The sequence below is a fragment of the Cupressus sempervirens genome, chromosome 3 (genome assembly GCF_028749045.1).
Source record: "Cupressus sempervirens isolate cs-2001-9-10 chromosome 3, ASM2874904v1, whole genome shotgun sequence".
Taxonomy (NCBI): Eukaryota; Viridiplantae; Streptophyta; class Pinopsida; order Cupressales; family Cupressaceae; genus Cupressus; species Cupressus sempervirens.
The window spans coordinates 235697121-235841299 of record NC_143120.1 but is presented as its reverse complement, the minus strand read 5'-3'; the positions used below and the strand labels follow the sequence as shown (position 1 = coordinate 235841299).

Sequence of the window (144179 nt, the reverse complement as noted above, 5' to 3'; positions counted from 1 at the left end):
CAACTTGTCCGTTAATCTCAACTTATTATTTAATTATCAATGAATTGTCTCATATATACTGTACACATGTATGTATACTTGTTATAGAGGAGATGACTTTGCAGTGATTGTTGAGCTTGGAAATCATGAAGGTGTCAGTTATTATTTATTGTGATGTACTGCAGAGAGGAAAAAGTTATATGATCCTCAAGAAACTGATCAAATGTTGTTCCCCATAGGTACTATACATACATGTGCACGTACATATATGAATTTTTATATATCTAGGTAACTTTATATCTATCAAATTTTAAAATATTTAAATTTGTGGTGTAGGTTCTATTGTGATATAGGGAACATATTTGAAGCAAGACAAAATAGTCCAACATGGAATACACTTTGTTGATTATTAACCTGACGACAAGGTTTTACAATACAACCACCTAGTCATTGCTATCGGGCTTTGTCTACATCCAGTCAAATTTAAGCGTGTATGTCGCAATTGGAGACTAGACAGTGAAGATCGTGAGAAGATATTACATGTTACAAGTGTACATCATGGTTGAACTAACCTTTGAGATGGTAGATAATTTAATTTAAATCAAATTTTGAGACCTTTGAATGTAGAAAATTAGAAACTAGATGAATGTTATATTAATTTAATAATATTATCTTAAAGGTTCTAGATATATTACTTCTTCTTAAGGTTTATTTTATAATAATTTGAATTAATTTAAATTTGTTTGCCTTGATATATATCAAATTTAAGGACATTTAAATGTATACATTTTAATAATATTAATTACCATGGATGAAGGTTATTAAGAATATTACATTTGTATAAAAAAATTAAAATAGTGTATTGGCTTACCTACAGAGCATATTTTTATCTACATAAAAAAGATATGTATCTTTAGTCCTACTAATGAATAATTGGAATTTATAAATGTGTCATTTTAATAACATTAATTACCATCCTAAAGTAAAGATTATGTTATCATTAATTTATTAAAAAACTATATATTAATTTTGTTAGTTTATTGTAGGGTCATACTCTTAGTTTATTAGTTTATTAATGTGTTTTTAAATGTATACATTTTAATAATATTAATTAGCATGGATGAATAATAATAACAACTTGATCTAAATAGACAATTATACAATTTAACTTTGGAACTTACAAAATCATTAGATAGATATGTATCAAAGATAATTTAATATGTTAGAATTCTTTTATCAACTTATTTTTAAACTATTGAATTTCATCTCATAATGTGTTTTTAATTGTATGATCATACTCTTAGTCATCATTAGTTTATTAAAAAACTATATATTAATTATGTTAGTTTATTGTAGGATCATACTCTTAGTTTATTAGTTTATTAATTTGTTTTTAAATTTATACATTTTAATAATATTAATTACCATGGATGAAGGTTGTTAAGAATATTATATTTTCTAAAAAGTTTTTTAAAATAATGTATTGGCTTACCTAGTTAGCATATTTTTATCCACATAAAACTAGTATTTATCCTTAGCCCTACTAATTGATTTAATAAATATGTATATTTAGTCCTACTAATTGATTTAACAAATTTGTATCTTTAGTCCTACTAATTGATTTACCAAATATGTATCTTTAGTCATACTAATTGATCATTTTATAATGATTACAAATAAATATAACATTTTAAATTTGTAATCTAAATCATTTGAGTTAATTTAGTTTTAAGCGTCTATATTAATTCAATTCAATCATCCTATATTATTATTATTATTCAAAATTATAAATTAGGTTTTAACATAGATCAATTTGGAACTTCTTCATATTTAACTATTGAAGTAGGTAAAGAGAAGTTAATTTGATTATTTTATAATGATCACAAAAAAATCTAAAGTTCAAAATCTATAATCTAATTCATGAAGAATGTTCTACTAAAATACAAAAAAATACACATACGTGTATGTCTCAAGAATAAATATCTACATCTAATATCTGTATTGAAATGCATACATATGAAAACTATAAGTCTTGAATAAACATGTATGTAGTAAAATATAAAAAGTCATATACATGTGACCATCCAACTACTAAAGTACTACATAGTCAAATAAATAGTGAAATGTACATGTGATCGAGCTACAAAAATACACGTGTATGTAGGTCCCCAAAATATACACAGTCTCCAATATATAAATGCATCAAAATATATATAAATCTACTACTACTGGAGAGACCCCTCAAGGTACATACTAAAAAAATGAGCCATGATCGAGTCTCCTATATATCCTGTGGTCGAGGCGCATCAACCGAGCCCTACAAATATATATACATTAGAACTATCTAAACATATATATACATGTGTGTACATGAATATGAGTGCATATCGAGTTTGAAACATAAATAACTTTGCAAACTATTTAAAACTTGTACCTAAGCACTACTAGGTGTCTCAATAGAATCATCTCTCTGATGTACATGCCCTGACCCAACACCAGATGTAATCATGTGCTCGGCGACCTATGCCTGCATGATTTATTAGAACTTAAATTAAATATCTGTCTAAACTAATTTTTTTAATTTCATATATTTAAATTTAAAAATATTATATAGATATATGTGTGTGTACCTGGGTCTCAAGAGGTGGAGGATGATCATCAGACTCCATTGTATCATCTATCGATGCACCTCTACTGTCAACATCTCATGTAGGTAATACCCCAACATCATCTCCTAAAACTCCAACACCTACTAAACCACCCTTAGCACCATAGTCTCCAACTGCTAGTAATGATGAGTGAAGTGGACTGTATAACTGGCTAGGTAATGGTGTAGAATCGGTGCAGGGACGGAATAACATGTCCATGTATGATGAAAATACCATGCTTAGACTAGTATCAATCTCAGATAGACCTCATAACTGCTCACCAAAATCATCAAGGCCCTCAGTTGTGATCTTAACATCTCCAACTCGTATGCCCAAGTGATCTATAAAGTGTCATGACCCTAGTGCAGAATGTTGTGAGCTCTATTGTGTGGTGACTATCACTGATATGGTCTGTACCTGTGAAACTATGGGGCTTTGATGGTGTCTAATGGTATCCATCACTAAGTGAACTGGCATCTCCTATGTATCAGAAATATAACTGATACTCTATAACAAATCCTCCAAAAAATACAGTGCTAAATCCATATGTGTGTGCTAACTTGAAAGAGCACGAACATCACATGGCATTGATAGTCTAGCAGCTCTATATGCCTCATCAAGGGAGGTGCCTAAACTGCTACTAGATGTCTCTGAAGATGGTCAACCTGGACAACTCCATCGAGTGTGAATATAAGGACCAAGAGAATCAGATGTGATACTAGCAACTACAAATGCAATGTGTCCAATACTATCAATTGCTCCCCTATGGGAAGTAATGACAACTCTATCTATAATAGATGTTAGTGCTAGAGTCACTAGAGGAAGTCTCTGTCCAATGAACTATCTCACATCTAGAGGTGGCAAATGTTGTGCATTGCAATACAAGTCACGATCTATGATCCGACCATGCCCTTGTCCACAATAATCTAGAATGTCTAAGTAGTGGACGTTGAGCCCCATATAGAACTCAGTGTAAAATTGATGTGCAAAATAAAGAGGTATCTAATCATTATTAGGACAATGACCATGTGTGGCTAAAAAATGAGGATAGATCATACTAGCAATAATAGGATCTTTGCATCATGTCACTCGATAGCCTCTCACCCTACCCTATGTACCCTCATATGATAGATAGAGATCTCATTTGATGACATCTTTGGGGGCCACCCTCTTGACGTCATCATAAGATACATCTCCTAAAATCTTAGCTCTAAGCTCCCTAGATATGGTAGCTAATACATCAAGGGTAAATGAATGATGAGCTTTACATCTAGTAGTAAGATCCTATAGACTCCTACATATGGTCACACATATGTCTCTATATAGACCATCATCAAAGGACACTTTAGACTGCTCTAATCTAAGAACCTCCTACTCTGCAAATGCAAATAATGCATCAACATCAATATGTGGAGGTGGCATAGTAGGAGCCATAGAAGGACCTCCAGCAAGAGCTGCAACAGGACCTCCAATAGGAGCCGCACTAGGAGCCACACTAGGACCTGCACCAGGAGCTACACCAGGAGCCACAACACAAGCCCTACAATGAGCCAGAGTATGAACCCCGCCACAAGCTATAGCATGAGCCCCACCACAAGCAACACAATGAACTACACTAGGAGCCATAGCAGGAACTGCATCAGCAGCCACATTAGGAGCTACAGCAGGAGCCGCAACAAGAGGAGTCACAATAGGAGCCTCATCACCCTCAGGATGATGAGCAAGCTAATCATGTGAAGTCATAACTACAATGATGGAGCTAATATATATTATAAATACGCCATACATATACATGTAGTCTAGTACACAAATTTTTATTTAAAAGATATGTAATCACATGCATCATCTAATTTGTAACACGTCAATAATTATATGGTCATACATGACAGTTAGAGTTAAAGTAAGGGTTTGAGTTTTTAATTACCTGATTAGATTAGGGTTTGACTTAGGATTTGAGTTAGATTAGGGCTTGATTAGGGTTTGATTTAAATTAAAGGTTTTTATTTCTAGGGTTACGATTAGATTTAGGGTTTGAGTTTTCAGTTAGGATTACATTAGAGTTTGAGTTAAATTAGGGTTTGAGTTTTCAGTTACCTAATTGTTAGAATCTAGAAAGATTAATAACCTAAAAAACTAGTGTAAAGAATAGATATCTAAGCTATGAATGCAAATGATACAAAATCAAAATAGCAACACAAAGTTAATCTCCAAGAGAGTAATGCAAATGCTAGAAGCAAAATAGCATTAAGAGGATGCAAAAACAAGAGATGCAAATACAAGCCAGATAGCATGCTTACATAGGCTAGGAAGAGGGAGGAGGTGGCAACATTGACCAATGAGGAGCAACCATCTATCAGACTAAAGATAGAAAAGTATCTTTCCAAGATAGCTAATGGATTCTCACATGTAAGAAGGTGACACCTCGCAACCATTCACCTAATATGACATGCTTTATTAATCTAAGTGAGATTATAAAAAATGTAGGAAAAACCTAGCAATATGGAAAAATAAATAACCTACTAAGAAATTAAAAAAACTACACTAACACCCCCCCCTCCCCATAAGCGAAGCTTAGGTGGATGTAGAAATAGGTCACGGCAAGTCAAGCCTAATGAGGTATCCATGTACATAAAATTCCCCCAAAAAAGAGAGAAAAGAGACCCCACAAAAAAAGTCAGGAATCTGAGTGAGAGGAAGAGGCCCCCCCAAAAGATGAAGCATCTTGCACCCCCAAAAAAGCTCGCAAATGAAGGAACTTTCTCTCAGTGAAGGGTTTGGTGAAGATATCATCAACCTACTCAAAAGTTAGATAATAACGAAGGTCAATGACATGACCATGGATGACCTCCTAGATGTAGTGCATGTGGATCTCTATGTGTTTGGTCCACTGATGATGGACTAGATTTTGTGAGATCTAAATGGAACTCTATTTGTGACAAAATATGAGTGATGGTCATCTAATTTGGATATACCAAACTTAGTGAGAAGATGTTGAAGCCAAATAGCCTCAGTGGTGGCATTTCCAGCTGCCCGATACTCAGCCTTAGTAGAAGATAGAGCAATAACAGACATCTTTTTGTTCCACCAACAAATAAGACCTAAACCAAGTGAGAAGCTATAACTTGAAGTAGACTTGTGATCCTGAGAATCACCAGCCCAATCTGAATCTGTGTAGCCCACCAAATCAAGCTCAATACCTATTGCATAATGAATCCCACAACTATGAGAACCCTGAATGTAGTGAAGGAACTACTTGGCTACTTTCCAGTGCAACTCATGAGGCTCCTACATGAATCGAGAGACCGTGCCTACATCATATGAGATGTCAGGTCTCATATGAGTCAGATAAATGAGACTCCCAACAAGTTGGTGGTACAATGTACCATCAACAAGTGGAGAAGAACATTGAGCCTCAAGTTTGACTCCAGAAAGGAAGGGAGTTGGAGAAGGCTTATAGTCAGCCATATGAAACCTCAAGAGTAAATCTAGACCATACTTGGATTGTGTGATGGTGATCCTAGAGGGAAACTAAAAGATCTCAATCCTAAGAAAGTAATGGAACAAGCCCAAGTTAGTCATCAAAAAACTATCCTGAAGGGCAACTTTTGTAGCCATAATGGTGGTTGAAGAACTTCCTATGATCAGCAAGTCATCAACATACAAAACCAAAAATAGAAGTCAATCACCTTGTTACAAAATGTAGACATTTGGATCAGAATGACACCAAGTAAACCCAACTGATAGAAGGAAGGAGTCCATCTTGGCATACTACGCCCAAGGAGCCTATTTGAGAGACTTTCAAAGATGGCACACAAGTGAAGAATCTTGAAGGAAGCCCTATGGCTGCTCCATGTAGATCTCCTCATGAAGGTCACTATGAAGAAAAGCACTCTTCACATCCATCTGATGTACTTCCCAAAAATTAGTTGCAGCAATGGCAAGAACAAGTCCAATGGAATTCATTTAGGCAACTAGCACAAAAGTCCCAAATTAGTCAATCCCAAGAACCTGGGAGAATCCTTTGCCAACCAAGCAAGCCTTGTGTTTGTCAACTAACCTATCTACTATAAATTTTGTCTAATAGATCCACTTACATCAAACAAGTTTTCTTCCCTTAGGAAGAGGGACAAGATCCCAAGTGCAGTTCCTCATCAAGGAACTATACTCTTCCTACATAGCTTTATCCCACTCAGGAATACCAAAAGCCTTATGAAAGGATTGTGTATCTAAGGCAGTAGCAATGAAGACATGTGGAGCATCCTAGAATTGTGAATGAGTCCACCTGGTGTATGATGGATCCACAACCCAATCACCTGCAAGTTGCAAGGTCTGTCTAGCCCAAAGTGGACCAAAAGATGGAGAACCTAGAGGGGAGTCATTAACCTCTAAATGATGACTAGGAGAGGAAGGAGGTGAGTTCTATGAATCACTCTTTGCATCAAAAGTGGAGGTAGAAGACTGCTAAGGTGAATCTGACTCATCAAAAGATCTATCATGTATTCCAAGTGACTCCAATGTAAAGTAGAAGGAGTTCAAGAAGTGATAGAAAGTGAGCTTGAAGATCCCTCCTCAAATTGAACACTCCTCTCAATGAACAACTCATGTGTAGTAGGTTTGAGCAACCAATAACCCTTCACACCATCAGGATAACCTAAAAATATGCAAGGTCTTCTCTACGGATCCAAGGCCTTACATTTCTCTACAGGAATGTGGGCCCATGCAAGAGAGTCAAAAACTTGAAAGTGCTTAACTGATGGTTTCTGACCGCTCCAAGCTTCAAAAGGAGTAACTCCCTTCAAGGCTTGATGAGGAACACAGTTCTAGATATAACAAGCATAGTTAATGGCCTCTGCCCAATACTATGGTGCAAGAGATCTAGAGTGAATCATACAGTTTTCCATTTCCTTCAAGGATCTATTCTTCTATTCTTCCACACCCTTTTTCTAAGGATTGTATGGAACTAAATGTTGTAAATCAATCCCCTCTAAAGTGCAAAATCTTTCAAACCGATGGTTGACATACTCACCACCATTGTCTATGCGCAAAATTTTGATGGCTTTCCCAGATTGCTTCTCTACAAAAATTTTGAAGTCCTGAAAATGATCAAATACCTTTGACTTATGTTTGAGAAAGTACACCCAAGTATATCAAGAAAAGTCATCAATGAATGTGAGGACATATTGGGCCCTGCTGAAAGAAGGATGTTGAAATGGACTAGCCAAATCACTGTGAACTAACTCTAGTATCTGTGAAGCTCTTCATGCCTTACTTTTGTTAAACTTTTCCTTAGGATGCTTACCAAGAATGTAACCTTGGCAAACACTGCCTAAGAACTGAATTGAAGGTAACCCTGTGACCATGCTCTGCTGGTTGAGTTGATGCAAATAGCAAAATTTAAGATGGCTAAACTACTCATGCCATAATTTACTCACATCATTAGAGTGAGTGAGAAAAATAGTCAAAGGAGGATTAGTAACAAAGTGAGAAAATAGATAGAGTTGTGACTGATGATCTGCTCTCCCAACTACAACTATAGAATCACTATGCAACTCATGTATCTCCACTGAATCAAGAGTGAACTCAACCCGCTTGCCTGAACCTATGTGAGTGATCTGGTATACTGATAAGAGATTAGTTGATAATAAGGGTACACAAAGAACATCATGGAATGTGTCATCCCCCACATCAACAAACCCTCTCCCACACACCTCAACAAGAGTGTCATCACCCATCAAAATAGAAGGCATAGTACATGACTCCAAGGATGCAAGTTCTTCCTTAGATGAAGCCACGTGGTACAAAGCACCTAAATCAAGAACCCAAGTGGATGGTGAGGAAGCAACTGCAACAAGGGCCTTGCCCTTTCCTTTCCCCTCGATGTTTTCTTTTTCCTTGTTAGACCCTTCATTAGAACTTTGTTTGATAGATTTAGGAACATCGATATTATTCTTCTCAAGAATGTGTGTCAAGTGATCAATTTGTTTCTTCAAACATTTATGTTCATCATGACCAGGTCTTTTACAATAGGTAGATTGGACCCTTTCTTTCTTAGCCTTATCACCCTTGGAAGATGGGGTATCAATAGTTGTTTTTGAAGAAACTGGTAGCTGATCCTTCTTCTCCTTGCTATTATGTTGTTTATCATCCTTACTATTGTTGTTATTATTTTTTCCTTTTTGTTCTTTTGTACCTTGGTTGGCAGCCAAGGCATGTGACTTAGAGGACTTAAGGGTGCCCATTTAGATTAGCTTGTCCTATTCTCAAGTGAGATTGATAGCAAAATCATCTAAAGATGACATGGTGAATTGAGTACCAAGTGCACCCTTAGTAGCATAGAAGGTAGAGACAAACACAGAATATTTTGAACTTAGCTTAGAGAAAATACTAAGAATCAGTTGTTCATCTTTCTTTTCAATTCCACATTGTTTTAACTGTAGCCTTAGTGATTTCAATTTAGTGAAGAAATCCTAGATTGTGTTGAAATTTTCTAGACTTAAACTAATTAATTCATTTTCCAACATATGACCCCTCATTGAATCTTGTATGCCAAATACTATTTCTAGCTTTGTCCATATTTCATTTGGTGTATCCAAAGACTCAATGTGAAATAGAAAATCAGGAGAAATAGACAAACACAATGTTCCATATGCCTCATCACATTTGTTAAACCACTTAGGCTTATCTTCATCTTTATTAGGTTTAGTTTCAAGTCCCATAGTTATCCTATTTAATCCAGCTTTCCTTAAGTGAATTGTCATTCATGACTTCCACTCAAAGTAATTTTATGGAATTAGGATGGGCATTTTTTTTGGTCCATGATGAAAAAATGTAGAGAAGAAATGTCAAAAAAAGAAGAGAGCCCAGCCACGACAATGCCCCCCCCCCCCCCCCCCCCCCCCCCCCACCCCCCTTTTACTCAATCAAAGAAGCCCCCCCCAAAAAAATATGATTTGACACTTTATTTTACTGCATTTACAACTACCACTAGCAAGAAATACTAAGTGGTCTTGATTTCAATGCATTACAAAACCCTCATGAAGAGCATATGCTAAAAGTGAAACTTAGGTACAATACTCAAGGAAACAAATAGCATCATTGTGATCTACTCAAAAAATCATGTACTTTCAAAACAAGAATCGCCTCGACACGAGGTCGAATGAGGAAGTTATGATCCTCCAAAGTTTCCAAAATGATAACTATGCAAAGTCATGGCCAAGAATCTACAATTTTTGAAAAAATTATGCATGAAAATAAAAAAACAACTACACTAGTAGATAGAGCACAAAAAAATAGCTAAGATAATAACAAGAATTATTGAAATTAGAGTTTGTATGAACATGAATGAGGCATTTGAAAACTGCATTCAAATCTACGACTGCCAATGGAGAGGGGTACAGCTGTAGCTTTTCATGTTCAATCATGAAAAATATACAGATTGCATGCAAAAACAAAAAAAATATCTAGATGGTATTTTGGTGTTGCGAACAAAACCCAAAAAGCGTATTTCTTGTTGATATACAGAAGATGCAGCTATAGTGTAAATCAGACACATTGAGCAATAAAAAATGACCCCAACAACCAAAAAAATGACATGCAAAAGTTGAATCAGCTACCTAAGCCAATTAATGACATGCTAGAACCTACAATATTGATTGAAAACACCAAATATGCAAGTTGGTTGTCACATTTGAGATTTAAACCCTAGTTTTGCAACTTGTATGACAATCTTCGATCTCGATGAAATGAAAACCAAATCTAACTTTCTCAAGCCTCCTCGATGTGTTGTAACAACCAAAAATGTTTCCAGTATAACTAGAAATGCTAAAATCACTCAAATTTCATAAAACACATGTGTAAACCTTAGAGATTAAAATAAGTAAACTAAAATCTATTCTTGCATCTAAAATGGCTCTGATACCATGTTAGAATCTGAAAAGATTAATAACACAAAAAACTAGTTCAAAGAATAGACATCTAAACTATGAATGCAAATGATACAAAATCAAAATAGCAACACAGAGTTAGTCTCCAAGAGAGTAATGCAAATGCTAGAAGCAAAATAGCATTAAGAGGATGCAAAACAAGAGATGCAAATACAAGTCAGGTAGCATGCTTATATAGGTTAGGAAGAGGGAGGAGGTGGCAACACTCGCCAATGAGGAGTTACCATCTATCAGACTAAAGATAGCAAAGTATCTTCCTAAGATAGCTAATGGATGCTCACATGTAGGAAGATGACACCTCGCAACCATTCACCTAATAAGACATGCTTTATTAACCTAAGCGAGATTATTAAAAGTGTAGGAAAAACCTAGCAATATAGGGAAAAATAAATAACTTACTAGAAAATTAAAAAACTACACTAACACTGATTATAGTAGAGTTTGAGTTAGATTAGGGTTTCAGTTTTCAATTAGCATTATATTAGGGTTTGAATTTGATTAGGGTTTCATATAGATTAGGGTTTGAGTTCGATTAGGGTTTGAGTTTGAAGTTAGGAAATAATATTAGGGTCTGAGTTAGATTAGGTTTTTAGTTTGAGTTAGGGTTAGATTAGGGTTTTAGTTATGATTAGGGTTATCTAGTTAGATTAGGGTTATGATTAGATTAGGATTTGAGTTAAAGATTAGGGTTTGAGTTCTAGATTAAAGGATTTGGTTAGGGTTATGGTTACATTAAGGTTTGAGTTAGAGTTTGATTTAGATTAAGGTTTTAGTTAGATTAGGGTTTGGTTAGGGTTTGATTTCTAGGGTTATGATTAGATTAAGATTCATGATTAGGGTTTGATTTAAAGATCAGGGTTTGAGTTTTTAGTTAGGATTAGATTAGGGTTTGATTTAGATTTGGGTTCGATTATAGTTTGATTTAGATTAGGGTTTGAGTTAAAGATTAGGTTTGATTAGGGTTTGATTTAGATTAGGGTTTGGTCAGAGTTTGATTTATAGGGTTATGGTTAGATTCTAGGGTTTGTTTTAGATTAGGGTTTGATTATGGTTTGATTTAAATTAGGGTTTGAGTTAAAGATTAGAGTATGATTAAGGTTTGATTTAGATTAGGGTTTGGTTAGGGCTTGATTTCTAAGGTTACGGTTAGATTCTAGGGTTTGTGTTAGATTAGAGTTTGATTAGGATTTCATTTAGATTAGGGTTTGAATTATATTAGGGTTTGAGTTTTCATTTAGGATTAGATTAAGGTTTCAATTTTTAGTTGCGATTAGATTACAGATTGAGTTAGGGTTTGTTAGGGTTTGATTTCTAGGGTTACAATTAGATTAGGATTTCATTAGGGTTTCATTTAGATTAGGGTTTGAGTTAGATTAGATTTTGATTAGGGTTTGATTTTTAGAGTTACAATTCGATTAGGGTTTGACTTAGATTAGGGTTCATGATTAGGGTTTGATTTAGATTAAGGTTTGAGTTAGATTAGGGTTTCAATTTTTATTTAGGATTAGATTAGGGTTACAATTCTAGGGTTAGATTAGGGTATTAGTTATGAAGCTCTAGGGTTAGATTAGGGTTAAAGAGTTTTCAAGTTAGGGTTAGAGTTTGAGTTAGGGTTAGAAATTAGGGTTAGAGTTTGAGTTAGGGTTAGGGTTATGGTTAGTGTTAAAGGGTTGAAGATAGAGTTCTAATATTTTCTAATTTTTTACACTAATTATTATTTTATTTTTTCTAATATTTTTATAATATTTTGTTTAATGTTTTTTCTAATATTTTGTAAAAAAAATTCAAAAATTTAATAATGTTTTTCTAATATTTTATAAAAAAATTTCTAATATTTTATAATGTTATATACTAATTTATTTTCTTTAATGTTAAATACTAATATTTCCTAATGTTATACTAATTTTTTTTTGTTAAACAAAGGGGTAAAAACTTTATTAAATATCATAAAGCACTAATACAAAGAAATCACGGACCTAAAGTCCCGAGAAGAAATAGAAGTACAGCCCCAAACAGAGATCAAAACAGCCAGCACCATCAATTGTCATCATTCTCAATCCTATCCTCATCAAGAATACTCCTTAAGTCCAAACAAAGTTCTTGAGGAACCAACTCCCATTCCTCAATTCTCCATCCCTCAGCATGCTTAGAAGCCCATCTCACCAAACAATCCATTGCCCTATTCCACTCCAATTAACATCAACCACTTTCTGCTCAATAAGTATGTTTATCAAGACCTGGGAATCAGATTCACAAACTATTCTTCTCCATCCTAGAGCATGAGCTTTCTCAAGAGCAGCAAGAATAGCCAACCCTTCCACCAGGTTAATGGTTTGAATCCCATCATAGATCAAAAAGATAAAAACCACTGAACCCATAACATCTCTACCAATCCCGCCAATCCCAGATGGTCTTAGATTACCCCTTGAAGATCCATCAGTATTGATCTTCAAGACCCCATAGGAGGGAGGTTTCCATTTACCAACCCTGTCAATTTTTTGCTTCTCATGACGCCTTCTCTTAGCCTTGGTTGATGCCAAAGAAGACCCCAAAGTCCCCAATCTCGCCACCAACTCTGTGTCTCATTTACCCAAAGATAATTCCACATCACACTTAGCCTCCACTATCTCTTGAATCATGCCCAATATCCTCTACCAAATTTGTTGCACTAGCCTCTGCTCTCCATGAAAAATCCTACGATTGTGGTCCAACTAGATCTGCCATAATAAGAAGATAGGCCCCACAAACCACACCTCCTACAAAAAAGGGGTCATAGAAGGAGGGTGTCTCATCCCCTACCAAAACTCAATCAAGGAGGAAGCATGAACACAAGGGGCTATCCAAACTCCCCGCCAAAAATGCCAAAGTTGCAAGGAAAAAGAGCACCGAAAGAACAAATGGGAAGAATCTTCCTCATTATCCCCACACATAACACAAATAGAAGGGCCATGGAATCCTCTCTTCTAAATATTATCCCAGGTCAAACACTTATTCCAAGCCAACATCCAGATAAAACAATTACATTTCGGCCAAGATAGCTTGTCCCAGACCCTCTTCCACCACTGCACTTCAGGCAGAATCATCTTTTGAGACATTAATCTGTTGTACCCAGAGGCAATAGTGTAAGTCCCCTTAGAATTGGGAGACCAAGCAAGTACATCATCCTCCCAGAGTGAACAACACCTTCTATTGGAAAGGATATTTTTTAACATAGTGCATTCCTCCTGTAAATCAGCAATTGGTCGTTCATCTGGGGACTTTCATTTAGCCATTCCCATCTGACCATAGGGGAAAAAGGACTTAAAATCACTCACTTAAGACCAGCCCACCTCCCAAAACTGCTGGCCAAGAAATGCAAGGTTAGGAAATTGATAAAGGATTGGGGGATATCCATCCCAAGAGTCCGAACAGAATTGGGCCTCCACCCCACTCTTGCAAATCCAAAATAATCCATCCTTAATAAGCTTATCCCCTTTCTTTGAAGTATCCCAAATCATAGAACCCTTCCCCCCAAGTGGATACCTAGAAATATTGGAATGAGGAATCCCCGAGAGATACTTTTGAGAGAGAAACATCACCCAGATCTTATCTTGCTCATTACACCATCGCCAATAAAGTTTGGCAGCCAATGCCTCACCTGTCAAAGCCGATTGCCTCAAGCCTAGTCCTCCATGCTGTTTCAGACTACACACCACTTCCCATCTAACCAAACTCCATTTGGAAGTCTCCAAGCTGCCCGCCCATAAAAATGGGTGTATCACAAAGTCTAGATCCTTGAGAAAGCCCATAGGAGCAACCTGGAGCATGCATCTATAAATGGGCAAAACCTGCACAACAGACTTAATCAACTGAACATGACTAGCAAAGGATAACCAACGGTGAGTCCAGTGATTAAATTTCACCCGAGATTTATCCAAAATACCCTACCATGACTCCTTGGGAATCCTACTCACCAAGATGGGAATGCCAAGATACTTCAAAGGAAGATTCCCAATCTAAAATCTCAAAGTGTGAGCAATCCTTTGTTGAATAGAGCCCAGAGTATTGAAGAAGTAGATGGATAATTTTCCTTCATTAATCTATTGTCCTGAAGTAGCCAAGTACACATCCAAGACCCTATGAAGATTGGATGCCTCCCTCATTGTAGCCATCCCCATCAAAGCAGTATCATCTACAAATTGCAAGTGGGTCTGCGGGGGTAAGGCTCCACCCCATGTCCAACCTTGAATAGAACCAGACTCCACATTCTATTTAATCCATCTCCCCAAGCCTTCTACCAAAAGAATAAAAAAATAGGGGGAGAGAGGGTCTCCTTGGCGAAGCCCCCTTGAAGCTCTGAAAAGCTTAGAATGGATCCCATTAATAAGCACTGAGAAAGAGACTGAAGTAACACAACTCCAAACCCATTGAATCCAATCCTCTGCAAAGCCAAAGGCACTAAGAACCCGTCGCAGGAAAGACCACCTTACTCTATCATATGCCTTGGCAATATCCAATTTGATAAACATCACTTTTTATTTTGATCTATCCATAGAATGGATGACCTCAATTACAATAACAATCCCATCCAAAATTTTCCTACCTGCAACAAAACCACTTTGATCCTCGGATATCAAATCAGCAAGTCCCTTCTTCAACCTGTCTGCAATAAGCTTGGAAATAATTTTGTAAATGACATTGCATAAAGAGATGGGTCAAAATTGGCTAAACCTCTCAGCCCCCTCATCCTTGGGGATAAGAGCAAGAAAAGTCACATTTAGAGCCCTTAACATCCGCTTATTGTGTTGAGACTCATGAACCATAGCCAGGAGATCAAATTTAATGATATCCCAAAACTCTTGGAAAAACTCAATTGGGAAACCATCAGGTCTGGGTGCCTTCCCTCTCTTCATACTAAAAACAACCCCTTCAAGCTCCTCAATCAAGATATCCCTCATGAGCTATTGATTCATATCTTTGGTCACTAGAGAGGGGATACATGTAAGAACTTGCGCTTCCTCAAGAGACCCCCCTTACAAGTCCTCTCTAAAGAGATATTCAAAGTGCTGCACTACCTCCCTAAACATCTCTATAAAGGAAGAAAGATGCTCTCCCCTATCATTCACCAACCCCAAGATAGAGTTACCATGTCTCCTAGCTTTCATAGAGTTAAAGAAAAAAGTTGTATTTTTGTCCCCTTCCTGAAGCCACTCAATTCATGCCTTCTATTTCCAATACATTTCCTCTCGCAGTTCCCATTCTTCAAGAAATTTTATAGCCTGAGCCTCGTCCTAAAGTAGAACATCCGTTATTCCCTCCTCTCTTATCCTTCTTGTGATATCATCCAAATCAGCTTTGGCCCTTGCCTTCTCAAGGAAGACATTCCCATAGTGGAAACAATTCCATCGTTTGAGCTCAAATTTAACATATTGAAGAAGCCTAGCAAAAACATACATTGTAGTGCCATAGGTTGGTCTACCTTTCTTCCACCAATCAAAGACCAAATCATACAAAGATGAGTCCCAAAGCCACATAAGTTGGAACCTAAAGGAAGGCTTTCAAAGAACCCAAGTTGATTTTGTAGATAGTTTAATAGGCCAATGGTCCAATCCTCTCCAATCCAAGATCTCAGAGAAAGATGACCACATCCCTCCAATCCAGTAACAAGAAACCAGGAATCGATCCAACCTTTCTGCAATACAAAACTCTCCACTCCGTCAGTTGTTCCAGGTGAACTGTCCATTGCTAGGCTTAATATCCACAAGGTTTAGGGTATTAATATTATCTTGAAGTAGTAGTGCAGAAGGCTCCGATCTTCCTGTACCACCCCGCTTCTCAACCAGCTCACAAATAGCATTGAAATCTCCAGCTAAGATCCAAGGATGAAATGGCAACATGCTATGAATCATCCTGATGTGGGTCCACAAAACTTTTTTACCTTGGAAATCAGTAGGAGCATAAATATTGGACAACAATATGACCTCCCCTATCTCAAGGCAAGTAGCAATCATGGACAGAGAGGATTTAGAAGAAATCTACCAAAGAGCCTGGATTTTTCAAGGATTCCATAAACAAGCCAAACTCCTGGAAGCACCCTGAGCACCAATGCATTGACATTCCCCACTACTCCACAACCTCAGCTTTAGACCTTGCATACTCTCCACATATAGTTTAGTTTCTTGCAAAAAGAGGACATCAGGACCTTGTTTCTAACTAACCCATGAACCGCTTTTTGTCTAGGGCCGTTGTTTAAGCCCCGCACATTCCATGACAAAACAATCATTTCAAGGGGCATGAAAAAATAGAATCTAGAGGCCTAACTACCCCAAACTCCACTAAATTTTCACTAGCTAATTTAATCTTTTCCACATCCTTTTTTCGGCCATATTTAACAAGTTTCTCTGCCCTAGCCTTTTTGATATTTTTTTACATAATGCCCAATTTGGGAATCGTCTTAACCTTCACTGTTGAACTTGAGCCAATGTGCTACCCAATAGCTAGAGAATCCATGCCTATTGTAGTAACAATGGCCAAGGGTTCCTGCACCTCAGAAGTCCCCTTTTGCTGGTCAGCAATCAATTGCCTACACTCCTTCCCTAGGTGATCCATAGTAGAGTTGATGATAGGATCCTCTTGAGCTACGTCCACAAGACTATGGTCCAAATTAGTCAAACTCAAGTTCACCTCTTGTTGCCTAAGCTCATCCAACACCTAAAACCTATTAAAGGTATCATCTTGCCTTTCTTTAAAAGACCTTTTTTGACCCCTATTCTGATTTCAAGCTCTGACTGGAACAAAACCATCAGAAGCGCCTGCCTCACTAGGAGAAATGCCCTTCCCTTTATCTATCTCAGGAGGATTGCTCACAGGTGTGACGGAAGGGATTTTGAAGGTTTATTCCTTGGGCATCTTCACTGCAAATGACCATAGTCTTAACAAAGGCAACAACAAAAAGGTAGTGTTTCATAGTCCAATTTTTGCACCCAAGAATAAGAACCCACACACATCTCTATTGCATCTGGTTAAGGTCTACTGAGATCAATTTCAACACAAATGCGAGCAAAAGTCATTACCTTTTTTCCCAAGGTCTACGATGAAGTCCCTACGAGTTTTCCAAGCACTGAGGCTAAAAGCTACAACACATCCTCTAAACAACATTCTACTAAGAATCTTGGTAACCGGACCCATACTAGAACATGATTAGGTAGCTCCTCTATGAGATTAAAGCCAGCATGCCATGGCTTGATAAACAACCCAACCTTATTGTGGAAATAAGGGCCTCCCTCAAACACCCTATTGCAATCAACAATACAATTGAAAGTAACCATGAAATAACTGTTCACCAGCAACATTATCTCCATTTCCCCTTTCGGCTCCCAGGTCCTCCGAGCCCAAACCTCCAAGAATTGCAAGGATACCCTCATCCCTAAGAACATACAATATAGGGAATGATGTGAATAGTATTCAACATCATCTGCAATCATTTCAATTGGGACCACTAGTTTTGGCCTCTCCCTGCATCTCTCGAGACAACCATTGGTCTTCGTAATCCTTGAACCATTAGATAATCCCAAATTGACATTCCCAGAGTTCGAAGTGAACAGATTGTTGTCAAAAGTTTTCAACCCTTGATTTGAATACCTAGGGCCTAAGGCTGCCCAAAAATCCATGTGAGGGCTCAACATTTTTGTCTCCCCCTAGCATCCGTCATTTGCAAAAGCCAAGAATGAGAAAGGAAACCCTCCACCCTTAATCGAATCCCACCCAACTTCAGCACTACACTTAGACTCCTCCTTCCTTAACATCAACAAACAGAATAGAGCCGCGAGAAAGCAAATCCCACATGACCCCGTCCACTACCCATGTACAGCAAAGAACAGCAGGCAAGAAACTCCTCCCCATGCACTGAAAAAACTACTCCCTCGGAGCATGCCCCAGTCCACGGTTCTGCAATAAAATTCACCTAGCTCAACACCCTTCAAACCCCCAATCACCCACTAGCGCAACTAATAGAGGAAGCTCGAGGCAAAGCTAGGGTACGGGTGCCCTAGCTCACAACACAGTTCGCACGAGAGCCATCCATTTATTTTTCTAATATTGTATCCATTAACCTTTTTTTAATATTTCAAGTAATGTTTTCCTAATATTCTACACTATTGTTTTTTTAATATTTTATAATGTTTTTCTAATTTTTTCTAATTTTCTAGATTAATATTTTTTAAAATATTTTCTAATGTTTTTTCTAATATTTTTTAATATTTTTAATAATATTTTCTCATATTTTTCTAATATTTTCCAAACTAATATTTTTAAATATATTTTCTAATATTTAGATGGAATATTTTTTCTAATAAAACTAATAGTTTTCTATAATAAAAATATTCTAATATTTTTATAATAAAACTAATATTTTTCCAAATTTGTTTTCTAATATTCTACACTATTATTTTTATATATTTTGTAATTCTTTTCTAATATATTGTAATATTTTTCTAATATTTTTTAGACTAATTTTTTTAAAATATTTTCTATTTTTTTTGTAATATTAATATAATGTTTTTTCTAATATTTTTCTAATAAAACTAATATTTTTCTAAATTTATTTCCTAATGTTATACTAATATTAACATTTTTTTTATATTTTCTAATATTTTTCTAATATTTTAAACTATTGTTTTTCTAATATTTCCTAATATTTATTTAATTTAACACTAATTTTTTTTAAAACTTGTGTCCTAATGCTAAATTAATATTTTTCTAATATTCTACACTAATATTTTGTAATAATTTCTAATGCATATTTAATATAAATGTAATGTATTTTTTAATGTTTTTCTAATAAAACTAATATTTTTCAAAATTTATTTCTTAATGTTATACTAATTTTTAAAATATTTTCTAATGTTTTTCTTTAATATTCTACACTATTAATTTTTTAATACTTTGTAATATTTTTCTAATATTTTCTAGACTAATGTCTTTTCAAATATTTTCTAATGTTTTTCTAATATAAATGTAATGTTTTTTCTAATGTTTTTCTAATAAAACTAATATTTTTCTAAATTTATTTCCTAATGTTATACTAATATTTTTATGATATTCCAGATTAACATTTTTTTAATATTTTCTAATATTTTTATAATATTCTAGACCATTGTTTTTCTAATATTTATCTAATTTAACAATAATTCTTTTCTAAATTTGTTTTCTAATGCTAAATTAATATTTTTCTAATATTCTACACTAATGTTTTCTAATAATTTCTAAAAAATACTCATATATAACTAACAAATACAAAAAAGTTATAAACGATAAATTAATAGAATTAACTAACATAAATAAACAATACAAATATTAAATTAACATGAAAATATGTTTTGAAAACATTAAAAATATTCAAATAATAACATATAGAATACCCAAAATAGCGCAACGACCAGAATCTGGAGGAGAATGATGCAAAATGACACAGCACGCTTACCAATCCGATATGTTCGCTCCAATGTCTAGATCAAACTCAACTCACCATAAAAAATGAACAGGAAAATGGGGGAATTGGGGTTTTCACCTCAAAATCACCGTAAAATATGTTCGGGTGAACATATTAATAAGGGATGTTCACCGGACATCCCTTATTTATACTCAACATGTTCGCATAAACATGTAATTTTTTTATGTTCACCCAAACATAGCTAGTATGTTCGCCTGAACATATGTTAAATTGAATATGGGAATTTTTTATCCTTTCATGATTTCCTTCGTGCCACAAAAGTGGAACCCATTATTGTGGGTTCACTTATCAATACCCAGTCATTTTCAATTTTTTCTACATAGCATTATATGAGTTTCTTGCATTGTTGTTGTCCAATTATATTTTTGTTAAATCTTATCCAAACTATGTCAAAATCATTATATTTTATATATTCTTTGAATATGCCATCTGATCCATTTACTAGACCATCTTTTGTGTTGTAGTTTCCTACATATAGTTCTACCAGAATATTTGGTTTGAGATGTATTTGATGTCGAAGTGAAATTGTTTGTGTGTATAGGCATAATGTACTATTATTTCCATCATGTTTGTTAATGGCATTGAGGTTAGTCATTTCACCAGGAACTATTGCAAGCACTTTTGTATTATGAGCATTGACATTGATTCTTCTATAGAAAAGGAATGGCAATGTTTGAGTCTAATGGTGGTTTCCTTGCGCATTGTTCATTGATATAGAGCAGATCTTCATTTATTTACATGCATATTCGTATTTCGTTGAGAACATTAATGAATTTTTCATCCTTTTTCCTTATTGTACATGTCAACAAATAACTTTTAACATTGTCTATCCAAAAATTGTAAGGCATCAATTCGGACATAGTTGCTTTATTTTTAAATACGACTGCATCAAGTACTGGTTGTACTTGGTACAAGTCTCAGTAGAAAATTATATCGAAGTTTCCAAAGTATACAGTGAGCATTTTCATTATCTCGTGCAATCGTTTGTCAATGTAATGTAGGAATGTGGCACCAACTAATGATATCTCATCAATGAAAAGTACATGTAATTGATCATAGTGTGCTTTAACAATGCATCTAGTATGTCACTATTGAGTGGCAAGAAGTCAAATGTGATAAAAGGTATGTGGAATGTTGAATGTAATGTGACTTCACCTACGTTGTATGTTGTTTTTCTTGTGTAAGTAGTTATTAAGCCCTTTGGTTTGTTGGGATCACTATTAATGTACTTATTATAGATCCGAAGAAGAGTTTGGTATATAACTTTTGCAGTGAAAGTCTTTCCATTTCTGGCTCTGCCTGACAAGAATAGATACAATGGGTTCTTGATTTTTTTAAAAAAATTTCAACAATATATTTGACAATTTCTTGTTGTTTTCTATTTAGCATTTGCCTCAATTTGTAGTACTCATTGTTGTCCATAATTTGTGGATGGTGACTAATTTCAAATGTGTTATAATGTATGTCACTTTGTATCTTGTGCACCTTGTCTTTGATGTCTTTTTGTATGTCATATTGCTCAATTTTCTTGTGTTTTTTGATTGTGAGGGTTTGGCCATCCATGTCGTCATTTTTAGTATCTAGATCCTTGATTGCTTTTTCAATGCCACCCCATGCAAGAGTTGTGTTATCATTAAACTTTGCTTGATTCATTATGATTGTTTCAATGTGCTCTCATTGACTGTAAATGGCACATAGAATATTAGTTGTTTTCTACAATAGTTTTCTAGGTTCATGTGTTTGTTGAAGTTGATAAATCGTATTATACTCGATTTTTCTTTTCGTGTGTATTTTGTGCCATTTTTGCTATACTTAGAGACAAATTCTGCAAGGCATATGTTGTGAAGGATTGGAGGTTGAGTCAAATAGTAGTCCACTGAGGATTTAGAGAGGATATTTTCTAACTCATCAAGTTCTTTAAGTAATTCTTTATTGCATTTGAGTATAAATTTATGATTGTGATCATCTCTTGTATCTATGAATATGCACTTTCTTGAGCTATGATTTAGTGGCAGTGATAGAACTATGTGTGTTGCTTGTTATGATGACATTTGTTCTAAATTTAGTAGTGCATTTCCTAGCTTTTTTATCATTCTTATTGCATCAATACTATCTTTTTGGTGGTCATTTCTTATTCTTTTAAATGTATTTGTCATTATTTTGTCCACTTTTGTTATGTATGAGCTACAATACATTACTACAGCATATGCATTCAATACAAATTGTGCATTGGTATTAGCTTTCCATAGTTGTGGAATTTTCTTCGCAAAGCTATTGTTCCAAATTCCTGATGGATTTCATCACAAGAAGAGCATTGATCATTGTAGAGTTAATCTTAAAGCCGAGATATGTTCTTCTTCACTGCTTCCAACTTCATCTAAGAACATTTGAAATGTGTATGATAGGTCATAGTTTGCCTTTTCTAATTTTGCAAAGATACTTGTTGCTTTTGAACTTACTGCTTCATTCTTCTCTGACAATGGTTCAAGTATTCTTGTCCTTTGGAGGGGTGGAAAAGGAAAATTGTATTTGCATGAAATCTTTCTTAGTCTTCTACATCCCTTTGTGTAGTGGTGCTTGTGAATTGTATGAATAATAGGCTCCATGTTCGGTTGTACAAGTAATGTACTTGTTGATAAAGTCTTTGATGGATGTATTGTTATTCGTTCCATATATTAGTGCATTTTTTACCCAGAGTAGGAAATGATCATGTTCATTTCTTTGATTCTGGAATTCAATTACTGAGAAGTAATCTACAACATTTCCAAAGAATGATTCATCAGTTAATTTAATTAATTTCTTCATTGCATCTATTCTATGTTTATAGTATCGCACACAAGTCCCTGGTCTTTCTTTATCAAATTGAATTTGTCACCTTTTTTTTTTCATACTCTTGTTGTTGTTGAATTTTTTACTAATGCACATTGTGTAATTGTTCAAGTGCACTTAATAGTGGACTGCAATTTTGTTTCACACTAGTAAATGTAATAAAAAAAGTTGGAGGCCCTAGTTGGTGTATCATTGCAAAAACATTCTTCTAAGGTTGGTGTATGTAGTCTAGAGATATTCTTATTCTTTTGAAGTCAATGTATACAATGTCTGATTTGAGAATTATTTCCAAGTTGGGTTTTTTCTTAACATCTTTCGCTTGCAATTTGTGTCCTTTCAATTGTCCCTTTCATATTCTTATCCATATTGTGGAAAGTACCTATTGTACCAATATCTTGATAGTTTTAAAGAAGAAATTTGTTGTGTGGTATGCAAAGTACCTTTTTGATTGCAAGAGTTCTCATCGTGCAATCTTTTGGTAAGAAAATATTTGAATGATGTCTTTGTCACATGGTTTTCCAAAGAATAATGTGGGAAAATTCATTTCCTCGGCACGTTTGTCTTTGAATATTCCAATTGGGTGGTGCTCTTATGCAGCTGCAATGTCAATTATCATGTCTTGCATTTTATGTATTGATCTAGATTCGGTGAATCCATGTACCAAAGTTTCTGAAGGCTCATTATGTTCTTCGTCATTATCTGAATGTGTTGCATTTTCATTGATCGAAGAGGATGTTTCATCTTTACAACTTGCATATGTCATTTCATTATCAACATTAATCTCAAGAGGTTCTTTATAAACATCTTTTATTTTAACATTTTCCATTATGTATAGTGGTGTACTTATGATTTTTGAGAGTGCTTGCATCACTAAATTTGGCCGCAGCATTTCTATTTAAAATGCATTTTTGTATTCCAGGCACCTTTTGAGAGAAATGGCAATAGTTGTTGTGCTATTGGTTTCTTGTGGTAGTGCATTTTGTATGATGTTCATGTTTACAAGAACATTGATAATAGAACCTGTCAGTCCCACTTGTGATCTTTTGTATCCCAACTCCCATATTTGAGCAAATGTAATTCTCACTGACACTAGTCGTTCTTCCAGTTGTGACAAGATTTGTACATCTTGCATTGGTTCATTAACTGTAATATTTTTTGGTGTAGTATATGTTGGGAGCTTGAATTGTTTCAATGCAAAAAAGCATGTTTGGCAAATGAAATTATTCGGTGCTTCATATTTTATTTGCATTAGAGTATAGTTGTTGTTCTTTTCCTTTTGTTTCATTGTCTAATGTCTTTCATGAAACAAAATAGTTGACAAATTGAGCATGTGTATTTTAGTGTATCCTAGATTTTTTTTTCAAATATCTCTATTGGTGACAATCTAGTTTTTGTTTTTTTAGTAGACGACAAATGTTATCCTACCTCTTTTTTTTTTTTCTCTTTGGATTCTAGATGTGCATGTTGACTTATTTTGAGTGTTCTTACTCCAATTTGCATCATTTGTTGTATTAGTTTGTGTATCTCTAATAAATTTCTTAAGATGGCATAGTCAAAGTGCATCTATTGTATTTTTTATAGTATTACTTGGAGAATCTCTGATAAATCTCTTAAGGTGACATAGTCGAAGTGCATGCTTTCTATTAGGGTTTTCTAGTTTGATATTTTTAATGTGCACCTTGTCATGTCCTATATTATTTTTGTTTGCAACATTTACAATGTGTTGTGCATTATGCTATTTTATAATTCTCTTCAATTTGTCGTATCGCATATGTGCTCAATGAATGACTTTTTTTTAACTGTAATCTCAATAGTCGTTCAAAGTGACCAGCAATAGGATTTGTATCATGAAAGAGGATTGAGTATGCCTCTTCTTGTATTGATTCATTGAAGTGCAAGTACTTTTTTCCTATTGTCATTGACCAAATGCATATTTGTATGTTTAACCACTTGGATAACCAATGAATGCAGAATATGTCTCCCCATAGTCTGACTTCTCCATTATGTATGTTTTGCTTTGCAAAAAGTTGCATTCTATGCAAATATGTTTCTAGATCATGTACTTGGTGCAGTTCATATAGAGTTTGTGGATGAAGTTTTGTACTATACGAATGCAATGCTTCTAATTCACCTTCTTGTTTGCATTGTAAGAAGTAATCAATGGTCCCATTTCACAGCTCAAGTGAAGTATATCTATAATTTAGTAGGAATTCCAAGGAGTCAAATAATCAATCTCCTATTTGTACTTGAATGTTGGTACTCTGCATAGTCCTTCATTCTCTAGTACAATGTCAATACTACAAGTTCGATCTTGACCTATTGGCTTGTAATGCTCTAGGTTTATGATTTCTATTTTATTTTGTATCATTTTATGTTTTAGGAAGGACTAGTACCACCTTATTTTTCTTGTCACTTATATACTTGTGCAATGTTTCTTTTCTACATGTGGATATTTCTTTCTTGCATGACAAGATGCATCTTTTCAATGTACTATTTTTAGTTATCTTGGATTATTTACTTTGATTTTTCTATTCCTTAAAATTATGCATGCCATAAGAAACTATACTATACATTGCAATATTTTGTCTCATTTATTCACAAGTATCTAGTCTGGCACAATTCAACTTTCATAGAATGATTTAGATTCAGACTATGGTCGTCATGACAAGAAAAATGTACTTCCGCATTGATATTTTTATAGAGGAATAATTGCATACACTATTTCACAATGATAAATGTTAACCTTAAGATATGTAGGCAGTACAAAAACTTATACTTCTTATCTCTTCTACTATTGCATATTAGAAAAAGATAGATTATGATATTGGACCTAAAAATACATAACTTGTTGCATCATTAGAATTCATTGATGAAATATTCAAAAAACAAAATGCTAATAGAAAACACAAGTAGCAAATACAAAAATTAGTACTCCTCTTGTTCTTTGGTCATGTCTCCATGTTATCTTTATTTTTTTTCACCTTTCCTCTTCACATCACCACCACAATATTAAACAGTCATCGATGAAATATTCAAGAAATAAAAATGCTAATAGAAAACACAAGTAGTGAATACAAAAATTGCTACTATTCTTTTCTTTGATCATGTCTCCATGTTATCTTAAAGTTTTTTTCAGATTCTTTTCACATCTCCACATCAAATATGATATGCTGACTATGTCATCAAGAAAAAGAAATAATCTTGAGATTGCTCTATGTTTGTACCATTTGAATCATAAATTCAATGGTTGAGCTCAATAACATTATTATCACTTAGACCATGACATTCAAGGCCTATATATTATGATGACACATGGAAACTAGAGAAGTCAAAATGTGTCATGGTTAACACCATACATGTCTATATTGTTAGAATTGGTAGCAAGATTATTTAGAAATGAAGAAATATTTTCATTAGGAACATTACTAGCATATTTTTCTATAAATGAATCCATGTTGAGAACTACAACATTCCATTTTTCGTGAGACAGGTGCATGGAGGAACATCTTTTTGCAATAGTTGCAATGGGCATGAGTTTACCAAATTTGAGGGATGTATACTCTGATAACTCATTTCAAAATTTGGTAGTCTAGTTGAACTAGGATAAGTTGGTTTAGATAATGGATAGTGAATTTTTGTGTCACTTTCTGAAGAATACATGTTATCTATGCTAGCAACATATATGGAATTGATATGTTTTTTCCATGAAAGATCTTGTACTAGATTTCTATGAAAAATTTCAAGGATGTTAGGTTTCATGTGCATCATTGTTAGAAAGTGTTGGTTCTTAGTGATAGGTATTGTATGAACAAAATGATCATTTGTATAGACCATTGACAGTGGATCATTTCTTTCTATTTCTATTGGACATTGTTCAACTTGAAGGGTCAATCCAAGTTGATCTTTCTCTAAGTGAGAGATTCTTTTTGTTTCATGTATCTTTGTATCTAGACACACAATATTTGTACTAGCTTTGTATCCTTTGAAGGAAATTACAGCCATATCATATGCAATAGCAGCTTCCTCTTTGGTATCAAATATTCCTAGTCATTTTTGCTTTTTTGTATAGGATTCCACACTTGTGCAACATAATGACCAATTGAATATTTCTGAACAGCTTGGTATGACTTTTCTTCTGGACAGATTTTAGATCTATTGCTAAATGACATATATCCTTTGCTTTCTTCGACTTTTTTAGTATGTTCTTGCAATTCAGACAACTTCATGAATTTATTTTTCTTTCTGTTTGATCTCACTATAGTTGAGATCTGAGTGCTCTGCACATTGCAATGTTGATTATGAGGTGTACAATTGACATGGAAAAAGTTGGTGTATGCATTATTGCCTCTCATTGACATGTTGGTCATGTCATGTGCAAAGGCTTCTTGTTTTGCTATGTCAAATTTTCCTAGCCACTTTTGTCTTCATAGCTTGGGCAATGTTATCTCTACTGAAAATTGACCAGATGTCTTCTTGCGAACACCCCTATATGTCTTCTTCATTTCTTCTTTTGTGTTTCTATATCACAATTAAACTTTTGTTAAGACATGTTGCAGTACTCATATATTTACATTACATTACAAATGACCAATCCTCTCAAACAAAAAATTCAATTATAAAGTTAAATGAAAACCATATGCAATTCTAGAAAATAGTACCTAAAAAATGACTATTGTCATATTCTTCATAATAATCTTTTGTCAATAATTACTTGTAGCTTATCTCCATTATAAACATTATTTCCATACTATGATCAATCCCAACACTACTAGCCAATAAATACTAAATGTCATTACTATTGTCATGACTAGTGACATTACTATCATTGCACATTGCTTGGTTGCATACCAAACGCATACAATATGACTATCGTACTCACTACAATTAACATTACAAGCCACAGAGTATTCTCCACTATGAGGAATAGTCTATAATCTACCAATATTATCAAGATTAGTACCATCCATGCCTTTGTTACAAGTTCATCATAGGTAGGTACATGCTCATTTTTATTCTCAACCAACTTAGTCATCACATGTTCTGTGGATATGCTCCATTCAATGCAATGGGGTCAACCAATCTAGAGACACAGTTCAAAAAGTGGAAAACAAATTCTTAAATTGCAGGTGGTCTCAACCTACAAATGTATATATGTGTTCTAATCTATTCTATGAAGTTTTGACTATAGATTGTGTAAGCTTGTCAAGAAGACAATACAATTAGTAAGTTTGCATCTCTGAGATCTATTCAACGACACCATTTGTTTGACTTTTTTTGTTAGCAATCATTACTTTGAACACAAAAACTTATGCCAATAAAGATCTTATGAAATGCTAACATGGATCTTAAGGAAATAATACATAAGGAAGCAAGAAAATTTTGGAAACTTGTAACTTTGACATTTTTGGATTCTAATCAAATGTATAACTTTACTTACTATTTTGTTCTTCACTCAATTGCCAAGCTTGTGTATTCAATCCTTGTTGATTTTCCTAGTTTGCAACCAAAGTATTGTATTAAGAAAAGCATAATCAAACCTTCACAATATTAGATGTAATTAATTAGGTCACTAATTTGTATTCTACATATGCCAAAATAATCTAATGTGTAGCATAATCATTGTGCACACACTAAACATAGTAGATCAAACTATTACTAGTTCTTAGCAAACTTTGCAAAAATATGGTTAGCTAAACAAAGCTATCTGCACGTTTGCAATAGTCAAAGTTAAAAACAACTTCTAATATATTATAAAGTGAGAAGGAGATTACTAGATACATATTGCAGTACATTTGTTGAAGCCTAAAGGGATACTTCACTAAGAAATAAATAACATAGAAATGAAAAGATATATATTATACTATGTCATAGTGGAAAATATTATAGCTTTTACATGCAAATTGTGAACTTTCATTCACAGTAAGCATAAGCTTATACATCATCACTATATTCATGTGGTGGTTGTCATCTTGTAATCATCAGTTCATCAATAAAGAAAGCATCATCTCCCAATTTCTACTACAAGATGAATGCCAAATGGCATGAAATTATTCTCAAATACAAGTTACAAAAAATGACATGAGTAATGGTGCTTTATGGTCTTAGCTACCAAGGCTTCTATATCATTATCATACCATTGCCCAAGAATCTATGTGTTGTCATGTCTTATAATCCATTGGAGTGAAAAGGTTGGATATGTTACCACAAGGTTTATTATGGATCAAAGTGTTTCATTTTCAACAACCGTGCTAAATGGTGATAGTTCACAGAATAATGTCTTGCATGTTAGATTGAAAATGGTGGTCAATTCTTTTGGAATGTGATTTCTAGGAGGGAACTATCTTATTATATCTTGACAATGAAATATGATATGAGCTTCCCTATATTCCTGCACCAAAAGTTTTAGGTAAATTAATTCACCATTAGTCATGAATGGGGATAGAACACGAATTTGATTGGTGTTGGTCGAATGTCTCCCTATCCATCATATCTGAACATGACAACATGCTTATCATAAAAATATCTTTCCAATGTTTTTCTTTGGCATTCATCTGAAAGTTCTAGAAGTTTGTCAAGAATACTAGATTTTGGACTTTCAGAGAGGTGATCTGCATTGCGATCTAATGAAACAAATGCATCAAGAAAATTCATACTTGTGTAATGTGGAGATGAAAAACTTGTTTGCAACAAGGAACATTTCTTAGAATTTACCAAGCATTAGTTAGTTCTAAGATATATCTTCAACTTAGTGTCATTATTTCGTCAATATACATTTTATGGCAATAATCATACAAATATCATTAATATAAATGATTTCATACATACTATTCAATAAATGTGCAATAGATGACTATCATTTACAATGTTTAATTTTGCATCAATGCTTTTCTTAAATGATAATGCATTCCACCATTCATTGCATGTTAATAGTATAATTAGTATTCAAGTTCTAAAGTTCTCTATAGTAATTATAGTATCCTAAATTTACAACCAATTAGATTCGTAACAAAGCTAGAAGAGACATTACTTTCATAATATTTTTATTCATATATCGATACAATACTTATATTACTTGTACATACTTGTTCATTGATAGCATAAAGTGCCCAGATAGAGCACCTAGTCTCCACAATATTCTCCATACGTTGTAGATACATGTAACAATAGGCAAAGGACAATAGTCTCTATGCTATTTTTCATACTTCATACATACATGTAACCATAGGAAAAGGATGATGTGATAATTGAACTAGGACATTAGTACTTTTAATTTATGAGTAGAAGTCAATTTATAGTACTACTAGACAATCAAATAGTTTGTGAAGAGCTTGTAGTTGAAGGAGTTGGAGTAGTCAAATTTGTAGTTGGAGTAGTCAGATCTGCTTCAGTTGCAAGTTGTTTCTCACTTGGATGCTTTTGTTCACATGGAAGACTAGTTCCCTTGGGTAGATCTATGTACAAAGACATGAATGCATTGTACACATTTGTCACTCTTGTCACAAGACATTCACCCAAGTGAGAAACATATGCATTTAATGCATGAACTAGAATAAAATCACATTCATTAGTAATAGCTAGATGCACAGCACTATAAACGCATGATGCAACCTCACACTCTTCAAGTGCTTTATGAGAAAAGAGGCCACTAGCAATAGATGCATGTTGAGTTCCTTGATATGCATGAATTGCTTCATGGTATCCTGTCAGTGGCACAAAGTACTCTCGTACATAAGAATTTGTTAGTTTATCAATGATTGTTGCTTCTTGTACCAACTCCATACAATTCGACAAGAATCGTGAAACACTATCAGCATAGAAGATTGTTCCTAAAGCATTTTCCAGAAAGTCTTCGGCTATCAATGTCTTTAGAGATTGTTCGACACATTCAATAGTCACATATGAAGACATGGCACATTGTAGTTGATTCAATTGGTCCTATAATGGGACAGTCCCACTACGGCCTTGGAATACATACTTTCTTATCCATTTTCAAGTTGTATAGTCTATTATCAACTTTCCAATTGTTAGATTCTACAGTCTTTGAAATTTTTTAAGCTAGTTATATTAGTCACTAGTATAATTCTCTTAGTAGAGGAAGTAATTGCTCAAGATTTTGAAAAACATGTCGCAAGTATTGTCTATAGCACAAGTTTTCATCACTGCAAAGAATCAAGAAGACGCACAATAATACTCTTTAGTTTTGTGATGTTTTGCTATGTTTTATTTATTATAGCAATAAATTAACATTCAAGATGCAGTACATATTATCATTAACATGAAAGTATGGGCTTGTAGGTTTACTTTCAAAAAAAAAAAAATAGTCGGCCTTGAAATTTTCATTATTATTTGTTTTAAAGAAATTTGGTGAAAGTTTGTTTTGATAAATAAATCAATTTTTTATTAACCAATGAGATATTATAATAATGGAAAATATAATAACAAAGTTCTTAAGTGGGAAATGTTCTTTTATTGATAGATTGGTAGAAATGATTCTTATTAAAAATCATTGGACATCAATAGATACCACTTTGCATGGGGCTATGAATTCAAATTTGCATTAATATCTAAGGAAAATATTGTCAATGACATGAAATATGATTATGATCAACATCTTTATTTCAATTGTACCCTATGAATATATTGGTCCCACTCCCTATTCCCTTATCTTCTTCAACATTAAGACTTCTTTCTAAGTGAAATCTATGATGACTCTATTATAAGTTAATCAATATCGAAATTGGTAATATTGCAGCTATGATATGCACATTAGATCTAGGGGTTGGTAACTTTAAAAATAAAAAATAAAAAGAAGAAAGTGAGTTAATTTTGTTGGATCTTTGTGTAACATTTCTAAACATCAATTAGGAACATATAAACTAATTATAACATTTCAAAAAATTTAAATTAAAAATCTAAAAATAATATCTAAAGAGGAAAACTTAATTTAATTTTCCTTTCTTTTTCAGTGAAAACCATTTTTAAGACATCTTAAGGTATCATAATGAATGAGCAACAAATTGAAATTAGTATCTTGTCTAAAGTTTTCTCTTCAATCATAACACTAGATGATTCAACTAAAAGCAATAAATATGATTATTAGTGTTTGATTATGCATCATATGAGGGCCTTTGTGTTTTGGTTGTAAAGTCATAAAATACAACTATAAAGTTTTCAATTGCGTAAACCTCTCTTTTAGAAGTGAAATTGCCTTATTATTATAAAATTAAAATATCTCCAATTTTGATGGGGATATTGCGCTTAGTAGAAAAATAAAGCAAAGCACTTAGTGATGGCATTTCTTTTCACATTCCATAAAATGGTCGAGTAGACACAAGGGGACATCCGGGCCCTAAGGAAAGCTTCAATAACATATGGAGTGGGCGAGAGGACAAGGAATAGTTGAAAATATCTCTCATACCAATGAGATTACTATGCAAATTCATGCACTTCCAAGCACATCATGTTATCCACAAATCCACTCCATAAAGTAACCCATTTTCCAACATAACATGACATCCTAATTTAATGGCCCTCTCAACTTTTACAAGAATGTGATATTATAAAATGCATCAAAAGTTGTAGAAAATGAAATGGACGTCTAAGCTTCTCAAATCAACACACTAATACTTTCTTCTAAACCAACTTAAATCTCTACAAATATATTTTCCAAATGCCTTTTATGACACTTTTTCCACAAAAAGTCTAAGATTCTTCAATTGTCTTATCACACTTCTTCCACAAAATGCATGAAGATTCCTTCCAATTGTTATGGTGAGTTGGTTGGGGTGGGGCCCGGGTAGGAGGAGAGGAGGTGGGTCAACCTTAAGGCATAGTACTCTTCTACTCATTATGTATTAACAATGGTTGATTATGATCCTATTTGTTGTACCAAATAGTGGAATGTCGAATCCAACTATTCTCAATTCAGCATATTATTATTATTTCATATTGTCATAACTTGATTCTTGATTTAAATATACTAATTGTGATGGGTCATCGTTATTCCTATAAATCATTTAATGGAACAAATATTATGCCCTGTCCAACAATGTGTATACGTATGCTACACATGTATAAGTATGTAATATTAGAAAAAATCTCAGCTAATCATTTGGCACTATAGAAAGCTTCATTGCAAAAAAAAATTGGTGGTATGAGGAAAGGCACTAGCAAGTTTCAACAAGCCTTATCTCCAAAAGTATAATATATTCTTAATATTGTCTTGGCTGCCTACAGACTTGATAAGAATACATTAGTAAATCTTCATTAAAATCAGAAATCAAAATAGACAATGCTGCCCTCTGTCTAAAACCTTAAGTTGAATAATGATTTCAAAAATGCCTCTGGTGTCAACTTAATTATCGAGCATGAAGCAATAGATTTAACTTATGTCACAAGGTTTGAGTTTGTGTTTGTATCGGGCATCAAGACGGAAGAAACCTACTGGCTCTAGAAAACGTATATCCAGGAAAGTTTCTTCTCAGAAGACAGAAAGTGTTGATCTTTCTGCAGATGGAATAGTTGATCCTTTGGATACAAACAATTCAGAAGGGCCAGATGCATTAGCAACTCCATAAACTACCACCACTGATACACCATTACAATCCAGCAGTGTAGTGTCTTCTATAGAAGAAACAAATGATGGTTCAAATGAAGTAGTCGAGTCATTTAGCAGATTCAATTTTTTTTGACAAAGACAGTGGAATTTCTTCAGATAACAATGTTGCTGATAAAATCATAGGTAGAATCACTAGAAGCAGAGCTCATGGGAAGGTTTACACGCAAACACTTGTTCATGATTCATTGTTAGAAAAATGCAATCTAATATTTGCTAATAAGATGATAGGCAAGCGTAGTATATTAAGTAAGACTATAAGATCCACTGCCTGGAGAGGACTTGAAAACTTAAGGGAAGGTCTAAAGAAAATAGAAACAACATTTAATCCTGAATTATCATGTTTAGATACTGATTCTGGTGAAAGAAAAATTATTGGCGAGGTAATCCACAATCAATAGGTGACAAAAAGAGGGAGTGGTGCAAGATGGCAAGGCCTTGAGGCAAATCTGGAAAATCACCAAAAGGAACGGGTGAAATCTCCCACAGTTGGTAACAACAGAAATTTTGCAAAAGTGAACAATGATGACCCAGAAAAAGGAGGTTTGGAGGGTCAGGGATTTGTACTAGAAATCGGAGGTCCAGATGAGGATATATCAAATGCTCAGAGAGGTGAATTAAACTTTAATGAAGACCTTCATTCAAGTTCAACGTGGTTTATATTATAGTCAGAAAGGTTTGTCTTCTCCCTTAACTCAGAAGACATAACAGCGGATTTTGAACACAAGAATACACATCAGATTTCTTAGTAAGAGCCAACCTGTAGAAGTACTCAGGATCCATATATCCATAGCTATGGATGTTATGATCGTACAAATCTGCACTGCTAGAATTCAATCAGGGATGATCCTGAGAATCCCCTTCTGCTTTCAAACTATGCTCAATTTCTGCATCTCGTGACTCAGGATTATGACAGGTAGTTATCTTTTCTTACAAATCTCTCCTACATTAGTATTACACACAAAAGAATTATAAAGAGAGAAAATTGGATGTGCAAAATTTTGATCATTCATGCTAGGAAAATCAGTTTGTGTTTATTCTTCAACACTTAGGAGATTAAAATGAAATGAGAATGAAAAGCTCTAATTGACGTCTATGGGACAATAATCTGAGACAATGTTTGTAGAACATCTTATTTTTTCCTTTTTACTCTCTTTCATCTTAATGATGGATCATGTAGAATGATCCAAAATGTAGATGTTAAGAAAAACATACACAATTCAACCCAGAAAAAAGATAAAACATCTTATTTTGTTTAATTTGCAATTATAGTATCACTATTTTCTCTTTTTGGTTGTGTAGTGCATTCACAAGTATCTAATTGCTGGTTTTCATAACAGAGCCGAAGAGAATTTCCAGAAAGCTGTAAAAGTTGATGCTTCTGATGCCTAAGTCATCAGCCGCTCTGCAAACTTTCTGTGGCTGGCTCGGGGTGACCTTTCTGCTGCAGAAGAAGCCTTTTTAGATGCTATTGCAGCAGATCCTGGGAATCCTATTCATGTTGGTAGCTATGCACATTTCCTCTGGAATATTGGGGGTGAAGACACGTTACCCTATCTAGCTTGAGGACATTCTAACCATATTTTGGTCTACTATATCTTGTTGTAGAATTGGGTGTTGCATCAAATTTTAGATATCCTTTGGATTAGTCTACTGGGTATTGAAAATTACTGTGAAATCTCTCATGAATTCAATATTGGTACATGCTGAAATATTTTTTGTAACTAAGGCAGAGAAGACAGATTCATATGTCCCTCAAAAACAAAATGGGATGTCTAAGAGCCTGTAACAAAGTAATGTGGAAGTCTGATTGCATGATTTGCAAGAAAGGTCAAAGAGTTTGATCTACAGACTAAAGATAATTGGTTGTCAGGGGGATCGGTTTGAACCAAGTAACATGATACATGCCTCTCTACTATTTGTAATGAGTGTAATTACATGTTGATATAAATGAATTCATTCTTACCTACATATCTGAAATTGGAATGTGCTGGATACTACAGAAGTATTAAGATCAACACACATTTCTATCGTTCTTGGAACATTTCAAGCGTAGCACACGTAACTCTGTTGTACTATAAATATACTAAGCTTTATGATCTAGTTTCTTAAATAAATGGACCTTTGTGACTGTAAGTCTCAATGCTGGTATATAAAGCATTGAGTGGTTACTGAGTAGGGAAACATTCCAGGAATATGCTTGGAGAGTGGTGAAATAAAAAATATATGTTTTTGTCATTTTGGTGAATACTCGAGTCAATTTTGAGCTGAGGAGGTTTGGGTTTTAATGCCAACCATCGCATATGTCAATGCTCATGTTCAAGGCCTGGTTGTTCAGAACTTCTTCAACCAGGGGTACTGAAAATGGATGATTCTAAGAATTTTATTTTACCATTTTAAAACAGAGAACACACTTTGCATTGTAGTAGATTGTGCAAGTTGCAACGTCAATGCTAGACCCATCAACGTTAAAACCAATACTTGATAATAAGCTATACTTAATGTGCACAAGCCTATTCAAGACACTATCTTAACCAAACGCACATATTTACCTTAAATACACAAGGTAGAGGATCGGCAACAGCAACATAAAAATGGATAGGTAAAAACTGTAAAATTGCAACTTCAGAACATGGGCATGTTTAAGAAAATTACAAATTGTTTCCAACGCAATCAGTGGACACACAAAATTATTATGGAATTTTAGCTTTCTAAGCTCATCATGTGTGTTATGTCAGGTTCATTGGAAATAAATAAGGCATTACATACCATATTGAAATTTTAAAAATATGCATATTATGTTGTGTAGATGCTCTTTTCATAGCCACAATTACATGGAGTGGAGTAATAAAACAACCCTTTACAATTACATCTAGGGTCTAATTGAATAATAAATCAAGTATTGTAGAAAAATATAAGAGTTAAGACAAATAGGCAACTGATAAATTGACAATTGACACAAGGGGGCTAATATATGTGTAGATCTTTTAATATGTCGTTCAATTTGATGTTCTTGAGATGATTGATGTATTGTGCATAATGCAACTAAGCCTGAGATCTAACACTGTAAATTGTTGTGACTATTGAGACAATTATTCTCTTCATTTCTGTTTATCTAGGGGACAAAATTGCACTTGTGATTTTGTTTGGTTAGTGTGATTAGTGATGTGCCTTTTCCCCAAAAAATTATAATCTTCTATTTCCAACAAATTGTTCAGCTTATGCTCGAACAATGTAGATTTTGGAAGTACCTCTGGGGATATTTTGTTACAAGAGGAGTGAAGTAATGGAATCAATATGGATTTTTGGAAGTACCTCTGGAATTGTTATAAGGGAAGTATGAAATTTACAAGGCTCCTAGTAAAAGTTCATTTCTAATTTCACAAGACGAAAGAATGAAAGACATTGCTCAAAATACTATTTGTTGATGATTGTGCAAGCCTTATGTTACAACTAAATATAAATCTGTCCCATCATCAATTTTGGCTTTTTGATCTAAACCTTTGATGATTTCTAGTTTTCCAAATCTTCTCGTTAAACAGGGCTCCCTAGGCACTCAGTTTGAATATTTAAACATACAAGCTGATGGGGAATTATCAAAATTTGGTGAAAAGTGTACTGGATTTGAGTTTTGATATAAAGGGTTCTCCTAATGAGTTAGGAGAATTTTGGTGTGAGGGACCTCTTTACAAGGTAGATTTTGTGTTCAACAAAATTAATTGGACCAAACTAATTAGACCACATTCACTCAGCTATTGCTCTTCACTTAAGAAGTTGCCACGGGCTATGGAAGAATTAAAGGCTCTAAAAGAACTAGATATAGGATTTTCAAGTTATGTCAATCTGCCTAATTTTGGCAAGCTCGTTAATATGGAAAAGTTGATTTTAGCTGGTTGCTTGTCCATTAGAGTTCTGCCTAAAAGAAGGGTGATTTTTTGGAAGCTTTGGAACTTTTGGATGATCTCCATAGAAAGGAAATAGTACTTAACACCTTTCCTTACAATGAACTTATTGATGGGTTTTGTAAGAATGGAGAAATGGAAAGAGCAGAGAGCCTGAAAACTCAGATTGTGAAAGATCGATTGGATCCAGATTCTGCCACATACAATATCCTAATTGCAGGGCACCGGAAGAAAGGTAATATACAGCAGGCCTTACGTTTACTTTCAGAGGCAAAAGATAGAAGCTTTGTGCCAAATGAATTTAGTTATGACATAGTTATAAATGGCCTTTGCAACGAAGGAAACACAAAGAGAGGTGAGGCACCTCTTCAAGGAAAGGCTATTGCTAGGTTATACAGCAAGGAAGAAAATTTTTAGGAAGCAGACAAACTTCTAAGTAAAATGGACAAATAAAGTTTTCTTCTTGATCTCAAATTTGACAGATTTTTAAAAATACTAGAAATATTGCGAAACCCTATTGCATTTTGAAGCAAGAAACAAACACACAAATATATTGTAAGAATAAAATAGTTGACAGATTTGAAAAACATAAGCAATACTATGAAACCCTATCGAATTTTGAAACAAAAAAAAATCAACAATTATATTTTCAGAATAAACTAGATTTTAACCCTCGATCTAAATTTCAAACCAATTATCCATTCACAAACTTATTTTAATGTAAAATATATGCATAGATCTAAAATTTGATAGATTTGAAAAACAAAATAGAAATACTATGAAACCCTATCGAATTTTGAAACAAGAAAACAAACCCACAATTATATTTTCAAAATTAAATATATTTCCCAAACATAAATTTGAAAATAGGCTTATGATTACAAAAACAATGCAACAAAATATTTGATAAAAATAAAAGTATTCAATACTGACATACCTTCTAGTACTGAAGGCAAAGATGAAAGCGCTCAAGAGGTGCAATTAGAAAACAGCCACACAATGTTGTACATAGAAAATAGATTATAGATGTCTACAAGAATTCATAATTAATCCTTACATAGGACAAATGTTGACCAAAATTTGTGCCACAAATATATCAAAAAAATCTCACTTGAATCACATTCCATGCAATAAAACAAATAGTGATGACAAGCCAAGTTCCCACATGCACTCTAATAATGTAAAATGGTTGGTATATTGCTTTAATTGCATGTCTTTGTCATTTGCATTATTTTTTCTTGCTTTTTTCTTGTTTCGATATAATTGTGGCACAAATTTAAGTCAACATTTGTCCTATGTAAGGATTAATTATGAATTCTTGCAAACATCTATTATCTATTTTTATCGAAATATTTTTATATCCCTATAGTTTTGGTGAAAAATAAACGTCTTTTAAAAACAAAAACAAATATATCTCATTTAATCTGATTCATGCAATACGACAAACATACAAGACAAACAAGGTTTACCACCTAGACTCAATAATGTTTTGCTTTTTCTGCTTGTTTTTTATGTGTTTGTTATGGAAATGTTTTTTTATGGCTCTATAGTTTGGGGGAAAATAATATTTTAAATTTTTCATGTACAATACAACTTGGACAAATAAATTAAATGAATTCATTTTGTACACAACAAAACAAAAAACAAAAACTATGAAACTCATGACTATAGCAACCAACTACGAATAAAATGCAAGAAAAATATTTTCTATGAAATTGGAGAAAAATGTCATCACAAATAATGACTATAGTAGAAAAATTATACAAATAAATTAAAGTCTATGATTGGACAAATAAATAAACTCATTCACTTTTCAAGAATGTGACAGTTTCCTGCCGTGGTAGGAACTAATAATATATACAATAAAACAAAATTAATTCCAAACACCATTATTTTAAAACTATAATTACTTTAAACTATGACTAATTAAATTCCACCTAAAAAGATTTATCTAACTTCCTAAAACTTCTAACATTTAACACAAATAAAGTCCTAACTTTAATTTTAATAACATTACTAACCTAACCACTAACTCTTAACTACCCCTAACTACCTCAATCCTCACCTAACCTCCTTACCGAATGCCAAGGCGGATTTCAAGAAAGTTTCCCCCCACGTGGGCACGTGGTCCCCATCTAAATTCCTTGCTTCCCAATATGTCAACCCTAGTCTCCTTGGAAAATTGCATGGAGAGGGAGTCTAACCCAATCCCAATTAAAAATATCCCACCACCCCCCACCCCCCTCCGCAACTCATCTCATTCCACGCATTCAATGCAGTCTTTGATGGCATGGAATGGAGGGAAGGATAGTGATGCCAAGGTGGAGGTGGTGCTGAATTTGAAACTACCTCTTTTTGCATTTATTGAATGTTGACAATAGGAACCCTTGCCAATCTCTTGGCTTGTGCGCTTCTTTGCAGGGTGGAGGGGTGACGTCACCTTCTTAAATGCATTGACTAGGGTATAAAGTGTAAAGTTTCGTGGGTGTTTAGGATAGACATAGGATAGTAAATGTTTTATATTATTATTTTTTTTGTTTATTTAATTTATGATATTACTTAAATAAAAACAAGGGATATTAAAAAGAATCTAGAGGGAATATGCTCTATTTACAAAAGGAATAAATTTTTTTTTCCCATACAAAGACAGAGCAATTTTGCTTTAAGAGATAGATTTTTCTTAAGTCTCTTTTTTTCTAAGTGTTGGATTTTAAAATTTATTTAGTTTACATGGCAAGGATAAAAAAATTTCCAAGGGCTATTTTTTTTTTCCTTAACTATTTAGATTTTCTAATTTATTACAAAGCCAAAGGGGATTTTTTTAAAAATTTGTAAGATAAATAATAGCGTAGTATTTGATGCAATATTTATACATTAATGTAGGAATATTTTTCTTTCCAATAGTTACTAAATTACAATGAAATACCAACTAAATAAATCAAGTTTCCTTAACACAGCTCAAAAATCAAATTCCATAATTTTGTATAACATCATTGCATCTATTTACCGATAAACATATGCATATAATTTTGAATCATAAGGAATATCATATGAAAGGAAAATACTCATTTTTTTTCAACATATGTGGCTCGTCACTTCTTATTCATTTTATTCACACATCTGATTCAAGGACTCCCTCGGGAAAGAACCAAGGAAGAAAATTCGAGATCATAATTGTTTTAAAAATAAGGTTAACAATACATTTTTACAACAGGATCATTATCCCGAGAAGAAATCTCTCATACATTTGAATTGAAACAACTCCTCTAAATTCATGCTTGGCTCCATATCAAGGTAGCCACTATGAAATCTGTAATTTATATCAAGGTAACCATGGAGAAACGAAAATCGACCAGGAGACAAATAGTTTTAACACAAAGACACATACAACCAAATACTTCCATCCCTTTTGGACAATAGGTTCATTAACGAACCAGACTAGAAAAAAGGTGAATTTTTCTAAGGCAGGAGAAGTCGGTCATAGCACCATAACAGATGCCCCTCCTGAGGCTATAATCACAAGAACTTATGTTCTTTCACTTCTCAATTTTCAAAACATAAACATAGTTTGTACTAACAAATAGCGGTCTATATCACCCTACACTCTCCCTCTCTTCATCACGAGGAGAGACTCTGCACTGCCCAGAGTCCAAGTGAAGCCCTCCTCCCGTACATGGCCACTTCTGTCTTATTCAAGGTGAGTAATACCAACACAACCTTTATAGTTTCCCTCATAAATCAAAATGTAAAATACAAAAGAAAATATTTAAGAAAACCCATCACAATCTCATCCTTTACATGTTTCATTATACATACAAATACACACATGTAGAAAGTCTACTTAAGTAATGAAAAACACAACATGAAGACACAAACTTGAAGGACTCCTACCTTCACAAATGGTTATGGCAAATTAAATTTTTGAGAAGAGCTATCATTCTTCCTCCCTCACTCCTGACTTTACTCTCTAAATGTAAAGATTGGGTGAACACTCTTCCACCCTCAAATCTGCAACTAAATAGGCTCCTAACTCAACCACCTAAAAATTGCAATAACTCCAGACTTGACTAAGGGCTTCTAGGGTCTTCTAACTTAACCTTGCCATTAAGGCAAACTTTATGGTGGAGTATAAACTTGTCAAACTTATGGTGAAGTTCCAATTTTCGCACTAAAGTAAAAATGAAATATTTGGGTGGTCACAAAAGTAAATAAAAAGGGCTAGAGAGGTGAAAAATGCTCCCAACCCATACATATACCCCCTAGGCGCTTAGTTTTCATTAATTTTTGCTCCTAGGACCATTTTAGAACCTATTAAATTGCTTAAAAATATTTGGACTTTCTAAAAACCTTAGAAATGAAATCTTACCACTAAACCCTAATTAGGGTAATTAATCCTAATTACCAACTAATTAGACTTAAGTTACTAACCTAATTCGTCTCAGATCATTAGGTTACTTAGCTAACCCTAATTATCATGCAGATATACATATACAAATTACGAATGTCAAGTGACACTATAGAATCACAATTACAAAACATTTAACACTTCACGATTACAAAATGATACACACATTCAATTTACAATACAAATAAAATACAAAACAACATGGTCTGCATCTTTCATTAGACTCAACCCTAGTTTTCACAAATTGTACATAGGGTCAGTTACAGATTCTCCGTTAGATTTCCTCGCTAATAATCTTGCACACTCATTTCACACATCAATAGCTCGAAAAAATCACATGCATATATTTAAAACTCATCTAGATAATCACATAAATCAAAACATCAATCTTTCATATAAATAACTATTTATCTCATTTCTGCTCATATGCTTAACCAATAAAAATCGCATAATCAAGGTATTAATCATATTCTTAATTTTGCATTCATTTACAGTACTACATCATCAATATGCATGTTCATAAAATATTATATAACATGATTAAACATCTCAAAGTAAAACATCACACGACATAAAATAACATAATAATGTCCAATCTGTCTAACAATGTCTCAACATATTGAGTCATAATGTATCAAAATAACAATGTATCGGTTGCACTATGATGAGTTGGGGTGAGGCCTCACATTTTTATTGCAATAAGAGATTTTCTTAGTTGTCGATTCATGAAATGAACCCAATTCGGGCACGTGAATTGGATCCGTGGATTAGGGGTTTTCTTTTTCAATTATGATCTATGGAGGATTCGTGTGTGTGTACACACTAATATATATATATATATATATATATATATATATATATATATATATAATAATTCTTAAACTAAATCATTTCCTTGTATGGATCTACGAATCTAGTATACTCAATAATTGATTTATTTTCACAATTATAAAGAAGATCAACACATTCACATTGAATTATTGAATTACAAAATGAAATTATAATACTTGAGGATCCTCAGGCTATGGCTTGGATCCTTGAGGATTTGGGCTGGATCCTCGATTCTGCTTGTGGATCCTCAGGTTGTGGCTTGGATCCTTGAGGATCCAAGCAAGATCCTTGATTTTTCTTGTGGATCTATCAGGATTCGCGGCCTGCAAATCCTGACAAATCCATAGGCAGAATCAAGGATCCTGCTCAAATCCTCAAGGATCAAAACACAAAGCCGGATCTGGATCCAACCTTTTTAGCACAATTTTGGCAACTAAGGAGATTTTTATCATTAAGCATAACCAAACTTTGATACCATGTTAATGTTTAGCCCAAGAACAACAATATGAAAAATAGAAAATTGGCACAAAAAAGGAATGGTGACTTTATTCTTGGAAAACCCTCCAACTAGAAGGAAAACCCAGCCACACCAAAGAAATGTTCTTTTATTGATAATAAAAAATGTTCAAGTACAATGCTTTCACTTTTGATTGCATTACAATACACTAATAAATCACAATGATAGATCGAAATGAAACTCTTCATATTACATCCAAAGGTCTCTTCAATTTCCAATTACAAGACTTCATATTTCCAAACGCATGCCTATTCACATGACACATATCTCTACATATAATATTATCTCAAATATAATCATAAATTGTCTTCTTCAACTAAAGATGACCATAACGATCATATTTCTATTTCATGAAATTAGAGATAAAGATCTCTATCACAGATACAATCTTCAACAAGAACCAATAAGCTGCTACATATGGGTATCTAGAATCAAAATCCAATGGACCACCTACATAGAAGTTGGAGGGTTTCGAAAACACACCATCTCAGCAGTCATGTGAATGAAGATACCAAAGGTGCAGACTCAACCTGTACCGTGTTGGCCTCCCATGCGCCATGTTGCTGCACTTGAAGGACCCAAAACTTTAATTAATGATATCAAATTTTCAGTATCTATGCTGTAGATCTTGCACTTTGTGGATTATATGGTGCGCGGTTTTTTGGTATCAACATCTTGGATCACACAATGATCCATCATTAGGGACTAACATGGTTGCAAAATATCAAAGTGATTCTGAAGCATTTTCTTAGGTTTCATTATCTTTATCCTAGGACATGGCTGAATTGTTCACAGAAGATGACTGTTTACATTGTGTGATTTAAGATGCAGATGAACTGCATTTAAGAAGTGAATATTTTCAAATTCAAATCTGTTACTGGTTATCTGATTTTTAGTTGTTAGTGTTTTAAATTTCATATTGTATAGACACAGTTTAATCAACATTTTAATCTCAAAAATATAAATGTCTTTTTACATACTTTCTAAGCTAATTCTATCCAAATTCTTTTTTATGCAATTATTTTAAGCCTTTGATAAATTTGTGAAATGAATGATTTGGAACTGAGAATTAAGGAAAAACAACAATGTATCTCGCAATATAGTATACTATATCACACAATACTATACATCCTCTCAGCTAACATTGTTACAGCCTACCATATTTTGTGTGCAATTGCTACAAGTTTCCATCACAAACATTTGCTACAGCTATCATTGTTACAACAGTTGCAAATTTCCATCAAGAACATTTGCTATATGTCACTACCGGCTAACCTATTGCACCTAATTTGGTGAAAGCACAAGTTATAATCCAATATCAAATATATATAGTTTGAGCTGTGTACTCTTTGACAAGATGACATATGCCATTTGTGTATTTAAAGTTTAAAAATGATATTGAACTTAAAACAATGTTCTCGTTTTGAAGGTTCTACATCATGATATTTTCTGGAAATTACTAAATTATATTCTAAAAAATGTGTCTCTAAGTACCCCAGTCTGCTATTTTAAAAACACTCTTTACCAGTCTCTCAGCAACCTTGATTTACACAAAATTATCAAACGATGGAAATGTGATTCAAATCACAAGGTGAAGATGGCATTTTCAACGAACTCCCTAGAATTACATTGGCAAAGAGAATGGAAAGATTTGTAGGAGTGGACAAGTAGCATAGCAAGCACAATGTTTAGTAAAAGCTATAGCCACACCTAAGAAAGTGTATCATATAGACATGCAGTAAAATCTTCTACAAGCATAGCATGGTTTCCACAGAAATTCCTTTAGGATTACCTTGTAATAGAAGGTTTTAACATGTTACAGAACTAGAATAGGAACAAGTCATGTAATAACTACAACCCTACAGGCATCCACAAAGATTTCAGCAAGACATTGAAACATAAATAAATAACTTCTTGAGATAAAACTTCTCTGGCGAAGTTCTAACCTTTTGAATTTTCATGTGTTATAAAAAAGGAAAGATGGAACTGTACATATGTGTATAGTTTTCTAGGATTTAAACAAAAATAAACCTATTCGAAATCAATATGCCATTTCTAGAGTTGGTGAGATAGATGATGAATTAGACAAAATAGTGTACTCATAAATTGCAGTGTTACACCCCAAGCTTCCAGAACGGGGATGAAAATCTAGAACAATAAATTCTTTTGCCAAGTTTGGGAAGGCCAAGGAGGTGGCAAAAGGGATGGCTATTTAAAGTATGGGAAATTTTAAAATATATTAGGGAAATTTGCATATATAAATTACATTCATATGAAAGCATCAAAAAAGCATGCCATTTAAACATCATAGAACCTTAACGTGTAACATTTCAATACTCAAACTGAATACTCAATATACATTCAGAATTCAGAATTTATTGTCAATATGCATGTGATATTAAAATAATAATCATACAAAACTGAAATGCACTCAAGAAGATAATTCGGAATTCATTGTCAATAGCAACAAGAACAATAACCCACCTTGCAAATTGAAGAACACTATTATCATTTAAGTCTGATATAATGTCAATGTACACATTATAGGCAAAATGTTACAATTGCTTTGGAAGATAAACATCTGTATTTTAATGCCAATACATGAAATAACATTCCTATGAAATAATAACATGGAAAACCTTGGAAATTGTGTTGGAGTTGATTGTTACGGGTTTGACATCGACTCCATAAAAGGCTGCTACAGATAGTAGATCAAGTATGTCTCCCAATACTCTTCTCACTCAAGAACGCATTCACCAAACTCTAAATCAAGGTCACAGTCCTGAAAGTACGCTTTCAGTTAATAGTAAACAAATTGATATTAATACTAACAGATGATATGCAATTCTGACTATGATATAGGTATGTTACAAAAGATGGCACCTTGATGCAAACTCCAATATTCACCAACTCTTCTATAAAGGACCTCAACCAATGCAAAACCAGCCTAGAACTGATGTATTACCACAAAATGACAAAGATGTAGTTCCAAGTCTATAATGCACTTTTCATACTTCCTCAAAACCCTAGAAATAGTCTGTTATATTATTCTGAGTGTGCAGCATGACTGTAACTACAAAACAGTTCTAAGCACAATAATGCAAACTTCAAAGGGAGGCTCACTTTAAAATTAAAAAAGAAAGAATTTAATCAAAAATGTGTTTTTTCAAGTGTTGATGCAGCCTATCCTGTTGAAGATGCCCGTCTATCTCGGGGACTTCCAAGGCATTCCCTACCATTCCTAGGACATACAACTTCCCCCACCCTACCCCAATTTTAGGCAACATCTGCAGGTTTACATGGACATCCCCTGTTATTTTTTTTTAAATAGGGGATGGGGTAGGGTTGTCCCTTGGTTGTCCTCCTATCCTGGAAATGTCTCGAATATAAGGAAAGGAACTCTAAGGCCAGGACGCATCCCCAGGCAACACGAATAAATTGTTTTGAGATTGAGCAATAATCATTTGAGTGGGAGAAGTTGTGCACAAGAATTATTTAAATGTCGTTTTGGATATTTTGAATTTTTAGTTATGCCTGCTGACTTAACCAATGCTCTTGCAACATTCCAACTATGTATGAATGTAATAACCCATGTCTATAACAAACATTTAACAAATGCATATATTAATTGAATATATCAATTAAACATTAAAATTGATTTATTGAATTTATTATAAATGGAATAATAAATTATTCTGATTATTCAATTAAATTATAATTGCCTTTCTTATTATTTAATTAAGTTATAATTATTATTCATTAAATTATAATTATCTTTCTAATTTATCTTTTATATCATTTAATCAAATTAAAATCATTATTATTACTATCTAATTGAATCACAATTATCAATAGTAATTAGTTAATAAATAAATTAACATATATGAAAAGTCCTACACTCACAAAGACCCTAGTCCACGTAGGATGTCGATAGACTCAATAATAAACATTGGCAAGCAGAAAACCTTAATGATGGATCCCATATTAGTTACATGTTGTTGCCCAGGACAGCAGCCAGTTATCTCTGAAAGAAATCAAAAAATTTGGAGTCCTCCAGCATTCAAAATTTGAACATCAGGGCTATTGTGGAACATTTGTATGTTGTCTTAACCTTGTTTTGATTGGTCTTCTCTCAGGAGTTGAAATCCACTCAAATGAACTCTGGATTGCATACTATGTGATTGTCTGCATTTATGATATTGGGATAATGGATAATATTTAAACAAATATTGTCCTATAAAGTTTCTTCGGCCCAAGGAATTAAAGCACTGGTATTATTTGTCATCTGGATACAATTATCTGTTTTTAGGTTTCAGGTTGCCAATATATTTTAAAATTCCCTTTCACATATTAACTCATTGTAGCTTTAAAGTAGTCATATCTTAAAATTCTTTATTTTCAGAATAATTACATTCATCACCATTTTAATTTTAGAATATTAATGCTTAGAAGGCATTATATCTGAAGCATTTATATCTTGAAGTGATTGGAGAAATTTTGAAGTCAATATAATACCAATATTTCTTAAACATTTAATTAAACAGTGCAATTTGAAAGACTTCTTTATTCCTTGCCATTTGGAAGATTTTCTTTATTGCACTCATATCAAATTTATCTGCTATACGAAATCTTGCATTCAAATGATTTGTCCAAGAATAGGTGTACCCGCCTTGACCTTGCAGAGCCAAAAGTGCAGAAGATCAAAGTGTAGAAATTTCCAATCTGCGGTTTCGGGAACCAACAGTTACTTTGGAACACATGTGAAAAAATGGGAATTTGACAAATTCCAAGAGCTAATTAACCCACTTTTATAAAGCAAGTATGGGCAAGACTCAACACCCAGCCATCTAACTTAGAACAGTATCTCAAATTGATCCCAAACCAAGGATTTTCAAATTATTTTAGACCCAGAAACTCTCAAAATAGGCTTACTTGAAAACCCTCACCAAATTGGCCTAAAACTAAGGCCTCTTGGAAAACTGACCAAAACTTAATCCTAGAACTTCTTCAGGATTCACCACACATTCAACATATATTAACGCTGTCCAAACTCAAAAACACACCCTTGTTAAGGCCAAGTGCCTGCTGCTACACCTATGGCATCATTTTAGTGCATTTTCATTGAACATTTCAGCATTCTCCTTATGGTGTACACCTTCAGTTTCAATTATCTCTGCAAAACTATTTTATTAGATCATGATACAAATTGTTATGGGCCCATTCTATGAGAATCAGAACATACATTCATAGAATGGTCCTTGGATTCATGAAAATCCTCAAACTGTGATAAGAAATTGTGTTTACCAAGAGCCTGTCAGCAAGAACTGATGAAGTATGACAGCTTAAAAAGCTCTAAATCATGCACCAGCGCACAAATATGGGTGTAACTTTATTTTTTATTCATCCCAAAGGATAATACGTTCACTTTAAATGATCAATCAATCATGAACATGCAATATTTGCTAAATATATGAAGTTTTTATTGCATTTCCTTACCACAGTCCATACAAAGGATTACTTCCAGCCATCTCTACTTGTGGAATGCCTTCTAAAGGCTTTATACAACGTAATTTCAACCTCCCAAACTGATTGGGGTTGATTAGACCCTTAACAACTTAATTAAACGTGCATTTTAGGCTTTCCCGCCCAAAACCAACTGTCGGTATTTAAATTTTTGAATTAAAAAACTTATTTAATTGAACTCCTATGAACCTCTAACTTTGCAAATGGTCATCTTGTGACCTCATTATAACATAAAACCCCTTAGACTCCTAATTAACCAAAGTGGGCATCATCTTGCCACATTTCCTCATTACATTTGATTTCATTCCATTCCCATTGGCTTTATCTATGCAAACTATGTTAATGGATCATGATACAAATTGTTATGGGCCCATTCATGAGAATCACAACATGCATCATAGAATGGCCCTTGGATTCATGAAAATCCTCAAACTGTGATAAGCAATTATGTTTACCAAGAACCTGTCAGCAAGAATTGATGAAGTATGACAATTTGAAGACCTCTAAATCATGCACCAGTGAACAAATACGGATGTAACTTATTTCTTATTCATCCAAAAGCATAATAACTATAATGTAAATGATCAATCAATCATGAACTTGTAATAATATGAAGTTTTTATTGCATTTCCTTACCACAGTCCATACAAGTGAATACTTCCAGCCATCTCTGCTCATGGAATACCTTCTAAAGGCTTTATACATTTCAACTTCCCAAACTGATTGGGGTTGATTAGACCCTTAAAAACTCAAGTAAACATGCATTTTAGGCTTTCCCGACCAAAACAAACCAACCATTGGTATTTAAATATTTAATTACAAAACTTATTTAATTGAACTCCTATGAACCTCTAACTTTGTAAAAGGTCATTTTGTGACCTCATTATAACATAAAACCCCTTAGACTCCTAATTAACCCAGTTAGGCATCGTCTTGCCATATTCCACATTTGGTTCTATGGTCCTTATCAGGACCATTAGGACACTTGTCATTGCATTTGATTTCATTCCATCCCATTGACATTATCTCTGCAAAAATATGCTAGTTGATCATGATACAAATTGTTATGGGCCCATTCTATGATAATCAGAACATGCATTCATACGATGGTCCTTGGATTCATTGAAATCCTCAAACTGTGAAAGGAATTTGTGTTTACCAAGAGCCTGTCAGCAAGAATTGAAGAAGTGCGACAGTTTAAAAAACCCTAAATCATGCACAGGTGAACAAATATGGATTTAACTTATTTCTTATTCATCCAAAAGCATAATAGCTTCAATGTAAATGATCAGTCAATCATGAACTTATATTTGCTAGATATATGAAGTTTTTATTGCATTTCCTTACCACAGTTCGTACAAATGGATACTTCCAGCCATCTCTGCTCATCAAATGCCTTCTAAACGATTTATACAATGTAATTTTAACTTCCCAAAATGATTGAGGTTGGTTAGACCCTTAAAAACTCAATTAAACGTGCATTTTGGGCTTTCCCACCCAAAACCAACTAACCATTGGTATTTAAATTTTTGAATTACAAAACTTATCTAATTGAACTCCTATGAACATCTAACTTTGTAAATGGTCATTTTGTGACCTCATTATAACATAGAACTCCTTAGACTCCTAATTAACCCAATTCGGCATCTGCTTGCCATATTTCCACATTTTTCTCTTATGGTCCTTTTCAAGACCATTAGGACACTTGTCATTACATTTGATTTCATTCCATCCCATTGACATAATGGATTTCAAAACTTCATTGTTGAGTCTCTCGAATCCAATCTCGTCTCCAACTCACCATGAGGTGTTCATGCACTTCATTATTCGATTAGGAGCACCTGCACCAAGGAGACATGCCCTCAAGCTCTGCACCCTGCAAGAAGATATAAAACAGCCATTGAGAGTTACTATGAAACACATGGAATAGACAGAAATCTAGAAGAAGAAAAAAGTACTAAGTAGTAGAGATATACTAGAATACAGATATCAATAAATATATCTCTTACACAGTCAGGAGCCTAAATAAGCATCCATTTCTGTATTTTTAAATATATAGATACAATCAGGTATGTACAGAAACTTAAATCTCTTGCTAATCATAATTAATACATATATACATCCCCAGCTGTGCATATTATACTTATTATTAAACTTAGCATTTGGGAAGGAGATCAGAGAAGTATTTAGCAAGAGGCTAGAGAAAATTCCAACCAGATCCCAAAATGAGGTGGGATCAGCAACCCTGAGCGCCTTGAGGCCATTGTCCTAAGAAAGGCTTAAGGGTGTGATTTGTAAACTTTGAGGGAATCCTATTGAGGATTAGTGTCCAAGCAATCTGAGTACATTTAAGTCTCCTTAAACTAAATAATAATTAGTATGAATCTTTTAATTAGTTCAAAAATATGGTCTCTTGATTTAAGTGTTTTCCAATCCAGACAATAGATTAATCTATATTAAACTGGTCTAAATAATTAGGGAACATTACAATTGGTATCAGAGCAGCCATCCTGCCATCCTGTTAATGCAACAAAACCAAAGGGCACAAAGAGCTTTAGAAAAGGTAAATAAATAACAGATGACAAACAACATGAGCAAATCAATAGGTAATGCACTGAGAACACTTATGAAAATAACAACCAAAACATTAATGGGACAAAATGAAAGAGCCTTGGACCTCATGAAAGCCTTGCAAAACATGAACAATTCAATAAGTTATCTTAGAAATCCTACTGGGAAGAACATGAGTACAAATGATTTGGAAAGCAACAGCTGAATGAACACACCCAAAGTTGAGAAACCCTCTTTCCAACCCAAACAGAATACCCAAAAGGAGGAAAAGGGAAACAATTATCTACCTAGTAACGCAGAAGAACTGGCAGAGGCCCACTAAAAATTAAACCCTAAGATAAGAAGTGTATCTTTTTGGGATTACTGCGAAGCAAAGATATCAGACTCTCCTTGGAGAGAGAGGGACCAATCTTATAAGAACCTGAAACACAAGACCAGTAAGGTCACAGGTCATTATTCTAAATTTTGATGGATCAGGCAAAATCACAGCCTACGGATGGTTGCAAAACCCAAACACATTCTTAAACCTCAGCCCCATGACAGAGGAAGATATAATTTAATTTGCCATTCTACAGTTCAAAAACACAGCCCATAATTGGTGGCGCCATGTTGTCCACACCCAAGGATATGAAAACATAACATCTTATGAAGAGTCCTCAAAAAAACTGATTAAACGGTTTGACCATGAACATCCCCAGAAGGATTCTAAAGAATTAACTCAGCTGAAACAAACAGGGATAGTAGATGAATATATATGAAGATTCCAAAGAATATCTACAGTAGTCATAGACTTAGATGAAGAAAAACTAACCTATTTGTTTATGGATGGATCAAAAGAATCAATGAAGGGATTGGTGGTGGCTTTCAAACTCAACACCTCGGATGATGCAAAAGAAACAGATTTGAATGTAAAAACTTGATCCCCAAGTTTTGAATGATCATACTAAGACCTTCCCAAAAGGAACCATCACTGCAAGAACAACCAATCCCTGGATGAAATAAAGAAGAAAAACTTATGTTTCACATGTCAAGAGCCATGGGAGAAGTGTCATCACTGTCAGAAGAGGAAACCATGTTAAATGGGAATCTGGTCACAAATGTAAAAGTCAAGTCCTTCAAATGGAAGCAACTTTTGAAGATGAGGATGAGGGGAAGACCAACAAGAAGGCTAAGTATGATGAGGATTATGAGGAACAAGTAACTCTACCATCACTTCTCGAAATTCTAAATACCACCCATTCTGTGTGAAAGGTACTCTTAAGGGGAAAAAGGTAATTGCCTTAGTGGACAGCAGAGCTCCTCATTACTTTATAAGTAAGTCATTGGTGGCAAAAAGGAAATTAAAAACTAAAGAATTCAAGGAGTTTTCAGCACCAACAGAAACAGGGGTTAAATGCACAAGAGGTTTCACAATTGGAAAATAGTAGTGGGATGCACCCTATTATAGAAAATTTCTATGTTGTACCATTAGATTCTGACATAATATTGGCTACACTCACTGGGATACTTTTTATTTAATCTACCAAACTTAACAATTTGTTTCAAACATAAAGGGGATGAAGTGATGTTAAAGGGGATATCCAACAGGTCTTTGAAAGTAGTCTCTTGAAAATAGATGGAAAGAATTCTCAAAAAAGATCAAGGGGAGTAGGCAGCACAATGCATGATCCTTGACAAATCTAACATTCAAGAGAAGGCCATTCAGATTGATATAGAGCCTATCCTAAGAAAGTACAAAAAGATTTCTGATGACATTCCTTCAAGTCTACCTCCCAAGCAAGTACTTGAACATAGTATAGAATTGAAAAAGGAAGTGCAACCAGTAATTACCACTCCATATAGACACCCACAAAAGTTTGAAGAATAGATAGAAAAAACCATTGTTCAAAATCTCATTCTCAGCCACTTCTCGACGAGGCCAAAAAAAAAATTCTTGGCAAATATCAGAGAGAAATCGGCAACTTCTCAGGAAACTATAGGGAATTTAAAAATAACTGAAATTTAATTTAAAATGCATTCTTCACAAAATTCAATAAGTAGATGCATGTATGAGTCAGTAAATGAGTAAACACGCCAAACAAGCTGATCTAGATACATATAAATGCAGTAAGTAACAAAATTGCATCCTCATGTGGCGATATAGTCAAAGACTCTAAACTCTGAAGCAAACTACAAATACTGAATTGTCTTTGTAAAAAATATAAGCAAATACAAATGTCAAGTGCAATATGCAACTAGTTTACATCTTCCTCTTCCCCTTTGCAATAGTTCTAGTAAAAACTATGGGAGAGGGAGGGGGTCTAGCAGCTCTAGCCGTAGCAGTCGTCTGTGGTGGTGTTGGTGCTGACTCTAGCAATGCCTCCTCATCCTCACTATCACTCTGCTCACTGTCAGTGTCCTCACTCTCACTGTAGTCCTCCTGAATGTCGTCCAATCCCACTGCAAAACCACCCTCCTCCATAGCCTACCTCTCCAACTCATATATTTCATCCTTGATGAACAATAAAGGCTGCTCCTGTGTTGTCTAATTGCCAAAAGGATCTATGTCATCCAAATCAAGTGGCTCAATTGTTGATGCCATTAGCTTTCTTATGCGCAACTAAGGTTATAATTGACAAAGACAAGGTCATTTAGGCATTTATGTGCCAACATGTTCCTCTTCTTTGTGTGAATGGATTCAAACAAGCTCCAATTACGCTCACAACTGGATGAGCTACATGGCTGACATAAGATGCAAAGAGCAAGTTTTTGCAGATTTGGGACATTTCTACCCCAGTTTGGCCACCAAGCATCTGCAAGATAAATATTAAAGAATTAGAAAGCAAGGTGAGACAAGTTTTTGTAGCTTCGTATAATTTTGCTTATCATGCAAGTGAAAGACTCCAAATTCCTAATATTGTACCTGGGGATTGAGTCTGTCTGCCTCTCTTTGCCAAGGCTGAGGAGAATAGATTGCCTGTTGCATTTTGATACACTTCCATCTCACCCACAATGAGATCTCTCACCGCAATGTCAAGTATCATCCTTTGGAGACAAGTTTTTGTAGCTTCGTATAATTTTGCTTATCATGCAAGTGAAAGACTCCAAATTCCAAATATTGTACCTGGGGTTTGAGTCTATCTACCTCTCTTTGCCAAGGCTGAGGAGAATAGATTGCCTGTTGCATTTTGATACACTTCCATCTCACCCACAATGAGGTCTCTCACCGCAATGTCAAGTATCATCCTTTGCATGCACTCACTAAAGCCTGTCAGCCGACTTGATTGTCGTCGGTGATTTTGTACTTTGTAGCCGACGTCGTCAGTAAGTAGTTTGTAGCAGACATATTGTATGTGGCCAACAGACTCCTTCGGGAAGGTTCGACGAAAAGTATTTATACCCTATCTAGGATCATTGTAAATCAGGAGATCTTATCACCAGTTATGTAATTTGTTGGCTTATGCGAATAACGGAGTTTTGCTGTCTGTGTTCACTATCTGTGTGCATTTCTTAATTAACCTATGCGGTAAACATTTGGCGTCGTTGCCCTCTGAACTTGGAAGGTGGGAGGAATGAAGATTAATGCCAAATCAGCTTAACAAGGATCAAAATAAGGCCAAGGGAAAAGATGGAATCCGTACTGCGCAAGAACATTTAATTCTAGCACAACAAGCCTAACGCCAAAGGAGATTCCAGAAGATTGCCGACAGAAACCGAAGCACGGAAGAATTATTGGAGGAAACTCGGCAGCGCTTGGAATTGGTGGAAGAAGCACGAAAAGAGTTTTTGAATGTGTTTGCCGAGGCAAGAAAATCCAAACGGAAGAGCAACAACTCGCACGGCTCGGAGTGTCGAAAGAGCAAGGGCGTGGAGTGAACTCTTCATCCAAGATATACTTTCGCAGGGGACAACTTCAGAAGACCCTTCTTCACCAAGGTTCGCAGCTGTTGAGACCGCCAGTGCGGGAGTGCAGATTGCCGATGTGGGAGTACAGTCCGCCGGTGTAGAACAGTACGCCGATGTGGGAGTGCAAATCACCGGTGTGGGAGAACAATCCACTGATGTGGGAGAACAGTCTACCGATGTGGGAGTGCAGACCGCCAGTGCGAGAGAACAGTCCACCGATGCGAGAGTGTAGACCGCCGGTGTGGGAGTGCAAAGCCACAGTGTGGGAGTGAACAGCGCCAATGTTGCAAGACCGAGCAACGCCTATTTACAAAAACCAATCATGATGGTGGGACCAAAAGAGAAACTGTCGAAGTTCGATGGCAATGGTATTGTCAATCCCATTCGACATTGCAAAACATGTGAAATGATCCGGAGGGCAAATGGGATAACTGATGAAGACAACTGGATGAGGCAATTTCCGGCCACCCTACGAGGCGTGACAATTGACTGGTTTACTAGTACAAATCCGCAAAAGCTAGACAGTTGGAATAACATTAAAAAGGAGTTTCTGGCCGAATTTCAACTATTGCGCGATGATAATGAAATTGTAGTAGAGATCTTCAATACTAAGCAAGGGAAGAACGAAACTGTCCGCATCTACGCCAGGAAATTGAAAGATTTGATAAACAAAATGGAAAATAAGCCGACAGACAGACTTTAGAAAAGGTGGTTCGTGGAAGGCCTACGTCTAACGCTGCAGAAGAAAATGAAAATTGTGCCACCGTCGTCATACACGGAAGCCTATAATAGAGCATTGAACCTCGAAAGTGAGCAGAAGACAGAAAAAGAAGACTAGCTCATCTGATTCTGATGATGATGAGCCTTCTGGAGAAGATAGCAGCGACGATGAAGGCAGTAGCAAGAAGGTCCGCGCCCTACAGAAAGACATGATCCGCATGATGGAGTTTAAAAATATGCACAAGGAGACAAAGGGCAGTGAGTTGTGGTGCACGGAGTGTAAGACCAATGGTCATACTAAAGGATCTTGTCCAAAGAACCAATTCTGCGATATCTGTTAGATCATGGGCCATTCGACAAAGGAATGCCCCTTTAACATGAGAACCAGAGGATCTTCGTAGGTGCTTCTTACACAGGAGGCTTCCCCGTCAGGTAGTAGCGGAAACACTATTAATGTAGGTGCCACGTCGGGAGGATACAAGAATAATAGCTAAGGGCAAAACAACAATAACAATGCAAACAATAACAATAATAATGGCCGGAGGAGTCGAATTCAATATGATGCGAACGGACGGCCGATCGTTCAATGCCGAACATGTAATTTGTGGGGTCATTTTGCGCGGAATTGTACAACGGCGAATACACCCAAACTATTATGCAGATGGTGCAGACCCGGCAATCACGAAGATTCCAAGTGTCCAAAATCCGGAGTAAACTTGATCATTGTCAGGGCGGATGAGGAAGAGGTTCTGGCAATTACGCGGAAGGTCCAAAACTATTCCAGAACTGCAATGTACTGACAATTGAGGAAGGTCCAAGGGGGGATGAATTTCCAAAGGAGTTCACTGAGGTAAATGAGGGGGATGCACTGTTGGATGTTACACCCGCCCATACATTCAGTGAGGGGGAGACAATTAAGTATAATGAAGCCACACTACAAACCATGAATTTGGGAGATGAGGCCAATGAGTCAACTTCAAAAAAAGTAGAGCTACGGTAGAATGAATCAGAGAAGGAGATCGAGGTTACTGTGAAAACAATGACAAAGCCAGAGGTCTCAAAGAAATTGGAGATCAATTAAATGGTGGAGAAAAAAATTGAGAATGAAGAAAGTGAGGGCAAGCGTAAGAAGAGTAAGAAAAGAAAGCGAGCGAACAAAGTAAAAGGAAAAGAAGTGAAGAAAATCACAGAGGAACATAGAGAAGGGCAGAAAATACCACCGGAAGTAAAGAAGAAAACCACAGTGGAAGGGCATAGAAGAAAATCATAGAGGAAGATGGAGAAGTAAAGAAAATCACACAAGGAGAAGGACAGCTGAAGACAACGAAGGTTGATGGAAAAGTTGAGAAGAAACCAGAGGATGATCGAAGAGTGAGCGGAGTCTGCCCGAATAGGGGCCCCGCGGACACCTTTTTCACGGGCTGTCTCCGCAAGAAGTCTTTTGTTCCCCGCGGCTTGCCCTTATCTCTCACGGACTCTTGTTGTGTGGATGGCTTTCTATTCTCCGCGGATTGCATCTTGGTGTTCACGGGCTTATCTTGTTTATTGGCAGCTTCACTTTTTCAACCACAACGTAGTGCGGCTTTTTCCTGTCTTCCGCGGATTCTTCTGCAAGGTGCATTGTGATTGCGGGTTGTCTTCATTCTTCCTTGGTGGCATCGTCTTCCACCAGGTGTTCTTTCTTCCGCAATTTCCTTTATTTCTTGCACACTTACTTCTCTATCCGCGAATGGCTCCCTAGTTCAAAAACAAAAAAAAAGTGAGCGGAAGAGTTCCCGTGGGGGTAACCCGCGAATGGTCCAGGGGACCCCTTTCTGCGGGGTGTTGTCCTGCGGACAACTTTCTGCGGACCTTTTCTCGCGGGGTGATGTCCCGCGGACAGCTTCTCGCGGGTGGTCCTGCGGAGGTCTTCCCACGGGCTTAATACATTTCTCGACTGTTGTTCCATGGCCGGCATTCACCGTTTTCGCGGATGTTTTTCTGATTTCCGTAGACTTCTTTCCTCACGAGGTGCTCCTTTTTGTTGTCTTCATTTCGTGAGTTTGGCGGTCAATGAATGAGCTAGGAATTGGGATGGGAGAAGAAGATTGCAGTGCACCGGTAGATGCAGAAGGGTGTCAACAGGTAAAGTAAAAAAAAAAAAATTTAAATGACGACAAATTGGAGTAGTTCGGAATGAGTGACAGTTGATGCCAAAGGGAAGGGGAAGTATCAACAATTGCCAGAAAGAGAGTGGAATCAAAAGAAATTGCAAAAATAGTGTGTTCCATGCATTTTTGTGTGGGTTTCGGAGTGTTAATTTGGTTTTGGCGGCCGGGGGCGTTGCCCCCTAAACCCCCAGTCGTTGTGGATATCAGTCGTGGGAAGTGTGACCATTGATGAGACCTAGAGCTGCTACAAGCATGGAATGTCTATGTACCAGAGGCACTTGGAGTAGGTGTTGGATGTGAGGCTGTCTTGGTGGATGCATCGAGAGCTCGAGAGGAGCTAATCATCCAGTTGGAGGCAATGCAGCGACAATTGGCTCAGGGTACCCAAGAGTTGAAAACAGAGAAAGCAACTCGGGTGGCTATCAAGGTCAGCTTGATTAAGGAGACAGTATTGTGTTCGCAGAGGTTGCAGATGCAACACATTTTGGAGACCAGTTAGTGTATTCTGTTTTGTTAATTTGTCCTGGATATGTTGTAATTGTATTTTGTTAGTCATCAGGAGACGACTTTTCTTTTTGGGGGGGATGATGTCAGCCGACTTGATTGTCGTCGATGATTTTGTACTTTGTAGACGACGTCGTCGATAAATAGTTTGTAGCGGACATATTTTATGTGGCCGACAGACTCCTTCGGGAAGGTTCAGCAAAAAGTATTTATACCCTGTCTAGGATCATTGTAAATTAGGAGATCTTATCACCAGTTATGTAATCTGTTGGCTTATGCGAATAACGGAGTTCGGCTGTCTGTGTTCACTATTTGTGTGCATTTCTTAATTAACCTATGCGGTAAACAAAGCCCTCCATGACCTCTCTATTGGGATTTGCGTATGATGGAGAGAAGCAGTAACAAGGGTTGAGGAAATACCCTACTGTATGAATGGGTTGGTGGAGCTGATTGCTTTGCCTCCTATCAATAATATCCCATATGGGCTGAAATTTTAGGCTGTCTCCCCTGTACTTATTTCTTACAGCCTCTTTGTCCCTATCCATGGCCTCATAAAGGGACCCCATTGGGGTTTGTTCCCCATCTACCAAGTGGAGCACTCTAATCAAGGGCTTCACTACCTATAATTGAAACGTATAGAACAATTATTAATCAGAGAGTAGGGTTATAAATAAATAATGAAAGACTTGATTAATAAGTACAAAAAAAACATATTCAATTTTTTAAGTTTCCAAGTTACCTCCGCAATTTCTGAAGCTCGATCAAAAAATTGGATGTCATAGACAATACGTGCAACACTCTATCCATCGGCCTTCTTTGAATAACTTGACTATAGCTATTTTGGACACACAAACATTTGTCTCAAAGGATTTATATGAGATAGAACACTTTGCAACATTAAAAAAATCATTGCAAATCTTGTGACTACGGGTCTAACCAACTCCTTGTTTTCGGTGAAGATTCTCATCAAGCAAAGGACCCAAGGGTGATTGTAGATATATTTTTTTTTATCTCCCTTGCTTTCTCTACAACTAGTTTCACCCAATCCAATTTCCCTATATCCTCCAAAAGAAGATCAATAACATGCACTGCACAAGCAGACCAAAAGAGTGTGTTATGCCTTTCTTGTAAGATCCAACCCATTGCCACAGATGCCGCAGCATTGTCGGTTATAATTTGCACCACATTTTCAGCCCCAACCTCCATCACAACAATCTCTAGCATTAAAGCCAAAGTCTCAGCCGTCTTTATCTTGTTCGAGGCATCCAAAGATTTAAGAAAGACTACTTGATCCTTGCAAGAAACCAAAAAGTTGATGATGGTATGGTTTCTTCCATTTGAAAGTATGGTGCAGCCATACTGTTTCCATTGTAATGTTTGCTCTTCAACCACATCTTTACCCCTAGAAACACATCTTTCAGCAATCTACACGCACAACATAAAAAATGAGAATAGGTACACAACTTTGATTTTTTTTAAATTACTTTCAACAAAAATAAATAAATTGTAAAACTTTAAAAGTATTAAAATTAGAAACAAGTGAACTAACCTCCCGCTCAAGTCTGCGGGAGTAGGTGGCTTGTAGCCCTTTCCCCCTACTGTACAACCAGTCACAAAATTCAAAAAATATGGACTTGTTGCCACATTGAAGGGGAAGTTGTTAAAAAACCAAAAATCAACACATTGAATGTCAAGTTGCTCATGCACATCACAGTTCCATCCAGTGCTGGTTGTGCTCCAAGTGTGTTTCTATGCACAAAATAACCATCAATAGAAGAGTTTTGTGGTCTACTCGAACCAGCAGATGTGGAGCTCAAGGACCTACCACGGGTAGGTGTGTTCGTGGGCCGCAAAAAGAGCCAACTATCCCCTCAAATGCATCTTCTTCTTCATCAAGGGTGATTGGGATACCTGGTCACAACGCACATCATTTCATTATGAATCATGATAATTGTTTTAGCACAATCATTAGTCATGATTAGAAAATAATAAATGATTCTTAAAAAGGAAACATACCTTGCAATTCGTAAAAGGATGCCCTCATGGCCAATTTTGCCCTTTCCCTTTTCAACTTCTTCTCTTCTTGGGAACTGAGCAAAGCAATCATCTCCCTTTTATTTCCTCTATAGTCGCATCACAAATCCTTGTGTCACATTTTTCTATACCAACAAGGTGGTACTTCAAACGAGATATACCTCTAGGAACTTGTTTTTCGCATTTTATGCATATGACATTATTATACTCCTTTCCTTCAAACCCCTATTTCCATGCAAAGTCTCTAGCCCCTTTAGGGAACGTGCCTATAAATCTAGATGGACATGCTATGGGGCCACTAGAAGATGTTGCATTTGACCCACTTGTAGAGAAAGCCATATTTTCCATTTAATGTAAAATCAACCTACACATACAAAATAAGCCACAAGTTTAGAGATTTAATAAACATAATAGATTAAAACTTCAAATAGGTTTAAATACAAGCAAAAACCTATTTTCTCCTCCCACACCCAACAAACTCAATGCTGCAAAAAGGCACAGATGATGTCGTTTTTGGGAGTGACTATCACTTAACTAGCAACTTCACACACTACCCGGGAGAACTTAACAACTTCTCATGAGAATTTTTCGAGATATCGCCATTTTCTTGCAGCGAGAAGTTGAACTTCTCGGCTCATGGACTTGGCGAGAAAGAGGATGACTTTTTGCGTCATCCCCAATTTCTCACGAGACGTATGCTTCTCACCACTATCTCGACGATATTTTGAACTATGGAAAAAACTATATATTGAGCTATTAGAGATGGGCTACATTCAACCAAGTTCTAGCCCGTTGACATCATCAGTTGCACTAGTCAAAAAGGATGGAACAATGAGAATGTGTAGTGATTAGAGAACTTTGAATAAGAAAACAATCAAGAATCCATATCCTACCGCTAAAGTGGATGAACTTATTGATGAACTCCATGGAGCCAAGTATTTCTCAAAAGTTGATTTAAGGTCGGTGTATCACCAAATAAGGATGAGAGAGGGGGATATTCCAAAAACAGCACTCAAATGCTACCATGGACATTTCAAATTTTTAGTCCTATCCTTTGGGTTAGCCAACAACCCCACCACATTCCAATCTTGTACTAATCATACCTTCAAAAAGCAAGGAAATTTTTATTAATGTTCTTTGATGCTGTCCTAACATATAGCAAAACATGGGAAGATCATCTTAAGCACATTGATGAGGTATTGGGAGTTTTGTACCAAGAATCACTTTATGTCAAAGTTTCAAAATGTGAATTTGGATTCAAAAAAATCTTACACTTAGGCCACAAGATCAGCAAACAAGGGGTAAGTTTTGATGAGGAAAAAAACGATCAAGGCTATTAAAGAATGGTTTGAACCTAGAATCTTGACCCAATTACAAGGTTTTATGGGCCTCGACAATTTTAGAAGGTTTGTAGAAGGATTCTAAAAATTAGCAGCACCCTTTACAGATTCGACCAACAAGAGAATTTTTGGATGGAATGAACAAACCAACAAGCCTTTGAAAATCTCAAAAAGACAATAACCTCATGTCTTATTCTAGCCATTCCCAATTTCTCCCTACATCTGGAGAAGGCATCGATGTGGTCCTCATGCAAAAATAAACACCTAATCATTTTTTTAAAGCAAGAAGCTCCATCCTACCAAAAGACCTTACTCTATCTAGGATAAGGAAATGTTAGTAATCATGCCTTGGCAAAGTTCAGGCAATACTTGGTTAATCGTCGAGTTTTTGAAAATAAATCGCCCACGGCAAACTGGCAATGCTTTAAGGAAAAAAATGGCACTTATTTTTATGCTAGTTTGGTTTTGCGACAATTTGAGGGAGTAAAGGAGAAAAAAAGGTTTCCAAGCCATTTTTAGTTGATTGTAAGTTATTGAAGGCAGATTTCAGATGATTTCAAGCAGATTTCGATCGGTTTTGGAAGAAAAATCTCATTCCCAGGTAGGGTCTATTGAGTTTGTTTTTATACTTTTAAAAAAATTCTTTTTTTTTTGTTGCATGTAAATGAATTCAAATTCATTTCTAAGTAGTTAGAAATAATTTTGAATCATTTGAAGGCATTTCCACGCTGAAATTTGTTTTGGATCTATCATTGTAGTTTTGAAGAGTGTAGTTTTTTTATTAAAAAAACTCTAGTAGTTTGAGTAGTTAATGTTTGACTTTGAATAATGTCTAAAAATAATCACACTAATTTAAATAGTTTATATTTCTAAGTTCTAACTTTGTTTAATTATTTTTCTATAAATTTTAATGTGTTAAAAAATTCAATGTATAGGTTCAGCATTAAATAAGCATGGCAAGTTCATATGAAGTGTGGCGACTAACACCATGCCCATCTGGGTATATAGGCACTCGGCCTAGAGATGCAAGAGATAAGGCATGGAGGTATGCCTATGAAGCTCCAAATGAGCCTAGGAAGGTGATATGCATTCAGCATTAACTACCTCAAATACCACCTTGCAGGCATAATGAGATATGATTCAATTCCTTGTGACCCTACTTGCAACTGGTGAAGAGAAAAAATTAAATAGGGAGAGGAGAATTAGATATAAGGGCAGCCATAGCTGAAACTCAAGGTATTGTTATTGATGTTAAAGAAGAAGCACCACTTGAGAACATAGTGGGATCTCTTCGTAGCCTATGGATCTGCAAACAAAGTCTCTTTTACTGCTTCCACTCCCTCTTCTAGAGCACCTAGTTCTTCATATCACTGTCAACATTAAGGATCGGCAGTTATTTTGTGCCTAGAAACAAACCTGAAGCACAACCATCATTAGAGACCGCTAGATGGAACAAGGAGGTGCATGAGAAAACTGATATTGCATGTACAAATTTTTGGTTTTTCAAAAATATCCCAATGAATGTGGTTGATAGTCCCTATTGGCTGAATTTGGCAACCACACTGATAGTTTTGGTTAAAGGGTACAAGGCCCCTTCTCACAAGGATTTAAGAGGAAGGCAAGTAAATAATTGAAATATACTTGAGTTAATTTTTATATTTTATATTTTAATTGCTATTTCCTATTTATTAGATTAAAATTGTATACTAACACTTGATTTCGCTTTAAGTTTGTAGGTTGTTTGACAATGTGGTTGATAGGGAAAAAGCAATAGCGAAAGAGCAAAAAAAAGAGGAAAAAATATGGTTGCACCATTCTATTTGATGGGTGCATAGATGGGAAGAATATAATCATTATTAATTTTTTGGTTGCTTACAAAGATGATGTGTTTTGGAAATCTATTAATGCCTCCAATAAGGTGAAAAAAGCACACATTGGCATTAATGTTGGAGAATGTTTTCATGGAGGCGGGACTAGAAAATGTGGTGCAAATCATCACAGGTATTGCAGCAACATAAGTGGCAGCAAATAATTTTAATTTTTTATGTTGCATATGAATAATTAATGTAATTCTATAGTATTTATTCAATTTAGCTTTGATGTAAAATATGGAAAGTTGGCAACTAATTATTGGTTTTTGACTAATATGCCAAATAGAATCCTCCAAGAGAGGCACCCCACTCTTTTTTGGTAACCTTGTGCAACACGTGCTTGACCTTCTTTTGGAGGACATAGGAAAACTTGATTGGGTGACTCTAGTTGTGGAAGCTGCAAGGCAAGTCACCAAGTTTATCTATAATCACCCATGGCTTCTAAATTTGATGAGAACGTTCACTAAAGAAAAAGATTTGGTGAGGCTTGTTGTCGTAAGGTTTGCAACGGTTTTCTTGATGTTGCAAAATCTTATCAAAACAATATTGCCTTTGAAATAGATGTTTGTATATCCTAATTGGGTTGCATCACCTTACTCAAAGAATATTGGAGGAGAGGTCAACATGCATAGTCTTTGACCAAATATTTTTGGACGAGGCTATTGAGATTGTGAAGGTAACTTCAAAACATTACCGTTGCAAAATCTTATCAAAACAATAATGCTTTTGAAAAAAATGTTTGTGTATCCTAATTGGATCGCATCACCTTACTCAAAGAATATTGAAGGAGAGGTCAACATGCATAGTCTTTGACTAAATTTTTTTTGGACAAGGCTACTGAGATTGTGAAGGTAACTTCAAAACATTGATTTTTATTTATTCTTGAAAGTTGATTCAAGTCTCATTATTAATTTGTAACTTACTATGTTAGTAACTTCATTAGATAATCTTTTTACGAACTAATTTTTATTTTGCAAAAGTCAATTGTAGACACCTAAGCCCTTGGTTAGAGGTTTGTACTTAGTTGGTAGACAACAATCCCTAATAGGATATCTTTATGAGGCCATGGATAGGGCCAAAATGTCTATTAGAAATTTCTACAATGGGGGCAGCCTCAAATTTGATCTTATTTGGGAAATCACTGATAGAAGGTGTAACAATATACTCCACCAACCCATTCATGCAACAGGCTACTTCCTCAACCCCTGTCTTAGGTACTATGATTCTTCTTCAAATTTTACTAACACTTCATTTTTATTTTTATTTTTAGGTTGTGTAGTTGTACTAAGACTTGATTTCACTTTCTATTTGTTTTAGGCATGATGATTCCTTTTCAGATCCCAATATAGAGTTCATGAAGGGCCTCTTTGTATGCATCGAGAGGATGATATTCGATGTTGTGTAGAGAGACCTTGTTGTGGCCGAACAACAAATCTATGTGGAATCAAAGGGTAATTTGTTCTCTTCTAAGCTAGCAAAGAGAAAAAGAGGCACACAAACCCTAGGTAAATCTTAAAAGTTTAAACTTTAAAACATTTGCAATTTGATAAGTTATTAATATTTATTTTACAGATGCCTAGTGGCAACTTGGGGTGGCAATAGCCCCAATCTAAAGCAATTTTCTCTCAAAATCTGGTGCCAACCTTGTAGCGCATCCCATTGTAAGCACAATTGAAGCTTATATGAGTCCATCCGCACAAAGAAAAGAAACAAAATGACTCAAAAAAGGCTCAATAACCTTGTTTATGTACAACATAATCGTAAGTTGTGCATGAACAAGGCACAGTGTTCAATGCCTGGACCACTTGATCTGGATGATATAGATCCTTACTCTAACTGGATGGCACTGAAGCCAGGTCCATTGTTTCCAAAGGAGGACATTGCTAAAACGAAGTGGCAAGCCATGGAGGAAGGGGTTGAATTGGATTTCACATTGGATGACATTAAGGAGGACGACAAAGAGGAGTTAGGCAAGTCATTACCAGTCCCACAAGCAAGAGGACATACATCTAGGAAAGAGAGCGAATCTTTAGGGATATTGAGCAAATAGCCATAGCCACATACTTTACATTCATGCCCTCTAATAGGGTTTCTCTGCTAGGACTAGACCCTCTCCCTTTTATGCTAGTAGAGATGGGAAGGGGAAGATGTGATTGTAATGATGTATTTACTTATAGTTTGACAGAAATTATTTACTATTATGCTTCCCGCCATCAACATTCCGCAAGAGAATGAGATTTTGTATCCACTATGCATTTATATATATATATATATATATATATATATAAACTTTACTTGTTTCGTTTGTGTTCTCTTTAATTAACTCATTACATGCATCTTCTCGTTGAATTTTGCAACAACAAAAAATATTTTAATTTAAGCTATTTTTTAGGTTCCCGAGCTTTTCCCTGAGTTTTTTTTAAAAAGAGGCTGACTTTTTCCCCTTTTTTTTGCAGGCCAGCTTGGCAAGTTGTTGCCAAGTGAGAGTTTTCCAACTTTGGTTAAAACAAATTACAACCAGTCTATAGTTCTTAAAACAAAAGGATCTCAACAACCACCAACAGAAGGGAAAGCAAATCACAAGCTTATAATTTTGACATAGAATGTGTAAAAGGAAAGAATATTGTGGTAGCAGATGCACTATCAAGAAGGCCCTACTTGTGCACCAAAACAGACATCACAGCAGATTGGAAGCTAAAGTGTGCCAAATATTCACATGGCAACATATTCCAAAGATTTGCATGCCAATGATATAATGGAGGGAAATATATAATCAGAAGATTAGAAAGTGGTAAAAGGAATCATCCTATGTAAGAATAGAACATACCTTACCACAGGCTTGAAGATGAAAACAACAATCATCAAAGATTTTCATGACGGCCCCTTGGCGAGACACCAAGGGTACCACAAAACATGCAAACAAATAAGGGAAATGTACTCTTGGAAGGACTCAAGGACATACTCAAACATGTTCATACTTTGTGACATGCCAAAGAAATAAAGCAGAACTAGCACTCTCGGCTGGCCTACTGCAGCCACTGTCAATACTAGATCAAAAATAGAATATATCTCCATGGATTTTATAGTGGGTCTTCCCAAAGTACAAGGGAAAGATTATATATAAAGTGGATCACTTAATTACACACACATACTTCATGGTTATATCTACAAAAATATAGAGCACCTTAAGTTGCAAAAATTCTTTTCAAAGAAATGTTAAGATTACATGGGTTGCCTAGAAATATTGCTAGCAATAGAGATAGCATATATTTAAGCGTGTTTTGGCAAGTACACTTTCGTTTAGCAAAAACTAAATTGACCACTAGTACAAGTCATCATCCCAAAACTGGGCAGACAGGAATTGTCAATAAATGGATACGTGATACATGGGGAACTGTGTTATAGGAAAATAGAATGCATGGGTGAAATGGCTACACCTTGGTGAGTATTGTTACAACCCTACACATCATCTATCGATTGGAATGAGCACATCCAAAGTATTATACAGTTATGAAGAAGCCACTTCTTTTGGAAATTTGAAGCTTCCAGAAAGTAAGGTATTAGGAGCTAGAGATTTTGTACAATAAAATATGGGCATATGACAACACTCATAGATAACCTCTACCATGCACAGAACCAACAAAAGATTTATGTTGGCCAAACCTGACCCTTATCGAACAAAGGTTGGTGATTGGTTTTCCTTGAGACCACAATCCTATAAATAGGGGTCTATTAAGACTAGTGGAGCAGAGAAACTAAAGCCATAATTCTTATGGACCCTACAAAGTTCTATGGAAGATTGATGAGCTAGCTTATAAACTAGAATTACCTAAGAACAACAGAATACATAACGTCTTCCATGTATCACAACTTAAGAAGGTCCTTGGACAACAAATTACTCCATATGATGAATTACCCCACTCGATGATGAAGGAAAACTCATTAGAAAGGGTTCTCAACATGAGAGAGAAAATGCTAAGAAACAGGACCATTTCGGAGTATTTGATCAAATGGAAAGACCTGAAAGAAGAAGAGGCAACTTGGGAAGGTTCACATATTTTCAAATACCCAATCTTAAATTGCATTAGAACAAGCAAATTTAAGAAGGGTGGATTGTAATAAGTCCTGTCTATCATAAATATTTTAATAAATACATATATTAATTGAATATATCAACTAGACATTAAAATTAATTAATTAAATTTATTATTAATTGAATAGTAAATTAATCTTATTTTTTAATTGAATAAAAATCTTTCATATTATTTAATTCAATTACAATCATTATTCTTGTTATCTAATTGAATCATAATTAATAATACTAATTAATTAACAAAATAAATTAACATGTATAAAAAGTTATATACTCACGTAGACCTTGTTCTGCAAATGATAGCAACGGTCTCTAAAGTAGTCAGCAAATCCACTAATAAACATTGGCAAGTAGAAAACATTAACAACGGATCATGTATTAGTTACTGTAATGTCCCCGATTTTGGCCAGTCTATGCATTTGATTGAGTTAGCTCATCATAGTGACCCTCGTGAGCTAACAGGGTGTTTTGGGGGTCTCAGTTGATTACTTACTATTTTTAGTAAGTCTATTATGGGCAGTTACTATTTTTAGCAGTACAGTGGATATCTTGGCAGTTGGTCGTCACCTGCTATTGATCAGGTTAATAATTACATAAGCTCTTATTTATTTATTCCTTGAGTTGCATTATTATAATAATATTTATATTATTATAAATAATGATTTAAAGAGATATTTCTAAAAAGCAAGTTGGAAAGTTTCTAGTGTTGAGTTCTTTTGGGAAACTTCCATATGTTCTGAAGTGGAATTTTATAGAAACTTTTGCCAACGAAAAGCTTATAAATGAGAGCTCTTTTCATCAAGAAAAAGCATGCTTGAAAATATAATTGCTTTTGTTGCCTTTGTGGGTTTTTCCTGAAGTCTGAATTGTGAGCCCTTGCTGAAGTATAAGGGTCTCTAAGTTTTTGATGTTTGAAGTCTCTGCTGAGGTATACTGGCTTCACTAGTCAAATCTCCTAACTGTCATTTTCTATGTCTAGAGATTGGCATTATAATTATGGGATTTATCTCTGAGTATTGTGGCAAATTGTTGCCGTTGTATAGCAATTTGCTTGGTCTCCTGCTGTATCCCTGTGGCTAAGGAGAGATTGATTGTCAATGTTTCCAATTGTAGTGATCAGCATATGATTGGAGATCTGCGAATTCTTAGTGGTGGAGGACATTATTAAGTTCTAAGGCTTGCATATTTACTGGCAATGTTTGTGGGCTTGGTCATGGTGCATTGAAGGCAGTGTTACATCTGGGAATTTGCAGTCTGCTTCTACAGGCAGTGTTGGATGATCGAATTGCTTGGTCTTCGATACCTGCATTCAATATTTCTGCAATTCGCAGAACTGTTATTGACTGTGATTAGCTTGGGGCTTAGCCATACATCATCTCTGCACCTCTATTCCACCTCCTAAGCTCCCGATTTGATCATTGGTATGCAAAATTTTGTATGTGCTGGGTCACGTCAGGGTTTGGGGAAGTCATATTTCAGACTAATGCTATTTTCATATCAGCTAGGCATCCATTTTGAATTGTAGGAAGTTGTAGAGTATCTCACATTTGCAGCCCACAGTTTGGGAGTCTTGCGCTCTTCATATTGATCACATTAAAGGCATCCAAATTATAATCAGGTTCCTCATACTTATATTTGTGTTTGTAATTTCCAGATTCGAATTCAATAAAGGTAGACTTCAGCATTGAAGCTTCCCATAGTTGGTTGCAATACGAGCTATGACCTTTTGTGTTCAAAATGTTTCAAAGTTCCATATATGGGTGTTCTGAATACAATTACAAGAAATTTCTCACCATTTTGAAGTGGGTTGCAAAGTGTTTGTCAAAATGCCAAATTTCTTATATTTGTCCAAAATTTTGGGATTGTTGAGGTTATAGCCAGGTTAGGGTTATTACAGTTACAAATCTCATCGATTCAGTAGTTTGTTACATACCTTTGCTGAAAACGGACATGTCTAGACTTCAAATTATAATCAGGTTCCTCATACTTATATTTGTGTTTGTAATTTCCAGATTCAAATTCAATAAAGGTAGACTTCAGCATTGAAGCTTCCTATAGTTGGTTGCAATACGAGCTATGACCTTTTGTGTTCAAAATGTTTCAAAGTTTCATATATGGGTGTTTTGAATACAATTACAAGAAATTTCTCACCATTTTGAAGTGGGTTGCAAAGTGTTTGTCAAAATGCCAAATTTCTTATATTTGTCCAGAATTTGGGGTTGTTGAGGTTATAGCCAGGTTAGGGTTATTACAGTTACAAATCTCATCGATTCAGTAGTTTGTTACATACCTTTGCTGAAAACGGACATGTCTAGTGATGAAAAGGTGTGATAGAGGAGACACGTCCTCGGCCTCTACACACCACAAGAAGATATAAAATAGCCATTGCGGGTTACTATGAAACACATGAATGACACAAAGAATTTAGGAGAAAGAAAAAAAACTAAGCAGTATAGATCTAAATATATCCCTTATACAGCTGACAACCTTAATAAGCATCCATTTGTGTATTCATAAATATATAGATATAATCAGGTAGGTATAGAAAATTAATCTATTGCTAATTGTAATTAATATACATATACAACCCAGTTGTGCGTACTTGTTGATAAAAGATTTCTTACTTTAGATTGTTGAGGCTACAACGACCCAATAAGCCCATAAGAGCAACAAGACATTCACAACTGACGGATGAGAAATTAAACCAAACCCATCTCTGAATTTTTGAGGTACAACTCCCTCATATAGATATGTGATGAATGGATACTAATATTCTTTTAACCAAAAAGCAAAAAAGGGAACTTACATCTTCGATAGCCATGAAAATAGATGTGAAAATGAAATATTGATGCACAAATGAAAAATAGTTCATTCATGTGAAATCGTTCATAATACAAACAGGGAAAGATTACTCAAAGCACACACACATTGTTATTCAAAGATGATAGAATACATAACTCTGCTAATTGTCTGAAAGACGAAACAATTCATAGAATACGACGAAGTGGAGGCCCAAAAGATGACAGCACAAAGCTCCTATTCATATGAAAACCCAAAGATCTAAGTATTTATATTTACATATTAATGCCAAAATTAAGTATTCTTTCATGTTTATTTCCCCCCTTTTTTACAATACATTTTCTTTTATAGCACTTACGACTACTCATTACAACAATAATTACAAAATGAACAGGATTTTTTTGTTTCAGTTATCAAGAAAGGTGATGCTCTTAATATTATCTAGGTCCACCTCCACATTTTCTTCGCCCTTCACTTCCTCCTCATCTTCCATACTTCCTTGCAGTGGGTTGAGGCAGTTTAACACACAATCCAAGGCCCTTTCTTCTTCCACTTTGAGCAGTATGAAACTGAATTCAGTACGACCTCTCTCCCCCTCTAGCTCAAAAATATCACTCTAATAATGAGTGTGACTGGTCCTTAAGTCTTAGCGACGGTGTACATACTGGAGATAATGTCAAACCGTTTCATCCCTAATTTGGTGACACCAAGCTAGAGCACAAGAGCAAGCTCTTCATTGTTGTATACCTCTGCAACAGGAACACCCATCTCGACAAGGTCGAACTGCAGTTGACGTAACTTGCAAGATTATTCTCAAACAATAAGGTGCTCATGTTGAATTTGTAGCATATGTCCGATATATAATATCAGATTGTTACTTAGAAAAATTCACATACATGTGTGTATATACATATATGTGTGTGTGTGTATACACACATTTTTGTGTATGTTATAATCTATCAGTTGACTGCATAAAATGATTCAATCTGGTCAAATCCTCATTACAATGCAGTGATCTCTCTGTGCTAACATCTCAGTACATGTGAATCCTCATTATCGTGTTACCATTTCATATTGCACATTAAGTATAAATAAATAGCAAGTGCCAATTATGATTGGGCTTCTCATATGTATTATCACCGAGTGTACTTTGCAATAAACATAACTAATGATGATAATCGTGAGTTATGTCTTGTGTAGAGACATGACTCTGCGGGTCCAAAGGACACGTAGAGGCATGTCCTTACACAAGACACAACCATTCACATTCATATATATCTTGTGTATCATGATTGCTTGGAAACACGTCAAACATTCCATGTTATTACCTTCAGTCTGATATATCTGTACTTACCTACAACAAATATTGAAATCAGTATTGATTATTTACGATTCAAAACAACACAAGTTGATTGATAGCCCAAAATCAAAGTCAACTTTTGTGATCAGTGAAATCATATATATATCTTTGTGTATATACGCACACACACACACACACATACACACACACACACACACACACACACACACACATATATCTGCATTTGATCACAAAGAAGATTACAATTGCTCTACCTCAGATCTAATTTCCTTGAACATGGTATCAGAGCCTCGTCGGTAGAACAAACCTTTGAACCAAACTGTGATTTTATTTGCCTCAAAATCACTGAAATACTTCTTTACTAAATCAATCATGGTGAACAATATCAAAGTTGAGGATAGACTAGAAGGTGCGTCCAACTTCTTTTCATGGAAAATTCAAATCACAGCAATACTCCAAGCACTTGAATTGGAGTCATTCATAGAAGAAAACAAGGAATTACCCAACGATGAAACAAAATTAACAACTTGGAAATGACGGAATAATAAGGCCAAGAAAATTATCATTAATGGAGTTAAAGATCATATTCTTCCATCAATAGCAAAACTTACAAACACTTATAATGTGTTCAAAATTATTCAAGACACATTTGAGATAAACAAGGCAAGCAGATTGCTTACATTAAAACAACAACTTCTAAACATCAAGATGGACAAAGGAGATACAATCACCTCCTACTCCAAAATCTCTGAATTAAAAGATCAACTCTCTACCATTGGAAACAATGTTGAAGATGTTGAATTATCTCTAATAGCACTTAGAGGATTACAAATATCATGGGAATCATTTATTCAATGCATCAATTGTCCATCTATACCTAAATTTGATATACTCAAAAATGAATGTACCCAAGAAGAGGCTCAATTAATCTCAAGAGGTATCATCTCCAACAAAGAGGAAGAGATCCAAGCATTGCATATAAATTCAAGCAATAAAAAGGGAAAATTCAAAAGAAAGAGAGGGAAGAAAACCTATAAGAAAAGAGATCTGTCAAAAGTTCAATGTTATAAATGTGACAAATTTGGATATACTCACATGTATTGTCCAGAAAGAAAGAAAATTCCTATCAACATGGTCGAAGTCAAGGAAGTAGATGACAAGGATAGAAAATACTCATTATACTACCTTGCCCTATCTAGTGAGATAAACTCCAATAAAAACACCTAGATAGTTGATAGTAGAGCTTCCAGACATAAAACTAGATTTAGAGATAAATTTGAGACACTTGATGAATATTCAACTGAAGAAGTGACAATAGGCAACAACTCCACTTATCTCATGAAAGGAATTGGGACCTGTTCAATACATCTAAGTACCGGAGTTAACTTAAACCTAAAGAATGTCCTATTTGATCCTCGTACACCTAAAGAATGTCCTATTTGATCTTGGAATCAAAAGAAACCTTATCTCTATATCTATTCTAGCAGATCAAGGATATCGAATTGTTTTTGAAGAAAATAAAGTATTGTCTTTGATGAAGAATTCAAACATTAAAAATCTTATTTCCATTGGAGTTAGAGAAGGAAGTTTATACAAACTTTGTAATACCACAAATCTAGCTCTAAGTCATGAAACTAGAAAGTCAAATGAGATTTGGCATAGGAGACTAGGACATTTAAACTTAAGAGCATTACCTTCTATAGAGAAAATTGTAAAAGGTCTACCCAACCTTAAACCTGAACATGAAGGTATATGTAATGGATGTGCATTAGGAAAGAACCCTAAAACTCCTTTCCACTCCAACGAACATAAAACTAAGAGCATTCTTGAGCTCATTCATACTGATCTATGTGGGCCTATGTCAGTACCTTCATTACAAGAATTTTCATAATTCATCATCTTTGTATATGACTATTCTAGGAAAACCTGGATATATTTTCTTAAATTAAAAGATTCAAATGAGGTTCTAATCAAATTCAAAGAATTCAAAGCCCTAGCTGAAAACCAAACTGAAAGAAAGATCAAAATTTAAGATCTAATAATGGAGAAGAATATACCTCCAAAATCTTTAAAGATTTATGTATATCTATTCGGATTAAGAGGGAGTATATTGTACTATATAATCCTCAACAAAATGGAGTTGCAGAAAGAAAAAATAGAACTATCATTGAAGCATCTAAAGCAATGATACATGATCAAAATTTAAACACTTCATTCTGGGCTGAAGCGTCTAAAGCAATGATGCATGATCAAAATTTACACACTTCATTCTAGGCTGAAGCATCTAATATTGTCGTATATATTCAAAATAGGTGTCCTCATGCAATTTTAGAAAACAAGAAGTTTTCTTAGGAATCAAACCTGATGTAAGTCATCTTCGATTTTTTGGTTGTCCCATATATATTCACATTCCTAGGGAGAAAAGAACCAAACTAGAGTCATTAGAGGAGAAAGGTATATTCGTTGGCTATAGTAATTCTTCTAAAGCCTATGGGGTATATGTGCCAGAATCAAGAACAATTGAAGTCAATAGAGATGTCAAGTTTGATGAAGATGCTGATTTCAAAACTTCTAAAGATATAGAAGTACCCAATGATGATTTCATTCCTAAAAATGATGAAAGTGTAATGATTGAGAAGGAGAGTGGTATAGAAGATAATGAAACCACTGCATCAAATCTTGAAGAAAATTCAAATCCACTCAACAATAAAAGACCCTTATGGGCAAGTAAATGATTGAAGAAAATAATGTGATACCTGATGAAATGCTTAGAGAAACCAAAAGGACAAGGAATCGTTCATGTTATGTTACTCACATAAATGAATTCACTAAGTACGAACCTTCTAATGTTGAAGAAGCTCTAAAATCTCAAGCATGGAGAGATGCCATGATTGAGGAATATCAATCCATAATAAAAAACAGTGTTTGGGATGTTGTGCCAAGACCCAAAGACAAATTTGTTGTCTCCTCAAGATGGCTATTCAAAATCAAGCAGGCACTTGATGGAAGTATTGAGAAACACAAAACCAGATTTGTGCCTAGAGGATTCTCACAAAAGGAAGGGATCGATTATGAGGAAATTTTTGTTCCAGTTGCCCAGTACACATCTGTCAAAGCTATACTTGCCATGGTTGCATCCAAAGGTTGGAAGGTATATTAGATGGATGTAAAAACGACATTCCTAAATGGAGTAATCAATGAAGAAGTATACTTGGAACAAACAGAAGGTTTTAATATCCACAAAAAAGAGTCACATGTATGCAAATTGAAGAAAGCTCTTTACAATTTAAACAAGCCCCCAAGGCATGGTATGAGAGAATAGATAGCTACCTTACCAAATTAGGGTACTCAAGAAATGAAACAAATCCTAACATATACTTCAACAAATCAAAGCAAGATATGTTAATACTAGTTCTCTATGTTGATGATCTACTAATTACAGGTAAAGACCATCTTATTATTAAATGTAAGCAAGACCTCATAGCTCAATTTGAAATGAAAGATTTAGGGCTTCTACACTACTTCTTGGGATTAGAAGTAAGACAAAAGGGAGAATACATTTTCCTAAATCCAAGAAAATGTACCACTAACATATTGAATAGATTTGGCATGATGGACTGCAAACCATTATCCGTACCTATGGAGACGAATCTTCATAAACTCAAAACTGATGCACATGAGTCTGAAGACATTGATCCACATATTATAGACAAGTAATTAGATCATTGATGTACTTAGTGAACACTTGTCCTGATATTTGTTATGCCACAAATGCACTAAGTCAGTGTTTGTGTGAACCCAATTTAAAATGTTCATATAGCTGTTGAGGTTCACATGAAGTCAACTGACAGTTAAATTTGTTATAATCCTGCGAAATGGTAAGATGATAGTTGTTATAATTTCATGTGAAAATAATATGCTAGTTGATAAGTAGGACATGATTTCCACAGCTAGTCAAATTGTGATGTGAATATTAGGATTTAACTGTGTGATTTTGAGTCAAACTCGATGACCCATGTTTCATGAGTAGTGATTCAACGTGAATCCATCACTCATGAGAATAAATGGAACACTTAGCACTCATTGGATCTAGGTGATGCTCACAGGGGTGAAGCACTGGGACTTCCCGGGAGGTCACCCATCCCAGTACTACTCCAGCCTGAGCACGCTTAACTACAGAGTTTCCTCCACAGTTAAACCCAAAGTCAAATTGTCAAATCAAAAATCAATCTGGAGAGGGGTTTGTTCAGCAAAAGACGAGTTTAAATTTGATGGTCAAACAGTCGTCGCAGCAATTCTAATTTGCCTCTAGATGACGGTCATACGGCTGTCAAATTTAAGATAGCAAAATGATGAGTCAGCATACTTGGCCCTCCAGATGACGTCAACAATGACGTGTCCTGTACGAACGATGACATCACTTTGTACGGATTGTACAGGACAAAAAAAAAGCGACATGTATTGCTGACCTAGCGTAAGGATTGGCTGATTGGTTTGCTGACGTGTACCCTGTCGACGTGGAAGGACACTGCTGCGGATGAGCTGTCAACGTTACTACCACTTTTCCTTGCTAGAACTGTCACCGCATGGCGGACGCAAAACTCTTGTGGGAGGTCGGCCAAAAAACAGCAATCGCCGGAAATGTTTTCTAGGCGCCATAGCAGGTATCACCATGCCGAGAACTTGCGTCGGCAGTGAGTTTTAAACCCGCCGGAAGTGGGTGTAAAATCCCACATGCAAGTGGTGGGTGACTTTCGCGGTGTTTAAAAGAACACGCCTGTTGAGGTTAAAGAAAATGACACCGGATTATGTGTGTTATTGTCAGTTGCTTAGTGGATTGATTGTCGAGGGTCTGAATATTGTGCCTACTGCAATTCGAAATTTGCCAACGGAAATGTGTGCGGCCGGACTGTAATTAAACCACCAAATGAAGAATATTTCGTGAATATTCTCCGCAGGGGCCGGGGTGTCACTGCCTGGTTCCTACAAAGAAAAAATTCTCTGCAAGCCCTAGAGGGCTAAAAAAAACCTCCGAAATTTGACAATAATTGCAGACTAATAAAATTCAGATCTGAAAATAAAATTCACAAATCTAATAAATCATACCCGAAATTGCAAATTGGACCTTCGGGTGCCGGTTTGCAAAAAACTTTTGCCTCAAAATTGACTTTGGCCCAATATAGGAAAATTTATAGCCGATTTTCACCAAATCGGCGTTCCAAACGCAATGGCGAGGTCCGCTTTGGCTCTAGACACTCCCAATTTCTGCAGATTCTCTAGATCTAGGTATCAGAGCTATACCAAATTCTTACATGGTATCAGAGCCATAGGAGTTTCATTACATAGCCATTGGAGAGATTTTTTTTGCAGGTCAAGATTGGAGCTTGCTGGTGCAAATCAAATATTGGCATCATATTCAGAAAGTCAAAAAAACCCCAAATTGACTTCTGTTTCATCAAAATTGGACATCTAAGGTGAAATCTAGAGTCATTTGATTTTTGGAGGTACAACAGCGGTGATTTAGGAAAAATAATTACAGAGGTGATTTTCAAACAATGATATCTCCCTCATACGGACTCCTTTTTTAGAGCAATCTTTTTTGTTTTGGGGTAGAATTTCGTGATCTGTATACACATTAGTGCACGATGTTTGAGATCTTTGTTCTTGAATTTTTCTGCAAATCGCAAATCTCGATTTTTGCAAATTCAAAGGCTTAGTTCGGGCTCATCTAGACACATTCAAGTGCTAATTTTTTTGTAAGTGCATGATTTTTTGTCTACTTTCCAGATCTGGTATCAATTTGGAGTAATTCTGAGTAGACATGGTACTTTCAAATTTTGGTCTCATTTTGGCCTATTGGCATTTGTAATCAATTAGATCCTTGAGAGGTCTTGTGTCTTATCTTGTTGAGTCTGATATAGCTTCATATTTGTGGTTGTAAACAGCAAAATTAGAAGTCCACTTAGGCCCTAAATTGGCAAGTGGCTATTCTAATCGCACTAAGTATAAAGTGCCCAAATCATGCATTGGGGGGGTTTCTTTGATTTTTTTCCGCATTTTGGGGTGCATACATTATTTGATCTCATGGAGTCAAGTCAAAAGTGTCACTTTGGTTTAAGATTCAAATTGATAAAAAGGAACTATCAAAAAAGGAGTGCTTTGATGATTGATCATCTAAGAGAACATAAGGAAGTGTTCCTTATCTATATTCGAAGATATTTCCACCTAATACTAATTGGGGGCATCTTTCTCTTCTTCTTCGCTTTATGTATAACAATATGAGTAAGGAATCTTTTGCTCCTCTTACTAAGGCAAGTAGTCCTCATGACGTTTGGATGTGTCTTTGGGAAGCATATGGAGATCCACGAGTCCCTCCATTACCAGAGGACATTCTACTTCCAGTCACTCCAATTGTGGTACCTACAACTCCAGTTGAGATCATACCTCCTCATGCTCCTATTGCTTCTACTGATCCAATTCCAGCCACAAATGCTCCTGAATCAGTGTAGCAAGAAACACCATGTTTTCTCATTTCAGCTTCATGGGATGACTTCCTTCCAGACATTGCAGTGTTGTTTGTGGGGTCTTACATTGAAGATGTGGGAGACATTATTGATGACATCCATCGTCTCTTTGTTGAGGAGAATTCTTGTTCACTTGTTGCAAAGGAACACTCTGACCCTCAACCACTTGATCTTTCTTTTGAGACTGACATGATTGTGGACACTTCTTTTCAGCAGTTGGAGGACTCTTTTACTTCAAAGGAGACATCAGTCTTTGGAGATTGTATTCCAATTTCCTCAAACATCATATCTTTTGAGGATTCTTCCTACTAGTTGGGGAGCATTCTCTACTACACCTATGGCACCACTTCTTCCTACAAGGAGGAACATTGTTCAATTTTCATGGTGCAGCTTCTTCAGTCATCAAGGAGCTTCTTTCATGGGTGTGCATTCATCATTGAGGGGAGGCTACATTGCTTATCTTCCCATATCTTCCTATAAGGATGATTCCTTATCTTTGGAGGTTGATTCACTTTCATACATGGACATGTTACCTTGTTTTCCACCTTCTTTTGGGCATCCACCAGATTGGCTTGTGGCATCTGCATTCATCAAGGACTTGTCAACATATGAGCAGACTTCAGAGGCAGCATCAATAGCATACTACATATGGATTCCTCATCCATCTTCCCATCCACAATGGGAAGTATACTTGCACCTATACTTAGTGTATCTTCTTCCTAAAGGAAGAAATATCGTTTGTAGGCATTGGATACTTTTTTGTCTTCATGATATCCTTGCAAGAGATTATTCAATATGGGGGGATAACATCATATATCTTTTCTTATGGGGGATATATGCTTGTACATGCATGATGTATGTCATACTAGGGGAGTCTTGATTACTCCATCCTTGCATGCATCTTGTATTTCTTCATCTCTCTTTTTGGAGGAGGTTTTTTCCATGAGGTTTTTCATCTTTCTCCATTTTCAAAGAGATTGCATCGCATTGTATGTAGAGCATTACATTTGTACATGGGTACCTAATGTGGCCTAGTAGCCGGGACCCATCATGCATTTTCCTCTAGCTTTTGTGAACTTAAGTGCATTCCCCTAAATTGCACTTAAGGGGGGGTGTTGATGTAAATTAAGTATTTACTATTTATACTTTATTTAAGTTAACTTAAGAATATGCATAGACATATGTGTTGTCTTGGTGACAACACAAGAGTTAGCAACTTATTAGAGCACATAGTGTCTACAACAACTCTTTATGAGATGCACCTATGTAAACTTATCCTCTCATCATCGCACAAACTCCTGTGCTCAATGGAGGATAATCCACCTTTGATGGACAAGTGCTAAGTTGTAATCCTTATCTCTTGTGTGACTTCTAGACATTTTGGTTGCCCTTATATACAGGCACCGTCTATGATGTATTCATCCAATTATCCAATTATCTGATATCTATTATCATTTGATCATCATTAGTCTCTTTTGTGCTATCTATTGAGCTTCTTGATCTTGGCGTTGAATTATTGCCTTAGGCAAATTCTTACATGGTATCAGAGCTATACCAAATTCTCTCACTTATGTTATTGGCACAATTAGCAATAGGAAGAAAAGGAATGAAACAGAGACATTTGACGCTCCAAATGATACAATGGTATTTGATGTCCTAAACGATACAGTGGTATTTGATGCCCTAAATGATACAGTGGTATCTAACACTACAAGTGATACAGTGGTATCTGATGCCCTAAATGATCCAATGGTAATTGATGCTCTAATTGATATAGTGGTATTTAATGGTAATCATCATTTAATTTTGATATAGTGGTATTGGATGGTAATTGTTATTTGATCCTAAGTGGTATTTATATACTAACTTGGGTGTTTGTAGAAGCCTTCCTAGATTGATTTCGGTTTCGAAATTCCATGGTATGTTTATTTTAATTTCCATAGTAAATTCATTGATGGTGTTTTCAACTGTTAGTTATGAAATTTCGTTTAACTGATTGTAACCATTAATCTCATTCACATGAATGTAACTGATATAATTGTCTTCCTATGAAAATGAAGTAATAATTGTATTTCTTTGAATATGTTAGTTGTTAATTAAGACCCAGAAAAAGTGTTTGTTACAAAACACTCGTCCTAATATTTGTTATGCCACAAATGCACTAAGTCAGTTTATGTGTGAACCCAAGAAGATTTATCTCATGGCAAGAAAACACATTTTGAGATACTTATGAGGCACTATTGGACTTGGGTTGAAATATGAAAAAGTTGAGTTACAGCTTCATGGTTATTTTAATTTTGATTGGGCCAGATGTACTACCAATCGAAAAAGTACTAGAGGATGTTGTTTCAGTCTTGGATCTACAATGATATCTTGGTTTAGTAAGAAGCAATCTTCTATTGCTCTAAGTTTCACCGAAGAAGAAAATATAGCTGCATCCATGGGAGCACGAGAAGCAGTATGGTTAAGAAAGTTGTTGGTTGGGCTATTTGGGAAACCTCTAAAACCTACAATTATTCATTGTGGTAAACAGAGTTGTATCAAACTCTCTACAAATCCAATCTTCCATAACAGGTCAAAGCATATAGAGATACATGTTTATTACATCAGAGATATGGTAGATAGATGTGTCATCAAGTTAGAATATATCAATACTGAAGAGCAGTTTGTTGACATATTCAACAAACCTCTTGCATAGTTGAAAGTTGAATACTTCAGAAGAAAATTTGGTATGACTAACCTATAGTTGCAACTCCTGAGACAAACTCTTAGTTTTGTGTGTGTATGTGTGTGTTACTGTTGTTTTAAAGAGTTACCCTTGTGTACATGTGTTTTGTGACAGATGACGATCATTCACTTTGAGATGTTAGGTCTCTATTGTGAGGTGACAATCTCAACAATAGATTAACTTGTTATCATAGACTTCATTAATTTGTTGTCTCAGGATGTGTTGGATAGTATGAAAACAAAAGTATCCTAATTGACTTCTACTGTTGTCCCAGAGTGAGTCGGAAGTCATGATACTACTTGTGTTGATTTATGAGTTTCTTGATCCATTGTCATGATAAAGACCATGAGAACTTCTTGTCTTGGCCTATGTTAGATTCTTTGACAATGCAATGAATTATGATAGACTGCCTAAGTCTCAGAGTGAGCCGGAGAGCATAATTCTATGTTATCTTAAGATCATAGATGGACATCTAATAGACTCTACCCAGATATTGTCCCAGAATGTGTCGGAGATTAGATATCCAATATCCTTTATGTGTTGATGGGCATTTTAATCCAAGGTTGATAAACATGAATCATTATGTTTATGAGGGAGTCATATCATCCCTTGCTAAGAGGGGGTGTTGAATTTGTAGCATCTGTCGGATATATAATATTAGATTGTTACTTAGAAAAAATCACATACATGTGTGTATGTGTGTATGTATATCCACACACATATTTGTGTATATTATAATCTATCAATTGACTGCACAAAATGATTCAATCTGGTTAAATCCTCATTACAATGCAACGATCTCTCTGTGCTAACATCTCAAAACATGTGAATTCGTGTTATTGTTTCATATTGCAAATTAAGTATGAATAAATAGCAAGCGTCGATTATGATTGGGCTTCTCATATATATTATCACCAAGTGTGACTTGCAATAAACATAACTAATGATGCTAATCGTGAGTTATGTCTTGTGTAGAGACATGACTCTATGGCTCCAAAGGACACGTAGAGGCATGTCCTTACACAAGACACAACCATTCACATTCATATATTTTTTGTGTATCACGATCGCTTGGAAACACATCAAGCATTCCATGTTATTACCTTCAGTCTGATATATATGTACTTACCTGCAACAAATATTGAAATCAGTATTGATTATTTACATTTCAGAACAATACAAGTTGATTGATAGCCCAGAATCAAAGTAAACTTTTGTGATCAGAAAAATATATATATATATATATATATATATATATATATATATATATATATATATATATATATATATATGCATTTGATAACAAAGAAGATTACAATTGCTCTACCTTTAACAGATCAAAGGGATGAATTTGTACTTTATTTATATCACTTCCTTTGGCTATTAATTTGGGTGGCGCATGAGAGATCTGAAATCTTGTACTTCACCACCTTGTAATGGGACACACCTTTTGCCAAGTTTAATAAGGCATCCCATTATAAGATTACACCAGGATTGCCTTATTAAATGCAAGATAATCTCATGATGAACGTGCCTTAAAAATCCAACCATCAAACAATTGCTCACTTCACAAAACTTGAAAGCCTTAGGAAGAAATTTCCAACTTCTAGAAAGGAGCGATCGAGCGACCATGTCATGGGGTCGGCTAAATACAAAAATGATGAAGTCGTTGTCGTTGCTTGCGAACTTCGCAAGACTATCAATAGCAAGGTTGTGAACTTTGTGAAAATAGTGATCGGGCAACATAAAGAGTGATTAAGTTGTAAAGTAGAAAGTTTCAAACTGGGGTATATGTAATTCATTGCTACCACAAGCTTCCTAATGGGGATGGGGATTGGAAAGGACAAAGAGATTCCATAATCACAAGGAAGACGAACCAGTGCCTTAGCAATTGGCTGCAGAGTCAAAGCATGAAAATATTACTCCCAAAGGGGACAGAAAACAAAGCACATGACACAAGCCAAAACGGAGCACAACCAAGAAGGCATATTTACAGAATTTACAAAGAGGAAGGAAGCCTTTAACTTCAGCAAATCCATTCACAGGCTGGGAGAAATATGACCCTTTCCTCCATAATGAGCCATGTTCACGCAGTATAGCCAAGAGAAAGGACTTTCCAGCAACTAACTTAACACCATATATCAAGTCTTTATCAAGCAACCTCTTGAGAAAAACTCCTAATTGTTCACCTCATCGCTCGTCTAATAGAATGTAGTCTATAAATAGGTGCATGCTAGTAGTCCTTTAAAAAGAGACCTTTCTTGTTCGGATCCAGCACCTTCATGGTTCCATCTCGTAACACAACCATTTCACCATTGTTCATGTTGTTTTCTGAGAACCCTTCGCTTTTCTCACACAAAATGAGATTCTAAAACCACAACGTACTTTTCTTGATTAGTTGTTCTGCTTATACACTTTTTGAGCTTTCTTGTTCCCCTAGAAATAGTTCTCTTTCAAAAAGGGGATTATCTCTGATTATAAAGCCAATACGCATGAACAATGCATTAGGAGCATTCCATGTGACTTCGGACTAAAACTCTACAAACCTCTGACTGTCCTTAATCTCTACTAATTATTCATCTTTAAAATCAGTTGAAGGATTACGGGTGTCGCTTTCTTTAAGCATGGGGACAAACCTTCTGAAAGAGGGATAAGTTCCTTCATTTTTTTCATTACCCAAATAGGTGAACCTTGAAAATTTTGAAATGCTTCCCCATACACCTTAGGCTTTTTAAATAAAAATTTCGAAATCCATTTTTGTAATGCCCCCATCTATATCTATCAGGCCACAACAAAATTTATTGTCCCCATTTTTGTGATGCCCTCATATGTATCTATCACCCCATAGCAAAATTTATTGTTTGGCCCTTTCAAAAACCAAGTTGGGACAATTGCATTTTTAGGGACCATTGGTGGGTCTTGTTTACATGGGTTCTTTTATGGGGTGGTCATATTAGGAAAGGTATGGGTGGGCATGCAAAATACTCTACGACATGATTGTGTGAAACAATTTTTGGAGGTTTAAGACTGTAACCCAAGGGTCTTTAAGTAACAGAACCTTTGCTTTAAACATTCTAAGAGATTATCCAATAATCTTCAAAAGGTTGCAAACTCAAGCTTTCAGCCTCAGTTATACTTTCTTTTAAGGCATTCCAACATGACTGGAGCGCTTTATCATTAATGCTACTGACTTCTTCTAAAAATTAGAAGCACCCTTCTGAGAACTCATTTAGGGTTAGAACAAAGGACAGATCAACAAATGGAGTCAACAGCTTTAAGAGCAAAATTATGGGGATAAAGGCTATAAAATATCAAAAGTTCATAGTTCCCCAGAGAAGTCGCCAAAAAATATGTTGGTAAATGATTTTTCACTTAAGATTGTCGCTGCTACCATGACCTAGCAAGCCCATGAAAGCAATAAAAATTTCATAACAAACAGACAGGAAATCAAACCAAACCCATCTCTGAAATTTTGAGGTACAGCTCCCTCATATAGATATGCGAAGAATGGCTAATATGCTTTTGACCAGAAGGCAGAAAAAGGAACTAACATCTATCCATAGCCATGGAAATAGATCTGAAGACAGAATATTGATGCACAAATGAAACAAAGTTCATTCATGTGAAATCTTTCACAATGCAAACAGGGAAAGATTATCCTCAAAGCACACACACATTGTCATTCAAAGATTAAAAAAAATACATTGCTCTACTAATTATCTAAAAGAGGAAACAATTCATAGAATACGATAAAATGGAGGCCCAAAAAATAACAACACAAAATTCTGATAGTTTGTATTCATATGAAAGCCCAAAAATCAAAGTCTTTATATTTACATTTAAAAGCCAAAATTAAGTATTTCTTTCATGTTTCTTTCCCACTTTCTCTTTAGAAAGCATTTACTTTTATAACACCTACAACTACTCATTGTAGAGACATAAACAAAAAGAACAAAATTTGTTTTGTTTCTGCTATCAAGAAAGGTGACACTTCAAGGCCCTTTCTTCTTCCACTTTGGCCAATATGAAACCAAATTTAGCACAGCCTCTCTCCCCCTCCAGCTCAAAAATATCACTCATAACGCATGTGACTGGTCCTTAAGTCCCAGGCGACAGTGAACATACTAGAGATAATGTCGAATTGTTCCATCTTTGCTTCAGTTAGACTAGGCTAGAGCACAAGTTTGGGCTCTTCATTGTTGTATCTCTTTGCAACATGAACTCCCATCTCAACAAGGTCGAATTACAGCCGACATAACTTGCAAGATTATTGTCAAAGAACAAGGTGGTCAAAGAGATGAATCCGTACTCTATTTATAACCACTTCATTAGCTATTGATTCTGGCAGTGCATTAGAAGTCCAAAATCCTGTACTTCACCTCATATAAGACACCTTTTGCCAAGTTTAATAATGCAACCCATTATAAGGTTACACTAGGATTGCCTTATTAAACACGAGGTAATCTCATGATGGTCGTGCATTGAAAATCCCACCATCAGAGAGTTGCTCACTGCACAAAACTTTGAAGCCTTAAGTTGGAGTTTGCAACTTTTAGAAAGGAGCTACTGGGCAACCATGTTGTGGGATTAGGTGAATACGAAAACAATGAAGCCACTATCGCTGCTTGCAAACTTCACAAGACTCGCAGCGACACGATAGCATGGATTGTGAACATAGTGAAAGTAGCAACTGGGTGACATAAAAAGCGATTAAGTTGTAAAGTGGAAAATTTTCAAAATGGGGCATATACAATTCATTGCTAACAATACTATGCTCATTATTAAACTAAGAACTTGAGCAGGAGATCAAAGATGTATCCAACAAGAGGCTAGAGTAAAATCCAGCTAGAAGGTTGACCCCAAAAATAGGTGGGGATCAGCGACACCAAGCGCCTTGAGGACATCATCCCAAGAAAGGCTTAAGGGTGTGATACATAAACATTGACAAAAGCCTATTAAGGATTGGCGTCCAAGCAATCTAGGTATATCCAAGTGTCCTTAAACTAAATAACAATAAGATTAGTACAAATCTTTAATTTAATTGATATATATGGTCTTTTGATTTACATGTCTTCCAGTCCAGTGAATAGGTTTGTCTTAGTATTCTCTTAAAATATATTGATCTACAAAAAATCATGAGGAGAACATCTACAACATTTGATGAAAATTTGAAAATATTAAATTAGTTCTTTATGCCAAGGAATCCAAATGTTCTTTTGCCTTAATGGAGATTCTCTATTTAGAATGTCATTAGTGCTGAAGGGGTAAAACTTGATCAACAAAAGATAGATGCCATTCTTAGAATAGCACCCACCAACCAGTTAAATTAAAATAAGGGGATTCTTTGGGTTTTGAAGCTATTATGGAAAATTTTGAATACCAATACATAATCACAACAATATTGAATATTGAGGAAATGATAAAGAGACCCTTACATGATGGTAGGAGATCATGAATTCTTCTCCAAAACCCGACTAAACTACATATAAATGAAGACTTCTTCTCATCTTAAAAACTTTTCTCAGTCTCTTCTCTTAAATACCTCCTAAGAAAGTCATTTGTCACTAGTTGCGAACCAGTCAAGTGGTGGTATCCATGGTAGACCAACCCTAAATGAACTCCCAAGCGTGGCACAAACAAAAAGTCAATCGTCATATCCACCATTATTTGCCTTGTAGCCTTAAGCACTTAACCCATGATGTTTAAATTAGATATTAAGGCAATTAGGAAACTATGAAAATGATCTTTTAATTTCAAAAAGCTACCAGAAAGAACATAGCTTACATAATAAATAAAAAATGCTCGAGGAAATAAAAATTGGTTAAAATCTTGTAGGTACCAAAAATGCTAGTCTTTATTAAACTCAAAAAGACCTATCTACTGCCTTTGACATTTTACCCATGGTGTTTGCTTTAAAACTAGATTTAAGCAATCAATCCTTTTCTGCTATGTAATGGGATTGGTTGCTACAACCTCTACGCAACTTTTTTTTGATAGCTAATTGACATCAAGAGGACCACACCTTTATATTATAATTTCAACAGAAAATTACTTTAGGTTTTCCTTTGGAGTGGGCATATTCCAAAAACGTACCCTCCCGTGCTATAAAATTGGCAACAAAATAACCACAATTATGGTTGTCGCCTTCTATCATCTACATGTCAACGTAGTCATATTTACAAAACAGAACTTTAGAACAGCTTTATTAGGCTCTAACCGTAGGAGACTCGCATTTTTGCATCATTCTCGAAGCTAACACAAGAGACACCTTCAGTGGCAACCAATCGCATGGCGTGTTCAACAAACTCCAAACCTTGCAATGCCTTCATCCTCCTCCAATCCTTTTTCTATAGGAGACCAATAATAATAAATGGCCTCCATTTCCAACTTACAACACCAATGTTCACCAGAAAAGTTCTAACGGTAGCATTTGAAAAGAATCAATAACAGGCATAGGAAACTCATTGAAAACTCTGAGAAATTGATATTTAAACAGAGTATCCGGCATGTTGTCAATCAACTCTTTTGCTTCTACAAGATCCAACCTGACCATAGAAAATATTGATTGACCCTATAAAAGTGGTCAGAGATCATGAATTCTTCTCTAGACAACCACTAAACTGCATACACAAGAACACTGTTCCTCATCTTGAAAACTCTCTGTAGCCTCTTCTATGAAAGACCTGCTAAGAAAGTCGTCTATCACTGGTTGCAGACTAACAGAATGGGTGCTGTCAAGGGATTGCATTGTTAAAGTTTAACAATACACTGCTTTTGATTTAGTTAATTCACCTTTCTCAGTATCAATTCCCAACATCCTACGATGTCAGCCATCAACTCAACATCAATAATTGTTATCCCCCATTAATGCTCAATCAATTTTATTATGTCCTGATCATTAGCTCATTCTAAAGTCTGCTGACAGTTTAAATTTTAAATTTTAAGTCTGCTTATGGCCCTGCTTTAGAACTTATAATGTATTCCTCATTAATATATGTCGCAGCCAATCTTACAATACCAGCCATCAACCCTACATCATCAAAATTGGTTTTCCCCCATTGATGCTCAAGCAATTTTATTATGTCTTCATCGTTAGCTCATCCATCTCAGCTGACATCTTAAATTTCAAATCTGGTCACGGCCCTGCTTTAGAAGTTATAACGTATTCCTCATCAATGTATATGGCACCCAACAATATGTTGACCTTTATATATAAGTTCCAATTTTACTCCAGATGGGCCAAACATTTCAGGAGATTGTAATTAATTTTCCTGTTTAGCTTTTTTTCTTCCCATTTCCATTGATGACAATCATTGAATTTCTCTCAAATTTAAACTTCTCTGCATCTAAAAAAAACCAGATTCGCATACTAAGAAATGGGGCTTCTGCTATAGTTTCATTAGTCCCTTCAGTGAGCTTCTTTTATGCCACTCCAGTTATACTTAATCTTTAATGCATCAATTTGCTTCCAATACCTTAGTTCTCTTGACAGAACATGCATGTTCAACTTCGTCCATGCATGGGAGGGGTAACCCGCTTTGCAGAATTAACTCGTCCATCTTTATTTGATGGGAAAACTTTAAGCTCATGTCAGTTGCATGTTATTTAGCAAGAACTTTAACATCTACCAATCAGATGATCGATGCAAGTTTGTGTTAGTTTTTAGCTAAGATAATTGCACGAAGGGCAAAAGAGCGATGGTATTGACAATGGTCGGAAGACATCATTTATTGGAAAGGTCCATTGATGAAATTACAATTCAGCACAAAAATGATGACACTTGGATACTATACTGAGAACACTCTTCAACAAATTTATTGAGGGCTTGATTAAGATCAGACAAAGCAAAGATCAGGTGATGTCAACAACTGTTCAACTGGGACAATTCCCTCTGAAAAAAGTCCTGTTTTTCTGAGCACTATTCCACCATAGGCCAGGTTCCTTACCTGGATATGTATAATGAGAACCCTGTGATCCATCTAGCACTTTGTTTTAATGTTTTCATCATAAGTCAAAATATTAATAGCAAAATGTCTTAAAAATAAATTAATTGAAGAGTAGGATGATTTAAATTAAATTCGAAAGCAAAAACTACATACTTTTATAATAATTGTTGTAAAAGTTCCAACACAGAGTTATTCTACTTACCAAGCCAAATAATCTCATTGATAATAGACGATAAACTTGAAAAATAAGAACTCATTATTTTGGACATTGCGTAACCTATACACCAACAAATGCTCATCCTATAGTTTCTTAACATCCTGTAGCTTATGAGTGCCACTTGAGGTATACGCTACACATTCAAGTTATTGACAGCTAACTTTATTGGACTTGGTGCAATTACCAGGGCTTATTGTCTGGCAAGAAATTACTCGTACTGGCCCAATTAAAGTCAACTCTAGAACAGTCAAAACTCCACGGTAACAGCTGCTATAGCAGAACACAGGAGGCCCGATGGTATGCTGATGTCAATCAAATTTAATGTTCCTCCTGTATCACTCGAAGGTGAAATCATATAAAAACCTTGAAGTCCATTAGGCTCTTCTTTGTTTACAAATATTTTATTGCTAACCACAACAGCGAACCTAATAGATTGGCACCAATCCTCTGTTGGAAGAGGCCCTACAATGTGCAGTTTATCTTGGCTATACTCGTATTCAATCAATCCCCTGCCAGAGAAGCAATAAAAGCGCTCAAATGCCGTAACGAAGTGCAAACTGTCGAGCCTATTCTCCGTAGTTTTCCAGCTTCTCGCATAGCAATCAAAAACCTCAAGAGTGGGAGAATTATATCCGATAACAAAAAAATTACCGTCAACAAAAGCACCGCGAGGTAGTGTCATAGGGGTGTTCATATCGGGAAGAAGATCCCACTTGTCCTCCTCCACATTGTAAACTGAAGCCCTACAGATGAGCTTACGAAGCCCGCGGTGCTGGCGGGGGACGGTAGCCCCTCCAGCAACATAAATCAATCCCTCGGCTTCATTCGCTGCAGAGGCAAACAATGCCCCATTTTGCCATTTTGGCAATTCCGCACCCTGCCGCCATTCCGAACTGGCAAAATCGTACAACCACACTAAAAAACGTCTTGTTGCATCAATATACCGATCCGCGATCAAAACCAGTTTTTGTTTCACGAAATGGCAGTGATAGATGCCCAAGTTCTCTGCGGGCACGGGTGGCAGACTTTGGCACGAGTTCTTCTTCGGGTTGTACACCGCTACTCTGTTTCCACCGCTGTCTACTCTCTCAAGTATACAGACGCGTTGCTCGGAAATATTCAATCTTTTTCTTTGTCGATAAAAGTAAGGACTTTTCGATACGGCGTTCCAGCTTTTGCAGACGCATCTGAGATTGTGATGAGAGTTCAACTCCACCCTCACCAGGCATTCCCGACCAATATCATTTGGAAGGCCAGGAAACAGAGATTCCATTGCAATTTCGCGAGGGTAACATCTAAACAGAAAATTCAGAAAAATATCAATATCGGTAAAGAAACAGTTACAAAAAACTGCCCAAGGAAAATTTAGTTTAGAAGTTTATACGAGCTGGCTATGCAGCCAGCGAAATCCGCCAGTGGTTAACTAGCCGAATGAATGTCGGCAATTTCTCGAGGGTAACGGCTCCTCGGGACCTAAACAGAAAATTTAGATAAAGAAGAGTTGCAATTATCACTAGCACTATTACCCGTAGGTCCAAGATTCAAGCAGATTGTCAAATTATAAAAAATTGTTAAATTTTTCATGACAAGGACAAACGATTCATATACTGTTTTGTAAATCTTTTTCTAGAATCAGTTTTGTACATTTTACAGTACTTTCCCAAAAATAAATAGATAATACATCTTTTGCAAGTAAATACTAATATCATTTATTGTCCAAATTTTTTGTATGTTTTTGAAACAATTGTATATATAAATATTCTACTCAAAAGAGTTGTGTGTATTCTACAATACTCAACAAAAAATATGTAGAGAATCTATATGATTATATTATACACAGCTATTGCAAGTCAATAGCAAAAGCATTTAGAACTAATTTCCTAAGTCTCTTGGTTGAACATAACTTTTTTTCGTCGGTGTTGACCATTTGTATATGTCTTTTATATCTGTGTAGAAGTATGAAAAATCATGTTGTTGTCTTCCAAGAACCATTCGAAGACTTCCTTGTGTTTGTGAAGTGGGTTACAAAACATAATAGGGATTCAAGACAACAAGAAGTATTAGTAAGATAAGAAATTAAACCAAAGTCCATTTTGGGTAAAATCGTGCAAATTGTAAAGCATAATATACTTACCACAATTATAGCATCTGATTTGTAAATTAGAACTTGGGAAAAGTGTAGCTCACTTCGAGTTATTAAACAATATATGCTTGATTAGACATGGCCTTGGGTATAAAGAGTAATAAAATATGAAGTGATTTATTGACCTTACCAAATGATCTCCAAACATCCATTGAAACAACTTCCAATCACTACATTATTGAAATGGGGTCCTCTGTATAGGTAAAAAGATTTATTAGTGGGAACATAATTACTTTATAATTTTGAGAAGAACATAATTGTACACATATTTCATAATAAGAGTGTGATTTTATGAAATTGTTGCATACCTCGATTGTTTAGAGAGCAATTTGATGTAATCGAGCTTCTTCTCTTTTCCTTAGGATTGTGTATGGATTGTTTTCCATTTTGGAGAACCTTTCAAAGGTGAAAATAGGTTGAATACGAAGGTCTTTTAGTGATTTGGCCCTAGATATTATCGTGAATGTGAGCCCTTCCCTTTCTATTTTACCAATGGCAATTGTTGCTTTGTGTAGCGTAAGCCCTTGGGATTTGTGAATGCTTAAAACCCATGCCATTGTTAGGGGCATTTGTCTTCGCATGCCCAAGGTCAAAGGAATTATTGGTACTACTTTTGGATCATTTTTATCCCATGGTGAACCACTGTAATTATCAATTCTTATTGCAATGTATAGTGGAAGTTGCGGGGGTTTGGAACCATTGCCATAAACAATAGCAATTGTTTCACGCAATGCTCCATTTACGAGGCCTGCTTGTGTCCATATATTTGTCATGAGCATGATATGTTGCCCTTTGCAGAATAGGATTTCCTTCTCAAGTCTTTCTTCAACAACTGCATATTTTTGTTGCATGTGGTGCTTATTGCAATTGGACAATTCAATAGTTTTAACACTTTTTTATTGTGTAATTTGACAAGATCATTTGTAGCAAATAGGTGTATTGATTTTTCAAATTCATCCCTTTCATCTAATGCAATATGTTGGTTCGTGCATGTGAGTAGGAGCTCCTAGTCCTCTTTTGTCGATTTTGCATTTCGTATATTCTATAGAAGTTGACAAAATTGTGCCTACTCTACATCATCACCTTGTTGGCAAAATTTTTTATCTAATGTGATCACTATTTTAAATTACTCTCAAAATGTTCTTGCAGTAGAGTGTGATGTGTACAAAGGCTTTTCCATCACGAGGGGTAGTTGGGCGAGGTCACCGACCAAGATGATGGAAAGGCCACCGCAGAAAAGTTGTTGATTCTATGGAAATGCTTGTCATAGTCTACTGTCTATTTTCAATAGTAACTTTGGGCCAATGAAGCTCAATTCATCAATAAGAATGTATCTTATTTCTTTTAATTCTTCTTGTAATGTAGTTAATGCTTGCTCTTGTAGTGGTCGCATTTGTTTAATGGGTATCTTGAGCACCGTATGTATAGCAGATGCTTGTATGTAGAATGTAGCAACACCTATAGGAGCCAGTGCCAGTACTTGTCATGTTCGTTGTTGAACATTATTGTTCAGTGCATTTCTTATGTAGTGAATCAAGTATGATTTCTTGTACCAATTGTCCCTTGAATAATATTGTAAAGAGGTTTTCTAGGTGGATATTTGTTGTGTTCCTTAATTATTGTGAGCATTGTTTGTTGACTTTTTGACATTGGATAACTTAGTATAGAGTATTCTGATAGGACATTCTTACCTTGTACAATTTTCTTACTTGTATTTATGAACTATGTTGCAATTGCATGTAGATGTTGGGGAATGCTATTTTGATCCCACCTATTATTGTTATCAAAGTCACGTCTACCAAGCATATCAAGTTCATCGAGAGTTATATTATGTGAGGTGCCCATTTACAACATCTGTCATTCATTCATCTAAATTGTTTCTTGCTCCTCTTTTACCTCTTCTTCTTGTTTTGGGGTTAGTTCACACTTTGGCGTACGATTGACATGTCAAGCATGATACCCATTTTCATTCATGGTGGTCCAATTTGTAATAATTCTTTCTTTCGTCAAGCCAATGTCATTTTCTATAATACAAAAATGTTTGTATAAGAGAAGCTCACTCCAACAAAATATTTTGAAATGATCTAAGTCAACATGTGGAATATTGTTGAACTTTGGGTAAACATTGATAATGTCTTGTACTTTTTCTCTCTTTCCACTTGTCATGTCTACGATTTGCAGAATAAGTGTATGATCATGCAGATTCAAGAAGTGTTGCCATCTCAAGCTCTGGAGGATGTTGATTGTATGTCTGCAAGTATGTGGATTGTATTTGGTTTGTGTCTGACATGGCTATTATTTGTTGGAACATTTTTTGGCCAACATTCAAGGATGTGAAAGGATAGCTGCACATAACAAGAAGCAATTTTGAAGCATGTGACATGTTTCTTGTGCCCCCATATCATGTTTAGCAACAACTTCTATCATAAATTTCTTGTATGATGTAAGAGCTGGGCTATCAAGTTGTTGGGTTGAAGATATTCTTTTTAACATATCAGTATATGTATTAGATGCTCTTTTTTCCTTAGATTCATATTTACCAATGTATTTGAGAACAAGCTCCTGTGAGATAACTAGCTGGCAGTCAATGTTTGCTCTCCAAACCATCGACATTTCTCGATTATGAATGTTAAGTCTTTCATCATTTCTTGCAAGTTCATATTTTTTTTCCATCCTCAACACATGTTAAAGTAGATATAGTTTTTTCTTTCCATGGTACTTTGTAGTGACACTCTAGTTTTGTACCCTTTTTTCTTAAGCATGTGCCTTGTCTACATTTTGTATGTCTTTAAACCCAATTTATCAATTCTTCATAGTCATGGATAGGCTCTTCTGTTAATAGTTCATGTGTGTTGAACAATCATGGATCATCTACAGAATTATGGAAAAGTGTGTTATTTCTTTATGAAGCCTCATGAGGGTTACAAGCAATAACATACTTGTCAAAAAAGAGTCGTGCTCTTTCAAGTTCTGCAATGTTGTCCATGCATTATCTGTTTGATAACATACTTGGGGAAGTTTCATTTTTGAACAATCGACATAAATCTATCCATTTTGTGTTTGTTGCACTCAATGTGAAGAAAAGTGTAGGTGATCCTATCTGGTTAATCAAGTTTACCAACTTTGTTTGGCACCTATTCCAATATGGTCATGTCCCTCGGATGGAAGAACCATAGTGCACCAATTCTTGTGCAAGTTGGTTATCTGGCAAATTTATAAGGTGTACATGAAAATTTTCTATGGTAGTAGCATATTTTCTTTTGCATTTCTTTTAATGAATATTGTTGCAACTACCTAGCTATGATGCATAGCCATGACATTGAGGATGAAATATCGAAAGCAGGGATGCCTTCCAAAATTGTTGTCATAGAACTTCATTAAGTGTTGTACAAATTCATGAATGTAGACTTCCTTTATATGGGGTTTTATGTAGAGTGCAAATCCATTTGAGAAGAGTGTGGGAAATGCCATATCGAGCAAGCCCTCTAGGTTGTATTCATTTACTAGAGATGAATCTATCTCTGGCCAATTCATAACATTGTCTGCATTATCTTCAAGTTGTAATTTTTTCTTAATGATTTCTAGCTTACGTGTTGTTTTTGGGTGTCAATACATAAATGATGATGTGTACACTGTGTTATTTCCATTAATCTCTTCATCAATATCCATTTCATGATTTAGTACTGATATATCTTCAACTGTTTCAATGGTTTTGAGCATACTTGAGATATTTGTCCTTTTTTTTCAAGGATGTTGGCTAGATGTTCAACATAAATGGTGACATCCTTATAGTATGGTTCATATTTCACTTTGTATTGCAATGCATCTATAATGTGACTTCTCTTTACATAACAATCATAGGACTGGCCTGTTGAACATAATCTCTAAACAACGAGTATATCTAGGTCTTGTATTTTATGCAAAAGAATATTTGCAATGTTGGATATGTCTTGTGTGAAGCTTTTCATGTGTCCATGATATTTATATTGGCCTCCAAAATTTTGAGTCACTTGTAATACTAGGTTGCCTCTAGCAATCAACATCTCTTCAACCTGGGTCAATCTACTGAGTATAGGAGGTTGTTCTCCTAGATCCATATTGTTTGAGAATTAGAACCAATGTATTCCTTTCTCATGGAAGCATCTCTTGCACGTGGGAGTCATGTTTTATAGTTGCAAGTGTATCCCTGGACAACATTCTTTGCATATAGTGCAACTTTTTAAGTTGGACAGTGCATCGATTCACTTGCAAAATTTTCTAAGTGCCATTGTATAGTCATTTCTCTACCTAATCCTTGCTTGTTTATTCCTCTCTTCTAGCAATGGAGTTTGATAAACATCAAGTGGTTCCTCTTGTAATGTTGGATCCATGTTTTTTTGTGCTTGTGTGCTCAACACTCTGTGTTTCTATCTGTTGTAGGGGATTTAAGTTTTGCTCCAATCTATTGGCATGACTTCAAGTAGCTATTTGATCTTTATGTTGGGCATAGTATTCTTGATTTCTCTTTGTCCTTTGTTTTTGATGAAGATCGTGAGGTGCAATTTCTGGAAGGTAGGCATACTATTCTTGTAGTGGAGCTCATTAACTCTGTAACCCATGGAACTATAACTGTTGAAGGTCCTGCTCTATGGCATCTTCTAGAGTAGTCTTTGGTTGTATGTGTATATGTTGCAAGGGATTTAAGTTTTGCTCCAATTTGTTGGCACATCTTTGAACAGCTATTTGATCTCTATGTTGGGCACAATGTTCTTGATTTCTCTTAGTCCTTTGTTGTCGCTGAATATCGTGAGGTGCAATTTTTGGAAGATAGGCATCTTGTAGAGTAGTGGAGTTTGTTGACTCTATAATCCATGGGACTGTAACTGTTGAAGGTCAAGCTTGGTAAAAGTACAAAGCTATGTCACCTTTTAGGCTGACTTATCAGAATGACTGAATTTGAGTATTTATATCTAAAAATAAATTTTGTTCAAACATATGATCTAGACAAATTCACTCTAGATAAGTTATATATGGTCTCACACTTTTTCAATTGGAAATGTCAATTAAATGCATGTTTTACACTAGTTTGTATCCAATTACTAAAGAACTAAAATTATTTCAAAAAACTGATGTTTTAGTAACTCTTACTATTTTTTTATGATTTTTTTTTATAACATATAAACACCATTTTATAAATTTCAAAGTCAGGAATATTCTCATATAGAGTTTATAGTGTTTTAATTAGATATAGTATATCGTAATTAAAAAATTCTACAAGTACACATTTTAACACTCAAGAAGATGTCAAGTTTGAGAAAGTAAAAAATATTAAATTATATAAAAAAAAATTAAAAATCACATGACGTTCTAGAGGAGAGAGTCCTCTTCAAGAATGTATAATTTTTCTTTTGGTTAGAAAAGATTTGTTTTCAAAAATGTGGTGGGAGATGAAAACTATTGATTTTAGATGAGTTAATTTTGAATCATTATAAAAGATAAAATATAGGTCTAAAGCCAATTCTTGTTTTTTTTTATTCTAGCTACATATGTTAGCTATAACATAATCTAAGATCAAAGGGGAATAGGTTGATTTTCACATTATTTTGTGGTGGGAACTAGACCCCTAATTCTCAGCATTTTTCAGCAAGTAAAAAATTATCTTTAAAAATTTGAAAAATATATCAATTCTTATTCCAAATAATTATTAAAAATTATAATCCTAAAATTCATTCATTTCTATACATTTCATTAGTTTACATCATTATCAAATTCTAAATAATACTACCATTTTTATGTCATTGAATATGAATAGTTATACTTTTGTTAGCCTTTTCCTTTATAAAAGGGTGACACAAGTTTGTGTTTTTACCCTCCTATTCTATGACAACTTCTAGAGTAGTCTTGGGTTGTATGTGTTTAGAGGTGGTTGAAATTCTCTGTGACTTTTAGCGTGTCTGGGGATAGCTATCATATCTTTGTTACGTGCATAATATTCTCTATTTCTTTTTCTATTTTCTTGTATTTGTACTATAGGAGGTGGTAACAAATGGAACAACTGTTGAAGCCCTTGTTCTATGGTTGCTTCTGAAGTACTATCTGTTTGTATTTGTTCAGGGGTAGTTGAAACTCTCTGTAATCTTTTAACATGTTTGTGAGCAGCTAAATGACATCTTTGTTACATGCATAATATTCTCTATTTCTTTTTCTATTTTCCTCTATTTGTAGTAAAGAAAGTGGAGTTCTTGGGAGATGTTTACTTGTTGAAGGTTCCATTTCTATGAAATTGTAAGTAGGATATATTATTTGGTTAGACAATTCATGAGAAGGTATACATGCAGTAAATGAAGATTGCAATTAATTGGGAGGAAAGGATAAACATGTGTGATAGATGGAATATTACCCCTTCTACTAGGTCATTCTAGAGTAATCTTGGATAGAAAAAATGTGACCCTTTAGAAGTTGATTCTTAGTATAAGTAGTCATATTTGAACTATTTGTAAGTATCATCTTTTAGTAATTATAGATAAAACTTGAACGAAAGATTTTCTTAATCTACAAGTTAGCAAGTGCGTAAAGGATAATGGCTGTGATATAAAGTTATTTGTGTTGTGTTTAAAAAGTATTTGAAAAATATGAATATCTTTAAAAAAGACAATATAAAGGTATATATCAATTCTTGTATATCATATGATTTTCTAACTGTCATTTTAAATTTTCTTTTGTTTAAATACGTATAATTGTTGTTTCATTCATTTACTACTTATTATCAATTGCTTGAGTTTAATTAAAAGATGTTTTATATACAACCAAAAATTATATTATAATTTATTTTTATATATTTTTGAATTGAAAGTTCCAATGGTTTTAAATCTCGAATATGAGATGTTTTAAATTATTACTATTTTGAAAATAAAATTATATGTTATTTAAAGTCTTACTTTTTTTAAAGTTATGTTTTATATTTTTTTAATGTAAATTTGTGTTAAAAAAAAAATCTAATTATACATTGATGATAAATGTAATGATGGTATATAGTCTATTTTAAAAAAATTAACAATTTAAATCTAAATTTTAACTGATAATTATTTTTAATCTATTAATAAAATATAAGTATAGAAATTGAATGTTAGTTTTTTAATAATATTTGATCATGCAATTTTCTTTTAAAAAATTACAAAAATGTACTTCTACGTATTTATTCATTTTTTATTTTTTATTTCAAATTTTCTATTAAAAATAGATTTAGTTTTATCGTTAAATATCATTTTATCTTAGGCAAGAGCCTACAACACAATGGTGAATTGTGAAGCTCTTATCGAAGAGGTCTTGGGTTCGAATCTACTCACGCTTAACAAATAACAATAATTCATCTTGGCTTCGGCCTCTTACCTATCAAATATATATATATATATATATATATATATATATATATATATATATATATATATATATATATATATATATATATATATATATATATATATATTACTATTTCACCTCATTTTTTCCATGCTTCGAAAGGATAATGTGTCATGATGGTGGAAGGTTTTTGTTCTTTCTATTTTAGATTCGTTGCTTCTATGCAGCCAAACAATTTAATAAGAAGTTCTAAGATAATAAAATAAATCAGTTCTAGCTGTCTCTTAGCAGAGTATCCTCTATTTTGTTCAGTGTTCAGATTTTTTTTTTTTAAAATATTGGTTTGCTGTTATTTTATCTTTTTGTGGTTGCTTCTCTTAATATCAACAACCATGACACCCAAACCCCTGGAACTGCAAATTCTAAATTGACATAAATCAGAAGTGTACATCAATGGAAGGGCAGGAGAAATAATAAGGAGAAAAATACAATTTCAAACCACTAAACTAAATTATTACTGGTGTCTGGCTGCTTTCCCGACATCAATATATATGCTTAAACCACACAGTTGTATTATGGGGAGAAGAAAACAAACAAACAAACAAAGAGCTTTGACTTCATTTTTTCAATTTACACTTTGTACAAATATAACAAGTAAGAAAATTATTTTATAGTTCTAATTGATGTAATTTAGTTCTGATTCAAGAAAAGATTGATACAATTGAAACTACACAGAGAGTTCATTATGGTAAGAAGAATCAATAGAAATACCTGTCTATTTTTGTGATGGTCTCACTGCAAGTTTGTGATTTGCTCCTAATTTCAGTCCTCGCACTGTTACTAATTTCTTAAGAGGTGTACAAACATAAACAATTACGAGGAATAAATGCCCTTAGAAAACCCTTCGAGAATTAAAAACAAAGCAACAACAAATCAAGCACATCAATATATACAAATTTATTGAAACACATCTTCAAGGAGAAGCATTTAGGGTAACAAACATAAGAGGCCATACCCAAGAAAGCTTTTATACATCTCCATTCGAAGACCCAATCATTTTTTGTGCACATGTTGTACCCATTACAAATTTGGATGTCCTGAAATATGAAAGAGTGGAGTGAGATCTATGAGATGTGGATAAATGTGAATAAATTCTAAATTAAAACCATGAAGAAGCAAAGGCAGGAAGACGAGGAAGGAGTAGATTGGGAGTGAGGGGCATCAAGAAATGGGGTGCAAGGGAGGGCACAACACCACTGATAAATTTGGGGGTGAAAGGGCCACTAAAGAAGGCATCCCAATTGATGAATCTAAATACAGGACACACCCTTAAAAGATGTGATCAGTGAATTTGCATATGTAGATAGTACATATAAGATGATGTAGTTTATGTTGGAAATATTCAAGACTAAGTTAAGTTACTAAGAGGGGAGGGCGAATCAGTAACTTCTAAAACTTCAACAATTTCAACTCTCAATCCAACATATAATCTAATCAAATTTTATGCATAAGAAACTAAAAATATGAAAGAATTCATAACATTGTGACACAAATATTTGGTGACCCAGAAACCTTCAAAATAGAAAGTAAAATTGGGGTGGGGATGATACCCACAACTTTAGTACTACAATATAAAGTTAGCATGTTAAAGCTTACATTGATCACTTCTGATGATCAATAAGGACTACAAGGTCCACCTTGTGAAGGGATTTACAAACATACAATTAAGTATGCACTCGGTAAAAAGATTTACAAAAGATTGTTAGGTCTACCTTATGAAACAATTTGACCGATCCACCTATTAGGATGAAATAGTAGATGATATCTGATCTACAACTTGGTTTGTTGAATGAGATTCCTTTAAGTACTGATCACCTTGCTATGATAGATATGACTTTGCTACTCCTTATACTATTGTAGCCTTTACGATTCACTTTTTACTAGTCTTCTCTGATTTCATTCGCATTAACATCTTTATCATACTTACACACTTTCGATATGATACAACACATCACATATATATCAATCCAATTATAAAAATTACAAAGTCGGCTACAATACAAGTTAACACAAATATTATAAAGTTAGCCGACATGTAAACACTTGGGTTCTAAAGACTAACTCGGTGAGGTTTTGATACTCGACATCCACTGTCAATGCTCGACATCATCATGCACTTGGTAGACATAAAAGCTTGGTCCATACTGATCACTTCCAAGTAGTCTTGAACTCGACCTGCATTGGTGACTCAGTAGATATTGTGAAACTCGTCATATAAACCGAATCACTTGTTTACCATGACATGACTCAGTGAACATTCTCTCCTTGAGCTCAGTATAAACTAAGTCACTTGGTTAACACTGACAAGCTCGGTTAACACTATACTCACATTACATATACTACAAACTCAGTGAACACTGCATAGCTTGGCTTGCACTGGTAAACTCGACATACATTGAGATGCATGGTTTACACTACTGATCTTTACTATAACTATGACTGCTTGGTAACCACTGGGATTTGTCCAAAGGACTCAGTAGCAACTGTAGAACTCGGTGACAACTGAAATACTTGGCAAACACTGTGAATTGTACAATGAACTCGGTAGCTATATTCCATCTGAATAAGTGTGTGTCACTAATTATAAACTTGACTAATATGTCAACAATCTCCCCCTTTGGCATTAGTAATAAAAACACTTATTAGCCAAAATTGAATTCAAAAAGGTTTCCTAAGTACCTTTTATCCATTACCTTGTAATACTAGCTAGGTAGAGTATACTATTTTTGAGATTTTTCAAAATTGATTTTGTAAGGGATATATCTGTACATGGTAAGGCTCCCTCATACAATATACTATACATCTTCTTGCTATATACAACATATCTCTCTATATATATCTTACTCCCCTATTGATTTTTCAACTTATTGCATGATCTCCCCCATACCATATGACTTTCTCCATACATGTATCTTTCTCTCCCTTTTTGACATTAATGCAAAAAATTTACTCTATATATTTACATAGTAACAACAAAATGAGATAGAAAATCTGAATGTACCTTGAGAATGATTGCCAAGGTGTTATCCCAATTGTCTTGCAGGATCTTGCATGTGTGAAGTACAATTTGGACTTTTGCTAATAATTCTATCATATGGTCTACAATGGAGAAGTTATTGTCATGGATGAGAGTTTTTGAATGTACAATATGTTTTTGCAGTGCATCCATGATGGGAAGAATCATATTTTGTATATCTATCAATGTGGATCTAATCCTTGCTTCTTCTCTAAGCAGTTCTGCTTGCATATTTGACAAAAATTTTATCCTTTGAAAATGTGTAGAGCTTGAACTAGGGTCAAGTTGCAGCTGTTGAGCACTAGCTTTCAAATCTTCATCTATTTTTGACAACTTGTCCTTCATTTCCTTAATAAACTTGAAAACATCACAAAGCTTACCAAAGAGTGATGACATATTTGTACAAGATGCTTCTAAATTGCCCAAAATTGTAGAAAGTTCTACTTGATAAATGGCTATCTACTGAGTAATGTCCTCCAACATTTTATTATCAAACTTCTCTACTTTTTGGACCAACTTATCTTGTCCCTCAGTGTCTTCATTAAATTTATGCATTGTCTCTGCTAGTTGATACAAATTTGGCTGAGAAGATTCAGCCTCAATACCTATGGCCTTTTCCAAAATGTTCTTTGCATCTTTAATTATCTTAAATTCCTTATCTCTCTCCTCTCTTAGTCTCTGTTGTTTAGCTTTTTTCTAGAGGAGTTTACCAAATAACTGCATTTGGTTTGAAGTAAGCTTGGAAATGTCCCAATTTGGGATTACAATTTCCTCATCTAGATCAATTTCTTCTTCTAGCTCTTTTCCTTTACTCAAAAATTTTGTGCTCAGTTGAACCTTGGGCTCAACTGTCCTTACACTTATTGCTTTTGTACCTGAAATAAAAATAATACTAGATATGTTAGGATTGGTTGTAAAAATTGATACTATGGTTATTGAAGGAATATTTTGTTGGAATATTCAAATATGGAAAGAATACTTATGAGAGGGGGGGGGGGGGGGGGTGAATTAGAAGTATCACACTTTAACCAATAAAACTTTTAATTGAAAGTAAATTGCATGCATGTAAATACATCTAGTAAACATGAAACTAAGACATGCATCAACAACTCATAACAGTGGGATTTGGTAACCCAGAAACCCTCCAGGAATAAGAAGGTAAAATTGGGGTGGGGATAATACCCACAAAAATTACTGCAGCAATATTGTTTAACCACTTCTGATGGTCTGCCCTGTTAAAGGCTTTACACTGTATTAATAGTGACCTGGTTAGAAGCTTTACAAACACTTTACATGAAGTGTCACCCTGTTAAAGGATTTAATCACCTATTTAAAGGATCTACAAAATAGCTGTTAAGCTAACCTATCACCATAGGATTTTCATTCTAATACAATTGCTAGAAAGTATTAGGTATAATGAACCTGATAGATAACAATCCTTGATTGCTGAATGCAGGCACCTATTTCGCTTTCTCTGATCTTGATCCTTTTGTGATCTGATAACCCTCGCTTCTGAAAATAGATTTCCTTGTGCACCCTTGTATGTCCACTCATATATTTTACAATGAAATTTTGTCTTCCCTATAAAGACATTTGAGGATTTCGAGTTAGGTATTGATCTACGATCCATATTCAATCTCCATTTTTTGCTTATTATTTGCATTTCTTCTATTGGTTGCATGCCTTTATCATTTTTCTTATTGGCTGCATGTAGATTGCATAGGAAAGATAAAAGATTCGATCTCATCATTAAATCCTTCGAGATTTACCTTATGTCGGCTACAAAAACTGTTTGCATCATAGTTTGTGCAATTACAAACTCTTATGTTGATATTCTGAGTTACTCGGCTCCTGAAGTATTGTTGATACTTGGCACATGATGTTTCCTGGATAGCTCGGTACCTAAACAAAATTGTATCACTCAACACCTTATGTTACTCGGCACTTGTTAACACTCGGCACCTTATGTTGCTCGGCACTTGTTAACACTCGACACCTTATGTTGCTCGGCACTTGTTAACACTCGGCACCTTATGTTGCTTGGCACTTGTTAACACTTGGCACCTTATGTTACTCGACACTTACACTTCACTCGGTATCTGATCTTCACTCGGCATCTAAAAATTACTCGGCACATGAAGATCACTCGGCACCTAAAGTCTTTCCTAACTCGGCATTTGTTGTGGCTCGGCATGCATGGTGTACTCGGCTCCAATATAGAAAGTAGGTAAGTGTATTGGCACTCAAGTGTCAAAAACCATTATGAAGTTAACATATTTACAGAAACACCTAAAGAGTCCAAAATTGGTGTGCTCAAAACTAAAGTGCTCAAAATTGATGTGGTCAAAACTGAAGTACTCAACTCAGTTGATGAAGGAAGAGTCTGCATCTCGGTAGATGAAGTGGAGGTTACTTTTGTCAGTGATGTGCTGAGCTGAGTAAGAGCAAAGAGTGATTGGATGATTGGATTGGCATTGGTAGTCACAATAAACTTGTTGGAGTTGTCTCCACACTTGATATTGTCATTGGTTTGCTTGGAGAGTGAGGAAGTGAGGCAATGACTATTGCAGCTATCTTAACTGGATCAATCTCCTCATCATCTGGCTTTGCTTCCTTGGTAGCCTCTTGTCCTTGATCCTCTTCATCTTCTTCATTATCAAAATCAGTTGCTTCTTCAACATTCTCTTATTCATCTTTCTCCTTATCTCCTTCATCATCATCATCTTTAACATTAACTAGAAAATCACTTGGTTTATGTAATAGATAAATATTCTTTCAAGTGTTTGTTGCATTCATAACAAAATGCTCAATGTCTTTAATCAAAATCAAACAAGTATTAAACTTTAGAGTCAAATTTTCTTCATTTTTCTTCAATGACTCTTTTACCTCAGCATCTAATATGCTTAGTAATAGCTACCTCGAGGTTTTCCCATATATGTCTTTGACAATTTGCATGGAAAATTCCCATCTTGGCTTTTGCTTTTCCAACAAATCATTAGGAATTTGAGAAGCAAGTTGGTCTGGTGAGTATTTCCACTTACCCATTTTGTTCATCACCAGGTCTTCAATTTGCTTTTGCTCCTCTACTATCCTGATGCCGCCAGATTCTATACGTAACATGCTGTAATAATTTTTTAAAAATTATTCTTGCTCCTACTTCCATATCTTTTAATCTATCTTGGAAGGTGGGTGGAGGTTTTCTGAATACAATGTCTCCTCCTTCCTTGTCAGATTTCTTCCTTGAAGATCTCCTTGTAAATACTGCAATGGATGGCTTAGTTGGCTTGGTAATAATTACCTTGCCTTTCTTCTTTAATGGTTCTTCTTCCTCAGATTCTTCATCCTCTACCTCCACTTCCTCTACTTCCTCATCTTCACCTTTTCCCTCAGTTAACAAAAGGGTTGAACTAGATTTTAGTTTTGCAATTCTCTTCTTCCCTTTGTTCACCGCCTGAGGGAGCTTTATTTCAAGTTCAATCTTGGCTTTTGCTTCTTCATATGTTCCAAAATATGTAGCCTTAGGATCAACTGGCTCATTGACAAGAGCTTTAATGATGTCTTTAGTTTCATCAATATTGACCTCATAACCAAGAGGTTTCACCCGTGCAATTCTAGGCTTAACTGCCTAAATGTATACTTTATCACAATCCACCATGAAACAAACATCATCCTTATAATCTTCAATTAGTTTCTTGGGGATTCAGAACCTATTGTTCATTTTCTCTTTGAATACATCAAAATAATTATCCATAATACTATTATAATTTTCACCCATTTCTGCAATATACTCATTTATCTGATAAAGCACAGGCACATATTTTCTCTACACAATAGTGCCTTTTGAAGGGAACAATTTCTAAACATAAAAGAATAGACAAGTTAACAAGGAACCAAACTTACACGGGTTATTCTTTGAAGTCCTTATGCTTTCCATGTTCTTGTTCAATTGTCTTAACAATAGCTTGGCAAGGTCAAATGCCAAATTGTTCTTTACCACCTTGTATGCAAAATCCACAGCTTTATATGACACAATATTCAACCTATTGGAGTTATAAATCTTATGTGCAATGACGTGAATACCAAACTTGAATTTCATATTAGAAACTACTAATTTTCATTCCTCTGCCATCCCATTCTGCCAGGGCTTTCTTTTCCAACTCTGCCCGACCTAGGGTTTTTATTGTTTTAGCCTTGGCTAGCATTGTGAGGCCAATGATTTGATGAATCATCTTCTTTATGATCAATCCTGGTTGTTCCAACCACAACTAACCATTATGATCCAGATAGAGGATAAACCTAATCCATTTAACATGAAATTCACGAGGCATGTGAGGGATATGAGTTAACCCTTTGATTTCCAAATGTTGGTGTTTAGGTTTCAAAACTTCGTTTACACATAGTTGACCTAGGGCATCATCCATTTACAATGTACCAATTTCTTGAATAACACATTTGAAATGAGTGTGAATATCATTGATCAGAAGTACCTTTGGAGGGATTTGAAATTGTGCTCCACTTGGATCTAGGGTTTCGATGATTGCAAGAGTAAGCTTGAAATTAGGTGCTTTCCATTCCACTCCATGAACCAACATGTCAGATCCTCACTTAACCTTTCTACTACTGGATGCCATCTTCACTTGGTAGGGTTCAAGGGAATTTGAAAACTTTTGCTGGAAATTTGCTCAAATTGCTTGGAAGCTCTAAAGATCGCACTTTTGCACTTGCACTCAAAATTTCACAGTAAGAAATGACTTCAATTTCATGTCTTTTGATAAAATATTTCCATAAATGATCACTATGAAAGGTAGATTGACTAACATCATGTTGACAGACTTTCATCCACCATGCTTGTATTGAACACTTGGTGAAATCTTCATGACTTGGTAACCGTAAGCATCTTTATCACTCTTGACCTTGCTCAACAAAGTCTATGACCCAACCTCATTCAGTAGAGAAGATAAGTCGGTAGACACTTATACTTGATGATCCCTTTGTATCCTAAATACTAATTTGGATCATTTTTTCTTTCACTCTAGAACTATCTTGGATGTCTTCTTTGATAGCATAGTTCCAGTTTCTCTTTTGAGAACTCAAGTATAAATGATAGAGACACCCAATTCTTGAGTGACTTGATCATTAACACTTGGACTTGTATCCTCGGTAGACTTAGGAACCCATTGATGTCTCATTTATTTTTGGATGTTATCAACTTTTTCCTTTTTTTCATCTTTAATTCTACCAATATTCTTGCAGTTCTTGGCAAGATGACCAAGTTCTATACAAATGAAACATCTTTTAGTGGTGTCTCTTTTCCTCAAATGATGCTTTACAAAATTCATTCCAATGTGTCCAAATTCTCCACAATAATGACATCTTCATCGAGTATTATAGTCCCAACCAATTATTGCTTTCACAATTTGCTCTGTTGGATTCAATACCTTGGTTTTGCATTTTAATGAATTGTGTCCATGTTTCTTGCATTTGTGACATTTTCTTTCAAATCTTGGTTTCTCTTTACATTCATTAACCTTATGACCATGTTGATTGCAATTGTAGTATTTTCCATTGAATTTTGCTTTTCCATTACTCCAACATTTGTTTGATGTACGACCTATCTTACCACAGTGATTGCAAGTAGGTCTTTGATTCTTTTGAGCTCCTTGCTTGGATGATTCTCCTTCTTCTATATATCCAATTCCTTCTTTTCCTTTTTTCCTATAGAGGTTTTTCTCATTCAATTGATTCATGTTTTCTTGAGATTTCATCATTCTTTCATTGATTTCCTTCTCAAAGTTTAGATCATTATGTAATCTTGCATTGATTTTTCATTCAAATTTTAGATCATTTCTCATTCTTTCATTGATTTTCCTTTCAGAATTTAGATCATTTCTCATTCTTTCATTTTCAAATCTTAGGCTCATGATTTCCTCATTTTCATTGGAGAGCTAATTAATAAGGTTTGCTTACTGAAGGGATTGGTTATGTCTTTCATTATTACTTCCATCAATCTCTTCTTTATCCTATTTTTCTATTCCATGACTTCACATAACCTTATTGACTAAATTTCTTGTTCTCTTCTTAGTTGTCTTACTTGTTCTTGCAGGGATCTATTCTTTTCTAGGAGTTCTTTGATTGCTTCATTGACTTCATCTAAATTACTTGAATGAAGATATTTAATTCTTTCTTCAATGTCAAGATGATCATTCATTTGAATTGCAAGTTCTTTTCTTCTTTTCAGGGATTGAGAGAGTTGCTCCTTTGCTTTCTTGAGTTGGGCAATGGCCATTTCTAAATCTAGCTTCTCATTATCAATAGCTTTGTCAAGTCTTAATATCTCCTTGATCTTTGCTCAAGCTGTTAGACTTCTTTCTAAGAATCACAAAGCTCTGATACCAATTGTTGGAAATATTCAAGACTAAGCTAAGTTACTCAGAGGAAAGGGGTGAGTTAGTAACTTCTAAAACTTCAGCAATTTCAACTTTTAATCCAACATATAATCTGATATAATTGTATGCATAAGAAATTGAAAATATGAAAGCATTCATAACACTATGAAACAAAGATTTGGTGACCCAAAACCTTCCAAATAGAAAATAAAACTGGGGTGGGGATGATACCCACAACTTTAGTACTACAATATAAAGTTAGTTTGTTAAAGCTTACATTGATCACTTCTAATGATCTGCCCTGTTAAGAGCAATAAGGACTACTAGGTCCACCTTGTGAAAGGATTTACAAACATACAATTAAGTATGCACTTGGTAAAGAGATTTACAAAAGACTGTTAGGTCTACCTTGTGAAAGGATTTGATTGATCCACCTGTTAGAATGAAACAGTAGATGATCTTTGATCTACAACTTGGTTTGCTGAATGAGATTCCTTTAAGTATTGATCACCTTGCTATGATAGATATTACTTTGTTGCTCCTTATACTATTGTAGCCTTTATGATTCACTTTTTATTGATCTTCTCTGATTTCATTCACATTAACATATTTACCACACTTACACACTTTCGATATGATACAATACATCATATATATATCAATCCAATTATACAAATTACAAAGTTAGCCACAATACAAGTTAATACAAATATTACAAAGTCAACCCACATGTCGACACCTAAGTTCTAAAGACTGACTCGGTGAGGTTCTGATACTTGGCATACACTATTATTGCTTGGCATCATCATGCACTTGGTAGACATAGAAGCTTGGTCCATATTGATCACTTCCAAGTAGTCTTGAACTTAGTCTGCACTGGTGACTTGGTAGATATTGTGAAATTCGTCATATAAACAAAATCACTTTTTTACCATGACATGACTTAGTAAACATTCTCTCCTTGAGCTCAGTATAAACTGAGTCACTTGGTTAACACTAAGAAGCTCAGTTAACACTGGACTCACATTACATATATTGCAAACTCGATGAACATTGCACAGCTTGACTTGCATTGGTAAACTTGGCATACATTGAGATGCACGTTTCACACTATTGATCTTTACTGTAACTATGACTGCTTAATAACCACTGAGATTTGTCCAAAGGACTTTGTAGCAACTGTAGAACTCAATGACAATTAAAATACTTGGCAAACACTGTGAACTATGCAACGAGCTCGATAGCTATACTTAATTTGAATAAGTGTGTGTCACTAATAACAAACTTGATTGATATGTCAATAGTTTAGGCTTTAAGGAAAGGGAGTATTTTCTATTCTATGCATGTAAATTTTCATGTTTGTTAACCCTTCTCTTACATGTAACAATATAACCTCAAAAAATATCTAGAGAGGCCATATTTTGCAACACAAACACACAATCGCATGATTGAAAAATGCAAGTAATGGATACATGTGAGAGTACCAATATACACAAAGTGTGGAAAGCTTCAATGTTGGATATGTAGAAATTGTTACCCTAACTAGTATGCATAGATCATTAGTGGATCCTAATGTTCTCTCTAAAACTCCAAGTTTATGAAAATAGGCATTACATAAAACCCAAATTAATGAAAAGCATCCCATGAATTTGGTGACTGGTGTTAACATTTCAGTCATATTTGTTATTAGTGACATACACTTATTTAGATCGTGAGTTCATACTAAGCATATTGTGTAGTTAATAGTGTTAAGAAAGAATTTCAGTTATTACCGAGTTCTACAGTTGCTACCAAGTCCTATGGATAGATTTCAATTTGCACCAAGTAGTTACTACAAAGTTGATGAACAACAGTGTAAACTGAGCATCTCAGTGTATGTTGAGTTTACCAGTGCAAACTGAGTTGTGTAGTACTTACCAAGTTTGCAGTTGATGTGATGTGAGTCTAGTGTTAACTAAGCTACTCAGTGTTAGCCAAGAGGCTCAGTTTATATCAAGCTCGAGGTGATAGTTTTTATCGAGCTATGTAGTGTGAATCAAGTGATTCAATTTATATGTTGAGTTTCATAGTATTCACCGAGTCACCAATGCAGGCTAAGTTCAAGACTACTTGGAATTGATCAACATGGATTGAGCCTCTATGTCTACCAAGTGCATGATGATGCCAAGCATTGATAGTGGATGTCAAGTATTAGAACCTCACCAAGTCAGTCTTTAGAGCCTGAGTTTCTACACTTTGGCAAACTTTGTAATATTTGTGTAAACTTGTATTGTGGCCAACTTTGTAATTATAAAATTGGATTGATATATATGTAATATATTGTATCACATCCAAATGTATGTAAAGAAGTAATGTAATCATAAAAAAAGAGCAAAAGAGCAAATTACAAAGGCAACAACAATACAAGGAGCAAAAAAGATTCATCTATCACAACAAGGTGATTTGTACACTTAGAGGAATCTCATTTAGCAAACGAAGTTGTAGATCAAAGATCAGCTATTACTTTATCTTAACAGGTGGATCAATCAAATCATTTAACAAGGTAGACCTAACAATCTTATGTAAATCTCTTTACTAAGTGCATACTTCATTAAATGTTTGTAAATCCTTTTGCAAGGTGGACCTAGCAGTCCTTATTGCTCCTAATAGGGTTGATCATCAAAATTTATCATCGTAAGCCTTAACAAGCCAACTTTATACTATAGTACTAAAGCTTTTGGGTATCATCCCCACCCCAATTTTACTTTATATTTGGAAGGTTTCTAATCTTGTGTTAAAGTGTTGTGTATGCTTTCATATTTTTAGTTTATCATGCATGCAATTAGATCAGAATTCATATAAAGGATTAATTTCTAATTGGGACAAAAGTTTTAGAAGTTACTGATTCACCCCTCAACTCTTAGTAACTTAGCTTGTCATAATATTTCCAACAATTGGCATCAAAGCATTGTGGTTCTCTGTTGAAAGTTTAATAGCATGAGCAAAGATCAAAGAAAATGGAGGTATTCTAACTTGACAAAGCTATTGACAATGAGAAGCTAGATTTGGAATTGGCTATTGGACAACTCAAGAAAGCAAAAGAGCAACTCTCTCAATCCCTGAAAAGAAGAAAAGATCTTGCAACCTAGATGAATGATTCACTCTACATTGAAGAAAGAATTAAAGACATCTATTCAAGCAATTCAGATGAAGTTGATGAAGTGATCAAAGAATTATTGGAAAAAAATAGTACTCTTCAAGAAGAAGTAAGAAAACTAAGAAGAGAGCAAGAAACTTAGTCAGTTAAATTGTTTGAAGTTATGGAAGAGAAAAACAAGATAAGAGAAGAAATAGAAGGAAAGAACAATGAAATTCGGCACCTATCCCTTTAACAAGAAGACTTCATCGATCAACTCACAAATGCAAATGAAGAAATCATGAACCTAAGATTAGAAAATGAAAGATTACAGAATGATCTAAACATCGAAAGACAAACCAATGAAAGAATTTTGAAATCCCAAGAAGACATGAATTAGTTGAATGAGCAAAGTCACTTTAGACAAAAAGGAAAATTAGGAATTTGATATACATAAGAAGGTGAAACATCCAAGCAAGGAGCTCAAAAGAACAAACCTACTTGCAGTCACTATGGTGAGATAGGTCATACTTCAAATAAATGTTGGAGCAATGAGAAAGCAAAATTTAATGGAAAATGCTACAATTGTAATCAGCATGGTCATAGAGAAAATAAATGCAAAGAGAAACCAAAATTTGAAAGAAAATGTCACAAATGTAAGAAGCATGGGCACAAGTCATCAAAATGTAATACCAAGATATTAAATCTAGTAGAACAAATTGTGAAAGGTATATTTGGTTGGGACTGTAACACTTGGTGTAGATATCATTAATATGGAGAATTTGGATGCATTGGAATGAATTGTGTAAAGCATCACATGAGGAAAATAGATACTCCCAAAAGATGTTTCATTTGTATAGAACCTGGTCATCTTGCCAATAATTTTATGAATACTAAAAGAATAGAAGATGAAAAGAAGGCAAAAGCTAATAACATTAGAAAATAAATGAGAGAACAATTAGTTCCAAAGTCTACCAAGAATGCAAGTCCAAGTAATGATGATCAAGTCACTCAAGAATTGGGTGACTCGACCATTTCCACTTGATTTCTTAGAAGAGGACTGGAACTAGGCTACTATAGAAGACATCTAAATAAGTTCCAATTGACAAGATAAAAGATCAATATTAGCATTTAAGATGCAAAGGGATCACCAAGTAAGAGGTACCAGTTAGTACTGAGTTACCTTCCTTACCAAGCGTAGTTGGGTTACAGACTTTACTGAGCAAGGTCAGGAGTAACTAAATCTTATGTGGTTATCGAGTGATGGAAGACTCTACTGAGTAATCAATGCAAGTGAAGTGGATGACAATCTGTCAATTTTATCTAACATTCACACCAGCCATGGATGGAAAAATTTGATAAAAGGAATGAAATCAAAGTCATTTTTCCATCATGAATTTTTGAGAAAATTGTTTAGAGTGATCTTCAAGAGCATTCAAGTGATTTGAGTGAATTGTTACTAAAAATTTTCTAATTCTCCCAAACCCTATCAAGTGAAGATGGCAGCTATTAGCAACAAGGAAAAATGAGGATCAAACATGTTGGTTTGTGGTATAGAATGAAAGGCACCAAATTTTAAGCTCACTCCTACAGTTGCTGAAACCCTAGATCCAAGTGGAGTACAGTCGCAAATCCCTCCGAAGGTATTGTTGATCAACGATATCCGTTCTCATTTCAAATGTGCAATCAAAATATTGGTACACTAGAAATGGATGAATATTTAAAGGATTTATTCATTCATGGTGATTTGAAACCTGAGCATCAACATCTTTAGGCAAAAGGTTTAAACCATATTCCTCACATGCCATGAGACTTCCAAGTGAAATGGATTAGGTTTATCCTTAGTCATGTGCACAATAGTCAGTTGTTGTTGGAGGAACCAATTTTCATTACCAAGAAGATGATCCATAGGATCATTGGTCTCCTAATGTTGGCAAAAGCTAAAACAACTAAAACCCTAGGTTGGGTCAAACTGGAGAAGAAAATCCTAGCCGATTGAGATGGTAGGGGAATGAAAATAAGTAGTGTCACTGACATGGAATTGAAGTTCGATATTCATGTCATTGCACACCAAATCTATAGTTTGAGTAGGTTGAATAGTGTGTTGTGTGAAGCTGTGGACCTGGCATATAAGGTAGTCAAAATAACCTATCTCTTGATCTTGCCGAGCTACTGTTGAATTAGTTCAACAAAAACATGGAGAGCATCAGGACATCAAAGTTTGGCTCTCTATTGACATGTTTATTCTTTTATTTTTAGAAATTCTTTCCATCAAAAGGTACTATTGTTTGGAGGAAAGATGTGCCAATACTTTATCAAATAAATGAATACATTGTTGAAATGGGAGAAAATTATACCATTATCATGGACAATTATTTTGATGCATTCAAGGAGAAAATGAATAACAGATACTAGATCCCTAAGAAACTAGTTAAGGACTATAAAGATGATGTTTGTTTTATGTTAGATAGTGATAAAGTATACATTTAAGTAGTTAGGTCTAGAATTGCATGGGTGAAACCTCTAAGATATGAGGTAAATATTGATGAAACAAAAGATATAATTGAAGCACTGATAAATGAGCCACTTGACCCCAAGGCTACATATTTTGGCACATGTGATGAGGCTAAGGCTAGGATAGAACTAGAGATTAAGCTCCCTCAGGTTAACAAAGGCAAGAAAAGGATTGCCAAGTTGAAAACAAGTTCTACTCTCCTGTTGACCAAGGGAAAAGGTGAAGATGAAGAAGCAAAGAATGAAGAATCAGAGGAAGAGGAGCCACTGAAGAAAAAGGGCAAGGTAATAATTACTAAGCCTGCCAAGACACCCACTATAGTATTCAGCGAGAGATCCTCCAGCAAGAAAGCAAACAAAGGAGGAGACATAATCTTCAAGAGATGTCCACCAATGTTTGAAGAGAGAATGAAAGTATTGGAATCAAGTTTTGGAATAACAAACTTCAAGGCATTAGAATATGAAACTAGAACAACTGATGAATAGAAGTAGATTGAAGACATGTTGATATCTAAAATAGGTAAGTGGAAGTACTCACTTGATCAACTCACTCAACAAATTCTCAATGCTTTAATGGATAAGATTAAGCCAAGATGGGAACAAGCAATAAAAAATGCAAAGGATATTCATGAGAAAACCTTGAGGTAGCTTATGCCAAATTTGAATGACAAGGAAGTGAAGGAATCTTTAAAGAAAAATGAAGAAAAATTAACTTTAAGATTCAATACTTGTCTTATTTTGTTGAATGAAATAGAGCATGTTGTGAAGAATGAAACAAATACTTGAAAGAATATCTATCTTCTTCACAAAATAAGTGATTTTCTAGTTAGTATAAGTGACAAGGATGATGAAGATTATCAAGAAAAAGATGGAGAGAAAGATGATGAAGAAGTAACTCATTTTGATAATATTGATGATGAAGAGAAACAAGAGCAAGAGGCTACTGAGGAAGGTACACAAGATGTTGAAGAAACCAACCCAATTAAGATTGTTGTAGTGGTTATTGCCTCACTTCCTCACTCTCCAAGCAAAACATTGACAACACCAAGCACAGAGACAGTCTCAACAGGATTGATTGTGTCTAGCACTACAAGCACAAGCATTCAATCAATCTTTGCATTAGTCTAGCTTAGTACATCATTGACTGAAGTGCCAAACACTTCATCTATCGAGCTGCAAGTTCTACCTTCTACATCAATTTTGGCTACAATGGGTATTATTTCCACTAGTATTTTTATAATGAGTGCAATATCAATTTTTGCAGCAAGCCCTACTATTTCTACTATTCTTTCCATTTCAAGTGCACAAGCAATAAGTGCAAGGACAGTTGAGATCAAGCCTCAACTAAGCACAAATTTTTTGGGTAAAGGTAAAGAAAAGGAGGAGGACATAGATCTTGATGAGGAGATTGTCATTCCAAAATGAGACATCTCTAAACTAACTCCAGATCAAATGCAAACCTTTGGTGAAATTCTTCAAAAAAAAGCCAAGCAGCAAAGGTTAATAGAAGAAAGGAATAAGGAGTTTAAGATCATTGAGGATGCCAAGAACATTCTAGCGGAGGTTACAGGTATAGAGGTTGATACTTCTCAACCATTTTTTATTAGTTGGAAGAGGTAGTCTAGAAATACAATGAAGGTCTGAATGGACAATATAAATTATTGCAAAGATTTGAGAAAAAGTTTGAGAATAAGGTCTTGGAACTTATTTCTCAACAAATTGCCATTCACCAAGTAGAGTTATCTACTATTTTGAGTTCTCTAGAAACTTCTTGTATTAATGTAAGCTTACTTTTTGGAAAATTATGTGACACATCAACTTTCACAAAAGAAATAAAATACAAATTGTCTAAAATTGATGAAGATCTAAAGGCAAGTGCACAATAGTTGCAGCTTGACCCGAGTTTTAGCTCTCCTCACTTCAATAGAATTAGATTTCTAACATATATGCAAGTAGAACTATTTAGAGAAGAGGCTAGAATCATATCAACATTGATAAATATTTAGAATATGATTCTCCCTAACATGGATGAACTGCAGAAGCATATTGCATATTCAAAAACCATCATCCATGATAATAATTTCTCTATTGTAGACTAGATGTTTGAACTATTAGTAGAAGTGCAGGTTGCATTGCACTCATGTAGGGTCTTGCAAGAGAATTGGGACAAGACTTTGGTGTTCATACTAAAGGTACATTCAAACTTCTTGTCTCATTTTGGCATTACTATGTAAATACATATAGTATAAATCTTTGGCATTAATGTCAAAAAGGGGGAGAAGATGTAAAAAGGTTGCAAAGAAAATGATGGAGAAAGATGTAAAAAGATAGGGGGAGAAGATTGTAAGAAGAGTGTAAAGCACATATGTATTTAAATGTACATATCAAATGTATAGTATGTTGTATATTATACTATGGAGGAGCATTACCATGTACAGAAATGTATCCTTTACAAAACTAATTTTGAAAAATATCAAAAATAGTATACTTTGCCAAGTCGAAGACATAAGGTGATGGACAATTCAGTTTTGATTAATAAGTATTTTGTCGCTAATTCCAAAGGGGGAGATTGTTGACATTCCAGTCATATTTATTATTAGTGACATACACTTATTTAGATTGTGAGTTCATACAGAACATATTGTACAGTTAATAGTGTTAAGCAAACATTTCAGTTGTTATCAAGTTCTACATTTGCTACTGAGTCCAATGGATAGATTTTAGTTTGCACAGAAGTTACTATAGAGTTGATGAACAACAGTGTAAATTGAGCATCTTTGTGTATGTCGAGTTTACCAGTGCAAACTAAGTTGTACAATGCTTACCGAATTTGTAGTTGATGTGATGTGAGTCTAGTGTTAACCGAGCTACTCAGTGTTAACCAAGAGACTCAGTTTATACTGAGCTCGAGGTGATAGTGTTTACCAAGCTATGCAATGTGAATCAAGTGATTCAACTTATATGCCGAGTTTCATAGTATTCATCGAGTCATCAGTACAGACTGAGTTCAAGACTACTTGGAAGTGATCAATATGGATCGAGCCTCTACATCTACCGAGTGCATGATGATGTCAAGCATTGATAGTGGATGTTGAGTATCAGAACCTCACTGAGTTAGTCTTCAGAACCTAAGTTTCTACACTTTGGCTGACTTTGTAATATTTGTGTAAACTTGTATTGTGGCCAACTTTGTAATTATATAATTGGATTGATATATATGTAATGTATTGTATCACATCCAAATGTATGTAAGGAAGTAATGTAATCATTAGAAAAGAGCAGAAGAGAAAATTACAAAGGTTACAACAGTATAATGAGCAACAAAAATTCATCTATCACAATAAGGTGATTTGTACACTCGGAGGAATCTCATTCAACAAATCAAGTTGTAGATCAAAGATCAGCTATTGCTCCATACTAACAGGTGGATTAGTCAAATCCTTTAACAATGTAGACCTAACAGTCTTATGTAAATCTCTTTACCAAGTGCATACTTCATTATAGGTTTGTAAATCCTTTTGTAAGGTGGAACTAGTAGTCCTTATTGCTCCTAACAAGGCAAATCATCATAAGTGATCATTGTAAACCTTAACAGGCCAACTTTATACTGTAGTACTAAAGCTTGTGGGTATCATCCCCACCCTAGTTTTACTTTCTATTTGGAAGGTTTTTGGGTCACCAAATCTTGTGTTAAAGTGTTTTGTATGCTTTTATGTTTTCAGCTTATCATGCATGTGGTTAGATCAAAATTCATATAAAAGATTAATTGCTAATTGGGAAAAAAGTTTTAGAAGTTACTGATTCACCCCTCCCCTCTCAATAACTTAGTTTGTCATAATATTTCCAACAAATAGATCAAATCCATTCTATGAATCCAATATAGTTGCAAAGGGTGGCAATTGCTGAGGTGGTCACAAACACCACTGGACACCTCTGTAGCGAGCAATCCATAACAACATGCAAGCTTCTCCATGGTCACCCAAGCAACTTGGTGGCAGGGTTTGAGGCAAGTAGGGCATGGCCATTTCCATTACTGTCTAACAAATTTTACGACATAAGGCAAAAGGCATCTTGATAACAAATAACAATTTTTTGTCAGTGGGTGTTACCTATAGTGAAAAGCATATTAGCTCAATTATTAGTTTGTGCCTTACATAAGGCAAGGAACATGCATCGTCTACCCAACCGAACGGATTCCCTTTTTAATTTTTTAGAATTAATTTAAATTTTTTAAAATAAATAATTTAGTCGGTTAATTAGCTATTGGCAGTTACTAATGTTCCCGGAATGACCCCTACATTAATTCTCATGACACAATTAATGTTACAAGTTAATGTTTTTCATCATATATTTTTAAAATCATGTGATTCAAATTTATAATTTCTAATTAGTTATAGACTAATTTTTTTGGATATTTATTTATTTTTCTGATTTGAAAAAAACCAGTAAACAAGGTAAGAGGTAAGAACAAATTTATTATTAGTCAGTTTCATTAACACATTTTCAAAGAATTTGGAAAGTTACCTATAGTTACTTATTAGATACCCTAGTTGCATTATATTGTGACAGAGGCGGGATTAATTAGTTTTCCTCAAATGTCTTATCACTCATTTTACTTTTTTCCCTTTCTTTGCACAGATTTTCAAACCACAATCAAAAACTTCTAGACTGGTAGTTTTTCTTTTTGACTTTACTTTAATAATAAATGAATAGATTATATATTTTAAATTCTTAATAATTATGCCTAGAGCAATTCTATATAATGGTAGCACAAATGCCCATGGGAATATGCCAAGATTCCTTATCAATAAAAAAGGGAGCAATTACCAACTTCTAAATTAAATATTAAACTATTAAATCATAAAATAAAAAATCATGCTTGAAATAATAGGTGGCTGAAATCATAGGAAGCCAAATGAAGGCTGAAATAATAGGCCTGAAAAAATAGGGCCCAAAAAAGTAGGACCCAAAAATAGAGTGCCCAAAAAATATGCCTCTGAAAAATAGAGCCCGAAATAATTTCAATATGATTTTTAAAAAAAAATAATTTTGCATGCACATTCATGCTTATTTTTTGTGGGAAGTGGGGGGATTTGAAACAAATTCATGGAATGTGAAGAGACATCCATTGGGGGATATAAGGAGCCTCTCACAAGTTATAAAACAAAAACTCTTCATTTAATTTTCATTTTATGTTTTTGCAAGAAGGAAGACGTACATATTATTGGAGAATTAGATTGGAGTTTTTGAACAATAGTAGATTGAAGTTTTGGTGTAACTTTTTTGCAAGTGAGGTTTTTATTTTTAATTTAGATTTTCATTTAGATTTAGATGTAGATGTAGATTCAAAATTAGTTGTAATATTCTACTTTAATTTAGATTTCAATTTTAACTAATTTCATTAAGATTTAGAATTCTATTCAAAATTACTTAGGCTTGCATTTAATAATTTAGACTTGCATGTTTTATTTAGATTTAAATTTGTATTCAAAATCTATTTGATTTGTATATTTTATAATACTTTTCTTTTTCATATTTTAAAAGTGCATGTTTCAAATTAGTTTTAGTTTTGCATGTTTCATATTAGTTTTAGATTTGCATATTTTAAAATAGTTTTGGTTTGCATATTTTAGATTTGAATGTTCCATAATAGTTTTACATTTTCATCTTTCTAAGTATTTATATTTTCATGTTTTAAAGTATCGTTTTATCATTAATGTGGATGACAATGTCACCATATCAATACAATTTGTATTTTATTAAAGTTAATGATTTATTTAAAGGAGATGAATCATATATTTAGTATATATTTTATCATTATTAAATTATAAAATAAAAAATATTTTTGAAATAATAGCTAGCCAAAATAATATGAAGCCAAATGGATGCCAAAATAATAGGGCCCAAAAAATAGGACTCGAAAAAATAAGGCCAAAAAACTAGAACCCAAAAAAATAGGACTGAACAAATTTCATTAAAATTTTAAATATAAAACTTTTTTTTTTTTGCTTATTTTTTGTGGGGAGTGGGAGAATTTGAAACAAATTCGTGGAATGTCAAAAGATATATATTGGAGGATATGAGGAGTCTCTCATAGGTTATAAAACAAATGTTGCTCATTTCATTTTCATTTTGTGTTTTTACAGGGAGGAAGAGGTGGAGATTATTGGACCATATTAGAGTTTTTGAAGAGGATTAGATTAAAGTTTTGCAATAATTTTTTGCATATGAGATTTCTATTTTTTATTTAAATTCTTAATTTAGTTTTCAATTTAGATTTAGATTTAGTCATGTATTTAGATTTAAATGAAGATTTAGTTTCAAAATTAGTTATAATATTCGCCTTTGATTTAGATTTCAATTTCAATAAGTTTCATATAGTTTAGCTTTGCATGTTTGATTTAGATTTAGAATTCAAATTGATTCAAAATCTATTTGATTTAGATATGTGATAATACATTTCATTTGCATATTTTTAATGTGCACGTTTCAATTTAGTTTTGCATTTGCATGTTTCATATTAGTTTTAGATTTGCATATTTCAAAATGCTTTTGGTTTGCATGTTTTATATTTATATGTTTCATAATAGTTTTATATTTGCATGTTTCAAAATATTTATATTTTTAATGTTTCATAATTAAATTTTATCATTAATGTGGATGGCAAGGTTGCCTTATCAATAAAATTTATATTTTATTAAAGCTAATGATTAATTTAAAATAAATGAATCATATATTTTGTTTATATTTTGTCATTATTTAATTAGATTATGTATGTGTTATATTTAAATATTTTTCATAATATATATAGATTTTTATTAATATTATGTTTGTAATGTTTGAAAAGTGGAAGGCAATGCCACCATAGTTCAAACATTACAATCTAACTATTTCATTTGAAATAGTTTTGATTTTTATCTACGTTATTTTGAACATTATTCATTTGAAAGAATTTAGGGTAACTATTAATACTTTTTTATTCTGATTATTTCTATATGTTGATGTTTGTTTATAAGTTTGCAGGTTACTATTTGAGTTATGGATGCCTGGAATAGAGAATCAAACATTATTTGATACTATTTTGACTACTTCAATTACCTCAAATGATTTCTTTGAGACCGAGTTTGACAAATTCCTACAAATAATTAAAGAGACATGTTGTGGTCTCACAACACACGCTCCATTCCTCACTAGGAATGAGGACCTGCTACTTTTTTTTTCGACTCTCAAACTCACAGTTCGAGAGTCGAGAGAAAAAATATAAGTGTTAAAAAAAAAAATAACAAAACACAAAAAAATTGAAAAATTGGAAAAATAAAAAAAGGCAGAAAAAATCAAAACATATAAAATTGGAAAATTTCAAATAATAATAATAATAATAATAAAATTTAAATGCATGCGCGCACAAGAGGCGTGCATTGCACACCCACGCGAGGCCGTAAGTGGGCGGGGGGTAATAAAACCCCCAACCCCCCCACATTAACCATTTACCATTTTTTATTTCTACCTTCCCTGCTGCACACAAGGTAATCCCTGTTTTCCATTGGCGGCACTGCATATCCAATGCACCCGCACAACCGCGTGATTGCATGCCATGCTGGCCTGTGCACTAACTCTCCACCACGGGTGTATAGACTTGGCACTGTGCCCTCATAACCACTGGCGCCATGCACCTTATGATGTTGGTGTCGCGCAACACTTTTCCATTGACGCTGCTTTGCACCCACTGCATGCACATAACCTAGGCGCTGCACCCACATAAACTTGGTGCCACACACCTTTTGATATTTGGCGTCATGCAACATGTTTCCATTAGCAGTGTTGTGTGCTTGCCACGCGTGCATAACCTTGGCGCTGTGCGCCCGTTGGTGGAGCTGTACACCCACCACGCCCATTACTTGGTGTCGCATGCTGCAAATAAAAATTCACCTCTTCCTCTCTGTGCAAACCCTAACTGCACCTTGGACGCGCTTCATGTCGCACACTCGTGCATCGTGCCTACTCCCCACTTTCACACTTGCACTTCCACCCACGTGTTTCTCCATCTTCCCTAAAATTTAAAATACATATATATATATATATATATATATATATAATTTTAAAAAAAAACAGAATGATGACAAAAATAAAATAAAATATATATACCCAAATTAGGCATTTTTTTTTCCTTTATGCTTATTTCAATTCATAGCTTTTACGTTTTATCTTTGGACTAATAAATATTTTTCTCACAATGTGCAAGTGATCAAATGGTGTCCACATCCGAAGCAACACCCAAACCCATAGTTTTCAAATTCCAAGGCATACCCTCTAAGTTGAGATTCTATGATGACCATGTAGAAATATGAGATATAGATTTAGGGCACACAGATTTAGGTAAATTCTTAAGAATTTGCAACAGGCCAATAGAGAGATCAGCCTTAATATTTGCATTGATCCATTTCAGATTGGTAAATGCAACATCTCACCCCGTGTCAGTATAATCAGCTGAACTAATCATGGCCCTGTCACAACATTTTGTTCCTGAAGAGAGAATTGTCAAGAGTGTCATCGGAGACATGGTGTTGGATCTATGACCCCATAACATTGAGAGGGTCTTCCATCTCCCAAGAGTGGACTAGTTTATTAGGCTCTCCTATGAAACAACTAAAAGGTGGTATAAGGAGCACCAACAGGAGGCAATTAATATCATAAAATCTTCATACCTCATTGAGAAGCCTCCTCGAGGAAGGATAACGAAAAAAGTGGATATGACTTGGGGATACATAAAGGAAGACATTGGATACTCTATCATTCTCTTGAGCAGAGTCATGGGCTTACTCGTAGTGGGTCACCTCAGCACCTTCATGGTCAACTTCATTGAGACCATCAAACAGGCAAAGATACCATTGGATTGGGCCACCACACTAAGTGAAAACTTGTGTGAACAGTTGAGGACAGTGAAGGACAAGAAGATGTTTTACATGACTTCTTACATGGTATACCTGCTTGTAGCAAGGGCAACAAACTATCTCGGTTTGTACAAGAGAGGCAGTATGCAGGACCCCAATGCCTGGCCATACATAGTCTACCCCCAATTAGTGAAGAAGAAGCTCTCAACATAGAGCAAGGAATATAGAATCATGAATGATGTTTTCATCTTTGCAATTATTAGATTCATTGAAGGAGACTACGGGAAGAGGTTATCTGATGAAGCCAAAGCACAAATTACAACTCTCGGAGCCTACTTCATCCAGTTCAAGAGGTTCACATATCTTCGAGTAACTGGTGCCTCCATCAATCGTAAGAAGCTTCCGAGATATCCTAGTGACAAACTGGTGTTGTTAGGGATTTCTCGGCAAATTGAGTCAGCCTGTGAGAAAATAAAGAGGCAACAGAGACCTTGCTAGGGCCATTGGTCATTGGACCATATCAGGTGAAGAGGAAGCAAGATATTCCATCCTTCAAGTGGGAAGGGGTGAACTATCCCCTTGAAGAATACAACTCTCCTTGGCCCTATTTTGACAATGTTGGGAGAGTGGAGAGTTTGGCAGGAAAGGACTTCCATCATGAAGATGTTGTTGAAGATCATTGGATGAATGGCACAAATGACTACTATATCTGCATTAGGGACTATTATAGGATGACTTTGTATCTAGTAGAAAAGGCTCTCCAATTGAACATCCCAAAGGAGATAAAGCAACCAGATTCAAAGGAGTTACTGGACCCCTTGTTCAACGCTGACAAAATTGGTGAAAGACCCATTATGAATGTTGAGGTGGACAAGGAGGAGGCTGATGATATTAATCATTGAGAAAGGCATGTCATTAGGATGACGAAGGATTGGATCAAGAAACCTTTTCCACTTGATCCAATTCCTGACACAGTGATTTTCCATGCACATGCTCGTCCAGAAAGAGGTAGAGGAAAGAAAGTCACAATTCCTACTTTTGCAGCCCAGTCTCATGCCAAGCCAGAGACAATGTACCAGCTTGAATGCCTGGTTGGATATTATCACCCTCCTACAAGGAATGGAAAGAATAAAAGAAAGAGGACCTCCCCTTAGAGGATTCAAGTAGAACAAGCTGCAGAATAGACACCTCCCTGACAGCAAGAACAAAGTGCACAAGGGTTTGATGATACTGGAGCTACTCAAGTCTAGGGTGAACCTCAGTTGCCTCCCATTATTTCTAGCCAACTGGAACAGGGTGAGATTCCACAGGCCTCCATTCCTCCTATGCAAGAAGAGCCAACTTCTCCTTCTACCTCCAAGAAACAAAAGAAGAACATTAAGATTTGAATGAAAAAAAGGCAAAGGATCAATAGAAGATTAGTGCCAAATCCATCTATTTTTGAAAGCATTTCAGAAGGAGACGAAGAGGAGGAAGAAGAAGAATCAGAAGAGGAAGAGGAACAAGTGCCCCTACAGGGAAGAACTTAGCTAGCTAGAGCCACAAAGTTGCAAAGGAGGAAAAGTGCCATGGGTGTCCCACCATCCACTCAAGTAGAACCCTTAGAAATTTCTTCTTCAGAAGATGGAGTACAACAGTGGGTGGATGAGCAAGGTGAAAAGGGAGATGATGTTTTCTCAATGTCAAATTTTAATTTCATGCTCATAGGTATAGAACTGATTGGGAATAAGATCAGGGACACTCCTACAGTTGAACCTCAATAAGAAGACTGGACACAAATGCCACCAGATACATAGGGTCCTGATCTTACTCCTCCATCTCTACCACAAGTTGCAGTGGTAGAACAGGGCTCGGTGACTCCTCCACCTCAAAGTTCAGAAGAAGAGCAGGTTCAGAAAGAACCATCACAAGAAGAGGAGCAACCTGAACAAAGGGTGATCGATGAAGTATCAAAAGAGGGACAAATGGTGGAGCAACTAGGATTTTTTCGGTTGCATAAAGTTAGTCACTCAGAATTTCAATGCTCTTCATGTCAAGAAACAGTAGCGGAGGTATTGAGCCACATGATGGAAAAAAAGGATAAAAACACTTCAACAGATAAACTCATAGAAAGCCAAAATTTAGTGAACTCATCCAACCTTATTGAAAAGATTGAAGAGGAAACTAAAGATTTAAATGTGTCATACAGTGATACCTCATTAGATGGGGGAGGTTTGTCTCCTCCTCCTCTAGGGATGATTAAAATTCAAAGAAGAAGACAATATGTGAAAGGTAAAGGATGGGTTTCAGTAGTCATTCATCCTAAACCTAAAGTTGAGGAAATCAAAGAACTGATAGGGGAAATTCAAGAAAAACATACACTTCCTCTATCCATAGATTACGAAGGGGAATTGTCGAATCTTACATAAGGAAAGTTACAACAGATTCCTAAGAAACAATCATTCAAGGCTCAAGTGAAAGAGAAGTTAAGGATGAATAAGCATAAAGTTAGAAAACCGAAGGAAAATGCAATTTGGACACTCCACTTTGATGGTTCTAGGTGCAAGATGGGAGCCGGTGTAGGTATCGAACTGGTCAACCCAAAAGGTAGGTCTTTCTATGCCACATATTGATTATAGTTTAGATGCACTAACAATGCTGCAAAATATGAGGCATTAATTTCAGGACTTCTCTTTGCACTGGAGAAAGGATTCATAGCTCTCATAATCGAAGGAGACTCTCAATTGGTTATACGACAAGTAAAATCCATATACTCTTACAATGATAAAAGATTACTTGCTTACAGAAAAAGGGTATTGGATATATTGGATGATTTTGAAGCTTTAAACATCAAATCCATTCCAAGAAGAAAGAACATGGTAGCAGATGCTCTCGCCATTTCAGCAACTGCTTTGCAACCAGTTGAAAGAACCAAGTTGAAAAGATTCTCAGTAGAATTGGTTGTTGTTCTGTCCATTCCTAGTAATATCACAAAATTTTAGGTATTTTAAGATGATCAACATATACTTGATTTTGTCATGTGCAGTCACCATTTTGAAGGACAAGAAATTGATGATACACCGGATGACAAACCTGAAAAGGATGGGCTTGAGGATGAAGATGGGATTCTTAATCTAAAAACCAACACTATTCCAAAAGGAATGGTTGAACTAGAACACATCTTTGATCGTGATGAATCAACACTCAATAGAAGGGTAACCCAAGAAAAGGGAATCAAACAATGTGACTCGTACAATTTGGGTACTGATGAAGAACCAAGAATGGTATAGATAGGAAAAGTGTGCAACTCATAGGAAAGGGAAGACATGCTCAAATTACTCACCGAGTATAAGGATGTCATTGCTTGGAGCTATGAAGAGATGAAGACTTATGATCCTAAGATTATCACACATGACATCCCACTAAAACCAAATGCCAAACCCTTCCGATAAAGACAAAGACCTGTAAATCCTATCATTGAACCACTGATCATGAAAGAAGTGAAGAAGCTACTATATGCTAAGATAATATTTTCTATCCGCCATTCCACATGGGTGGAAAATTTGGTTCCTATGCGGAAGAGGACTAGAGAGACTCTTCCTTGTGTTGACTTTCGTAACTTGAACCTGGAATCTCAAAAGGAAAATTATCCTTTGCCCTCACTTGATGAGGTTCTACAAATTGTAAATGGTTAAAAAATGATGTCTTTCCTAGACAGATATTTAGGATATAATTAGGTGATGGTTATGAAGAAGATAGGCTAAAAATGACCTTCAAAACAAAGTGGGGAACTTTTGCCTACAGAAGAATGCCATTTGGACTAATTAACGTAGGAGCTACATTTCAACAAGCGATGGATGAAGCTTTCAAAGGATTGATTAACATATGTATAGTCATCTACATGGATGACTTGACTATCTTTTCAAAAGATCAAAGTACCCACATTGCTGATCTGAGACAGGTATTCAATAGATGTCGTAAATACGACATATCTCTCAATCCCAAGAAATGCTCATTTGACGTTACTAAAGGAAAGCTCCTAGGACATGTCATTTCTAAAGCCAAAATCTCCATAGATCCTGACTGAGCAGAAGCTATTTTGAAATTAGCACCTCCACATATTCAGAAGGAATTGAAGTCTTTCTTCGGAAAGATAAACTTTGCCTGAAAGTTCATAAGTGGATTTGTAGAGATAGTTCGTCCCCTTAATGATTTACTCAAAAAGGGGGCTAAGATAGAATGGGTTCCTAAGATAAAGAAATCATTTGAAGATATCAAGGTTTCCATTTCTACAGCCCCAGTCTTGGTGAGTCCTGATTACCAGTTACCTTTTAAGATCTATTCTTTTTCTTCCGAACACTGTTGTGCAGGGATCTTGACATAGAAGAAGGAAAAGGAGGATGAAAGACCAATTGCCTTTATGAGTTTCCCTCTGAAGAGTGCCGAATTGAATTATTCAAACCTTGATAAACAATCATTTGCATTAATTAAGGTAGTAAAGAAATTCCATCATTACATACTAAGAAGTAAGGTGTATGCAATTGTACCTGATCTGGTAGTAAAGATGCTTTTGATGCAAAATGAACTTGGTGAAAGGAGAGGAAAGTGGATGGCTATAATTCAAGAATTTGATCTTGAAATTCAATCTATGAGATTAGTCAGAGGTCAAGGGTTGTCAAAGATGATAGCTGATAGTCAGGATGGAAATGAAAAGGAATTCAATTTTGACGATGAAGATGATTGGAAGAAGATGGTTGTGTCACAAGTTGATATTAATTAAGGTGTGGTGATAGATGTTTGGTATCAAGACATTGTTTATTATCTCCTACAAGACCAATGCCCAAAGTGGATGAACAGTTCACAGTGTAGGAGACTTAAAATGAAGTGTAAATCTTATATGCTACATGACAACAAGTTGTACAAGAGAAACTATAAAGGGATTTATCTAAAAAGTTTAGGTTGTGAAGAAGCAAAGGAAGTCTTGGAACACTTTCATGATAAGTATGGTATAGGACATGGTTCGATAGAAGAAATGACCCACATGATTCTAAGATCAGGTTATTTTTGGCCCTTAATATTCAAAGACACTTTTGAGCATGTACGCTCTTGCCATATCTATCAAACTAGTGCCGACAAAGAAAGGAATATGACAATGCCCTTACAATCTGTGTACAAGATAAACCCCTTTGAAAAGTGGGGGATAGATTTCATTGGTCTAGTCAACCCACCATCATCAACTGGACATGCATTTATTCTCATAGCTACGAATTACTGTACACAATGGACAAAAGCAAAAACATTCAAAAATTGCACTGTTAAGATGGTAACAGACTTTTTGGAAGAACACATTGTTACTAGGTTCAAAATGCCATTCACCCTTGCGTGTGATAATGGGTCTAATTTTGCATCAACATTCCTGATCCAATGGGCATTTGAAAATAAAGTCATTATCAAGTTCTCTTCAAATTACTACCTACAAGGAAACAGGGTAGCAGAATCTACAAACAAGAACTTGATCATAATGATAAGACGATTATTGAAGGAGAATCCTAGGGATTGGCATACCCAACTCAAATATGCTTTATGGACAGATCAAGTGAGAGTCAAAAATGCTTTAGGGACTTCTTCGTATTTTCTTGTCTACAGATAAGAACCAATGTTCCCACTTAACCTCAGAATTCATGTTTTGAAGTTCATGAGTGGGTATGCAGAATTCATGTTTTGAAGTTCATGAGTGGGTATGCTGAAGATGTTGACAAAGTACAAATCAGATTGATGAATCTTTTAGAGATGGATGAAAAATGAATAGCTGCATTGGAGCACATGGCTAAACATCAAGCTATTGTGAAAAGATGGTTTGAAAAGATAGCCACGATTAAATCATTTAGCATTTTTGACCTTGTTCTACTTTGGGATAAGGCAAAAAAAAAGCCGACCAACCATACCAAGTTTCAACGCTTGTGGATGGGCCCTTATCAGATTGTAAAAATTCTTGGAGAAAACACTTTTAGGCTCAATTTATTACAGGGGGGATTTCTTCCCTTGCCCATAAATGGGTAGTTTCTGAAGCATTATTTTGAAGCCTAAAAGACACAAAAAAGAAAAAAGAAAAAAAGCTAGATTTTATTTCTGCATTTAGCTTAGATTTTCATTCATGCAAGTGTGTTTACTTTCATGTTGCATATTTTCTTTCAGTCATGTGTTTCCTTTCAAAGTTGTGTCAGTCCTAGGGGGTAGGGTGTACTTGAGATTTTCTCTCAAAATTTTACCAACCACTCTTTTGTTCCAATTTTAGGAAGAGGTATTCCTTTGTCAAAACATTTGGACAATTGTGTGTCTTATACCAATCGAGCAATTGACATTTCTCGTGGAAACAAGGAACTTTTAGTCTAGAAATCAGAAGTATAGACCAAAAGGTTCTCAGTGCTTTGCAAATTTAAAAGTTTGATTGTTTTAGGTGTTGTTGAATTAGAGACCAAAATAATAAGGGACAATCCAAACTTCAACTGGTTCAAATAGGAAGGGTCTCCTCAAAAGGTTGCCAAGATCATTGTTTGGCATGAGAGTTTCTAAAAAATTCTAAAAGAGGAACACAAGGGATATTCACAAGAGATCGAATCGAAGAAACGACACTGATATCTTGACTACATAGTCTAAGCATAGTCAAGATCCAGAAGAAAAAAAAGAGAAAAAAAGAAGAAGAAGAAGAAAAAAGAGAGAACTATGGTGTTAAGAATGAAGGATTCTAAAGATCTGAAATGGCAAAAGGATATGTTTTCTAAAGCAGAATATCTTGTATCAAAACATTGCTTCATCAAAACTACATGGAGCAATTATTCAAATTTTCTAGAAAGTTAAAAGAACATGGCATCCCGCCAAGAGCCCTTGAACTAATTCTCTTATCCAATTAAGCAAATGATCGATGAATAGCCTTCATGGAGATTCTGAACGAATGAGCCAGGAGGAGTGGAAAATTGTTTCCAAGTTGTCAGAAAACTTTGATAGACTGCATCCTGAGATATCAAAGTGAATGAATACACAAATCACACATTGAGCTTGAAGGTTTCAAATTCTGAGATTTTGATTGTAAAGTTATCCGAAAGACACTCAAGGTGTTCGAAGTTCAGTGGATGTTTGGCACACGTTGGAAGAATGTTTGTTGATGAAGAAATGCTTTTGTTATTTCTTCCTCTTTTTTTCGGGGCTATTTGTTGTGGTGTCACTACAGATGCCCCATTCCTCACTAGGAATGGGAACCCCTACTTTTTTTTTCTGACTCTCGAACTCACAGTTCGAGAGTCAAGAGAAAAAATATTAGTGTCCCACAAAAAAACAACAAAACACAAAAAAAATAAAAAATTGAAAAACTCAAAAATTGGAAAAATAAAAAAAGGTGGAAAAAATCAAAAAATATAAAAAATATAAAATTGGAAAATTTCAAATAATAACAATAATAATAATAAATTTTAAATGCATGCGTGCACGGGAGGCACACATCGTGCACCCAAGCAACACTGCAAGTGGGTGTGGGGTTATAAAACCCCCAACCCCCCCTGCCTTAACCATTTACCACTTTTTGTTTCTACCTTCACCACTGCACACAAGGTAATCCCCATTTTCCATTGGTGGTGCTATGTATCCACCACGGTTGCACGACTGTGTGACCGCACGTCGTGTTGACCTGTGCATAAAATCTCTACCATGGGTGTATAGACTTGGTGCTACGCCCTCATAACCATTGGCACCATGCACCTTATGATGTTGGCATCACGCAACACTTTTCCATTGGCGGCATTGTGCACCCACCGCATGCGCATAACCTAAACGTTGCGCCCACATAAACTTGGTGCTGCACACCTTTTGAAATTTAGCATTGCGCAATGCGTTTCCATTGGCAGTGTTGTGTGCTCGCCGCACATGCATAACCTTGGTGCTGCGCACCCACCGCGCCCATTACTTAGTGCTACATGTGGTGCATAAAAAATTCACCTCTTCCTCTCCATGCAAACCCTAACCTTGCCTTGTGTGCACTTTGTGTCGTGCATTTGCACGCCACGCCCGCTCCCCACTCACACAATTGCACTTCCACCCACGCATTTCTCCATCTTCCCTAAAATTTTAGAATAAATAAATATAACATCTCAAAAAATATATAAATTTTCAAAAAATAAAATAAAATAATAATTTAAAAAAAAAATGATGGCAAAAATAAAATAAAATACATATAACCAAATTAGGCATTTTTTTTTCCTTTATGCTTATTTCAATTCATAGCTTTTACATTTTATCTTTGGACTAATAAATTTTTTTCTCACAATGTGCAGGTTATCTAATGGCGTCCACATCCAAAGCATCACCCAAACCCATAGTTTTCAAATTCCAAGGCATACCCTCTAAGTCGAGATTCCATGACAAACACATAGAAATCCAAGATACAGATTTAGGGCACACAAATCTAAGTGAATTCTTAAGAATTTGTAACAAGCCAATAGAGAGATTAGCCTTGGTATCCACATTGATCCATTCAAAATTGGTAAATGCAGCGTCTCACCTTGTGTCAGTACAATTGGCTAAACTAATCATGACCCTGTCACAACATTTTGTTCCTAAAGAGAGAATTGTCAAGAGTGTCACCAGAGAGGTGGTGTTCTATCTACTACCCAATAACATTGAGAGGGTCTTCCACCTCCCAAGAGCGGACCAGTTTATTAGGCTCTCCTATGAAATAGTTGAAAGGTGGTAGAGGGAGCACCGACAGGAGGCAATTGATATCATACAATCTTCATACTTCATTGAGAAACCTCCTTGGGGAAGGATAACGAGTAAAGTGGATATGACTCAAGAATACATGAAGGAAGACATTAGATACTCTATCATTTTCTTGAGTAGAGTCATGGGCTTACCCGCAGTGGGTCACCGCAGCACCTTCATGGTCAACTTCATTAAGACCATCAAATAGGCAAAGATACCATTGGACTAGGCCACCACACTAAGTGAAAACTTGTGTGAATAGTTGAGGATGGTGAAGGAAAAGAAGAAGTTTTACATGACTTCTTACATGGTATACTTGCTTGCAACAAGGGCAAAAAACTATTTCAGTTTGTACATGAGAGGTAGTATGTAGGACCCCAATGCCTGGCCATACATAGCCTATCCCCAATTAATGAAGAAGAAGATCTCAGCACAGAGCAAGGAATATAGAATCATGAATGATGCGTTCATCTTTGCGATCATTCAATTCATTAAAGGAGACTATGGGAAGAGGCTATCTGATGAAGTCAAAGCACAAGTTACAACTCTCAGAACCTACCTCATCTAGTTCAAGACATTCACATATCTTTGAGTAGCTAGTGCCTCCATCAATCCTAAGAAGCTCTCGAGATATCCTAGTGACAAATTGGTGTTGTTAGATATTTCCTAGAAAATTGAGTCAGCCTATGAGAAAATAAAGAGGCAATGGAGATCTTGCTGGGCATGGCCATTGGTCATTGGACCATATCAAGTGAAGAGGAAGCAAGATATTTCATCCTTCTAGTGGGAATGGGAGAACTATCCCCTTGAAGAATACAACTCTCTCTGGCCCTATTTTGACAATGTTGGGAGAGTGGAGAGTCTGGCAGGAAAGGACTTCCATCACAAGGATGTTATTGAAGATCATTGGATGAATGCCATAAATGACTACGATGTCCACATTAGGGACTATTGCAAGATGACTTTGTATCTAGCAGAAAAGGATCTCCAATTGAACATCCTAGAGGAGATAAAATAACAAGATTCGAAGGAGTTATTGGACCCCCTATTCAATGCTGACAAAATTGGTGAAAGACCCATTATGAATGCTGAGGTAGACAGGGAGGAAGCCGATGATATTAATCATCAAGGCATGTGATTAGAATGACAAAGGATTGGATCAAGAAACCTTTTCCACTTAATCTAATTCTTGACACAGTGATCTTCCACACACAAATGCTCACCCATAAAGAGGTGGAGGAAAGAAAGTCACAATTCCTACCTTTGCGGCCCAATCTCTTGTCAAGCCAGAGACAATGTACCAACTTGATCACCCAGTTGGATATTATCACCCTCCTGAAAGGAAGGGAAAGAATAAAAGAAAGAGAACCTTCCCTAAGAGGATTCAAGTAGAACAAGCTGTAGAATAGACAGCTCCCCAATAGCAAGAACAAAGTGCACAAGGGTTTAATGATACTAGAGCTACTCAAGTCTAGGATGAACCTCAATTGCCTCCCATTGTGTCTAGCCAACCAAAAGAGGGTGAGATTCCATAGGCCTACATTCTTCCTATGTAAGAAGAGCCAACTTCTCCTTCTACCTCCAAGAAACAAAAGAAGAGAATTAAGATTTAGATGAAGAAAAGGAAAAGGATTAGGAGAAGATTAGTGCCAAATCCATCTATTCCTTAAAGCATTCTGGAAGGAGATGAAGAGGAGGAAGAAGAAGAATCAGAAGAGGAAGAGGAACAAGCGCCCCTACAAGGAAGAACTCAACTAGCTAGAGCCATAGAGTTACAAAGAAGGAAAAGTGCCATGGGTGCCCCACCATCCACACAAGTAGAACCCTTAGAACTCTCTTCTTCATAAGATGAAGTGCAACAATGGGTGGATGAGAAAAGTGAAGAGGGTGATGATGTTTTCTCAATGTCAAATTTTGATTTCATGCCCGTAGGTACGGAATTGATTGGGGATAAGATCAAGGACACTCCTACAAGTGAACCTCAACAAGAAGACTACACGTAAATGTCGCCAAATACACAGGGTCCTAATCCTACTCCTCCATCTGCATGACAAATTGCAGTGGTAGAATAGGGCTCGATGACTCCTCCACCTCAGAGTTCGAAAGAAGAGCAGGTTTAGAAAGAACCATCACAAGAAGAGGAGCAACTAGAACGAAGGGTGACCAATGAAGTATCAAAAGAGGGACAAATGGTGGAATATTCTCAACCACCTTCCCAAGACACTAAGGTACAAGCTACAGGATCTATGGAGACTAAGGATACAGAAGGGGAACCCTCATAATAGGATACAACTCCAAATAGGAGTGACAAAGGGAAGGAACTTGCAGAACATACTCCTTCGTCATCAAGAGCCAGGTCCTCAGTAGGATGCATCCCTAGATGGATTCGAAAGGAAATAATGAAGAGTACCAAGCCTCAATTTTGTGCTTCAAAGGAAGACATTTGTGACATTACAAAGATTTTGAATAAACCTAAGTCTCCATCACACGAGGCAATGCCATTAGCATTTATCACCAACACAAGGAACCAAGAACTATTTGCACAAATGGCTTTCCCTCTTGAAGGTATAGATGCGAAGGGTCTTAGCCTCAAGGATTATGAATTAAAGGATATTATGTTGGGAAGGCCTACATGGGATTCAAACCAATTAATGATGACTCTGGGAGTCAAAGAGGTCCTTAAGTATATGGAATATGATGAGGCCAAACTCCAAGCACTTCAAAGGTAGGTTGAGATCCTAAAGGGATATCTAGCCAAAGTAGTTGGCCCTCTAGACCCTGAACACCCTAAGCAGACCTTGAACACTATACTTAGAGAAGGGTGAGGTGTACGACTTTATCCATTTTTGAAGGCTTGTTAGGAGTGGTGAGAAATTTCTGAGGAGAAAGGTGTTACCATCATCACAAGAAATTTGAAGTTACTGCATGCTACGCAGGAGACCGTGAATAAGATCATAGCAATTTTGAAGCAGAAGTTCAGTATTATGGATGAGGTACAGGCCTAAAGTAAGGATTTGCAAACTCTACATGCCATAAAGGACCAAAGAATTGGGTTTTGATTGATGTATATACCAGAGAAGAGTTAGATATGATTGATGATTGGATAGAGAAAATAGTGGATAGCAATAAAGTAATGAAAACATTACATAAGGAGATTCATCGGCTCAAGGACTGAGCCCGAGAGTGAATTTTGGAAGGAGAGAGACACTATAGTGATGCATGCTTGGATATTTTTGAGGATAAGGAATGAGAAAAGTTGTTACCTATAAAGACAGTAGTGGAGAATTTCAAGAGGATCTTTGTGGAGGTTGCTGATGATGAGCACATCTGACGAGCCTTCAGGACTAAAGAAGCATTGTTAGAATTGGATACCAAACTCAGGGATTTTGCTGATACCTAGATTGAGGTAGACAATTACAAATAAAAGGTAAAAGACAAGTATGAGGTTTTAGATTTATCAGATGTAGCTAAAATTGCTGAGATGATAGAGAAATTCAAGGGAAAACATCCAAACATAGCTTTGGAATGAAGAAGAACAAAACCCAGATGCCAAAATTTCAATTTTGACACTTAGTAAAATTTTGGAGATTTTTGACCCTGTCAAGGTCTACAGCTTCACAGCTCCACAGGTGCGCAATTACGTAGGTCCCCAGCTCTGCAATTCAGAGGTGCACCGATAGTTAACTACTTGTTCCAAAAATAGTGCTTTCCTCCTACTTTCTCTCTCATATTTTTTCTTTTTTTGACATGTAAAGACTCATGCATTCAATTCATGAATAAAATATGGACGGAGTCCTACTAAGCACCAGATTAATTGTTAGATTGTACATATTTAGTTTTTTTTAATGTTTTAAAATAATTTCATTGCATGAAGATATCTCTCACTCTCAACACAAATTGAGGAGACAATTTCTTATAAATACCCTTGTAATATGTAACAAGGGCCACCATTATTATGCAATAAATTATGCTTTTGGTGCTCGCATTTGGAGTGTAGTGATTCTTGCCTGAATGTGTCATTATTTTGTGAATTTTGTCCATGAGATTGTGATTGAGCCAAAGGTCTATTGCGTTGTTTCTAGTTGTGCAATCTTTTAATTCTGATGTTTGCTATAGATTTATGAATTCTGCTAACGTATTGAGCTTGAGAAGAGATCATCAAATTGTGCCTATATAATTCTTTGTCTAGCAGGAGCACTCTTTCCATGGCCTTGCGATTTGATAAAGAGTGAAATATCATTCTGTTATTGAAATTTCCCTTTGATGATTGCATCAGTGGATTCTAGGAAGCGTTGCTCTGATTTTCATTGGTTTCCTACCAATTTATTCGAAAGCTTAACTCGCAGTGTGTTGTTTTTCTTAGCTTATGTCTGTTAGGATATCAATTTCACATTATTTGCTTTGAGTTTCATGTTATTTTCTTTGCTAATCCCTTGTTAGAATAGAAACTCATTCTAGTTGTATTGTTAGAACTACATTCATTAAAAAATAAAAAATACAAAAAATATTGTTCTTTTGTGTGTTATTTTGAGACAGCGAACAGATTTTATTTCATTTCAAGATCATAATCGAACCAGTAAAGGCCTCCTCATGAACAATCACATTTATCTTCAACTGAGCAAATTTTGGTACGTCACAAGACAAATATTGAACCTTGGAGTTGATCCCAATAGATTAGCTTTTCAAGAGAGAAATTGTGCAATGGATTCTTGTCGTTGACCTCGTGCATAATGACCGCCCAAAAAGATGTGTACAACTAAAATTAAAGTTGTAGAGAACACAATATTTTCAATTGACTATGTTGAGTAAATGGAAGTAATGCATATGGAAGATGCATAAAAATTCATGCATGACACATCTACAAAAGTGGATGGGTTATCCTCAATGATGAAATAAGTCTTTCACAATCATTGTTCAAATAAAGGTCACAAAAGAATCATAATCAATGAAGAATGTGACATGTATTTACACCATTATGGAGATTTTTTTTGTGTATAGTTAATTCTTGTCTCCAGTTTCAAAATTTTACTTCTAATTAGTTGTATTGGCATGTAACTTTCATGAAGAAGAGAACAAGAAAAAATAAATTTATTGTTGTGCAAAACATTTCTTCAATGGATGTGGCTACTAAATATGTTAATTAAGAAAGAAAATCATAACTCCAAATAGATGTCCTTAACGATAGGCATATTTATTGACTACAATTCTTAATCATTGCAATAAAAATTGCATTAGCATTATTAAAAATTCAACAATATATAATATTCTCACATCACATGGAGAAATAATTTCCATGTAATTGATTCTTATATATTCTTTCACACTTTTTACATCATCTAAATAGTTGTGTTGGGACTTATAATTTCTATTTCATGAATTAAAAATTTTCCACTATTTGTTTCATTTGTATATCCCAAATTTGACCATAGTTGTACTCCTAATACTCCAACACTACACCTAAATCTCATACTTACCTTAACCATGTCTCTTATTTTAGTGTAACATTTAAGTAAGAGTTATATATATATATATATTGTAGACAAGAGGGAGCTAATATTATGTTTCTTATAGAGACATGTTTTTAGCAGAGAGAGAGAGAGAGAGAGAGAGAGAGAGAGAGAGAGAGAGAGAGAGAGAGAGAGAGAGAGAGAGAGAGAGAGATATGATGGTGTATCTAGAGAGATGGATTCATCTTGAATCACTACTCATGAAGCATGGGTCAATGAGTTTGACTCAATATCACATAGTTGAAAATCTTGATGGCAATATCACAATTTGACTTATTGTGGAAATTATCTCCTACTTATCAATTGATGAGCTTAAGGGGCTTTCTAATGAATGGTTCATAAGGCACAACACTTGGTGAAGGTTTTGCAAATGGGTTTGCAAGCTTTGGGTTTAATTATGGAGGAAACTCTGGATGGGTGACCTCCTAAGAAGTCTCAATGCTTCACCCCTGTGAGCATCACCTAGATCCAATGAGTGCTAAGTGTTCCATTTATTCTCATGAGAGATGGATTCATGTTGAATCACTACTCATGAAGCATGGGTCAATGAGTTTGACTCAAAATCACAGTTAGATCCTGATAGCAATATGAAAATTTGACTTGCTATGGAAATTATTTCCTACTTATCAATTGATGAGCTTAAGGGGCTTTCTAATGAATGATTCATAAGCCACAACACTTGGTGAAAGTTTTGCAAATGGGGTTGCAAGCTTTGGGTTTAACCATGGAGGAAACTCCGTAGTTAAGCACGCTCAAGCTGGAGTAGTACTAGGATGGGTGGCCTCCTGGGAAGTCTCAATGCTTCACCTTTGTGAGCATCACCTAGATCCAATGAGTGCTAAGTGTTTCATTTATTCTCATGAGAGATGGATTCATGTTGAATCACTACTCATGAAGCATGGGTCAATGAGTTTGAATCAAAATCACATAGTTAAATCCTGATAGCAATATCACAATAATTTAAATTGCTTTAATATAATCATATTTTAATAATTAAAGTTTAATTCAATTTATTTATAAAAAATTTAACTACAACAAATAGATAATATTCATTATAAAATATTATATAGCTATAATATATTGTAAATTTTTAATTGTTAAAAATAAATAAAGTATTTAGAATCTTTTCTCATATTCTTTTAAAATGATTATAATTTATATATTTCAAATATATTATTTTTATATAGATTTAAGTATTAAAAAATTTTTATTTTGATTGTGTAAACAGTTTTTTATCAATATTTCAAATCTTTCTAATTTATGATCGTTATTGCATGTAAACTATATCCAATTATTACATAGCTCATATACTTCCCAAAACTCTTGATTTGGTAATTTAGAAAATCAATTGTCCATATGCTCGGTGTGCTTCATGTGAATTGCTTTAAATAGTTTGATGCTGGCTACTAGTGGTTGCATTAAAGATTAGACATCTATCATAGTAGTCAAATTAGACATCTATCATAGTAGTCAAAGTTTTACCAACTATTTCCTTTGCTTCTTCTAAAGAGATTTCAAGTTGCAGCCTACCTACAATCTCAAAAACAAATATTCTGGTCTCATTGCCAAAAGACAGCGACTACAGCTCGCAAAGAGCTCTTATATTATATTAATTTTGAACTTATTAAATAATAATTGTATGTATTTTTTTTTAAAAAAATTTGGTGGTTGTTGTTTTCTTTTAAAGTTATTTTCACTTAAAAAACACTCAAAGCATCCTTGTTCAGTCTGTTCACATGTCTTTGATTTGGGGGAAAGAAAAAGGAGAGAGAGGGCAATGAATTTGTGGAAATATATTGTGTAGAGCAAGTTGTGAAGCTTGTATATGCTGAAAATAATATATGTTTTTCCCTTTATTTTTCTATTTAAAATTGAAATCTTAATATTGATTTCAATTTATTTGAATGTAATATATGATTCATCCTTCGTCTTTTGTTAGATAATTTATTAGTATTATTGATTTGATTCATGCATAATTGTTATTTGGGTTTAATCATTTGGTTTCTCTCATTAATGTGAATGTTGAGTTCGATGATTTGCCTTGTAAAAATTTAAAAATGAGAGACCAAGAACGAAGTGGAAGTAGATTGAATTAGAATGTACTTTTTGTAGGCATCAATTACACTATGCAATACCAATGCCAGTTTCATTCATTATTCATCTCAATCTAAATTTCTCAACATTATGTATGAAGGGTGTTGTGTAGGAGGCATGAAAAATTATTTTCACTGTGTGTGACCTTACCATACAATCTTTTATTAGTTTTGAGGTATTGCCAACCCATATTACTATGATTCTCCTTTCACGAGGTAAACAAATCCCCTTTCTTTTTAATCATGTGGGACTCTCATTTCTACACATACAAATTTTTTGAATAACCTTATCCACATGTATGATAAGAGTGGTAATGGCAAAGATGTGTATAAAGTGTTTAATAAAAATGACAAAATGAGGCATCTTATGGAAGACCATAAGTGTACCTCACCAAAGACGTGGTTATTCTCATTAGGAGCTACCTCTATTTCACCAAATGCAACAAAAATGTGTTTAGCCCAATCAATTTACCTTTTACAACATACTCCAACTAACACAAGAGCATTCTTGGGTCATTCAAAAACCTTGCATCACCCAAAAAATATTTCCTTTATGCTTATCTATGTATTATCCATTTGGATAATTTTCATTTTTCTTTGACCTACGACTGATCCAATTGGCTCATTTTCTTATTTAATCTTTATGGTGTGGTCTAGGCATTATGGACTTCCTATGTCTAGCTTCACATCTTGTATTGATGTTTCCAGATGAAGTTATCTTAAGATTGCTTTGGTCCTATACTATCTTTCCTATTCTAATGGTTAAGGTAGTGAGTTATGACTTGTGATGAAGATTCATAACATGTGATACAAATTGGTACATTACTTTATGTTGTTACATGTTTGATTAACTTGTGTGTGTGATAAAACTACATGGTTTATTTATTTGGGGTTGTTATTCTGATTTGTGTACTAACCTATATGTTTGCAATAGGTTTTCTGTGTATTGGAAATTAATGATCAGATAAGCCAACTTCTAATCTTGTATAATATGCAAGTAGTGTAAGTGTGGAAAAAGTGATAAATTATTGAGAGTTCAAATTGATTCAGAGAAGTAACTAGGTCAATGTAGGTTTGTTTGAGGTTTCATAATTTGAGGGATGATCAACTACAAACTTTTGTAATAAAGAGAAAATGTATCTAATTTTTCAGTAATTGTATATTAATAATGTTGATGTAATAATTTCATTTGCATGCCAACTTGAAGATAAACAAGTGACATTCTTCCATATTGCATTCCATGCTTGTTAGTTAGTTTGAGAATATTCATTGTTGTATATTCTTGTTGCAGGGATTGACATCTCCCTTTGGGATTCTCTAACATTGACTATAAAATTTGGTATCGAAGTTGGTTGTACATTAGAGAAAAATAAGCACTTGGTTTGGTGTCTTGACTTGCATGTCTTTTTATCGAGTGAAGTAAGCTGAGGTTTTGATCTACATTAACCAAAGGCTGGAGTAAGGTGACATGAACTAGCTTAATTGTTGGTAGATTAGAGATCACACTTGCAAACCTAGTTATAGGATGGATGAAGATCATATCCGACCTATAATTGTAGGAGGTTGGACAAGGAGTATTGGTTGGTTGATAGTTTCCTAGTTATCAAATAAACCTACTTGTTTGAGGCAAATAATTGGTGTTAGTAGATTGTCACAGTAAATTAGGGAAATCAAAACTTCTAATCAAATCATCAAACCTGGGGAATTGGGGATTGACATCTTGGTAAATATGTCTCCTAGAAGGATGAATCCTAAAAGAGTGGAGCAAATTATGGAAGATTTTAGAAATGAGATACAAACTAAGGTTCATAATGCTTTAGCTAGGGCTAGCGAGGAAGTTTGTATTCCTACTAAGGAGGAAAGATTATTGAGAGCTAGTGCATAAATGAGTAAGAGTCATAGAATTGGTGTTGTATGATTTCTAATTCATTAACTTTAGAGGAATTTATATATTTGGTTAATGAACTAGATGATTAATTTGACCTTGAAGATGTTAAAGATCCATATAGATTTAGGTTAGCACAAACTAAGTTGAAGGGTCAGGCTTCCTTACGAAAAAAATAATTATAGAGATATAAAAAGATAATGGTGAACCTAAGACCACTATATGGAGGGTTATTGTTTCTAGACTTAAGTTTGAGTTTGTATTGAAGGATTATGAACATGAACTATTTAAGAGATTGCAACATCTAAAGTAGAGATATTTGACACTTAAGGAATATATTAAGGAGTTTTATAAGATGATAATCATATCCAATCACTGAGAGTCATCCAAGGAGAAGATGGATAGATATGTTAATAGGTTTGATACTTAAAATTATAGATGAGTTAAGTATGTTGAGGATTAATATAATTTAGGATGCTTATCAGTATGCCCAAAATAAAAAAGATAAGTTACAAAAAAGAAAAGTTAGCCTGAGGGTTAGGGATAAACTAATTGTTAATCAGGGAAAAGACAAGTTTTTGATTGAAGAATAACCCAATTAGATGATTCATGGAAGGAGAATAAATAATAGATAATTCAAAGGTAATTATTTCAAATGTGGTAATAGTGGTCATAGAGGTTTCCAATGCTCGGTTGGCACTAACAAAGGAAAACAAAACTTAGTGACACATGAGGAATATAAAAAGAAAGATGAAGTTTCAAAAAGAGAAGTTACATCTAAGATGGGAGAATCCCTAATTTTTTGAAGAGTTAAACAAGAAGGAACCAAAGCCTATTCAAATAAGGTAGTTATCTTGAACTATTTAAAAGTCTAGTGGAAAATATTACAAAGTGATAATAAATGGTGGAAGTACAAATAACCTTGTATCTAAGGAAATAATACAAAATTTGGAATTGAGAAGACTCAAACATCCTTATAAATATTTTAGGATTAGCATATGGTGGAAGTGAAAGAATAATATTGGATTAATTTCTACATTAGACAACATTAGAATGAGATACTATATGATGCGGTTAATATTAGTTCTTTCCATGTTTGATTGAGTAGACCTTATCAATATGATGTCAATGTTATTCATGATTGCCAATGGAACTTTATTTCTATCATCAAAGATGACATAATATTTTACTTTACTTCCTTTGAATGAGAAATGAATGAAAGCTAAGAACTCATATATGTTGAAAACTTACACCTTAATATATCAAACTATTTTTTATTAGAAAGTGATGGATCTACAAAAATGGCTAAAAATATTTATGAGATTATACAAGTATTGAAGGATTTGATGGATAAACATAAACTAACAAACTTGGAGATTGGTGACAACCCAATATTGATGTTACAATAGGTTACTAAAGGTAAAGTGGTACTAGATGATCAAGACAATCTTGTGTATAGATTGAAGGATTATATGATAGATTTTAGAGTTGGTGTCAAATAGTAGAAGGTAAAGCATATTTTTTTGCAAACTATAGAAGTAATATTTCCAGTAGAAATTGGCATAGGTTGGAGAATATCCAAGAGGACATGGAAGTAGTAGCTTTAAGTTACCCGATGATGGATGCTATTCTATTAGATCTTGATAAACATTTGCATCAATAATAGGAGGAGTGGTCATGTGTGGAGTGATATTAGTGAATGATAGAGAAAACAAATGGGTGAGGAATGAACATGGAATTTACATTCCAAATTTTGACAAATGTTCATGAATTCCTTTTATGGAAAATCTTATTTTCACTTAAGGAGTTTGGTGTATGATAATACTATTAGGATTATGATATTTTTAAATTCTTATTGGAAGGATAAATGGAGAGATTGGTCATAGGCTTTTCATTGATGTCAACACACATATGTTTGAGTTTGTGAAAGACAACATTTCAATACATTGTAGAGGTTGGTTGGGTCAATGAAGTCAGGATACAACAAATAATGCTTGTAAGCTTAGGATCATGTTAAAGGATATGTTTAAATAATGCATCTATGTTTAGAAAAGTTTTATAACAGTACAACATGATTTATAGTTGATTTGGTGAAGACTTGTGTCAAACTAGTGTATAGGAAAATAGGTTGTAGAAAACTGGCTATATCTTGTGAGAAAAATGGAATTAAGGCAAGTGAGCTTGGATCATGGTTGAAGACACATTTGAAATGGTATGTTAGTGATAGTATAAGTTGAATATTACTTTGTAGAGTTTGTTGAAGTAGAACATGTGATATGTTTACTAGCAATCGACTATGTGATTAGGTTTATTTTCAAAGCTGTAAATGTAATGTAGCATGTGGAAACTTTAATCTAACATCTTAATACATTCCTATATGATTAATTGTACATTTGGGAAGCTAAAAGGATGACCTAATTAGTTGTTAGGACAAGATATAAAGGAAAAAAGTTATCTTGGTTTATAGTGTGATTATATGTGCATTATAATTGTAATGGTTGAATGTTGAGGATGTGAATTTGATCAAAGTAGATAATTGAGTTGGTAATGGATTGGGGACTTAAAAGAAACTATATTGGAAATCAAGTTCTTGTTTTGGTCAATTCACTACTTGTACTTGTTATCTTGAAAGAATTTTTTTCGTATAAATGTTTAAAACAATTTGGACAATGGGTTCAATTGTCTTCCTTCAAGCTCCTAACATGACTAGAAATTTTTGACAAGGGGTCAAAGTCTTCTAACAGGGAATATTGTATATATTGCATTGTAATCAGCTTCTAACATGGTTGTGTCCTTTCAAAAGGAACTTTTATGTTAGTACATCTTTTTGTGGGTCACATCCCCACTTGGGTTTTCCCCCTAATTAAGGGTTTCCCTAGTTAACAAATCATTATGTCACTATTTATGATTCATATCTTGTTATTGCTCATTATTTTTATTATAGAAGTTTGGTTTGATAAATTTAAGTTTAATAAAAATACAACTAATTCACCCCCACTCCCCTATTTGTGTTGGTGGACTTCACTTTCTAATATTTACAAAGATTAATGGAGAGAACTATGATAGTTGGAAGAACAATATGAGGGCTCACTTTCTTTTTATGGGGATAGATTAAT

At 34.9% G+C, this 144179-nt stretch overlaps 1 protein-coding gene and 2 long non-coding RNA genes across 7 annotated transcripts; 1 reads left to right on the top strand and 2 right to left on the bottom strand.

Annotated features, from left to right (window-relative positions):
- Window positions 1–27779: 27779 nt before the first annotated feature.
- Window positions 27780–38453, bottom strand: LOC149565723 (uncharacterized). Its single transcript, XR_016361505.1, has 3 exons — window positions 38344–38453; window positions 28327–28381; window positions 27780–27969 (listed from the first exon to the last, which is right to left on the bottom strand). It is a non-coding gene; the product is annotated as an uncharacterized LOC149565723 (long non-coding RNA).
- Window positions 33051–35475, top strand: LOC149565724 (uncharacterized). The gene is made up of 2 exons (XR_016361504.1): window positions 33051–34420; window positions 34845–35475. It is a non-coding gene; the product is annotated as an uncharacterized LOC149565724 (long non-coding RNA).
- A 7191-nt stretch (window positions 38454–45644) lies between the features above and the next one.
- On the bottom strand, window positions 45645–90838 carry LOC149565722 (F-box/kelch-repeat protein At1g80440-like). 5 transcript variants are annotated; one of them, XM_089819222.1, is made up of 2 exons: window positions 90037–90838; window positions 45645–45922 (listed from the first exon to the last, which is right to left on the bottom strand). In XM_089819222.1, exons 1-2 carry the CDS (start codon window positions 90656–90658, stop codon window positions 45897–45899), a joined length of 648 nt encoding a protein of 215 aa, XP_089675348.1. In that variant the 5' UTR covers window positions 90659–90838; the 3' UTR covers window positions 45645–45896. The 5 variants fall into 5 exon arrangements, with proteins under 5 accessions (XP_089675348.1, XP_089675347.1, XP_089675349.1 ...); XM_089819221.1 differs by having other exon boundaries at window positions 45645–45941; window positions 89570–90836; XM_089819223.1 differs by lacking the exon at window positions 45645–45922 and adding an exon at window positions 50003–50558 and having other exon boundaries at window positions 90037–90837.
- Between the last annotated feature and the right edge of the window lie 53341 nt (window positions 90839–144179).

Excerpts from the sequence above, each read along its gene's own strand:
- LOC149565722 (XM_089819221.1), bottom strand. The coding sequence starts at position 90,658 with ATGGAATCTCTGTTTCCTGGCCTTCCAAATGATATTGGTCGGGAATGC.